Source organism: Coffea arabica, chromosome 9c (assembly GCF_036785885.1).
Source record: "Coffea arabica cultivar ET-39 chromosome 9c, Coffea Arabica ET-39 HiFi, whole genome shotgun sequence".
NCBI classification, from domain to species: Eukaryota; Viridiplantae; Streptophyta; class Magnoliopsida; order Gentianales; family Rubiaceae; genus Coffea; species Coffea arabica.
In genome coordinates, this window is record NC_092326.1 from 43,799,736 (window position 1) to 43,943,194 (window position 143,459).

At 37.8% G+C, this 143,459-nt stretch overlaps 9 protein-coding genes and 1 long non-coding RNA gene across 18 annotated transcripts; 6 read left to right on the forward strand and 4 right to left on the reverse strand.

Moving 5' to 3' along the window:
* The first annotated feature begins 3,820 nt into the window (after positions 1–3,820).
* On the forward strand, positions 3,821–9,336 carry LOC140014066 (uncharacterized). Of its 2 annotated transcripts, none has more exons than XM_072064400.1 (3): positions 3,821–4,721; positions 5,208–5,400; positions 8,818–9,336. In XM_072064400.1, exons 1-3 carry the CDS (start codon positions 4,197–4,199, stop codon positions 8,934–8,936), a joined length of 837 nt encoding a protein of 278 aa, XP_071920501.1. In that variant the 5' UTR covers positions 3,821–4,196; the 3' UTR covers positions 8,937–9,336. The 2 variants fall into 2 exon arrangements, with proteins under 2 accessions (XP_071920501.1, XP_071920500.1); XM_072064399.1 differs by having other exon boundaries at positions 3,827–4,721; positions 5,208–5,393.
* A 2,283-nt stretch (positions 9,337–11,619) lies between these two features.
* Positions 11,620–16,637, reverse strand: LOC113708486 (lysine histidine transporter-like 8). Its single transcript, XM_027230939.2, has 5 exons — positions 16,145–16,637; positions 13,968–14,113; positions 13,182–13,627; positions 12,447–12,578; positions 11,620–12,277 (listed from the first exon to the last, which is right to left on the reverse strand). Exons 1-5 carry the CDS (start codon positions 16,537–16,539, stop codon positions 11,789–11,791), a joined length of 1,608 nt encoding a protein of 535 aa, XP_027086740.2. The 5' UTR covers positions 16,540–16,637; the 3' UTR covers positions 11,620–11,788.
* Positions 16,638–24,577: 7,940 nt separating this feature from the next.
* Positions 24,578–29,353, reverse strand: LOC113707820 (lysine histidine transporter-like 8). Its single transcript, XM_027230144.2, has 5 exons — positions 28,513–29,353; positions 28,258–28,394; positions 27,641–28,062; positions 26,340–26,471; positions 24,578–25,344 (listed from the first exon to the last, which is right to left on the reverse strand). Exons 1-5 carry the CDS (start codon positions 29,079–29,081, stop codon positions 24,856–24,858), a joined length of 1,749 nt encoding a protein of 582 aa, XP_027085945.1. The 5' UTR covers positions 29,082–29,353; the 3' UTR covers positions 24,578–24,855.
* A 21,117-nt stretch (positions 29,354–50,470) lies between these two features.
* Positions 50,471–58,213, forward strand: LOC113708570 (alanine--tRNA ligase, chloroplastic/mitochondrial). Of its 3 annotated transcripts, none has more exons than XR_003452429.2 (13): positions 50,471–50,999; positions 51,547–51,648; positions 51,761–51,969; positions 52,233–52,411; positions 53,476–53,554; positions 53,858–53,992; positions 54,158–54,307; positions 54,512–54,622; positions 54,708–55,625; positions 55,806–56,078; positions 56,726–56,935; positions 57,104–57,375; positions 57,756–58,213. XR_003452429.2 is itself a non-coding variant. In XM_027231042.2 (13 exons), the coding sequence occupies exons 1-13, from the start codon at positions 50,885–50,887 to the stop codon at positions 58,090–58,092; spliced, it is 2,976 nt and encodes a 991-aa protein (XP_027086843.1). In that variant the 5' UTR covers positions 50,473–50,884; the 3' UTR covers positions 58,093–58,213. The 3 variants fall into 3 exon arrangements, 2 of the variants coding, with proteins under 2 accessions (XP_027086843.1, XP_027086844.1); XM_027231042.2 differs by having other exon boundaries at positions 50,473–50,999; positions 57,218–57,375; XM_027231043.2 differs by lacking the exon at positions 50,471–50,999 and having other exon boundaries at positions 51,761–51,868; positions 57,218–57,375.
* Positions 58,214–61,018: 2,805 nt separating this feature from the next.
* On the forward strand, positions 61,019–64,522 carry LOC113708571 (expansin-like A2). 5 transcript variants are annotated; one of them, XM_027231047.2, is made up of 7 exons: positions 61,019–61,310; positions 61,871–61,933; positions 62,077–62,186; positions 62,392–62,573; positions 63,526–63,658; positions 63,756–64,047; positions 64,156–64,522. In XM_027231047.2, exons 3-6 carry the CDS (start codon positions 62,100–62,102, stop codon positions 64,017–64,019), a joined length of 666 nt encoding a protein of 221 aa, XP_027086848.1. In that variant the 5' UTR covers positions 61,019–61,310; positions 61,871–61,933; positions 62,077–62,099; the 3' UTR covers positions 64,020–64,047; positions 64,156–64,522. The 5 variants fall into 5 exon arrangements, with proteins under 5 accessions (XP_027086848.1, XP_071921338.1, XP_027086847.1 ...); XM_027231046.2 differs by having other exon boundaries at positions 61,020–61,310; positions 63,756–64,522; XM_027231045.2 differs by lacking the exon at positions 61,019–61,310 and having other exon boundaries at positions 61,317–61,933.
* Positions 64,523–88,015: 23,493 nt separating this feature from the next.
* LOC113708034 (cytokinin riboside 5'-monophosphate phosphoribohydrolase LOG5-like) lies at positions 88,016–90,379 on the forward strand. The gene is made up of 7 exons (XM_027230474.2): positions 88,016–88,321; positions 88,597–88,694; positions 88,784–88,814; positions 88,959–89,058; positions 89,292–89,362; positions 89,444–89,587; positions 89,873–90,379. The coding sequence occupies exons 1-7, from the start codon at positions 88,193–88,195 to the stop codon at positions 89,996–89,998; spliced, it is 699 nt and encodes a 232-aa protein (XP_027086275.1). The 5' UTR covers positions 88,016–88,192; the 3' UTR covers positions 89,999–90,379.
* A 6,611-nt stretch (positions 90,380–96,990) lies between these two features.
* Positions 96,991–98,882, forward strand: LOC113708087 (NAC domain-containing protein 6-like). 2 transcript variants are annotated; one of them, XM_027230552.2, is made up of 3 exons: positions 96,991–97,311; positions 97,504–97,811; positions 97,911–98,882. In XM_027230552.2, the coding sequence occupies exons 1-3, from the start codon at positions 96,999–97,001 to the stop codon at positions 98,517–98,519; spliced, it is 1,230 nt and encodes a 409-aa protein (XP_027086353.2). In that variant the 5' UTR covers positions 96,991–96,998; the 3' UTR covers positions 98,520–98,882. The 2 variants fall into 2 exon arrangements, with proteins under 2 accessions (XP_027086353.2, XP_027086354.2); XM_027230553.2 differs by having other exon boundaries at positions 96,992–97,311; positions 97,914–98,882.
* Positions 98,883–104,421: 5,539 nt separating this feature from the next.
* Positions 104,422–110,886, reverse strand: LOC113708644 (serine/threonine-protein kinase BSK1). The gene is made up of 9 exons (XM_027231189.2): positions 109,544–110,886; positions 109,207–109,342; positions 108,254–108,387; positions 107,993–108,098; positions 107,437–107,522; positions 106,587–106,775; positions 105,410–105,574; positions 105,217–105,330; positions 104,422–104,871 (listed from the first exon to the last, which is right to left on the reverse strand). Exons 1-9 carry the CDS (start codon positions 109,913–109,915, stop codon positions 104,611–104,613), a joined length of 1,563 nt encoding a protein of 520 aa, XP_027086990.1. The 5' UTR covers positions 109,916–110,886; the 3' UTR covers positions 104,422–104,610.
* Positions 110,887–114,368: 3,482 nt separating this feature from the next.
* Positions 114,369–117,753, forward strand: LOC140014262 (uncharacterized). Its single transcript, XR_011820979.1, has 2 exons — positions 114,369–115,355; positions 115,661–117,753. It is a non-coding gene; the product is annotated as an uncharacterized lncRNA (long non-coding RNA).
* Positions 117,739–123,648, reverse strand: LOC113707942 (uncharacterized). Its single transcript, XM_027230351.2, has 4 exons — positions 121,215–123,648; positions 120,790–120,980; positions 119,916–120,139; positions 117,739–119,269 (listed from the first exon to the last, which is right to left on the reverse strand). The coding sequence occupies exons 1-4, from the start codon at positions 122,680–122,682 to the stop codon at positions 118,534–118,536; spliced, it is 2,619 nt and encodes an 872-aa protein (XP_027086152.2). The 5' UTR covers positions 122,683–123,648; the 3' UTR covers positions 117,739–118,533.
* Positions 123,649–143,459: the final 19,811 nt, after the last annotated feature.

Genomic DNA, 143,459 nt, shown 5'->3' on the forward strand with positions numbered 1-143,459 from the left:
AAAGTTTATTTTGTTATTTTTCCCTTTACAACATGACTTTTTTCAAGTAGTAGGATGTCATTGCATTTTATACTAGTTGATTACTTATATAATAATCTAGCAGTTTTTAGTTTGCAATTGAAAATTTGAAAATTTCATACATCTTGTAAAAGATCTTTTCAAGGAGTAGGAAGGATAATATAAACAAATATGATAACCTTGAAGTTTTTGTAACTTTTTCTTACTATTGCTTACAATTTTTGTTGCAATTTTTGAAATTTTGAAATTTAATTTTTGAAAAAAATATACGCAATATGTTTGATACATTTCAAGAAAAATGTAGAGACCAATCATAGTAAGGTCAATAATGGTAGAATTTATTTTAAATAATTATAAGAAAATTATTAAAGTTATGCAATCTTCTTGTGCCTTTATGATTAAAAAAATTAAAAATTTAGTTCATGTTGGAAACTATAAACTAGATCAAAACCTTCCTTTCTTGTTATCTTACGTGGCAACCACGATAATTAGATGGCAATAATAAAGTTTGAAAGTGAATTATATTAGGAATATTTTTTAGAAAAAGTGTTATTTTAGCAAAAAAACTCAATAAATGTGGGGGTAGGACTGAATATATGGATAAACATACTTTGGGCCTTGGCATATTTAAGGCCCGTTACTGCTCTAGTGAAAAGCCCATGGGCTACTTTCTCTTTTTTTTTTTTTTTTTTTTCTTTTGTCAATCGACACTTGTCTATCTTAAATCTACTCCTACATTTACTCTAACATATACTAAGAAGGAGGGTATGTGGATTTCAGCCACTTAAAGTGACAGCCATATATAGTGACAAGTGGTAGGAGACAAGATTTGACCGCTTAATCTCTCATTCTACAAGTCTTCAACGCTATAGTGGTGGGTTGTTTGGACAACTTTGTTATTGGATTATAATTTCCACGAACAACCACTAAAGTGAAAAAGAAAATCATTCAAAACGTCTCTCAAATTTTACAAGATGACTTTTTTCGTCACTTTAAAAAAGTGTAATTTTACGTATTTTACAAATTTATAGTGATCAAATTTGGTCTCTATCTGGGGCCTTGTTTGACAGACAAGTTTTTTTTGCCAGATTTGTCTGTTACAAGTTTTTTTAAAAACTTTAACTATAGTAACCTCAAAAAACTTCTCAAAGTTTTTAAACTGTACACTTCAAAATATTAAAAAAACACACGCACACTTCAAAAAATTTTTAAAAAACTTATACAGTAAGTTACAATAAAATTTTAGACAAACACCGAAAAAACTTACTTGCCAAATGGTGCCTAGGTTTCCCACTAATTTTTGGTCGGAATCCACCACATGCGTTACACGTGATCATTTTTTAGGGGCAAAATTATCAAATCATATTTCACTGAATCTGATTTATAGTTCTTTACATTTCACAAAATGAATTTTTTATGTTCCCCATATTTCATAAAATAAAATTTTTCATCCATCGCATTTCATAAAATGAATTTTTTCATCCCTCATATTTTATAAAATAAATTTTTTATTCCTCATTAATCATGTGTATGAATAGATTTTTTTTTTAAAAAAAAATTCATGTATATGTCTATTTAATTTCACATGAATAGTACGGATAGCGTGTAATATATCTCTATTTGATTTGACCTACAACTACAATTAGATTGTTCATATGAAATCAGATAGAGATATATTACATACTATTCATACTATTTAGGCAAAATTAAATAGACATACACATTAATTTTCAAAAGCAAGAAAAAACTATTCATACATATGATTAATGGGAGATGAAAAAATTCATTTTATAAAATGTGAAAGACAAAGAATTTATTTTGTGAATGTGAGGGATGAATAAATTCATTTTATAAAATGTGAGGGACTATAAATTAGATTATGTGAATTGTGATTTGACAATTTTATTTTTCAAAATTGATTACGTACTTGACATGTGGTGGATTCCGACTTAAAAAACTAGTCAGAAATCTAAATAAGGACCATTGAAGAAATCAAAATAATATAGTCAAAATAATATATTTTGCTGACAAAATATAGTTTTTTTATTCTGATGTGACAAAATAAAGTTTTCGCAATTTATAATCATTGACGTTTTTAAATGCCAAGAGTATATATTTAAAACCTTATTGAAGTTTTCGCAATTTACAAAGATAATATTTTTCTTTATAGTAAAGTGTTTTGAGTTAATTTATAAATCATTTACATATATTTAAAATTTTTTTGTCTAAATTGATGGCTTGGCAACTAAAAAGATACAACATGTTAAAATTTATATATAAACTTGCTTTTATCTTTTTTAAGTCAGTCCAAAAAGGTATACTCATGATTATAAATTATTGCAAGTTATTTTTAAGAGTACTGTAATCATTCATAATTTTAAGTAATTTAACTTTTTGGTCCGAACCAATGACACGAAATTTGTTAAAGAGTTTTTTTTTTAATCCTATTATCAAACATTAAATTTTCATTAAAGAACTGTATCGATCAATTTAGAAAATTTAAGCAATAAATTTGGTGTATTATGACAATTAAGAAATCACAAGAAAAGGGCAAATTTGAAATGAAATTGTATTCTCTCTCCCAAAATGAGATTTTTAATATTATATTTCGAAATAAATTTTAAATATTACAAAATGTATAAAACAGGGGAACCAAGCGAGATTTTTTTAAGTTTGAGGATGCTAAATGAAACAATGAAAAACCTCTTTCGAAAGAGGTTTTTGAAATTATCCCACAAAAATTTCTAGGTTTGACCATTTGACATTAGAAAGCAAGCTAATTGTACGTCTGGGGCAGTAGAATGTTAGAAAGGTTTCTAGTTGTGCCCGGCAGCCCAACAATTTAAAAAAAAAAAAATTTATTTTTCCCTTGTTTGCTGGCCTGATTAAGTCCGACAGCCATAGTTTTATATCGCTTCCCCTGTCAGGTCAATATTCTTGCAATATTTTTTTTTTCAGCAATAAGTAAAGAAATTAGCCGAGTCACAATTATGATTGTCAGTGTAATCGTTCTAAAACTATATATATATATATATAAACAGGGTAAATTTCTGTATAAATGAATTGTAGAATTTTATAACTGCTTATATTAAAAGTAAGTGGGCAGGAGTCCAGACATTCAACACCAAATCCGGAATGCCTTTCTTGGTTTTATTTTTTATTTTGTCCTATTGGCCGGGTCCTTTCCGTTTGTTTTTATCTGCCTAGATTTGGTAATACAGAATCAAGGGGTTGTCTCTCTTTGTGAATAGGTCAGATTTGGCTAACAAAACACAGTTGTGTTTGGACGGGAGATTATTTGTTCAAATATATTTACTTATATTATAATTATAATTTTTAATATATTTTTTTATCTTACATATATCACATCACAAAAAGTGCTACAATAAAAATATCTCAAATAATTTACAATCATTTTTAAAATTTTTCCAAAATTTTTTTTGAGAATAGGATTCCAAAAAATTATTGGAATGAACATTACAAAAGGAAAGGGCTTCTCCGCTTAAATTACCCATACCAAGCAGTGAAATGAAATGGATAACTTGGAAAGTACTTACTAACACAAGAGGTAAGGCAGTGGTTTAATTTTCGTTGATCCCAACAGGTTTTTAGAATAGGTCAGAGAGTAGAGATAAGAGTAGCAGTCCAGTCAAATATACAAGTGACGATTGTTTAAAAAAAAAAAAAAAAAAAAAAGGAAGAGAGGTAAGAATCAAGAACAGAGAGTAGAGTGTAGACTATATAGACAGCATGAACTTGACGCCCCCGGCGCAACTTAGCAGAGGTAAACCTCGAAAATCGCCCAAAAAAAAAAAAGAGAAAAACACACAAACCTCCAAAGCACCAAGTTGCAACAGCATCACGAATCCCGACAACAGCATTTCATTACCGCATCCTGTTTTTGAGACAACCCTTTTCCGGCCAAAGGAAAAAATGATAATGGAGGAAGGGGAAATTTCTCTCCCTACTCAATCATCTCATTACAGCCTTATAAGCCCTGACCATTGACCAGAGATGTCAGAAACCACCACCTCTGCTTCCGCATATGTATGCACGCTACTCCTCCTCCTCCTCCTCCTCGTCGTCATGGTTTACTAGTGAGCCGAATAAGGGCCTAAGCATCTGCATATATACTCCACCTAGTACTGAAGAAAAAACAGAGAGCGACAACTGATAAAATGTCAAAAACGGGGGCGGCAATGCATGTGAAATCGGACTCGGAGGTGACGAGTATAGATCAGGCCTCAACGCCTCCCCGGTCGCCGAGGAGGCCGCTTTACTACGTGCAGAGCCCATCTCATTCCCACCACCACAATGACGTCGACAAAATGTCTTACGGCTCCAGCCCCTTTGCTTCCCCGGCTCACCCCCACTGCCACTACAACTACCATTACCCCCATTATCACTGCTCTCCCATCCACCACTCCCGCGAGTCCTCTACTTCCAGATTCTCTGCCAAATTTCCTGCTTTGGGCTGGAGGAGGATTCAGACCAGCTGCCGCCTCGACGACGACCACCGCCAAGCCGAGAAGGAGGACGATGGCGACCAACACCACCCTGATGACGATGAGTGGGACGGTAGCAAGGCCCACCTCAAATTCTACGTTCTCTGCTTTCTCCTTTGCTTCCTGGTTTTGTTCACCATCTTCTCATTGATTCTTTCGGCTGCGAGTGCTTCTTACCACCCCAAAACCTTCGTCAAGGTGGTGGATCACATCACCCCTCCCCCCTTCATATTTATGCATTGCTCTTGTTACCTTCCCCCTTCCCCCTCTCAAGTCAACAAAGCTGTATGGCTCTCAACAAAGTTGCATGCTTCAGTGCTTTTCTTTTTCTTTTTTCCTGTCTTAATTTTGACCGTAATCTTGGGCCAAATTTGTCCGTCTTTATGTTTAGGGAAAAAAAAAAACCCAAAATGTGGGGTGGTGAAAGTATAATGAGTTCTTTATAAAAAAATAAAAAAAAAAAGGGTATGAGTGTCAAATTTTCGTTGTCTGGATTCACTATAGAAATAAATGCTAAAGAGTTCCGGACTGTGAATTTCATTTTTTTTTTGTTTTTCCTAATTTATGGCCTTGCTATTTCTTTATCAAAAAGAAAAAAAAAAGGGATATTGGGTTTGTGATTATCCCTAATTAGTATTGATGGTTAGAGAATTTTTACGGTGGTGGTTTGTAATTGCCGTGCAGAGCATTGTGTTTGAGAATTTCAACGTACAAGCAGGGATGGATAGGACCGGGGTACCAACGGATATGTTGACTTTGAATTCAACAGTGAAAATATTCTTCAGAAATCCAGCGACTTTCTTCGGCGTACACGTCACTGCCACACCTCTTCAACTTTACTATTACGACCTCAAGGTTGCTTCTGGTCTGGTAAGTGGTAAAGCCCCATCCCCCTTCTCCCCCTTCTCCCATTGATTTTCTCTCTTTCTACATCAACTGCCTGTGATTTTCTTTTCTTCAAGAGTAATTGGGCTAGCTTTCTCAGTTTTTTTTTTTTTATAATTTGTTGGGTGGAATTAATTAGTGCCAACTACTACTTCTTAGTTAGGCTTAGGGTTGGTGGGTCATCAATGTACACACACACACACATTACACTACTGTTTCTCCCACATCTATTTTTTGGTTGGAGGGGAAGGAAGGAGCCCAACTGAGCTTGAGCTTGTATGGGAATTGAGAGTGAAATGAAATATATTTTGTTTTGAACCAAGGATTAAGGAGGGGAGTAGTCCACAAGACTTCCTTTCTTGTAAGGGATAATTTCAGAAACCTCAGGAGACAATTTCACTCACCTCACTTCAGGTTTGAATGAATAATTACACTAACCTCCCTTCATGTAGTAAAATGATTATAATATCCTTCACTTATAAATAATTCTTACAAATAAAAAAAATTCTATAATTACAACTAGTCTTTTATTCTAAGATAACTGCTGCAACACAAACTAAACTTTTGTTCTATCCCTCCGACTCTTTCTCTTACCTTCTTTCTTCTACATCTTTTTTTTTTCGCAAATAGACACACTTTCCCTTTTTTGTTTTCTTTTTTTTCATAAGTATTATTGAATTGAAATTACAAAATGATAAGTTGCCGGATCATATTTGTTGTCAAACTAAATGAAAGTGAAAAAGACGGCGGTGATACAGAGCACATATAAGAAAATAAAAATGATAGCTAAAAAGGGTTTGTGAATTAAAGAATGTTACGATATTATATCAATTGTGTAAAAAAGAATTTTGAGATATAAAAACTATAATCAGATTTGCCTAGAGACATGGGATGTGGTCTCTAGTATTGCTTTTGGTTGCTCCGTGTTGATATTTTTGGTAGGTTACATTATTTTAGTAACAACAAGGTTGAATAGTGACATTGATCAATTTAAACATTGAATTTAGGCAAAAAAAAAAAAAAAGAGGCTAAATACTACGTTGAATGCAGACTTTAATTATCACAGTTGATTTGCATGGGAAGCTTTGGAGCGGCAATAGTAGGATGTCAAAATTGTAAGAATATGGGAATTAAGGTAAAATGGTTTATTAAGTTCGTTAAAGTGGTGGTTATGTCGTTTATAATAGTTGCAATGTGAAAGAAATTTATTAATTTGTTTTTTCCCCTTCTAAGTAACAAAGGGATATTTTAGGATTTTTGAGGAGAAAGTTAGCATATCGGGTCTATATTGTAATTGAAATGCTAATCATAAGGAAGGTAGGTGTAATTTTTTATACTAGAAAGGAGCTTCCTGCAATAGTTAGAAACCTCAATTATCCCTTCGTGTAACTGTAATGTAATGCATTAGGTGGGGTCCTGGCTGGTTTTTGTTTGAACTCTGATGGACTAGAAACGATGGCTGTCATCATATCGTCGTCTTGGTTACCGTGATTTTTGTTGTGGGCAGAGAAAAAGGCTGCACATGACAGAGCCAGCGAGCTCCGGACAAGATTTTGGGTCCTGGAGTTCATACTTCATAGGAACTAGCTGGACCCCAATTGGCTTCATCAAACTGTTACGATTCTCATTTGTTTTGGTTGTGGATTAAAATCTGGTTCAAGCTCGGTTTCAATTCAAAGATACGCATTTTTTATTTCGAGCTCGAGCTTGAAGTTTGGCTTGTTGCATTAGCCGGACTCTAATTCCTACTCGAATATCTTTACTTTACAAATTAAAAGTTTGCAAATTCTGATAACTTTTTAAAATTCATTTAATGAACCAATGAATTTTGAACCCTGTATTATACAATATGAGGAGAGCATCAACATCAAATATTCCAGCTTTAGGAAATAAGTACTACTCGAATTGTATTGTGGCATATTTGTTGTTCCTTTGTTTTGGATGGGGGATGCTTCCATTGGCTGTCGAGTTGCTTGTTATTTGCTCCATTTGATTTGAATCTGTTGGATACAGGTTGTTACACATCCTACCACCATACAATTTTCTCCAAAAGAATTTTTTTTTTTAAATTATACCATATTAAAAGATAAAGTTGGATTTAGTGATTTTTTTTCTCTTTCTAACATTACCCTCGTTAAAAAAATCGGAGTCGAATCTGACTTAAATAAATTTCCCTTTAAAAATGAAACTGCCTTAGGTTCCATCCACCTTATTTGCTTGATTGCATGAGACCACCATGTTTACCGAAGACGCAACCCCAATTTTTTAACGAAGTTTTTTCCCCATCTTTAGGTACTTTGACTCATTTGTTGGTGGTTTTTGAAGTTTTTTTTTTTTGGGTGTGTTTGTGTTGGGGATAGAGAAAAAGGAGGAAGCCTAAACTCTGAGATACAAGAAGGTGACCAGTGTAGTAATAGCATTACATGCTGAAAAGTAGATAATTAGATAACTATTTGTGTGATCAGGAAGAGTATGATGTTCAAATGCAAATAGAACAAACTATATCTACTTGCTTCTTTGGATGATCTGTTATATGGCCTTAGGCAGAGAATGGAGGTAAACTTTGAACACCAATGTATCTTCTTTTTTCAGAAGTTAAGATAATCATAGTTACGCTCGAAGAGAAGTTGATTCTAGTTCAACGAAACTTGGAACCTTCATTTCAACTTTCGACTATAGGTAAATATGTTCATGTTCACTGCATACGCTCCTCTTGCCTTGAATAAGTTTCATTACTTGCTCTTCAGGGTGCTAAGGGAAGAAAACAAGCTTCTGTATTTCCCATTGTAAGGGAATAGTCCATGTTATGCCAGTAAATGTATAGGAAATTCTCCCGGTCTGTTTTGATCGTTGCCTACACAGTAATACTCCATACCCACTAATTTCTGATGCCCTACATTCCATGGTTCTCGTGTATCAGATGTACAAGTTTTATAATCTTCTATTGAGAAAGATAAATTTTAGTCATGGCGTTTGCTTTTCTGCCAAAATGAAGTTTCTTCCTCTAAATTTCTATTGTCAAATGCGCCTGTTCCGATCAAATGCTTTTGGTTTGCTCCTTGCTGACTATACTGCTTGAAAAAGCACCCAAAACAGGTGCAACCAACTAATACAACATCAAACCTCCAAGGAGCAGGTTCTTAAAGAATTTCATCATGGTAATTCTTGTAAACTGTAAAAGAGAAAGAGGATGCAAATGCAAGAGTTCTATCTGATGATTTCTTTTGTTATTCTCTGTTAATTTGTCTTGTTGCTTCTACTTCCTCTTGCTCTTTGCTTCACCTCTGCTACTGCCATTCCCGTTGACTTCATCTTTCCATTTACTACCAGTTTTTCCATACCAAAAGAAAGCTTTTACTACTTTTAACATTGGGCTTTTTTTTTTGGTTGGCTATTAATGATTGAGCAGATGAAGAAGTTTTATCAGTCAAGAAAGAGCCAACAAATAGTAATGGTTGTCGTTCAAGGTTACCAAGTTCCTCTTTATGGTGGAGTGCCAGTTTTGAGCGGAGCCAAGGGTCACCTTGAGAGTGCATCAGTGCCCCTTAACCTGACTTTCAAAATGAGGTCAAGGGCTTATGTTTTGGGAAGGCTGGTGAAGCCAAAGTTTTACAGAAGCATCGTATGTGCTGTAACTCTGAGAGGCAATCATCTTGGAAAGCCTGTTAATCTTACAAATTCCGATAAGTGTGTTTACAAATAGGTGATTGGGCTTATGTTTTTCAATTATTTCTTTTGGGGATTGATTGACAAATTAGTAGAGCATAGATCTGCTTTTCTCAGTTTTCGCTGGAATGTATATGCATCGACTCTACTGACGAAGGATACCTTTATATCAGAGGAATTGGTGACCTTACTTCAGTCTTGTAGTACATGTTTTGACATTAAGTTTAAATCAATTCTTTTGGTGCTGCCATTGTTACTGCAAGTTGCTACTATACTTAGCGACGTCTCCTGCTTGAGGTCAGCTATTTTAGGATTTACTAAAGCATTCTTGTGATTAAATATTTTCGTTCTCAAATAATACTTCTTTATGAGATTTACCAAGATGTGGTGGAAACTTGAATCGACTGATGCTGGTCTGAACTGTGTCTTATTGCTAATCTGTCATATTTCAGATATTGTCATTTTCCTGGCACAGAATGGGAATCATAGATTATGGCAGAGTTCGTTGCCGGACCCTCCTTAGTTCTCTTTCTCTTTCGGCTCAACATCCGTCTTGTGGTGTCCAGGCAGCCTTGCCTTTATTTTTTCCAAAATACCTTTCTTTTCTTTCATCTCACCGCCTGGAGTATGTTCTTGGTTAGCAGGAGTTGCAGTTACCTCTTCAGTCTTCTTGTGCTGGGGGGAAAGCTTTTCTTTGATCTTCTCCAGAAATCCTTTTGTTCTCTTCTGAGTTGGTTGTTTCTCCATTTTCTTCCTCTGTATAGCCTTCCTCCATGGCAATAAATGTATCCTTCGGATTGGTGCAATCCTCTTCCGTCGTGCGTGATATTTTTTCTTTGATCTTGTCTTTTAGGCCCTTCTTCTTCCTCTTTTTCGTTTCACCATCTTCTTCCACTTCCTCATCAGAAGACTGAGAATGAACACCAGATTTTTAGTGATATACAAGCAAACAGAAGACTAGGATTGACACAACGGACTGTTAAAAACTTGATTAATGACTCTATTCACATTGGTGTAATACCAGACACAGTCAAATATTCATCAGTAGTTGAATTGCTTATCTCAACCACTGGTAACATGTTACTTGAGATTTCAGGAAAGAAAATGAACGCATATTTAGCTTCATTGAGGTCTGTTTCCTTGCGCTTGTCTACCATCTCAAGATGGACCACAGGTACCTCCTCATGGGCTTTCTCTCCCTTCTTTCCCATGAAATCAGTTAATTTGCAGTCGTCTGTTTCTGAGAGAGGCATTGTGGTATTGCTGTAGCCACGGTGTTGGGGGCCCTGTTGTTCCTCCATAATCAAGACGAAGAATTTGGAACTGTTTTAGGAATTTGGTTATGCCATGGTAAAGATTGGCACTATATAGTAGAGGTAAAGGCAACACAACACAGCAATTTTAAGTTGTTAAAGCTGTTCTCGGAGGCAGCAGAATAGAAAAAACAAGGTTTAAAACATAATTAATGTGTTACTCCATGACATCTATTTGTGTGTTTTGCATTAAAACATAGGTAAATTTGTTTTCAGTGGGCTTCTGTTCCGGAAAGAAGGCTACTAGTTTTGTATGAAACGAGTTTCCTTGGATAATGTTAATGGTGAGTACTGATAACCTTGGACGACTGTGCAAGAATAGGGACAGAGTATTGAAGAAAGGCCCATTGTCCGTGGGGAGTTTAGCAAACCAAGAATGGTCAGTTGGGACAGACAGCCGATGGCTTGCACAAATTGAGGAGCTTTGTGTTTGAGAGCTTTGGCTGGGGTTCTGAGGCCATGCTTGGACGATGTGAAGTAGCATTTCAAGTGGTTACTTTATAGAAATGACATTTACTAATGCCCTCCTGGGACTAGGAGCAGCTCAATAATCAAGGGAAAGTGGTAAAGTATTATTTTGCGCAGATTTTGGTGTGACATCAAGCTGAGAATCAGGTGGTGACACTGAGTTCCAAATCATGCAACATTCGCGTTCTTATCCTGTTTTTGTCACTGGACTCTTGAAATGGTAGAGGTTGGATGGATGCCCTTTCACTTGGGATACTATTGTTTATACTTGTAAAAATATCCTGGCTGAACCTACACCAACGGGCATAATGCATGATGTGAAGTAGAACTATGCCTATGCCAAATGGAAATGATGTCAAGTAGAACTGTGCCAGTCATGCAAGATGGAGACGATGCAACGTGTACGAGGTGTTATATGCCAAATTTTGAATTACGAATGGTAATTGGGAAAATCCCACCCGCAGCGAAAAGAATTCAAGGGTGGTGCTATAGTACCCCTTTGGTTTAGTCAGGTTCGTATACCTGCTAGCTCCTAACTCAAGCCTCTTTAAGCTTCCCCTCCTCTATAGACTAGGATAGATTAGGTTGTGCAATTGTTATCGTTGCTGGAAAAAAAATGGTAATTGGGAAAATGGGGCTTAGATGTGGCAGTCGTCTTTCTTTAAGCTGTGATTTCTGATGAGCCTTTCCGTAAATTAGTAGAGCCAATTCCTTGGCAAAGTTTTCGAGGTTAAAGATATTATCGACACCCCGTAGTTGATAGCCGGCAACCTTTTGAAGCAATGACAAAAGTATACTTGTATCTCGATACCAGTACATATAAGCATCATTCACATACAAAGTCATGCACTGACACCAGCACTCGATCTTAGGATGTTTTCAGCGGTTGTTTAGTTGCTAAATAACTCCATTGAGAAGAGGTAATTGATGGTGTCAATGGGGCTTAAAGAAATTGGCATCCAAACCGTCGGCCACTAAACTCCACAATGCAGCAGCTGCTAACAAAAAACTCATTACAAGGCCTAAAGAACCAAGGCCAAAATTTAGACACCACATTGAACTCAAGACTTTGGGTTTCTTAATGGCAAGCCACATGAAACAGGGATAAGCCAGAGTCAAGGGGAGCGTGATTGCACCAATGAAAGGCCCCAGACTTCCGAGGAAGGGAAAGGCCATGGCTATGAAATATGTCAATCCTCCGAAGAAGACTCTTATGGCTGAGCGAACCCATCTGGGGCATGCCTGGTTTTTCTTGCTAACGTATATGCGCTCCAAGTTGTCGAAAACTGGCATTCCATAGATTTGGAATGCGCTGAATAAGTGCACTAGCATAATCACGTATACCGTGGCCATCACAGATTTTGACGTCCTCTGGTGTTTCAGTGATGAAGAGAGTGCATTTAGGATCCCCTTTGCCGGCATCTGCCATTGTGTTTAGACCAGGTCACCCAAGTTTAGTACTCGTGAATATAATAAAGTTTTCTTCTTTTTTTTTCCTCGTATCGTCGAATAATAATTGGGTCTAAGAATCTAAAATGGGAGATCAATGGAGTGAAGAATTTAAATAATACAACTGAGTAGTAGAAGTTACCATATTCCCATAAGCCCAATATCCTCCTATTGCCAGGGGAAAAAGTAACACTGCAATTAGTAAATACGATGCAGTCACTCCTCTCCACATCCCATGACGAGATGGATGTTGTGGATCCGTGGGTATGGTTCCCTGTCGTTGTGTCATAAGCATCAGAAACTGCCTCTTTGTGAATTAAAGTCCATCAGACTTTTGGTTGAATTACATACAGCAGGAGCAGTATGAACTTAAAATGTAATCAAATAGGAGAGCAGATCATCTGTCCAATATTTTGTGCCCAATTTCCTGTCCAATGTGAAACTATGTAGTTTCATTTATAATATCTGCTGATATGACAACTAAAAATAGGTAGCGGTTCGACTGCCTTATACTTCTTTTTCTTTCTTCTTTTTTGGATTTCCTTTGTTTATACAACTTTATTACAATTCTCATCTTTTTTAAAACAAAGTATCAAGAATTTCAAATACAAAAGAATATTTAAAAAAGATGGGAATTGTAACAAAGTTGTGTAAACAAAGGAAATCCAAAAAATAAAAAAATAAAAAAAATATAAGTCAGCCAAACAGCCACCTATTTTTAATTGCCACATCAGCAGATATAATAAGTGAAACTACGTAATTTCACATTGGACGGGAAATTGGACACAAAAAAGGATTTGCTCTCATCAAATAGGATGCAACATTCTTGCACTCGCATAACATGTAAAAGTGGGGAGCCTAATGCATCAGTCTTTACCTGTATTTCAAGGATTAGATTGTGACCTTTGAAAGTGAGAGCAATAATCCCAAGAGCATTGATGATACCGCGAATTCGAGACCTTTCTGATGCAGCTGCTTTAGATGGTTCATATGAAACACCTCCGGGCCTACCTTCTCTGATGGAAAGAGTCCATAGCATGGTAAAATATGTCGCAAGTGCCATTGATCCGATCAGCGAGACCGGAGCTAAGGAGTGCAAGCTGGGAAAGAATTGGGACACCAAAATGGCCAAGCATACGAATACAAAAAAGAACCATGCTGCCCCAGTTAATACTGTATCTGAGCTGCATTTCGGGTCATCTCCGCATATGAGTTTATACAAAAGCTCCATGATCCCTCCCCCTGTGATTATGATCACCACGCAAGTACCACCCGAGAGATACATGGTTGGAAATATCGCAAGCAGCTTCCCCAGTTTTGGACCTGATCAAGAGATGAGGAACTCTTGTTTATGTCAGTGTTTTCGTTCTGATTTGGTGCCATGCTCCCCTAGGGACTACTATCCTCTGCTTGTTTTACAATTGTTCGAGGCATAGAAATATCAATCAATTGGGTAAATTTTGTGATGTTTATATGGCGTGTGGTCATTTCTAACATCTTTCTTCAATTCAAGATCTTATCGTACTATATCTAATTTACGGGATGTCCTTTACACAGGTCCCTGCACTCGAGGACATATTTAAGGAGCAGGCATGCATGGCTCGCTTGGCTGGAATGGGAAATTAATTGGATTAATCAATGTTTTGGGTCTTTGAAGACTAACCAAATGCTATAATTGAGAGGACGACGTATCTGCTGCAGCGAGTTCCGGCGGCTCCTGCCGGACCTGGTTCGTGAAGATGGACCAGAAGCCATGTGGTGTAGAGCTGCCATGCGAAGACTAGTGTCAAACACAGCGTTCCCCACACCCTGCACCCAATCCAGACACAAACAAAATTCGTAATCATAAATGCAACACTAGTTTTCTGTACTAAAATTGTAATTACTGATATGAGGTGTCAAAATGGATCGGGTTATAATTAAATCAACTTATTTATATCTAATAATTAAATATATGGGTATCCATAGGCCTGTCAATCGGGCCAAGTGAGCCGGGCTTTGATGAGCCCAAGCTCAACTCATTTAATTTGAAACAATTTCGGGCTTCGGGCTATGAGTTTCGGATTCGTAAATGTGAAGCTCATACTCAGCTCACATAACATTCGGGTTGTGAGCCTTAATCGGGCTTAGCCCAAGCTCACTTATTACTTCTTAATTTTCTTAATATAATTACTATAACTATTAAGTTGTAAAACTAATTTAACATTTACAAGACTATAATATTAAAATTAAACATGAACAAATAATATTTCTTAAAAAGTACGTAAACCAAAAATTTTTTCAACAATATTTATATTTAATCCATTCAAAATGCATGAAAAATAGTAATAAAACATGTAATCATAAGCCAATACATCTTTAAAAGTTGAAACTTTTTTTATAATCTTGTGATTTAAATCCAAATATGCTTGATGATTTTTGTGTTTGTAGACAAAAAAAAAATCAACCAATATTATGCCAATACAAAAATTTACTCAATCAATAAGAAAAATTAGAGATTTAGTTGTGCATTACTAATATTCGCTCTAAAGAAATCTCATGAAAGAATCTTTAGATATATTTTTGTGTTTTGTAATTTATATGTATATTTAGTATTTAGTAATAATATATTTGGATATATAATTATACATAATATCAAAATATAAATATTATATATATAGCTAATTAAAGGGCCGGGCCTATATCGGGTTTGAGCCTAATAAGGCCCAAGCTCGGCTCATATTTAATTCGGGCCTAACTTTTAGGCTCAAGCTCAGACCGGCTCACTAAATGATCGGGCTCATCGGGCTTTCTGTCGGGCCGAACGAGCCGAGCTCGGGCTGGCCCAGCCCCATTGACAGTCCTAGGTATCCATTCATTTATACCCATTTAATAAATAAGTATAAGTATATTCAATTGCCCATTTATAAGTCACTTAAAGTTCTATTTAAATTTTTATTTTTTGTATGTTGTTTAACAAGAAATAACATTATTTTATTGTTATTAGATTGGTAAAAAAAATTCAAATTTATTTGCTTAACACTCACCAAAAGTTGAGTTCTAATATATAATTATTTTTAAACGATGATAATGAGTGAGTCGAATCAACCCATTAATCACTAATGGATTTAATTGGATACTCATTCAGATCCATTCAAAATTAATGAACCGGTTTGAGCGGATTATTGATGCGTGGATTTGAGCGAATCAATATAATTGGATTGTGATTGGCACCTCTATTAATTAATAATTAACGCTGCAACCAATCGAGGACAAAATGAACATCAGTTGATAATCTCATCAGTCCACCCTTTCAGTGAGCTTCACCATCTCACGCAAGGGATTTTATTCTTTTTCTGAATGAATCTAAAACGTGTAATCGTTATCTAGGAAGGGGCCATTAAGACTGTGTTAGTTTTGTCAAACATTACTCCTTCGTAGTCCGATGGAATGGCTTTGATTAGCCTTGAGAAAATTTTGAAGAGTACTAATAGTTAAATGTATCTAAGATATCATAACTAAAAAATATATTGAAAAAAGACCCCCACACCACCCCCCCCCCCCCCCCCAAAAAAAAAAACTCCAAACCCAACACAAAAAAAAAAAAAAGAGAGAGAGAGTTTGTTGATCCGTTTGGATTGCATTTTAAAGAAAAAAATTTTAATTGTAGCAGTACTTTTTTTAGATATGAAGTATGCAAAATAAAAAGGTGATTGTGAAACGTGTTTGTTTGAGATGGATTGTATAAAATTTTTGTAAATAATGTGTAAACAATAGGAATCCAATGGCTTCTGGTAGAGAGCAGTATTTACTATATTGGTTGGAGAGAGGTAGAAATGAAATCAAAAGCTGCGTACGTACCATCCGAGCGGCACAAATGCAACGGGAAGTAGTAGGGCTTGAATACCGATTCCAGAACACAGTAAATGAAAAGCAGCCGTGAAGGCGTTTCCGCGTCTGGATTGAGTAATGGGCAGCCAATCATCAGGGTCGTGCTGCTGCTGTTTGTGGCTACCGAACTTGTCTGGAATGTCAATTGTGAGAATAGCAGCAGTAGTATTGGTTGGAAGGCAGAAATCTTCGTCTGATGTTTCCCTGCTTGAATGTTGTTGCAGCAGCAGGAGCCCGAGCGGGGTGGACCTGGAGCTGAATGGAACTGGGAATTGTTGTTGAGGAGCTTCATCCTGGACTACTGGCACTATTCGGGCTGATGAGGATGCCCTCTGCGGACCACCTACTTCCATTACTTCTCCCATATGTATGCTGGCAATCTTCAGCAGCACCAGTTCCTTGCCCTCTCTCTACACACACACACACATATATATATATAGGCAGAATATGCATCTTGTCCAGGGTCTCATGACCAGAGTAAATCCGCAACTCCCACGCACGTACGTTCAAAAATGTGTTTGTTGTACTAGGTGATCCAAAGGTACTGGAAAAATGTACCTGACAGCAAAATAAGTCGTAGACAATTTTGTTTGGGTTGGTATAAATCATGATTAATATTATATGTATATTGTCACTGTCAGTGTTTATATTAATATAATTAAATGTATAATATATATGTAAAATTTAAATTTAAAATTTAAAATCTATTTATGTATCATCCATCATCCAATCGTAATAATGTATACATCGAAGTCCCGTTTGGACTTTGTTTGTTTTTCCCTTGTATTCCTTCCTCTGGCGACGGATATGACTTCAGCACGCTGACGTCGTTGTGCATACGTAAACAGGCGTGGAATCATATATAAGCAGGAATGTTGGAAGATCAACATTCTTTTTTATTGGAAGAAAAGGCCAAGTTCCACGAATTTTAAAACCCCGATAGAAATTGATCCCCACTACGAATAGAAAGCAAAAGAAAAAAAATCAGGATCACATTTCTTGAAAGTGCATGTTAAATCAGCACCGCAGAATCGAAGTCCTTTTTTTTTTTTTTTTGTGGTTTCTTCTTTTGGGGGCCTTTTTATCGGTCTGTGGTTCTGAAACGTGAAAAGAAATTCAATGACTTATTTGTGGACGCGGAAGCTCCCCGTTTTTTTTTTTTCTTTTCTTTTCTTTTTTTTCCTTCTCCTACTTAATGCGGAAAGCACTTTCTCTTCGATGTCAAAGGAAAAGAAAGTTCTATCATAAATGTGGAAACAAAATACTCCATATTATAACAAGAATAGTGTAGTGGGGCCAATCCACGTGTGACGCGTGTCAGCTCGGACACCTCAGCTTGGAATAGAGGGAGGTCAGCTTGGCCATGGCGCCGCCTCTCCATGAAGTGGGCCTAGTGGGCTGCCACCTCCGGACTTTTAGAGGTTGTCATACGAAACTCTAAAAAGACTCCGAATCCTAAGGGACTCCGACTCCTATATGGAAACTACTATCCGTTAAACCTATAAATATGGCACTACGCGACAACTTAAGGTACGACATCTAAAGTACTCTCTACTGTTACCCTACTCATAAACTCTACTGACTTGACCGTCGGAGTTACTCCGGGGAATAGCCCCGCCGTTTGTCCATTTGCAGGTTAGCGCGCTCACCTCGCCAGCTCGCTCCCTTTCAGCTCGTTCAGCCATTTTAGCTCAGTTCGGATCTTGTTTTTGGTAGCTGCATCAAATAACATTCCTCAAATTCTGAAATTAATATTTAATTAAAGGGTACCACATCAGAATCATGCATGATGGCTTGAATATAATTTTTTTTTTTATTCTCCATTATTGGGCAGGTAAAGACTTAAAAGAGTGGAATCAAATTTGACGGCCGCGAAGAAGGAAGGAAAGGGTCCTCACTCTTAAACTCGTAAATTAGAAAGCTATGTATTTCAACCAATAAAGTCGGTTTAGTGGTTAGAGAGAACTCTTAGAGTATGAAGTTATTCAAAAAATAAAAAGTTGTGCATTTCTACAGGTTGATATAATTTATAACGATATGAAAACATTTAATACTTATCTAGTATGGAGTGTTTAAAATTTTTAGCAAATTGAGGATATATAGAACTACCAAAGAGGATCAGAAGGAGGAGAAAAATAGAAGGAATTCATGGTATTGCATCATATCTAATTTAAAGAAAGAGAGACAAGGTTGAGAAATATAATGAATTTGGTAAAAACGGAGACAATCGGGTATGTAACAGTGGATTCTCTTCCTCCAAGCAGGAAAAGTATATCGCAATAAAGAGTAATCACGAAAGTCAGTCAGCTTGGTCAATGCCTTTGAATCAGGGAATATATAAGATAATGGGTTGCATAGGCCTACCTGTGCCTTGGCACAATTTATAAAAGGAAGGAATAACTTTAGAAACCTCGGGGTTTATGACGATTGCAGTCACCTCCTTTAAGATTTAAAAAATTACAGAAACCTTCTTTAGAAAGTATGTTTTGATAATAAATGATGATATAAGTATGCAAAATCCAATGAATATTCTACATTGCCCCTATTTGATTTACAAAACAAATTAAATGACAAAAAAAATCAAATATCAACATTACTTTAAGATAGTTCTTTGCAGAAAAATTTAGGTCATATTTCAAGGCATCATTTTGTAATGTTTGGACTTACTTTTTTCTTCTTTTCTTGCTAAGTAAGTTGTGAAGAAACTGTTTTTAAGGAATGTATCCCTACTAATCAGCTATTTATAAAACTAAGTAAGAAATTCATTTAAATGACCTAAGAATTGAATATAATGTATTAGACGAGATGAGGTTAGAGGTTTTGGATAAAGAAATATTTGCAAAATGCGGTTTTCTTTTCTTTTTTTTTTTTTTTTACACCCATTTTCACTTAGGATTTGTAGAGTTGTTAAAATTATTATAGTCTTTTTATAACACTAAGAGACGTAAGTGTAATTTTTCAATACTCAAGAGGGGTGGCTGCAATTGTCAGAATCCTCAAGAGAGGTTTATGAAATTATCTTTTTATATTATGATAACTTTTATATATACTGTCAGTGTACAATTTTCTTTATACTGATAGATATATATTATAGCACATGATATGAATTTAAATTTAAAATTCAAATCATACATGTGGCATGTCCATAACTGCTAGTGTAAAAATATCATTACACTGTCACTGCATAAAAAGTTAATCTTTTATATTATGTAAAAAATATTATAAAAAGAATTATAATAACTGGCAAGCAAAATAAAGCATGACTATTCCAATTACATAATCTAAGGCTCTGGTTGATAATCCAATTTTGTAATTAAATTTAATGGATTCAGATCTTAACATATTCAAACTGTTTAATAATAAAAAATAGAACATATGAATTAATTAAGTGACACTGAATTTTTTAGGTAAAACTTGCTTTCAAAATTAAGTGATAAACTATTCACTTATCACTGAATATGATATACACTGAATATGAGATACACTCCAATGTGTTAAATTTAATATTTAACAATTCAATGATTTAATGAATTCAAACATCAGTTTTCATATCTTAATTATATGAAACGCACCCTAACTTCTTCTGCATAAATTGATTTTTTAACCATAGTATCAATTAGAAAATATCCATAAGTAGAAACAAAACTTTCTTGAAATTATATTTTTCTAATCATGGAGTGATTGATGAAACAATTGCCACATTTGAAACATCACTTAAAAAAAAAAAAGGTCAATGTAAGCTAAAGCCTATGAAGTATGAACAACATCATAGGCACGTTCAATTTTGTCAACCATAAACTCTTGAAATGCTTGCTAGTGAAGCCCAAGTACCATTTAATCTTTAGCAACCAATTGGGAATCCTTACCACGCTGCGGAAATTTTTGACAACCAGCCAAAATTAGAAGAGAATTAAATTTCAGGGAGCAACTGAAAAAATGAATCTAAATAGTTCAGGAGTTCACCTGAAGGTGTTAAACTTCCATCTTCAACGAACTACACAACCACGTGATGGAAAGTTCTATCGTACATGTGGAAACTAAATATTACTCCTTCCGTCCCACTTTGATAGTCATGTTTCTTTTTTCACACAGTTTAAGAAAAAGTAGTTAACTTTGTTGGAAAAGTAAATTTAGATTGTTATTTTCCTAAAATACCCTCACATTAAATAGAGTACAACTTTATGGGAACTTGAATTGATGGTAAAAAAAGAATCAACTCTCATTAAATGGGGTAGGTTTATAGCAACAACAACTTGTATTGAATAAGGGTATTTTAGGAAAATGAAAATACAACTACATTCTTCAATTGGAAAGTGGACTGCAATTTGGGACAGACAAAAAAGGAAAACAGGACTATCAAAGTGGGACGGAGGGAGTACAAGAATAGCATTGTTCAAATTCTGAAATTGGCATTTAATTAAAAGGCACCGCATAGGAATCATGGACGATGGCTTTTTTTTTTTTTTTTTTTGGTTGGTAAGGACTCAAATGAATGGAGTCAAATTTAATAGGGGCCGAGGAGGGAAGGAGAGAGTCTTTTAAATCTTTAACTCGTAAATTAGACTTAGAATTAATTACAGGGAAGGGGGGCGGGGGGGGACTTCTTGTAGTATGTGAAAAGGAATCAAAGAAACGCGTCAAGGAGTGGACATTCAAAAATCACCTCAGCCTGCCAATAAAATTGTTGGCTGATTTTATTTGACTCCCTCAACTTCATCATGATGGCCAATGCGACCACATGACCACCTATCGCAGTCGCACATAGAAATAGCTGCTCCCCACAATTGTTCTTCTTATTTTTAAAATAAATAGTGTTTATACTACTTGTCAGAAATTGCAACTTGCAAAAGAGAATTTACGATGAGTTTAGGTGAGTATTTATTTGAGCGGGTTCAATCACGAGTTGCACAATAGTTCTATTGTATGATATAATAATATATTTTAAATTATAAAAATAGTAAAATTTTTAAGTTTGTGGTTCAATCGGCTGTTCAATAGGTTTTTTTTTTTTCTCGATTCATCGATCGAACCGCAGGATCATTGACTGGTCAATGAATTTGTTGCTTTGCTGGTTTAATTAGCAACTCAATCTTGTCCTATGGCCGGTTCATCGAATTGATCGGTTCGATCGCCGGGCCGAGTCGGATTTAATAACTATGGGAGTTGGATTGGATAGTAAAAAGTTGGAGGGATTATAAGTAAGAAATTTTGAATTCAAAATCCTCTCACTTACAAAAGTTAAAAATCAATAATAATAATAAAAAAAGACATACAAGTTTGAGGTTTTAGTTTTGCCTAGTGTTTTTAAGTTGCCATTTGAGGTTGTGGTGGCGTCTTAAAATGCACTTCAATTAGTAGAATTTTTTATCGGGGTGCTTATTAAACGCTTAATCATATTATTTGGATGCATATTTGTACAAGTACTTTTTTATTTGAAAATGTGCAATTTTTAAATCCTAAAGGATATTTATTCTAAAAGCACCAATTTTAAACTTATGTTAAAAGTGCTTTAATGATTAAAAACTCTATTCCGAAATTTAAAGAATGATGCTCATCAAATACGCTATAAGTGTTTGCTTTTATCCTTCAAAAATACTTTTGTAACAAAAGTACCATGACCCCAAGTGAGGCCTAGGTGGGTCTCCCAAGTCCATGAAAAACACACATGCCGCGCAACACCCTTTCGTTTCCTCCTCCCTTATTCCCGTTGGTGTGCCAATGCCATCATGATCAATGATCAATGTTCCTGAATAATTGTCAAACACATGAAACTTGAGAACATGCCTGTTTTTGCCTACTAGGTGCGTAACACGGCATTCTTTGCTTTGGAAAGAGTTATATATTGTCAATGAAGCACGAACCTCGAGCATTCTTGCTCTCTTTTTCAAGCCAGCACCTAGAATTTCGCTTGCACAGTGGATCCACCCAAGAAACTAAATCATTCTTTGACTCATTTCCAACCTAGCTAGCTTGGATTCTCACCCAAAACACACATCCAATCATGCCTAAGAATTGTTTGTTAATAAGGATAAACAAGCCCAGTTGGATTTAAATTTGATTTCTTTCGAGTATTGCATTCCAAATGTGGCATGGCACGACGTGGAACAGCGCTACGGAGAGTTGCAAGGGAAACGGTAAATGTTGGCGGCAGTCGACTGATAAATTCTATGCCTTCAGCACTAGTACAGCCTTCTGACGCTGGTGGTATAATTGAATCAGAACTTTCTAGGAGTCATTTTTAGTCTGGCTACCTATGATCGTATGGAGGATGCAATAACGATCGGAACCTGATGCGCAAAAGGCTTCGGCTAAGGGACATCCAACATGTTTCGGAAAGTGCGAGTGGGTGGGAAGTTGGATCCATGTCTGCTGTCCCTATAGATGCAGAAAGGATATTACTTTTGTGAGTGTGAGCATAGACCTGTCAATTGGACCTAATGATCCGGTTTTCATAAGCTCGAATTCAGTTCTTTTAATCTGTAACATTTTCGGTTTCGGGTTATGAATTTTAGATTAATAAATGTGAAACTTATACTTAACTCACATAATATTCCGATTGTGAGTCTTATTTGGGTTTAACTCAAAATCACTTATTTCTCCTTAATTTTCTTAATATAATTACTATAACTACAACATTAAGTTGTAAAATTAGTTTAACATTTGCAAACTACAACATTAAAACTAAACATGAACAAATAATAGTTTTTGAAAAGTGTATAAACCAAAAATTTTTCAACAATATTTATATCTAATTCGTTCAATATATATGAAAAATAGTAATAAAACATGTGGTCATAAACCAATACATTTTCAAAAGTTGGAACTTCTTTATAAGCTTGTGATTTTAATGCAAACATACTTGATAATTTGTGTTGCTAGACCAAAAAGAAATCAACTAATATTATGCCAACACAAAAAATTTACTCAACCAATAAGAAAAGTTAACTATTCAGTTATGTATTATTAATATTGACTCTTAAGAAAACTAGTAGAAGAGTTTTCAAATGTATTTTTGTGTTTTGTAATTTGTATATATTTAGTATTTAGCAATAATATATTTGGATATATACTTATACATAATATCAAAATATAAATATTATATATACATAAGTAATTAAAGGGTCGGGCCTATATCATGTTTGATCTTAATGAGACCCAAGCTTGGCTCATATTTAATTTGGATCTAATTTTTATACTCAAACTCAGACCGACTCACTAAAAGGTCGGATTCATCGGATTTTTTCTCGAGTCGAACGAGCCGAGTTCGGGCTAACCCATCCCCATTGACAGTCCTATATGAGCATTTATATATAAAAATGGCAGACGCTCTAATTTTAAGAGTTAAAAATCACTCTTAGCCATTTTTTTTTATCATTATCCTATATTCTTTTAGGTATTTTTAGCCCTGGCATATTACATTCCCGATTATTTTCAAATAATATAAATAACATTGGAATTAATCTTCTAATATACACTAATAGTGTATGCACTTTCACTATTAGATGCATGACACAGAATTTGAATTTGAATTTGAAATCCAAATTTTACATATGTGTTATGTATCCAATCGTCATAATATATAGACTGTCACTGCATATAAGCTTTACTCATAAAATGTCATGAATGTTAGAGACATATTATCGTGTCCGCCACCCAAGCTACTAGTCAATCAGGGACGTCATCTTGTAATCGTCACACAAGCAAACAATAAAGCAAAAATGTGGGAGACATTATGGCACGCAATGCTCTGCCACTAATGGCTTTGCTTTATATATATATATATATATATATATATATATATATATATATATATATATATATATATATATATATGTGTATGTATGTATATATATAATTGGGTGATGGGGGATGGGCAGGGCGTGGGGGGTTTTAGAAAAACGACATACTACACTCTATTAAATATCAGCAACCAAAGACTAATGGCTTTGGTGGATCAGAAGGAAAAAGCAAGCCAAGTGCCATCAGCCCATCCGGCTATGGCTTATACAATCCCCTCCCACTAATGACTTTGCTGCGCATTCATTTTAAGTGCTACCCATCAAATCTCAAAACTTTACGCCCACCATCGGGTAACATCCACAATAATTTTCCCCGTTTCTTCTTCTTCACATTTATTTGTACATTGTAGCAAAATTGTCAAAAGAATGATGAAAACAGTTCCCTGGCGATGAAAAAAGGCATTGCTAAGTTTGGTAATTTCTTGCCTCGGCTGCGATTTGATGTACGTAAGATCGAAACTCGGGTGCAAGCGACCTGAAAATTAAATTACGCAACATTCGGACTCTGACGGCCCAATCCAATCTTTTTATTGTACCCAAAACAGGTGCAGCAAATGAAGTTGCAAAGGAGATCTTCTACAATACTATTAATATGATCAGAAAATTACCCAGAAATTTAATTTCTTGATTGATAAGAATGAAAAAAAAGCAGGCACATGTTAAATACAATCCAAAAATTTATTCGCTTCACTAAAATAATACTTACTATTAGCCAATAAAATTGAATGTTGTCTATATCTTTAAGGCTATTAGGTGTTTGTTTGCACCTGGTTCCATTCTACTTCCCCCACCCCCACCCCAAAAAAAACACAAAACAAATACCAAAACCCAAAAAAGGGTTTTTCCCAGAAGTCCCCTTGAATTATTGGGTACTGTACATGGTTACTGGGGCTTAAAGAAGCTGAGTTTAATGCCGGTGTCAATGATAACATAAACACCAGCAGCGCTGAGAACTGCACTGAGAGCCATCCCTGCAAGGCCCAGAGTCCAATTCAGCCACCAGATGGGACCATACTTTTTTGGTTTCTTGAACTTGAGCCACATGAAACAGGGATGAGCCAAAGTGACGGGCAGGGAAATTGCTCCAATGAGGCCGGCCATGCTGCTCAGGAAGGGAATGGCCACCGCCACAAAGAAGACGCCATAACCAAACATAGCCCTGATAATAGCCCTCAGCCACCAAGGACATGGTTTCTTGAAGCGTTGGGTGTACTGGGATTCCATGTCATCGAACATTGGCATCCCATAGATTTGGAAGGAGCTCAAGGCGTTGACTATCACAAAGAAACTCATCAGCCCTAGGACGGATCTTGCAACGTCTCGACTGTGGAATGCATATATTGCTGCCAACATTCCTCCGTTTGCAGGAATCTGTCAAACACAACCAAAAATATTAAGTACCCCAACCAAAAAAAATAAAAATTTATAATCTATATATATATATAAATTACATAAGGCATTTTTAATTAGGATGGTCATATCATAATACTTCCAACTCCCTATTCTTCTTTTACCGTTCAACTTAGTAATCCAAACTAAAAAGACAAATTATATATATATAAATATGTAAGATTAAAAAATTAAGATTGGTACTATTCTTGAAACTTAAATTTAAAACAAAGTCCTACTAGCCTTCAAAGTGGGAATTTTTTTTATTTAAAATCTTTATTTTTAATAAAAACAATACCAATCCTACCAAATATAAAAAATAGATAACAACATAGTTTAAGAGAAAGATACAGAACATTTGACCGTAAACTATATCTATTCAATTTGTACGTGTCAGATCTAAATTCAACCCTAATTAGATTTGAATAAGAGTGTAAAATCCAACCACTAAGAATAACCTAGGTTATTATTGATTATTTTGTGTATTTTGATTGTTTTCTTCATATGTAAATATGTAACGCTACCATGTGATTTTTATATTCTAAATCTCTTTTTATTATTTTTTTCAATTTTTCATTTGCATTTCTAGATAACAATACTTGCAACCATTGCGGTCAATTCTTGGTTTTATACAGTTTTCATATTACGATGATGAATACGGAATCAATTGTAAACTTTTTCTTAGATTGACACCACTTAATCCAAATTTATATTATGAATAACTAAACCCGGCGCTTTTTTTTTTTTTGAAACGCAAAAGTAATAAGTTGTTTTTAAAGCGTAAAACTAAATTGCAAGCTATGAAATTTCTTATTTTGCTTCATATTTTAACTCTTCAATTTGGAGGTTGAAATATAAATTTATGCATATTACGGGTCAAGATGCTAGCAATATTAAATCCCTCCCTCTTAGTGATAACATGCATATAGAGTAATAACGCAGAAAATGGCTAATTAAAATTAAGTTTGCCTCCATACCGCGCGACCGTATGCCCAATAGCCAGCAATAGCGAGAGGGAACAAGCACATCGCCACAATTACATATGCAACTTTGACGCCTCTCCACATCGGCACCCGAGAAGGATGTTTCTCGCTCGAAGGCATCGTAGCCTGCATCAACCAACCAAACAATTCCTTTTTCTTAGCAGCAGTATTATACTATTCTTGCAATTATTAAAAGGGTACACCTGCAATTAATGTAAGATTTAAAAAGATTTTTTTATTACTAATTTTTAGCAGCTGATGACATGGCATCGTATAAAAAGTCAAATATCGACAGCCAAAAGTCAAATACGTCCTACTTAGGTAGCCAAAGACTTCTGCACCTATACATGCATTGGGATCATTGAGCCATCACCGACAATTTGCTAAGTCAAGAGTTAGCCGGCTTTTTGGAGTTCCATCAGGAATTAGATTTAATTAATCAACGAAAAGTCTAGTACTGAAATTAACAAAAGATAACTAGCTCCTCGAATTGGGTTCTTGGGTGGTAATATCCCACTTAGCAGCAGAGTTCCCCCCCTTAGGCTAGTTATCCCACATCGGTTTTTCTGAGAGGGATTTGGATTGGGTAGTTAAATCCCTGACTGGGTTCCAAGAATTGCTGGCTTTTAGAATTTCATCTGAAATTAGGTTTAATTAATCAACAAAAAGTCTAATATTAAAATTGACAAAAAATAAATAACTAAAAAATTAAATTTTTAACGAATGTCTATGCATCACTCGCTAACATAACCAATATTCACTAAATTTAAAATATATATGTATTAATAATTACTGTCTTACCTACTTTCTTATATTTATTTATTTATTTATTCTAACTAACTTTATATTTTAAAAACTATGACACCAAAAAAGTAATTTATGACCACCAATTAGACAGACCATAAAAAATCAGCATTGTACGCGTCTTCCATTTCGTCATTCTAGGTTTGGAGTCAACCCATGTAGTTGTTTAATGATCCCAAGAAGTACTAGATGATGATGCTTCATACTTGTCGCCAGAAGACTCAAATATCAAATCAGTTCTATCTCTTTATTATACTACTATTAACTAAAAAGTCCAATCAATCATCAAGTATTCTACGGAAAGACGAATGACTTCTTGCAACAGCAGCCCCCAAAAAAAAAAAATTCCACATTACTTTGGATGTTATTTGCAAAATAAAAAAAAAACAAATAAAGACACGGAAATGAAAGGGTGGCATGTTTGGAAAATTCATTTGTTTTTATTTAATGATTAGTGGATTAATATGAATTTGGTAGTGATCAACGCTCACCTGAATCTCTAGTACGAGATTATGGCCTCTGAAGGCAAAAGCAATGATACCCAGTGCGTTGAGGAGCTCAAAAACCCTAGCAACATCTGAGTTGGCCTTGACCGGAGCGTAGGATACATTAGGGAGCCTACCCTTACTGACCGACACCACCCACATGAGTGTACAGTATCCAACGGCGGTGATGGCCCCTATAAGGGATACTCCGGCGATAGAGTTCAAGTTGGGCAGCTGAGACAGGACGACTGCCCCGCATGTGAACACCAAGTACCATTCCACGGTCGTCAGCGGCTGGTCCGCGCATCCACACAGCGTCTGGTACAACATCTTACATGTCGAGCCACCAACGACGATCAGGGCCACGCAGGTTCCTCCCGATAAGTACAGGATCGGGAATGTCGCCAGCAACTTCGACAGTTTGTTCCCTGAATTTTATCAAATTTCATGGCGATTAAGATCGTTCAGCCCTCTAGGTCTAGGGCCCATACATCCCCCCTCCAACACCTTTCTGGATGCAGAAATTGATTTCTACGACTCTATCTAATGCGTTAATTTTGATTCAAAACATATATCTGATGTAGCTGTTGGTTCTAGATGTTTATATTAATTTAAGAACTCACCAAAAGTTGCGCTAGCAAGCTGCATGTATCTGCTGTAGCGGATACCAGTTTCATAATTTTCATGGAGCTGCACCAGCAGATATAAAGTGTAAAGCTGCCATATGAACGCCAACGTTAAGCAAATGACACCCCATGCCCTGCAAATTAATTAACAGGCAGAGTAATTAATTAACTAGCTAGCAAGTTATGAGTTAAAGTCAGTTGGACTCGATTAATTTGAAATGGTATGCATGCGTGAATCATCATCGTCCTCACCATCCAAGAACTGTGAAGGCAACGGGGAGAACAAGGGCTTGAATTCCAATCCCAGAACATAAAGTGTGAAAGGCAGCATAGTAGGCATTCCCGTTTCTGGACTCGGTGATGGGGAGCCAAGCATCATGGGGGTCGAGCTTTGTAAGTCTTAAAGCCTTCCTGAGGGGGCTTCCGAGAGGAGTAATAAATCGACTGGCGGGTCGAGATCTGTTAGGGGTTTTGGTTGCTCCCGCTGGATGGTCTGCAGAAGTGAGAAAAGGTGATCGAGACAGAGAAGGGGAGTGGAATTGGGAGGGAGGGGCCGATACTATAAGGGGTGACGGAGCTGTGGACGGCGGGGGTCGAGATGTGTTAGGGGTTTTGGTTGCTCCGGCTGGATGGTCTTCAGAAGTGAGAAGAGGTGATCGAGACAGAGAAGGGGAGTGGAATTGGGAGGGAGGAGCCGATACTACTAGGGGTGACGGAGCTATGGAAGGCGGGTGTCGAGGGGTTATTGGAGCGGAGGTCGCTTGGTCGACCTCAGCCTCAGCCACCACGTTGCCTCCTTGTCCCAGGTTTTCTCTGCTCATGGTTCCAAGCTAGCTTAATTAGCCACCTCTCTACAGTACAGAATTTCAGTTAATTTGTCTGTGGCTCTTGATCTTCCTCCTCCGACTGCCCACACTAGGCGACGCGCGTCTACTTATATAAGATAGATGTTGCATGATCATGACTACTATACCTTTCCTTGTGCATGGTAGGCTAGTAAATAAATTTAAAAAAAAAATTTTTTATTTTGGAAGAAAAAAGGGAGGTGTTCGATATCCAGCGTATGCATGTTGACCAGAACAGGAGGGGATGGATCATGGATGCTACTTGCGACGACATGCGCTGAATTGCTGACTGCAAGAGATATTGGTGTGGCAATTAAGTACTCCATGGAGAAATTAATGCAGCAGTTTGACAAACTTTTGGCAGCTCATCTTAGCTTCTTTGCTTGGGCTTTTCAAGTTCTCATAGTTCATACTTTGAATGTTACTTTCATTGGGCTAAGCCGTCAAAGCGTAGCATACCTTGTAAGACTAAAAAAAAAAGGCAAGTCTGCTGCATTGAATATGTGATAGTAGCAGTACTGCATTTTTCTCAGGGCATCTTTATTATCCAAGAGTATAAATTGGCTTGGCTTGACTTGACTTGGTCTTAAAACTTAAAAGTTCGCATTCGCATCAGATATTTGGTAGTTGGTACTACTGTGTCTATCGTCTCAGCCGTCACCCTGTGTTTTCGCCACCGGCTAATTGCTCAATAGTCCTTGAAATTTTTAGCAACTTTCTCTTAGTCCCTTGACTTTGTAGATTTCGTCTGTTGAATTGTTATAATTTTTGGGTGTTTGTCTAAAACTTTACTGTAGAAGTTGCAGAAAAAATTTTTAAAGTGCGCAAATTTTTTGGATATTTTGAAGTGTATAGTTTAAAATTTTTGAGAAGTTCTTTGATATTGCTGCCTGTAACTAAAGTTGTTAAAAAACTTGTAGCAGGATAAAAAAACTTGTTTGACAAACAAGGCCTAAATTTGGGTGGTGCAAAATCTGAGGTCTATAAAGTTAACTACACGTTTAGGATATTGATGACGGCCGGAAAAGAATGTAGCTTAATTTTTTGGGTGCTGATGTTCATCTACTGTTATCATGTGCTTATTATGAATCTTCGTTGTAATTGTAAGAGAAAGGGACTTTGGGCAATTGTCAAAGTAATCGGAATAATTCTACGTAATTAATTAATATCTTGTGTCTCTCTATATTTAAAAGTCAATCTAGTCCGCTTTCTCTATATGTCAGTACCCTGTCATGTTAAACAATTTGTTAAACAAAGTGATTCCACATTAATTGGTTAAAATCACCATAGTACTGTGAAAATCTTGTGTTACTCTGCTCAAACTCAATTGAATTTGAGAGAGAAACCCAAACTCTTTAGCATACATAAATAAAATAAAATAAAATAAAGATCAATGGACAAAATAGTTTCATGTTGGAAACCCAAGATGAAAACATCATTATAGTTGTGAAAAAATAGACAATTTCATCCCTATATTTTTATACTTGTGCCGATTTAGTCCTCGTATTTTATTCTTAGCCAATTAGATACCTTAACTCGAGATGCAAGTCCAATTAAGACCCTCTGTGGCAGCACCGCCAGCAAAAGTCCAGTGGACGTCAAATTGACCAAATAGAGAAGGGTGCTTTTGGAACATCACTTATGGGACTGTAATAAAGCCAAGTAAATCATGCGTTAGCACGACAAAATGAAAGTGAGGAGCTTAATTTGCAGACAAAAGCAACATGTTTTGGAGCTGAAGATACTGCACAGGATTTGGACGTTTTCTGGATCTTTTGGATACATGGCTGCTAATATGTCATGGATTTGTAAAATTTTGAGGAGAAAGGTGTTTGATTGTAAACTTGAATATTGAACGTGAAAGATAAGCAGCCAGCCAGCCAGCCAGCTTTGATAGCTGCAAGTTTATTCGACGCCTTGACGACAACACATTAGTTTAGAATACTGCAATAATCTAAGTGAAGTGCTTTACGTCTAATTTCTTCACGTGGGCCAAAATTTTCGCTTCGATTTTTATTTACAAAATGATTTTTATGTACTATTAAAAATGTGGGAATGAAGTGATGAGGATAAAAGGATTATTCTCTTTTTTTTTTCCTCTCTTCCGCGAATGAAGTCAAACTATAATAAGCGGGGAAGACTAATCCATATCCTTAGAGGAAAAAGAGGGGAAGAAAAACTTTGACCTATCTCTTGTACAAATAAATTTGGGTTTTTTTAATAACTTTAACTACTGTAATCTCAAAAAAATTTCTCAAAATTTTTTTAACTACACACCTCAAAATACCCAAAACATGCAACAAAAATATTTCCTCTCATCCGTTTTCAATCAACTCGAGGAAAAATGGCTAATTTTGTCCCCATACTTTTATACTTGTGCCGTTCTAATCCCCATATTTTATTCTTAGTCAATTAGATAATTTAACTTAAAATGCAAGTCCAATTGCAAAAGTCCAGCAGACCTCAAATTGACCAAACGGAAAGGAGTACTTTCGAAACATCACTTATGGGGCTGTAATAAAGCCAAGTAAAATCACCTTTTACATGAGATAAAACTCTGGAAAAATACCAAAAAACTGAAAACGACTTATGTAGAAGAGAGTTAGGGTTTTAATTTGAGAGATATTTGGCCAAAATTCTAGCGATTGATGATGGAGAAGGAAGAGGAGGCCGATGGGATTGTAGCCCCAAAGTCTGATTCAAGTATACACAAATGAATATTTTCTAATGATAAGTATGTTTCATTGGATTTTTACTAACTGTATGATTCATTGTTTAACAGTCCATATCCAAGCTGATGAGGTGACTGAAACAATTCATGTGCAATCCTCTGCTCCAGAATTACGTTCAAGAAAAATCCATAGAAATGTTGGCTATTTTTTTTTGTCACGTTTCGAGCCAAACCTAAAAACTTGCCCCTACACGCAAGCTCAACTTTGGAGGTCCAGGATGGCTGCTGTTGTGTCTCAGGGAAAAGGCAAAAGAAGAAAAGAAACTATTATATGTTTTTTGGCATTAAAAATTCTATTTAGTCTTCAACTATTAGCTATTACTCTTTGCTGGTTCTCACTTCAAATGTATTTGCAAGCGCATAGGTTGTTCGATGAACCGGATAACTTCATGGACAGTAATTAAGAAAGTTGAAGACAATCACTTAGCTACTGCTAAATGTGTAAAATTTTATTTTGGAGCTGAAACAGTTATGACGCCAATCATATTTTTGGCTGTTGTAGTTAGTTTTGGATGACTTGGAATTATGAAGCTGAATCTCCATGTCATTTTTTAAAATTAGTACATGTAACAGTTTACTAGCTGAATCTCCATGTAATTTTTTCGGCTGTTGTAATTAGTTTCGGATGGCTGCTATCCTTTATTACTTAGTTTTGGATCACCTAGTTTTGGATAATATGGCATGGATAGACACCTTACTGGTTGTCTTCTAAATAGATTCTATGTAACTATGACTATGTTATTCAAATGCAAATCTGCCATGTGTTCGGATTGAGATGTTTTGAAATAAAATAATTTATCTTACAAATTTCAATCACCTTTTTATTTTTTCAATCACCTCTTTATCTCGCATACATCACATCACAAAAAATGCTACAGTGATTATCTCAAATAAATTATCCAAATAAACTCCTATCCAAACAATAGGAGTTTGAGTTGTAAATGAATCGAATTAAATTGAATTTTTAAACTATCAACCTCAATTCAAATTTTTAAACTTAAGCTCAATTTTGAGTTCAAATCCAAAATGAGCTAAAAATTTAAGTTTGAGTTTGATTCAATTTATATTTAATAGGTTCAAATTCGACCCCAAGTTCAAAAATTTATTTAATTTTAATATTAAATAAGCACAATACATAAATACTATCTACATAATAAAATAATAAATGTAAATTCTACAAAAAAATATAAATAAGGGATAATTTTAGAAACTTGCCTCGAATTTTTTCAAATAAATACCCTGTAATATTAGAAATTACACTGACCTCCCCTTTCATGTAATGCACCATCAGGAGCCCTCGGATGACCAAATTGGCCTAAAAAACTTGTGCTAACAAATATTGAAAATCTGAGAAAAAGAAATTGCTTTAAAATATAAATTTTTTCTGTTACTTGGCACCAAATAGTTGGAGATATATATACTTAAAGGGCCAAGTAGCACTTGTAATATCATTATCTTAGAAAAACCAAAATAGCTTTAAAAAATCAGGGTATTAGAGGCTCAGCCATTCATGATACTTCATTTGGTGATGGATTTGTGCAAAAAGGTGACTAATATACCACAATTTAGGCTCCATCAAAATCACTAGAAGTAAAAAATCAAACCTTTTTTTGGTTTTTTAAACCTACTTACAAGTTTTCTATGTATTAATTGTTTTTTTATCATGTTAATCTTAATGGCACCAAATGCTTGTCATGGATATAATTTAAACTTCTTAGAAGATTATATGCTATACTTGTGAATGTGTCTTTGTGTTACTTGATGATGGTCGCATATGACTTTGTTCATAGAATATCTTCAATTAAAGTTGGCATGAAGTTTTTTTTTTTTGGCATTTTCACCACCCTTATATTTTGGCATGAAAGATCCGTTGCACAACCAACCGCTCTTTTTAGGCTTAACGGTCAAAAGTGTAGCTTATTGTATGTTTTTTCTTGCTATCCTGAGAGGATCAAACTAATGGCAATCTTTTTCTTTTTCTTTTTTTGTCATTTTCCTCATCAAAAGTGTTTATTGTTTTCTTCTAGAGACAAGGAGGGTAAATTTGGAAGACAATTATGTGCTAGTATTTTTGCTTCACTTTTGAGGTTTTTTTTTTTTATGATAGGGGTTGATTTTATTATTAAATATGTCAATCAATGTAAGGTCAATGTAATTTTTAATATTAAAGGATATTTATATGAAATTATCAGAAGTCTCGAGAGAGATTTCTAAAATTATCCCTATAAATAAATATTTTTAATAAAAAATATTAAAATTTATTCGAACCTTAATGAGCAAAATATGTTTAAGTTCAAACTTGATTCGATACTTTAATTGAATCTTAATTCATGCTCGATGTCGAACTCAAACTCGTTGAAAACCGAACCCACATCAAATGCTTAATAAATGGGATAATTTCAGGAACCTCTCTTAAGGTTTCTTATAATTACATTTAAATACCCTATAATATTGAAAATCACACAATCCTCCCTTTTCAAATAGATGTGACCAAATGTCGCCCTCAATAGCTTCCAAATGACCAAATTGCCCTAAAAAGGTTATGCATTTTCTGCTATTGAAAGAAAAATGAGAAAACGAAATTGAATCAAATATAAATGTTTTTATATTTCTTTATGTCAATTAGCTGGTGGTGTAACAACTTGAGGAGACAAGATGTCAAACGGTGCCATTATTTTGAGAATACCCAAACTAGCTCTACTAAGAGATAACTCAAGAAACCAAATATATCCTTAAATTGGTGATCCTTTATCCAATGTGAAAAATCAAACAAGCTATCGTCTTCTGCTACTTACTTCTTCTTCTTTATTACCCTTACACCACTTGAAATAGTCACAATTGGTGCAATAGAAATATAATCTATTTGAATTTCTTTCACTTTTTGAAATTCTAATTACTACATTGCATCTGCGGTCACAAATTTTGTTTTTGGTCCTCAATGATGCTCCTCCATGATTTGAGCTCTTGTGATAACTTGAGAAAACAAATTTGTTCTTCAACTGCTGTGCTAGTCAATGTGTGAATCTGTAATACTTGGTGAAGGTCATAACTAACTTCACCAAACAATGCCTTCTCTGGAAAATCGAATGCATATTTTTCACATATGCTCTCGTTAATATGTTGCCAGGACTACAATTGATGGTGCAACGGCACATTTTGGTTTTAATAGTCAAAAGCTGACTTCCTACATGTATTCTTTGCTATCTTGAGGGGCTCATTGGAAAGCCAATATTTTTCCTTTTTTTATTTTGTTAATTTCATAATAAAAAAAAAAAGATGGTACATGTTTTCTCCTACATACAATGAGGGCAAATTTGGTAGAAAATCATGTGTCAGTACTTGTTCTCAATTTTTAAGGAGCCTTTTCATGACAAGGGCTGAAATTGTTATAAAAAATTGTCATTCAAGGGGAGGGTAGCATAATTTTTAATAGGGATAATTTCAGATACCTCCCCTGAGCTTTCTAACAGTCTCACTCTCCTCTCCTGTGGTTTAAAAAATATCACAAACCTCCCCTGTCTGAATTTCAGGTCCCATTTCTTATATCATCATGGCCAAAAAGACTTAAATACCCTCACAAGTTAACTAATATTTCGTGATTATCAGGACAAATTTGGTGAAGTTAGTTATAAACACAATTAAACGATAAATTAGAAACCTTTAACCAATATAGAAACAGGCAAGTAACTAACATCTAACATAATGTACATGTTTGTAAACTGATTGTACCTCATAGATCACCCCGTGTAAGGTGTTTATAGGCAAATTAGTATTTAGTCATATTGATAAAATCACTAATGCAAGATAATCAGGGCATTTATGGTAGATAGTTGTTTCTCTCTCCAACTCCCCATTTTTTATCTGGAATTATCCCTTTTTAATATTAGAGGGAATTTAAGTGTAGTTATCAAAAATCTTGAGAGTGGTTTTGAAATTATCCATTAATAAATTCAGTCCGAATTATTCCTTCACACACGTACACATCAACAAGCACAAGACTTTCAGAAATGGGCAAACAAGTGAGAATGCACCAAATCGCAAACGGGACTTCCGTGCATGGTGCCACTACCCGTTGACCTGGAAATGGTCCCTCGTAGCTCTGGGCTCCTCCATTATAAGTGTACTTGCATATGTACTTAATACGACAGTAATACGGATATGTAATGTTTGACGTCTGGATTACACTATGTTTTTTCCCTCTCCAGTATAAACAATCTACATAGGTTTTTACAGCATTTGAAATCTTTTAGTCCTGCTCCTAGGTCTTAGCTACTCTTCTATACGTACTTCGCAGTCAAGACGGCATTTTTTTTTTTTTGAAAACTTTTAGCAAGCAAATAGCTATATATATATATGTATAGACAATGTTGAGAATTCTCAAAATCTTAAAGAAAGAAAACATGAATTTCTAAAACTGGGGGATGACGGTCCCTTCACGCCCTAGTTCCGTTGTTCGCATTTAGGTCAAACCCATCTGGCTTTTGGTTTTGGAACTCCGGGTTTGTGTATGCTAGCTGCAACGGAGCTTTCGTCAAAAGCAACTGGTAAGTGGCAGCTAGTGCAGGTCGTTTACTATCTACTCACTTCTGCTGTATATTTCAACAGCCAATTATTGCTCTTGTTTGGATTGTGATCGTTTTTCATAAACATATTTATCATTTATTTTTTTTATTTTATATATATTAAATCGTTATAATACATTTTTTATAAATATTTTTAAAAATAGCAATTCAAACAGAATAGGAAGTTTATTGGTATTGGTTTTCTTTTTTCAAGTTTCAGAAAGCACGGAATAAATTTCCAGCTTCACTAGCTAGAAACTACTACGGAGAAAGTTGTCTCTCCTTGATTTCACAAATTTTTCCAACTTTTGAATGTCCGAAGTGGGGGACTAGCTTCTCTAAGAATCCTGCTTTATGAAAGTTAAATTAACTTTTATCACAGCTTTGGACGACTTTCTATCCATGTAGTGACCATCCACCTCAGGCCAAAGTGGGAAAAGTCAACCATTATGAAATCCACTTGCCGGAGCTGCACAGGTTGAATAATCAAATAAATTGAATACAATTTCATAGAATGAACAAGGAAACAACAGGTGTCCTCCTTTTTCTCTTTTTTTTTTTTTGGTGTTGGGTCTTTGCCTTTTTCTGATCTTGGACTTAAAACTTTTCCTCCAGTTGAGGGAACCCCATCTTCTACAAATCTTTTTCACTTTCATACCATTTGATGTTTTCGCTGGTGTTGAATAAATACTCTTTTGAATCACTGAGATTAGCTCAGTGGCCACACCACCAAAGTTGGTGAGGTGGGAGGTCAAGGAATCAGATGTTGCCTCCCACTATTGACCACAAAAAATGAGGCAGGCCACTTTAAAGTGGCTTCCAGACGCACTCGTCTGGACCGATAGGTGGTTCAGTCTTCTCCGATTTCTTCTGGATCTCTTCAGTCCCCCCTCCTCGTAGCATAGAATAATTGTAGGTCTATCGTATTGACAAAAAAAAAAAAAGATTAAGTACTCTTTGAAAAATGCTGTCCTAGAAATGCGACGGCCAATTACTTGTACCCATTTCTTTTTTTACCACGATCTTGATTGAGTTTAGTTCTTGGTGCCAATCATGCTGTTTGTGCACGTACCTAGGAGGACTGGAGGATATAGTCATGCTTTCTACTATATATTTGTATATATAATGCAGCCAGATCGTTTCCCATTTTAATCTGCAAACTCCAAGGGAATTCCGTCGTCTCTCTGAAAAATAGGTTGGGGAAAATTACCTTTGATGGTCTATGCTTGCTCTCTCGTAAGGACAGTTCAATGTCAATTGTTGTGCACACCCACCTCGGATTCTTCGGTTAGGTGACTCAACCCAACATATTTTCGACCGGGATGACCACCTTGGTTATCTTGTTATTCATCCTCATCTTCGCCCTCCTGAGGTGAGTCTACCTTGGTCAGTTGGACCTATCTGGTTACTCGGCGTCTGATATTTACAGGCAAAAGCTGACTCATGCTAGATAGGCTGATATGACTGTCGCCGCTGTCATGCCCAGACCTACCTCTGACACCGCCGTTCTAGGTTGACTTCTTACAGGTAACGAGAAGTAGGTTCCATCATTTATCTTATCAGTATCTTTACTATAAATATTCCCCTTCCTTTGAGGGAAAAGAGAGGATTTTGACTTAATTTCTCTCTTGCTCATAACTAACCCAACTAGTGTTGCTTTTACTCTGATCCCTTACATAATTGAATTTAGCATCGGAGCTAGATCGGAGGACACATCTTCGATTGTGTCTCTATCTTGACAGGTCAGCTTGTGCTGTAGACTCGGTTCATTAGTCCGGAAATAATCTCATCAATTGTGGAGTACAAATCACATATATTACAAAAGGGGGACATTAGACTACTTGAAACTTGGGAGTGCAGCCCTTATATAATCGTTCTTAGACCATGCATGACGACATAAAAGAAGAATGCAACAATAAAACCGTTGTAGCGCGAGATTTTGATTTATGAAACTCTTAAAAGGTGCGCTTTGATCAATGTTTTTAAAATTGGACCGGAGAGTGAACCGAAAAGCCTTTCGGTTTACGGTTCGATCCGTTCAATCGGTTCAACTCCGGTTCAAAGGTTTAATAATTTTTTATTCATTTTGGTATGAAAAATTTTGAATAAAACTAAAATATTTATTTTAAAAAATAAATACTTAATAAAAACCAGTTGAACCTCTCAATTTTTACTGATTTTAACCGGTTCTTGATCTGTTTTGATCGGTTCAATTAATTCTTTGGGTTTTTAACTGAACCGTACCAAAGGCATGGCCGGTTCGCAGTTCAACAGGCCGGTCCGATTTTCAAAAATATTGGCTTTGATCTGAAGTAAGGACATGATTCAGGAATTTGCCCATAGTCTATTCCACATCCAATACAGATCTAGGCTAGCTGGTCCGCGGATACAAATGGCAGCCTGAATTTATGGTTTAATTGCCACCAGATGAATTGGTTTCTAATTACAACATGTTTTGAGGATGAAAGAGCCAAGTGTAGCTCCCAACAGGACAATTGTCACTCGAAAAGATCAAAGAATAAATATGAAATTCAGAGCTATATATGCCTGCCTAATCTGATGATTCCAAAGCCGATAGACAGTGGTGAATTTAGTAGACTAGCAATTGGTCATCTCTCCTTTCTTGGCACAAGGATGATGATGAGCAATGACCAGTAGTAGTAATTGACAGGAGCCAAGCTTTTTGAAGATCTCCAGCTATGCTGCCTCGGCCTATCAAGAAGAGAATGTATTCAACGAAGACAGCATGATAGGGTAATGTGATGGGACCATCACTTGGCAGGCCGAACTCCTCCTTCGACATCTCCAATAGTTTCCTGAAGATGTCGCTGTTTAGATAAGCTAAAGGGATCAAAAAGCGCATCTGATCAGCAGTGTAGACAATAAAATGGCCACCTTTGATATTGTGCTACAACTCTCTAAATTTTCACCTTCGTTGTCTCTAGTTGGAAATGAAATTCTCCTCCTGTGAATTGTTGCTTACTTCTGCCATTTCCTGGCCATCTTGATAAGTGTCTTGGAACTGATCATGCTGCTAACACGGACGTTCGAGGCTTTATAACACGAAATTTAGAACTTGAAAGGACCAGCTCTGTCAATTTCAACAGGAATTGAGGATGCTCACCTCGGCCATCCCGCATGTCCGAGGTGAACCCACCTCGTCCCTCATCAGAGCTCATCCGTGTTTTGAGCATAACCCCTGAACTCGGCCGGATCCCTAGTCTACCGTGTAGGTGACCTCGGCACCTCCACCTCAGCTGCACGCTGATGATGTCAAGCCACCTGACATCACCCGGGACCAGTACTTTATCTGAAAAGCACTGGAGGCACTTAATGGCACCTGCACAATACTCTCCGTCATCATACCCAGAAGGCTACAGTGTCAGGGTCAGACCTCCTGACAGGGGACAGAGCCGTAATGCCAGAGAGTGGGTCCCACTAGCATGAGCCTTCCGCCCTGTCCTCTACTCTCCTTCTATAAATACCCCACACACACTCCCAACAAGTAAGCATACTGTTCACTCACTCATACTCTTGTTATTCTTGTTCTCATACTAATTTGATCGTCGGAGTGATCCCAGGGGAAAAGCCCCGCCTTCCACTTCGACCGTGAAACCTCACTTCATTCCACCCTAGGTGAGATAATCGAGTTCACCTCACTACATTAACAAGAGAGCTGATTTCGGTTGGACTAATTACTCGTAAAAAATCACCTCTTCAATTGGCGCCGTCTGTGGAAACGAGACTATTGCTAAAATGAGATCCACGCCCTCCAGAAGCGGAAGAGTTCCCTCGACCGGGGTTGGACAGACCTCGAGAGTCCAGCAAGATCGCATTTCTGAAGAGCAAGGGTCCCAAAGGACCCAACCCAACAACGAAGACGCCATCGCCAAGATGGCCGAGTTCGTAACTGACAACCCCAACATTTTTGAGGAGCTAGGAAGGTACCTCAAGAGGCAAGCGAAAGAAAAATCGAGTCTTCCAAGAGGAGATCGACGAAGTCCACTGAAGTACCTTCAGGTGAGGACTCTGATGAGGGGCGTCTCTCTCGGAGTACCTCCAGGCACGCCTCCTCCAAGGCAATCTCCAAAATTGCCTCCATTTCCCGGGCGTTTTCCCGGGGACTGCTAGGGAAACGGTCCGAGGACCCACCTCGACGCCCCGGGGGCCTAGTTTCTGACTACATGAGGGCTCCGCCCTTCACTGATGACATCAATGGGGAGATGGTACCCCCGAACTTTAAGCTTCCAAACTTGCACACCTATGACGGCCGAGATGACCCCGAGGATCACCTCCGCGCCTTCATCTCCGCATTCCGACTCTACTGCGTCCCCGACGCTGTGCTCTGTCGGGCTTTCCCCATCTTCTTACATGGAACTGTCCGGAAGTGGTTCTGGAGTTTAGAACCTAGGAGTATTTCCTCCATGGATGAGCTGATAGACCGGTTCATCCACCGTTTTGTATCGTCCCGACCAATAACAAAGATTTCAGCTTACCTCTTGAACCTGCAGCAGGGTCAGGGCGAGTCACTTCGCTCGTATGTTCAAAGGTTCAACGAGGAGAATGTGCAGATACCTGATCAGAACGAGCAGGTAACCATCGCTATCTTCACCAACGGGTTAGTGGCAGGGATTTTCAACACCGAAATCCATCGGGACTACCCCCGTACACTTCGGAGACTCTGGGAAAGAGTGGACCAGAGAATCCGAAATGAGGATGTAAATCGCATGAAGCGAGAAGCCCAAGCATCTCGTACGGGGCAAGATCCCAGGAGGAGGAAAGACACCGGCCGAGCTGAACAAGGCCCCGGCAGCTCATCCAGCCAGTTTTGAGACCGCCGAAGCGTTTTCGATCGGATCGTGAAGGGAAGGTCGTCCACCTCGGACGCCGAGCTCACACCACTCAATTCCAGCCGATCCCATGTTTTGACTGTGATGAGGCAGAATCACATCAGTCGAACCCCTCCTGAGATCCCGGGGAGGAGGGATAGGAGGAATTCCAACCTCTATTGTGCCTACCACCGAGATGTTGGGTACGAGACCGAAGATTGCAATGATTTGAAACGAGAAATTGAGAACCTCATCCGCCAAGGATACTTGAAGCAGTTTGTCCGCAAGGATGGAACTTTCAACCGAAGCGCCTCCCACCGGGAGAGCCGAGGTCCCCGCCGAGAAGACAGGCGGGACACAAAACTTCAATGCCGAGGTCCCGAGGACTGTAAGGAAGAAAAGAGGCCTCCACGCGACGGATCGCCAGGCTACGACCCAAACATCGCCAGGGTGATCAACACGATCGCGGGTGGCCCAACGGGGGGAGACAGCCAGAACTCCCGGAAACGGACATACCACCAGGCCGGCATGGAAGCGGCCGAGCCGAGCTCCCGGTTATCCGACGTGATCACCTACGGTCCCAGCGACCCTGTCCCCGCCGCCTCCAGCAATCACGATATCCTCGTGATTGAGGTCCTCACTAATAACTATATAGTCAAAAAGGTTTATGTCGATCCCGGAAGCTCGGTAGACATCTTGTACTACCGCACTTTCGAGAGTTTAAAACTGACCAGAGAGCAACTCACTCCTGTCAGAACCCCTCTTGTCGGTTTCGGGGGATACGTCGTCCACTTGGAGGGCATGGTGACCCTGATGGTAACTATCGGGCGTCATCCACGCTGCCGAACTGTGCCTATCAGTTTTACGGTGGTCAAAGCAGACTCTCCCTACAACATGCTGATAGGCCGGCCCACGCTCAACGCCTTGAGAGCCGTATACTCCACCTACCACCTGAGTTTTAAATTCCCAACAGCTGCGGGGATGGCCGAGGTGAGCAGCGACGTGGGCGCCGCCGGGGAATGCTACCTGGCCACCATTCAAGCAGCAGTCATACCCCGACCCTCGCCAAGGTCAGAAGAAAAGAGACCAGCGGTCCTCTCCATAGACTGCATCGACCCTCAGAAAGAAGGAGAACCCAACAGGTTTGAGCCCGGGGATGAGGTGGAACAAGTGGTTTTGGATAAAGCGAAACATGACCAAATAGTCCAAATAGGGACCAGACTCCCCTCACCCCTGAAAGAAGAAATGATCTCCCTGATCAAGGACCACCGAGACGTTTTCGCGTGGTCCGCAGATGAAGTGGTCGGAGTGCCACCCGATCTCATGATTCACCAACTCAACGTTAACCCACAGGCTCGACCTGTGCGGCAGAAACGAAAGCATTTCGGCCCCGAACGTAGCAAGGCCATATCGGATGAGGTCGACAAGCTCTTGTCGGCCAAGATGATTCACGAAGTCCAATACCCCACCTGTCTGTCCAATCCAGTCATGGTCAAAAAGGACACCGGTGGATGGAGAATGTGCGTGGATTTCACCGAGCTCAACAAGGTATGCTCCAAAGACTGCTACCCTCTACCGAGGATAGACGCCCTCGTCGACTCGGCAATGGGACATGAGATCCTCTGCTTCCTAGATGCCTTCAAAGGATATCATCAAATAGGAATGAGTGAAGAGAACCAAGAGAAGACGGCGTTCTACACCAACCAAGGTGTTTATTGTTATACTACCATGCCGTTCGGCATAAAGAACGCCGGAGCGACCTACCAAACGCTGATCAACCGACTCTTCAAAAATCAGATCGGCCGCAATGCGGAGGCCTATGTGTACGACATTCTCGTCAAAAGCCTCACCACTTCAGCCTTTCTGTCGGACGTAAGGGAGGTCTTTGGTGTCCTACGGGACTCAAGGATGAAGCTCAATCCCAAGAAGTGCGTCTTCGGCGTCATCTCGAAAAAATTCTTGGGGTATCTGGTTTCCCACCGGGGAATCGAGGCCAACCCCGACAAGGTCAAGGCCATTCAGGACATGTCCCCACCTCGGAACATCCGAGAAGTCCAAAGGCTGAATGGACGCCTGGCCGCGCTGAATCGCTTCTTGTCCCAGTCTGCTGAGAAAACTCTGCCCTTCTTTAAGGTGCTAAAAAAGGCTGATCAGTTTACCTGGACTGAGGAGTGCCAGGCTACCTTCAACAAGCTAAAGCAGTACCTCCATCCCTACCAACTCTCGCTTCACCTCGGCCCGAGAAGAAACTCTACCTTTACCTCTCCACAGCCGACGAGGCTGTCAGCGCTGTTCTTATCCGGGATGAGGGCACTCAAGTACCAGTCTACTACGTCAGCCGAGCTCTCCGCGGGCCGGAGACTCGATACACTCAGGTGGAAAAACTGGTGCTGGGACTAGTCCACGCAACTCGGCGATTGAAGGCCTACTTCCTTGCTCATCCCATCTCCGTCAAGACCGACCAGCCCATTCGGCAGATATTGGTGCGACCCGAGACTTCCGGTCGCCTCACCAAGTGGGCTGTCGAATTGGGAGAGTATGACTTGTCATATGAGCCCCGCACCGCCATAAAAGTACAAGACTTAGCCGACTTCCTTGCCGAACTCACCTTCACGGAAGGTTCGGAATCCACCTTCGCCTTGGCCGAGGTGTCCACCCCATTCCTGTGGACATTGTATGTAGATGGATCCTCTAATGGAGAGGGCAGCGGAGCTGAATTGCTCCTGGAGGGCCCCTAGGGAAAAGTATGCTCGTACGCCCTCCGCTTTGGCTTCCCAACCACCAATAATGAAGTCGAGTACGAGACTTTAATTGCTGGACTCCAGCTGGCCCGCAGGCTCGGCGCCCAGCAAATCCACGTTCGCAGTGACTCCCAACTCGTTATACGCCAAGTTCTTGGTGAATACGAGGCCAATGATGAGACCATGCAACGGTACCTCTCCAAAGTTCACCAACTCACCGCGTACTTCGAGTCTTTCGAAATCCAAAGAATACCCCAGTCTCAGAATAAGCGGGCCGACGCCTTATCCCGGTTGGCTTCCACATCATTCTCTGACCTCAACAAGACAGTCTTAGTGGAAGTTCTGAATGAACCGGGATACATGGAAGATGTGGCCTACCCTGTGCACTCTGAAAATACTTGGATGACCCCGTTCATCCTCTTCTTGGGTCAGGGAACCCTTCCCGAAGATCGAGTCGAGGCGAGGAAGATACAACGCAAGGCTGCTGCTCGGTATGCTCTCCGCGATGGAGAGCTGTACAAGCGCTCCTACCTTGGTCCGTGGCTGAGGTGCGTTACACCCGAGAAAGGACGCCAGATCCTTCACGAGATTAACGAGGGCCTATGTGGAGCCCACGTCGGCCACAGGATGTTAGCCAAGAAAGCTTTGATTCTTGGATATTTCTGGCTCTCCGTTCGACAAAACGCCCAAGACCTCGTTCTCGACTGCCATTCCTGCCAAGTCCACGCCCCCGAGCACCACCAGCCCTCAAACTTCATGGTACCCGTCACCTCACCCTGGCCGTTTGAGCAATGGGGGACAGACATCATAGGTCCTTTCCCCAAGGCCGTCGGGGGTTATACCTTTCTGGTAACCGCTGTGTATTACTTCACCAAGTGGGTTGAGGCCGACCCTCTGAGGACCATCACCGGGTTGGCAATTCAAAAATTCTTTTGGAAATGCATCGTCTGCCGCTTCGGTATACCTCAGGTCATCATCTCGGATAATGGAAGGTAATTTGCCGAAAACCCCTTTAAAATTTGGTGCACAAACCTTGGCGTCAAACAACATTTCACTTCGGTGGGCCACCCCCAGGCCAACGGTCAAGCAGAAAACTTCAACCGAACTCTCCTGCATGGTCTCAAGACCCGGTTACACCGAGTTGGGTCATCTTGGGTGGAGGAACTCCCAGTGTCCTATGATCGTATCGAACCACGCCGAGGTCAGTAAAGCAAGAGACCCCCTTCTCCTTGACCTACGGCGCCGAAGCTGTCATCCCGGCCGAGATCCTTACCCCCAGCCTTCGCCTGGCAACCTATGCCGCCGAGGTGAACGACGAAGAGAGGCAGCTGGATCTCGACCTCGTCGAGGAACGAAGGGATCTCGCCTCAGCCCGGATAGCTTCCTACAAGAACACACTGGCACACTATTACAATGCCTGCGTCAGACACCGTAGATTCCAGCCTGGAGACTTGGTTCTCAGAAAAAACTCGATCAGCCGAGTTGAACCGCAAGGGAAATTGTGCCCGAAATGGGAAGGCCCTTACCGAGTTGTGGAATCTGACCTTAAGGGATATTGTAAACTGAACTACCGAGATGGCTCACTAGTGTCGAGGTCTTGACATGCCGAGAACCTCAAAATGTATTATGCTTGAATTTTAATCAAGTAATGATTTCGAATGTTATGTTATTTTTCAACATCGATATTACGCTATTCAAAAATAAGGGGAACAAACAAGGGACGAAGTCAAAGCAAGAAATTAAAGTGCCGAGATGAGAAAAATAGACGTTTCATTTAATGAAAGGACAATACAGAAGAGAATACAAGACCGAGATAGGAAGTGCTACTAAGCATCTCCCACCTCGGAACCCTACTAAAATATCTACGAGCCGACCCCTATCTCGGCTCCCTCCTGGGCAGCCTTCTCTCCGGTCTCCTCTCCGTCGGGGTGAACCCCTTCTCCCCCTCCAGGCTCTTCGACGACCTTCTCGCCGATGTCTCCCTCAGCCTCTCTCCTCCATCCTCATCAAACACCTCGTCGATTTCTGATAGCCATTTGTTGAATTCTTCCCGGATCTCGGCCAAGTTCTTTCCAGTTTGGACGCCCTCGGCCATCCGGTCGCACAAGTCCTTGGAGTCCTCATTGTAGTTGGCATTGTCTTTCAGCGACTCCAAGGCTTCGGAGGAGAGGTGAACTGCGGCCGCGTCCACGCCTGACGTGAAGCCGAACATGAAGCTCGGCGCGAGTAGTTGGTCGAGATCCAGGGTGAAGTCTTCGAACCTCCGAAATGCATCCACGGCCGAGGCCCCAGCACTCTTGAGGTCTTGTTCGTGGGACTTCTTCACCTCGTCCCCCCTCTTCTGCTATTCCTCGAGGGCCGATCTGAGGCTGTTGATTGTAGCCACGGCCTCCTCATCCTTCGTCTCGGCCTCTTTAAGCTGTCTTTGAAGCTCGGCCTTCTCAGACTCGGACACGGCCAGTTTTTTCTCCAACTTGGAGATCTGATTTTGTAACTTGCCGGAGTCCTGCTCCTCGACCAGAGCACAGTATCGGTGTGTCATCTCGGCCACAAAGGCTGAGTTGGAAGCTGTGGTCACCATGAAACTTTGAACCACTTCGGCCGGAGTCAGTTTCTTCATATACTCCAAGTCCCTTGGCAAGGTCGACTGCATCACCAGCTCTTGTGCAACCCGAGGATGGCTGCACCTGTCGTTGACCGTAAGTGTCCAGTTCGGACACCAGTGCTCGCCGGGGTGCGTTTTCTCCTTCCCAGAAAACATCGGGGGGCTATGGAAACGGTTCCATAGTGAGGTCCCCGAGACCGGATTGATTGGGGGTTTCAGCTGCTTACCTCGGCCATAAGGAGGCGGGAGTGCCCTGACAATTTCAAGAGGCACTCCCTCTGACACAGGAGAGGTAGACCCAGTAGCCGTGGCGGGCGAGCTGCTTTGAGCTGCCGTGGCGGGAGTGCTCCTGGCCGCCGAAGTCTTGGCGGCCTGCTCTTGTGACTTCCTCTTCGGCGGAGGGGCCGACGTCTCATCGGAGCTCTTCTTCTTCGACCTTTTGGCCACCTCGGCCGAGCCCGATGTGACGATATCGGACAATTTGACCACTGCACAAGAAACAAACATTATTATTTGCCACAGCCGAAATGAAAGAAAAGCCATGAAAGAAAAATTACAAGGTTTCTTAAGTTTAGTGGAAGTGAAGGGAGCCTTGTCAGGACTGAGCAAAGCTCGGCTAATCCCCCCGTCAACCAACACGGCTTTGGGGTAGTCCAAACTGTATATCCGAAGTCCTGACCCCATCAGCTTCTGGAAGGTCTCCTTCTCGGCATCCCCTGCGGAGGGGTCGGCATTCGCTTTAATTGGCCTCCACCAAAAACCCCTGGGAAAGTCCACTCCGGATTCAAAGAAGAAGTCGCGCTTCGAATTCTTGATCGAGTTGGGAGCACCAATCACGAACTTCGGGATGGCATTGTTCCGGTTGCAGATATAAAACTATCCCTTGTCCGTCCCATGCGCCTTGAGAGTGTAGCATCGGCGGAAGAAATCCACAGAGGGAGTCACCTCCTGATGTCGACACAACATCTCGAAGCTTACGATGATGCGGACGGCGTTCGGAGTGAGCTGAGTAATCCTCACGCGGAAGTGACGAAGTACGTCTCTCAAGAACCTCGACGTCGGCATCCTCAGCCCGACCTCCAACTGTTGGACGTAGATGGCCACCATACCCATAGGGAGCTTCTCGGCTGAGTCATCTGGCCCGGACGGTGTGATGATATACCCCGGCCGGAAAGGGTACTTGCTTAATACCTTTTCGGCCCTATCTCTTCCTATGCGACTTCTAAACTTCGGCATCTTGCCGAAATCGATGTTAGCCGCGTCCCTCGGAGCGACTGGCTCCGGTACGCCCTCGTCATGGGGTATCTCGGTCCCGAGCTCGGTATCGTAGACGACCTCGGAACCACCCTCGCTCATCTCGGATGACTCCAATTCCGAGCCTGCCTCGCCGGCTCTCACCTCGGCTGATCCTTCCTCAGAACTCGGCGTCGACCCCTCAGAGCTGGAAGTCGTCACTTCTTCAGGATCCGGCCTCACCTCGGTCTGGTAGCTCGGTGTCACGGTTTCTTTATGGGTCTTAGCTATTTTGGCCATGTGTGTAAGACGAGATGGAAAGAAAGATACTTACTGTTGACTACGGTATCGAACGAAGATGATGACTTCGACTGGGATCTCGGCTGGCAGGATTGATCTCGGCAACACTCGTAAATTTTGCAAGTCGCAGGCAAAGAAAAAAAGTGATGGCCATACGGTGAATAGGATCCCCTATTTATAAGGGTTTGGGGGGAATCCGAAGAGGCGGCAAGAATGCGAAAAGATGGCCACGTTCGAATTCAAAACGCCGTGCCTCCCTCTCTCCTCATTAATGCCCCGTCCTTTCGACTGACACCCTCTGCACGAAACGTCCCACTATTTCACGACGCGACGGTTACCAGTGACCACGTTCTGTCAACTGACTCGCCCACGTGTCATGTCCCTGCATCTTCCGGAGCAGTTTCGGGACTCCGACTCTTTACGACTTCGGCACAAGGAAGCCTCGGTACCCTCCTGGCCCGGAGCTCCCGAGGATTGGGGGGCTTATTGAGGATGCTCACCTCGGCCACCCCGCATGTCCGAGGTGAACCCACCTCGTCCCTCATCAGAGCTCATCCGTGTCTTGAGCATAACTCCTGAGCTCGGCTGGATCTCTAGTCTACCGTGTAGGTGACCTCGGCACCTCCACCTCAGCTGCACGCTGATGATGTCAAACCACCTGACATCACCCGGGACCAGTGCTTTATCTGAAAAACACTGGAGGCACTTAATGGCACCTGCACAATACTCTCCGTCATCATACCCAGAAGGCTACAGTGTCAGGGTCAGGGCTCCTGACAGGGGACAGAGCCGTAATGCCAGAGAGTGGGTCCCACTAGCATGAGCCTTCCGCCCTGTCCTCTACTCTCCTTCTATAAATACCCCACACACACTCCCAACAAGTAAGCATACTGTTCACTCACTCATACTCTTGTTATTCTTGTTCTCATACTAACTTGATCGTCGGAGTGATCGCAGGGGAAAAGCCCCGCCTTCCACTTCGACCGTGCAACCTCACTTCATTCCACCCTAGGTGAGATAATCGAGTTCACCTCACTACATTAACAAGAGAGCTGATTTCGGTTGGACTAATTACCCGCCAAAAATCACCTCTTCAGGAATCGCTGTGGAAATAAGATTTCAACTTCCAGATCATCAATTGCTCTTATCAATTCAAGTAGGAAGCATGAACACAACATGTGCATACGAAGCATTCCCCCCTATTGTTCATAAATGGTCGAAGCTCAATTCAAATTTTTTAGACTTGAGCTCAAATTTGAGTTCCAATCCTTAATGAGGTAAAAATTTAAGCTTGAGTTTGATTCGGTTTAATATTTAATAGGCTCGAGTTTGACCATATATATATTTTTTTAATGAAGTTTGATTAAAAACAACCCCCCCCCAAAAAAAACCCCAAATAGGAGTGGGTATATATGAGATGAGTGTTTGTCCAACACCTTGTAGATGAGCCATTCTTTAAGTCTCGCATATTAGTGGATATTCAGAAATAGAGTATTCGTTGGGAGAAGGTCGGACAATTGAAAGCTCCATTTCTTTTATTATTTAGTTTTTTGGTATAAAAAAAAAGGATTAATCTTTCCTACATTGACAGTGTAGACACTGTCAGCGTTGGATGGATGACAACTATACAAAATTTGAATTTGAAATTCAAATTTTGCATATGTGTCATGGATCCAACGATAATAGTGTATGCACTGTCAGTGTATATAAAATTTACTCTAAAAAAAACGATGTACTAATTTGATATTGTATTCCACATGTTCATCTGACAATCAACGCATAATCAACCAAAAAAAAAAGGTCTCAGGCCTACAAATACGCATTCATAAAAAAATAAAACAAAAAAAAAGAGAAACTACAATCATCCAGAAACCAATACAATTACATTAAAATCCATTAATTAATTTCCTTGTAATTCAATAAAAGGTTCGAATCATTCCTCAACTTCAATGTTCTTAATCAAATCTTTTGAGCCAAATATGAAATTTTAAAATTAGGATTTTTTTTCCATAAGTGGGAGATCTTGAAATTGAATCTAATATCTTCTACTTACAATCTCTCTGATGTTACTGCCCAACCCAATCCTCCTTTCTTGATGTATAATTAATTTAATAAGATAAAAATTTTACACGAGGAAAATAAAGTGCAATAAGCATTACCCTTTCTTTTATTAATTCTAGATCAATTAAATTATATTCTAAAAAAACAAAGTCATAACCTTTATAAATGAAACTTATAAACCACTTGCACTCTCTCAAATTGGAAAAAAGAAATTACTTAGTTATTTATTAAAAATCATATTTTGTGTCTATATATAAAAATAAAAAAAAATGCAGGGTAGGTCAATTATCCGTGGGTTCTCAAACCTTTGATTCTAATACTCCCCACGTATTAGCTACCCTCACCCTGACCCTCTCCGCCAACCAAAAGAAGAGAAAAAAGAAGAAGAAGAAGAAGAGACAAAATCTTAAAGCTTTATTGATGGAAGTTTTTTTTAAAAAAAAAAAAAAAAAAAAAGAAACTGCTGACTGAAGGAGTAGCGGAATATCCTAATGCTTCTTTCGGATAAGTAAAAATTGGAGGTAGCCAAAGGAATCAGGGACCTCCTGAGGGCTGGGAAAATGGAGAGGAGGTTGATCGTAACTATGTGGACATGATATCCCATCATTCCCAGGAAGTAAGAAGAGCCTCTGAGTTGTACCTCTGCCCAGTAGAGTAGAGCCCATATGCGACGGGCATAACTACCCACCAAATTTGAAGGTAAAAGTGGCAAGTAAGATGGGGAGTTTGAAGGTGCCCTGCAGCTTTGGCGGGAAAGCAGCTCTGCTAGTCCCTTTTCCCGCTTCAAGATTCCGTGTCCCCCAATCCCATTGCTATCGTCCCTCTTCCACTGGTAAGTCTAGTCCATCCTCTATCTAAGTTTATTACTTTTATGTTGTTTATCCATCTCTTAATCTTGATGGTGATCAATTTAGGTTTGTTTGGTATTTTGTTTCGAATAACCCCCAAATAGTAGTGTACTTAGACGGTAACTGGAACTTGTACAACAAAGGTAATCTATACCCAAAATGGAGTTCCAAGAAATAGGGCCTCGGTGACTGTCATCTTAGTATTTTACTGGGGATCGCTTCATGTTGTTATAGCTTTAAGTGGAATCATCCAACCTTGACTCGATAGAAAATTGTTCCTTATATTTGTTTTAGCTTGTCCTACTTATATTTAGAGATTAATATGAGTAGCTTCATTATTTAGTGGTCAAAGTTATCGAATTTCATTAGTTTTGCATCTGGAATTTCGTTAGTTTATACTTCAGATTATGGGGCTTGGATTCTTTTCTGTTATAAAACTTCATTTAAATGGCGTAGGAGTATACCATTTCATTTTCTTATTGGTTTAGCACCTTTAAAAGTATAATAATTTATCATTAACATCAAAAGCAGGTTGGAGGAGTTTTCCTGGCTTTGTTTTACAGTCACTGGAGCTTGTTTATCCTAATAGCTCCTGTTCTGTGCATTCCGGGCGAGTACACTTAACAGCAAGAGGTACGCAATATCTTTTCCTGTTTTCATCTTGATTCTTGTGTCATGAAACCATGGTTTCTTTTCAGATGCTCCATTTCTAGAGGTATAATACTTTTTAGGATCTTGATTTCAGCTTCAGTGCAACCCGCGACTAAGAAACTTGTTGGAGATCAAGTTAAGGATCTCCCCAATAGTGGTGACTCCATTCGCCAGCGATTTCTTGAATTTTATGCTGCCAGAGGTCATAAGATTCTTCCTAGTGCTTCTCTTGTGCCAGATGATCCAACTGTCTTACTAACAATTGCTGGAATGCTTCAGTTCAAGCCCATATTTCTTGGAAAGGTGTTTTCAAGTTTTTTTTTCCTTGGAAAAAATCAAAGATGTCGAATTACTGAAGCTGCAAACACTAAATCCCTTCACACTAAGGGAAACTTGTTCATTTTTTCCCCTGCGGGAGAACATTACACCTAGCATTAATGCATTTTAAACTATGATAATTAGTCTAGCTCTTTCATGTACCATTTTGTGGTGATTTTCTCTATATAGAGTTACATGTAATGCAACTCTTGATGCTACTCTAACTATGGTAGTGCATTATTGCTCAGGTGCCCAGAGAAGTTCCTCGAGCTACAACTTCCCAAAGATGCATACGTACAAATGACATTGAGAATGTAGGCCAAACATCTCGTCATCATACTTTTTTTGAGATGCTTGGGAATTTCAGTTTTGGGGATTACTTCAAGAAGGAAGCAATTAAATGGGCCTGGGAGCTCTCCACAATTGAGTAAGTATTGCAAATTTTCATTTCCATGTTTTAGTCAATAAATCATTAATGACAGGATCTTTAAAATTACTTTTGCAATTTATCTTATGTTAGTTGCATGATTATGGGTTACACAATCAATTAAGTGACATCCACAACTTATAATTTTTTTTTTCCTGTACATATGTATATATGCATCTTTTTTTTTTAATGGATGATGAACTTTCAGTTTTCTTGCCATCATGTGCTAATCAACCCTTATGTAGCAAGTCTTCACTGGATCTGTTTTGAATCATTTTGCTTTCTGCCTTTTGTTTGCACTCTTTTTTTTTTTCCTTGGGAAGGAGGGAGCAGGACCTTTTTGTCTTGTTGGATCATTCAAAGGATACTAAGTAGGCATGTTTTGTTAACTTAGTAATTTTCTACTTTAGTTGATCAACTAAATTTTGTTTTGTTATTCTTTTGGAGAGACCTCTATCTGCTTTTACATTATTAGATTTTCTTACCACAATCTATCAACTAAGTTTTGTTTTTTTTGATGAGTGCAAACAACTTTGTCAACTCTTTTTATTGCTTTTATCTGTAAGGGTCTGTAAATTAAGTATTGGACTTGCTGAAGTATTTGTAGGTTCCAAATTGCAGCTCATCCAGACAATTTTAATATTATGAAAATGTATTTTTTATGAATGCTTGTTATATTCTGCATCATTAGATTACATTATCAGCTTACAGATGCAGCTCTGTATCCAGATCAAAATTCCATGATCACAGTTTGTTTTTTATTAAAACAGTAATTCCCTCCATGAAATTTAATAGCTCACCTAGTGATGCTTGCTATTTCTCTGAGCTTGGCATACCAAATCATTCCCCTATGTTGTACTGTTTCATGTGGGTATCTTTCCTACTATTGAAATATCTTTTTCTGTATTCCACATTGTATTTCCTGCAACTCCCGTAATATTCGTCAGGAATTGCTGCTGCAAGTTGGACTTGAAAAGTAATTTAGATCTCTGATATGAAAAGCTGGATTAGTCTACAACAGTTCACAACCATTTCAAATCATTTTTCTTTTGGCTTATTTATAGGTTTGGATTGCCAGCTGACAGGTTATGGATTAGCATTTATGAAGATGATGATGAGGCTTTTGCAATCTGGCAAGATGAAGTATGCCAGGAACATTATATATTTTCGACGTTGATTTATGTTCATTCCAAGGATCTGTGTCTTGCATCTTATGTGCATGTTATTCTTTGTAGATATTTTGCTTCACTAGTTTTTTAATCATCAAAGAATATTTTCCTTATTTCCTGGAAGAACCTATTCTTGTCAAATTAGATAGATTTTGACTATTGCGGCTGCATGTCTAACTGTGCCACAAAATACTAAACACATACTGACTATGTTGATTTGAGCGGAGGCAGAGTTGGCGGTGCTATTGACGTAATTTTATATGCTTTCTTGGTTCAGGTCGGTGTTCCTGCAAAGCGTATAAAAAGACTTGGGGAAGATGACAATTTTTGGAGCAGTGGAGTAACTGGTCCATGTGGCCCGTGCTCGGAAATTTATTATGATTTTCATCCTGAGAGGGGAGAGTCAAATGTCGTAAGTTTTGATCAAGTTAAACTTTCAAATGCTGCCTTTTCTTTTTTCCTGTAGTTATCTTCTCTTGATTCTTGAACATTATTTATAAAGTACAAATCAGAATTTATATTTCTACTTACATTTTTCTCTTTGTTATTTTCACTGTTCTGCTCTGATGATAATCAGGATCTCGGGGATGATACCAGATTTATAGAGTTTTATAATCTTGTTTTCATGCAATACAACAAGAAGGATGATGGTTCACTGGAGTCCTTAAAGCAGAGGAATATAGATACGGGGCTAGGCTTAGAGCGCGTGGCTCGAATTCTTCAGAAGGTAGTTGCTTAGCCAAACATTGATGTCCTAAGGAATGACAACTTAGTTGATGTCAAAGAGACGATATTTATTACTGGTTGTGTCAGCATTGAGAGGTTGTTCAAGTTTGGCTGTTCCGATCAACTGAATTTCCATTTGTAACTTGTAAAATGGTTCAACTGTTTCAATAGCAAATTATTCATGTTGTAAACTTTGAATCTGCAGGTTCCGAACAATTATGAAACTGACTTAATCTTTCCAATTATAGAGAAGGCGTCTGAATTGGCAAATGTCTCATATGCTGTTGCAGATGATTGTACCCAAAGATATCTCAAAGTATGTGAAAAAGAATTTATTCATAAATTATACCATGCTTTTATCTTTGTTCTTGTTGTTATTCTGCCTTTTCTACTGTTTTCAGACTATTGGAGATCATATGCGCGCAATTGTTTATCTTATATCAGATGGGGTCATCCCATCCAATATTGGTAGAGGCTATGTAGTACGGAGGCTTATCAGAAGAGCTGTTCGAATGGGCAGGTTACTCGGAATTAAGGGAGATGGTCTTGGGGACATAGAAGGCGCATTTTTACCAGTTCTTGCAGAAAGAGTGATTCAATTAAGTACGCATATTGATTCAGATGTCAAGAATAGAGCTGCCCGCATTTTTGAGGAATTGAAGAGGGAGGAGCTACGTTTTGTACAGACACTTGAGAGAGGAGAAAAGCTTCTGGAGCAAATTTTAGCTGAGGCATTGCTAGATTCGGAGAAAAGTGGGACTGCTCCTTGTCTATCCGGCAAAGATGCATTTTTATTGTATGACACATTCGGGTTTCCTGTGGAAATAACAAAGGAAGTCGCTGATGGACGTGGTGTAGGTATTGATATGAATGGTTTTGATGCTGAGATGGAGAACCAAAAACGCCAATCTCAGGCAGCACACAATGTCATCAAACTAGGGGTTGAGAATGGTGCTGATTTGACAGAAAAGGTTCCAGACACGGAATTTGTTGGGTATGACACCCTTTGCGCAAATGCAGTGATTGAGGGTCTATTGGTAAATGGCAATCCTGTCATTCAAGTTTCCGAAGGAAATGAAGTAGAAGTTCTACTGAATAGGTCCCCATTTTATGCTGAATCTGGAGGTCAAATTGGAGATCATGGTATTTTATATGTCTCCAACGCTGGAAACCATCAGAAAGCTGCTGTTGAGATAAATGATGTTCAGAAATCTCTAGGGAACATATTCTTTCACAAAGGCACTGTCACGCAAGGTGTTATAGAGGTTGGTTTCGAAGTTGAAGCTGCAGTGGATGCAAAGCTGAGGCAAAGGGCTAAGGTACTGCTTATATTGCTGCAAGTTAGCATCCATTTTAAATTGGTGTGGGACTGTAGAAGCCAATGTTGCAGTTGGAAGATTTTGCAGTTTATTGTAGATTGTATTATGGATGTTAAGCTAGTTTTAGAATTTTCTTGTCTTTCCTGCCTCGCACAATTTTGACAATATTTGGTTCTCTAGGTTCATCATACCGCCACTCATTTGCTCCAAGCAGCACTAAAACAAGTACTAGGTGAGGAAACATCACAAGCTGGTTCCCTGGTGGCTTTTGACCGCCTTAGGTTCGATTTCAATTTCCACCGACCTGTTACGGATGATGAGCTCATGGAAATTGAAGGACTTATAAATAGATGGATTTCGGATTCAACACTTCTTGAAACAAAAGTTATGCCTTTGACCGATGCTAAAAGAGCAGGAGCTATTGCCATGTTTGGAGAAAAATATGCAGATCAGGTATAACTTCCTTAGCTACAACTTTCAATACGTATATTGAATGGTCTGCATTGCATATCCAGGTAGCATTACGAGAAAATACAAATCTGGTTTGGAGTCTGGAGAAAACCTATGGATCTTGATTTAGTTAACCATTTTCTAAATGCCATACTTACAGGTGAAACTTTTGCTGCTGGCTGCTCGCATGGAAGTTTAATACATGAAGAAAAATTATCTGCTATGCTTTTTCCTATTGAATCTTTAAGACAGGAGGATTCCTGGAAGATCAGCAAAACATGCTTACATTTAGACAATTTAAATCCACAATTAACCTACTATCTGTTATAATTTGTAATGCAATTTGAAATTACTTGTATTCTACAAATCCCAGATTCTTTTATCTTGGTAAAGCAGCCAAAAAAGAAATCAAACCTGTTTGGAGTTAAAAACTGGTTTCTACCAATATTCATACAGGAAAAATAGGTTGTAACGGATGTTCAATGACCTAGTGCTTTGATTGACAAAACTGCAATCTGTGAGTAAAAGAAATGGGTTTGATACATGCTACTTCTGAGGAGTAACATCCTTCTAATGCCAACGGGGAAAAGTAGATTTAGCCTCGATTGGTTTGCTGTTTTTGAACCTTTAAGTACCTTCATGACCCACAGGTTCGCGTTGTAGAGGTCCCAGGGGTCTCTATGGAACTCTGTGGGGGCACCCACGTCAACAACACCTCTGAGCTGCGTGGGTTTAGGATAATATCTGAACAGGGGATTGCAAGTGGAATCAGGCGAATAGAAGCTGTTGCTGGGGATGCATTTATTGAGCATATCCTCGCCAGAGATAATTATATGAAGCAGCTTTGCTCGACTCTCAAAGTATGCTTTACTTTCACTCAATTCACTGCTTAATAAGTTTTTGACGTTGTATCTTGTTGCCATGTGGATATTTGTGAGAAGTTCTTTTCATCTTTTGACTGAAATTTGACTTTTTATCCAGCGTGAGAGTAACAAAGTACTCTTGAGTTTTTGTCTTCTTCGTTTCAGATGAACAAATCCTCTCATTCTGTTTTTTGACTGGATCTTTCTAAACGAGGAAGAAGTTGAATATCATTACTGGCTGTTTTCATCTGTTGGAACTAAAACTCAGTATTGGTGAAGGTAAAAGCTGAAGACGTCACAACAAGAGTGGAGGCACTTTTGGAAGAATTACGAGCCGCAAGAAATGAAGTTTCTGCTGCAAATGCAAAAGCAGCAATCTTCAAAGCCTCAACAATTACGTGCAAAGCATTGTCTGTTGGAACTTCAAGAGAAATCAGGTAAAAGTATTACTCATTCTGCATATACATGCTGACAAATTAAGTGTAGCTGGGTTAATCAAGCGAAGTTACTGAAAACTTCATATGGAGAAATATTTTAGCTTTTGAACTTAACAATGAGAATTCAAAGAACGCCGGGGATCTTCAATTGTTATGAGCTTCGAATTCCAAAAGGGTTTCGGGTCACATCTGACTAATCACATGGAGCAATTTGATTAGCCACTGCGTTGCACAATTTTATGGGCACTTCAATGTGGAATTCCTGTTTTATTTGTCTTCACTATAGTGTGTGAAATGGAACTGATTGAAGAATCCAGATGATGCATGACATCAAAAGAGGTGGCTGATTCTGATGTTTGTTGTGATATTTGGTTACCCAGGGTGCTAGTTGAGTCGATGGATGATGTTGACGGAGATGCGCTGAGGAGTGCTGCCGACTATCTATTGGATGCATTACAGGATCCAGCAGCCGTGTTCTTGGGGTCCCGCCCGGGCGAAGGAAAAGTGAGTCTCATCGCTGCTTTTAGTCCAGGGGTTGTTGAACTGGGATTGCAAGCAGGAAAATTCATAGGGCCTGTAGCTAAGATGTGTGGAGGTGGAGGGGGAGGGCGGCCTAATTTTGCTCAGGCGGGTGGAAGGAAGCCTGAGAACCTGTTAGGTGCCTTGGAAAAAGCTCGACAAGATCTGATAGCGATTATATCCGAGAAGGCAGGTTGAGAACTTGAGAGAGTCACATCCGGGGAATAAGCTATACGGGCACTAGTTAGCGCAATGGATTTTTTGTTCCGTGTCACTCTATGTTCCACTTTTTATTATATTATTATTCTTTTTTCATAAATATCATATTTTTATTTCTTCAAAATCCAATTATTGCTAATTGAGTATAAAATATATACAACAATTTTTAAAAAGTAATATATAATAAAAAATTAAAAAATAAAGTAGAAGATTCATAAAAAATTCTCCTTTTTTTATGCATTTTAAATTTTGAGTTTATTAAATTTTGTGTTATTCAGTTAATAGTTATTGGATTTTAAAGATACAAAAAGAATTAAAATATGATATTTATGAAGAAAAAATAATAATATAATAAAAATAAGAGAGAATGTGACAAAAAGAAGTGAGACAGATGATCTGTTGTTGCTAGCTTGTAGGTGGATGGCAGTTGCTGTGTAGTGTGTATACCAAATTACACAATGTGGAAGCAATTATTGACCCAGTGTTACGCTTTGTAATAATGGATGAGAAAGAAATTTGAGGACTTTAAGTAGGGTGGCAAAGGGGGCGGGGATCCCTCCCTCGGCCCTGCCCCACTCCCTGCCTCAATTCCCCACACCACCTGCCCTGCCTCGCCCTGCCCCATTTTTCCTATGAGTGATAATTTGGGAGATGGGATGGGGCTAGGTATCATCCCCCACCCCTCGGCCCATTTAAAATAGTGGGAGAAAAATTTTCCCTGTCTCCGCTCCCGTCTTGCCCCATCCCCCACCTCTTACTTCCCCAGTGGGTGAGCGTAGGCAAGCACTCGCTCTCGTTGCCGTCCCTAAACTTAAGAAGTGTTTATTATTGAGTTTTAACTCTTTTTTTTTTTAAATACTACAACCACACATGCATTACTACTTAGTAATAAGTAGCAATTTTGTTTTTCAACTCCAATAAATGACTTTTTGTTGAAATAATTAAATCTAATCCCAGATTAACCTTCAAAAGCCGGCAACTCTTGAAGGCAATCCAGGGACTTAACTACCCAATCCAAACCCCTCCCCAGAACCAATGTGGGACTATTAAACTAAGACTGCAGAGCACCTGCTGCTAAGTATGTACTAGCACCCAATACCCCAGAATTTCCAATTGTTTGTCTTTCTTCAACTCCAGTAAATGACTTTTTGTTGAAATAATTAAACCTAATCCCATGTTAACCTCCAAAAGTCGACAACCCGGGATTTAATTGCCCGACCCAAACCCTTCGGAATCGATGTGGAACTACTAAACTAGGACTGTGGAGCACCTGTTGCTAGGTGCGTACTAACACCCAAAATCCCAGTAGTAATGCACCTGCTGCATTACTACTTAGTAGTAAGTAGCAATTGGTTTGGTCAAGATTGCTACAACAATTGTGAAATGTGAATTCACATCACAGTGACGTGAGAAAGACGGTGGACGCGTACTTCGTCCATTGCATTACTGCTCTGCTAGAAACAGGGGAAGACAAAAAGGTCCTCTCTCTAACTGAGTAGCTGTTATGTCGGTGGTCTTGGAATTAGATTGGGTCTTAGAATTGGATTGGGCCGGCGGATTTGGATTTTTTTTTTTTTGTCAAAAATATTTTCAAAAATAGTTTAGTTTGTTAGTAAATCTTTGGAGACGGGCGCTTGTGCATAGGATGAGCGAAGCAATCATAACAACACTCACCCAAAATGTCGTAATTGTATGATGTGTGTCCTATCTTCTCAACAACGAAACACGTCAGCTTTTCTTATTTAGCGGAAGAAAAGTCCTTTTTTTAGCGGAAAGATTTGTCCCTATTAGGGGTGCAAACGAGCCGAGGCGAGTCGAGTTTTGACCTTATCGAGTCGAGCCTTAATTTAATTTCATTGAACTCAAACTTGAGCTCGAGCTCGACGAGCTGGTAATTTTCAAGGTCGAGCTCGAAAAAAATAAAAAATAATTATTTTATATTTTTAAAAAATAAATAAAATAATATTTTTTCTTAATAAATAATAAAATATTAAGGATATTTATGTAATTTTACTATTAAAAATAAAAAAAATATATATATATATATACTCGAGCTCGCGAGCCTAACGAGTTTAATGTTTTGAGCTCGACTCTGGCTCGAGCACCTCGAGCTCGAGTCGAGCTCGAATCGAGCCGCTCGCGAGCGGCTCGATTCGTTTGCACCCCTAGTCCCTATCTATCCCATTGTGGGCAATTCCAATTTTTTTTTTTTAAAAAAAAAAGAAAAGAGAAGAACAAGTACTAATCATTAATTGCCAACCATTGGTCCATGCCAAACTCCAATTACTAATATGTGGATGACAGCTAAACTCAGAATTCTGCTTTTTAAACCCGCGTTAGCGTCCTGCTTAGCTTAGCTTCCAGTTCATTAACGAAAAACACCCGTACTTGACTCATCATCTCTCGTCTTTTCTTTTCCTTTTTTTTTTTTTTTTCATGTCGATACGGTAGCTTCCTACGTTACAGGGAGAATGGGGACACGAAGAGATCCTGAAATAATTCAAAGGGGACTGAACCATCATCGGATCGAACTGATCCACCTGAATTTTTTAAACAATGCCGCATTTAATTGTGACAAATTGGTGGGAGACAAAGTTTCAAACCTTATCAAACATTGCCTCACACCTCACTAAGTTTTAATGCATTGGTGATGGCCACCGTTCCTAGATTTACCCGCAGTTAGCAGGGTTGATCAGAGTACAACGTCTGGAAATTTGTTGATTGATTAAATTGTCCACAACATTTACGGTGTGTTTAGATTGTAATTTTTCAAATGTTTTTTGTCAACATATTTTTCAATCACTTTTTTTCGTTGCATATATCAAATTATTACGGTACTTTTTCTATAAAAATGCAATCCAAACAAACTTTCAAAGCAACTGTTTAAACACACCAGCTGTTACCAGCTGTTAAACGCACGGGATGATACGTGTTTCTAGAGAGAGAGAGAGAGAGAAGGGGACGGCGGCGAGGGAGGGAGAGAGTCGGTGGGCGCAGTGAATTGCACCCAAGGTGGTGAGGAGAAGCTCGGAGTCCACGCTGACCGACCGACCGACTCGAGCAACAAAAGCAAAGGCTGTTTGTCAAACGAGAGAGGGAAGGGTCCCCAGCCCTGTGCCCACCCCAATCCAACGGCAGAGCTGGTTCTCTATTCTCTGTCTCAGCCGCGTATGCCCCATTGATGTTTTGATGCAAAGGTGAGTGGTATCCCCCTCTCTCTCTCTCTCTTACTTTCAAGAACTACAGTATTCTTAGTGACATAGCCAATTGCTATACACTTTTATCACTGTAAATATACTACGGCTGGCATGGCATGCCACCCCAAGAAAAAGAAGAAGAAGAGGAGGAGGAAGAAGAATGATGAAATAAATAAATAAAACACCCCACCCAAATTCAAAGGTATGCTATAAATATCCCATCATCACTCATCAGTGTTGTGCTCTCCAAGACCAAGAGACGAGTACAGTTACAGTACACCCCTCTTGATTCCTCTCTTCTACTCTTCTGTTTCTCTCCTCTTTGATCCCCTTTCTTTCTGCATTACTGCATAATTACACGATCTCATCTGGTTGGTTGACAGAACTCGCTCGCTAGCTTCCATATATAATTATCAAATATACTAGTAGTACAACAAAAAAATTAGGCAGATAGTAGGTGAGGCATTAGACAATTACATCTCCCAGAATGCCTGCAGTCGTCGACCTTGCTTGTTTATCATGTCTGTTGCTTCTCATATCCTCCTCCTCTACGGCCACAGCTTGTGATCGCTGCGTCCACAGCACCAAAGCTGCTTTCTTCAACAAGGCATCTGCACTTCAATGTACGTCTCACTCGCTCACTCACTCATCAACACACTTTGTTTAATTTCTTAAATGATCAACATCTCCTATACATGTAAACTTTTTCTCCGTTTCTTTCCTCGTCTGTCACTGAGATAATGCTGCTATCATCAAATTAATGCAGCTGGTGCTTGTGGGTATGGCTCAATGGCCACAAGTTTCAACGCTGGCCACCTTGCGGCTGCTGTTCCTGCCATTTACAAAGATGGAGCAGGTTGCGGCGCATGTTTTCAGGTACACACTTATTTTATACACTCCGCTCAAATTCCTTTTCTTTCTTTCTTTCTTTCTTTTTTTTTGGGTTAATTTCCTTTTTCAGTAGCAGTATTGTTCAAATGTTTTCCATCAAGGTTGCCATGATCTTGAACAATGATCAAGCTATAATAACACTGCTAACTTATTTACCTGCATACTTATCAGTGAAAGATTGCAATTGCAGATAAGATGCAAGAACACACAGCTCTGTACCAAGCAAGGGGCCAAGGTGATCGTCACGGATCTTAATAAAAACAATAATGAGACGGATTTTGTGCTTAGCAGCAGAGCTTTCAGGGCCATGGCTGTGCAGGGCAAGGATCAAGACATTTTGAAGCTTGGCATCCTTGACGTCGAATACAAGAGGTCACCACCAATCCTATGTTACTAGTACTTATGATATATTATACTGTTAGTATAATACTGCTGCTGCTCCAACACAGCTCAATCCGTGCCCAGACACTTTTCTTTTCTTTTCTTTTCTTTTCTTTTTTAAAACATTTTCAGAGGGATCCGAAGATACCATTTTAGTAGTACCTAATAATACCAACTGCGACAACATTTTCCACTTTGTAGATAGCTCTTCTAGAACTCCAGGTCTTTTTTTATTGGTTTTTTTTTTGGTGTTTTTGGGGGGGGGGGGGGGGGTTGTGTGTGCTGTTGTGGGTGGTGGATTAGAAACTCCATCATTAGTTCCTAATACGATAAACTAATTAATCGTATTGTGGGGTCCGGGCTAATTCGATCATTTTGTCTTTGTGTTAGTAAAGCTCAAATTAAGATTATTGCTGGTAATTTGGATAGAATATTATTTAAAATAATTATTGTATCATTTTTTATGATGTGATGTATATAAAATAAAAAATAATAAAAAATATAAAAAAAATTAATTAAAAAAAATAGTTTTAGGATGCCGGCGAAATATTTCAGATTTCCAAACACACTTACTAGTAGTACTAACACTGCTTAGATGTAATGTGGGCCTAAAGTAGCCCATTAGCATTCGCGTCAGGTGGGGGCCCTTTTGTCCGGGAAATAAGCAGCTAGCTTAGCTGTAGAGGTCGTAACATGACCGTTACACTTTAAATACTACTACAAAGGCATATACAATAATGATCTGATTACATTTGTTGATGTTCAGACTTTGAGATCCACTTGGAAAGCCATACCTACCACATACATATTGTATATATATGCTTTTTGTCTCCTTAAATTTTGGTTGGTTGGTTGGTTGGTTGGAGTGTCCATAAACATAAACATAGTAGAGTGCTAACTAGCAAATGAAGTGCATATGAACGAATGGTTTTGGTTGGAGCAGGGTTCCTTGTGATTACAGAAGGAATCTGGGCATTCGCGTGGAAGAATCAAGCCAGAAGCGTAGTAATTATCTAGCCATTAAGTTCTTGTACCAAGGTGGCCAGACGGAGATCGTGGGTGTTGATGTGGCTCAGGTAAACACTCCAACCCTGCATTTGATCAGTTGTTGCCTCTCTTTGTCAGGAGGAAATTAGATTCTGATTGGTATTTTGGTTGATGAATTTGACACAGGTTGATTCACCAAATTGGACTTTCATGAGCCGAAACTACGGCGCTGTCTGGGATAGCAGCAGAGTTCCAAGCGGGGCGTTGCAGCTCCGGGTGGTGGTGACGGCTGGCTACGATGGCAAGTTTGTGTGGGCTAAAAATGCGTTACCTGCGGATTGGAAGAATGGGATGGTCTACGATTCCGGTGTCCAGATCACTGATGTTGCTCAAGAGGGTTGTTCTCCTTGTGATGATGGAAGCTGGCCAGCCACCGCCCGTTTAATATAATCTCTTCCCCACCGCTCGTTAAACTTCAGTAATTACCCACTGATGTTGCTTGCTTACTGAATAAACATTAAAGCTTGGTTTAGATTTCCTGCACTTACTTTTACTCACTACTACTGTTCTTGTTTTATATATGTAGTGGTTAAGGGTTTTGGGAGTTCGCAGTAGCTACTGCAATTATTATTTGTTAGTGTTTCCTTTCCACAACTCTGGGACAAGCTGAAAGTGGAGGGAGAAGTGTATTTGTTTTCGTTGCCAAATAAGAAGCAGAGCGTACATGAGGAGGGTCGGCATTCGCATTTCCCATCATAGCTAGGAAAAGTTTTGTGCCCCTGTATATTCTACACTTTGTATTGTGACTTTTAACACACTAGGAGGTGGGTACCGCGATTGCCCAGAAATGTGTAGGATTGGTTAGCGCAAGTCAAAAGGCATGAAGTGCTTAGGAGGAATTTTGTCTGAGAAAAACTTGATTGTTTATATACTTATTGATTTTTTGGTTTGCATTGACCGTATTTTGATTTGCTAGTTAAATTAAATTGCTTGCATAGTAAAAATTGATTCGGAAACTGGAAATTATTTATTTTTGGATGTTTGGCTCAATTATATTTCTTTTAATATTATGATAATCACAGATAATTAGTGTAGAAATGAGAATTTATTGTAAAACAAATAAGTATGTAATAAAGGTAAAGAGAATAAAATAGCAAATATAGTTATAATGCGTGGTAATTATGATTAAATATACATAGTGGAAAACACATTAAAGGCAACAGTAATGTATGCAAAATAAGTAGAAGGTCAACCATTGATGTTGAGATTGTTTATGTTAATATTTTCAGCATTAAAAACTTCATCCGTTGAGTAGGATGTGATTATTTCATAAGCTGCACGTTTCATGGGTTTGAACTTGGAAGGAGAGGGCTTAATGTAGCACAGGAGTAGCTTTCCTTGTAAAGTATGCGCAAGGTATTGAGCAAGATCAACGCCCTGTTGTTAAAAAAGAATGCAAGAAAATTGTAATGGATTAAAAAAAGAAGGAAGAGAATATTTGGTTTAAAAAAGTAATAGTATAGTTCTGCGGTTGAATACTGAATTAGCCTCTCTGCTTCAACATCCATAGCAGTAGCACATAAAGATCCAGTTTTATCAATGAGTGAAATTGCAATGAGAGCTCTTACCTGTGAATCAGCAAGCACAAAGGTGTAAAAGTTTTGCTGGAGGTGCGAATTATTTTTAATATGACTAACTTCTATAACTTGGAGAGCAACTGTCCAGTTTGATGAATGCCAGCGAACAGCAGATAGAGGGATTATTACAGGTTGCATTGTAAGATTTCCTATAATAGAAAAGGAAAGAATTAAATGGGTGAAGTACAATCTATACGAGTTAAAAGGGCTGCAGAAAAGATAGAATTGGAACATTAGGAACGGATATGTTAGGGAAAAAAATGCATTTTGAAGCTGGGATATGCTTAAATGAACGGAACTATACTGATAAAAGCAGCAAAAGAAAAGGTGGAAGAAATGAAGCCGGACCTTGGAGTCACCGGAGAGTACAAAGTAGAGAAATCTGAGATGATAATGAGGGAAAATGAAACACACGAGAAGGAAGATGTTGATGGTAAAAGTAGTATCAGAGGAAGGAAAGTATTGTATATTGCTGTTTTGTTCTTGTACGTTTTGGAGGAATGCATATAAAAGTAAAATGGTTATGTACTTAACTCAAAGTGATGAATGTATGTTTAAAACATAAAGCTATAGAATCTGAAAAGATTGATATGCATGGTGTCATTTTCATCCAATTCCAAAGGTGTAGAGCTGTAGGAAGGGACCATTATTGGTGATAAAATGATCAGAATCTGAAATGTTCGCGTGTATTCATTGTTAGGTAGTGAAAAGTACAAAATGCTGATAAAAGGAATGTCTTCAGGGATTCAGTAACTATTTTGGACGTTTGCTGTAATTTTTTTCAGCAATAAATGATCTACATAATTAACATTGCATTTATGTAATGAGGTGGAATAAAACTGAACAGTGTTATTGGAAGTAAAAAGGTTCTAATACATTTTATTGAAGCATTTAAAAAGCCGCAGACGCACGATCAGACAACATAACAGAGGTTAATCACAGCTATAAGCATCTGAATAAATACTAAAAGTGTTATACCATGGAAATAGCTTTTCAACTCCATTATAATCAAATATTAAAACAGCAAATGTGATGTGTGATTCTGGAATAAACATAAGAGTTTCGTTATGCTGTAATTGATGTTGAAGAGCGAAGCTTCTCTAATTCCTTTTTAGATGTTTCCCTCTGATACCAATCTCTGTAATGTTATGGCCAGTTTTGATAAGTACGGTGGGAGTTCTTTCACCATTGAAGAAGCGATCAGTGAATCTTGGAATTTTCTAGTAATCATTAAGAAAAGTTAGAATGAAAAACCGAACATAAAAAAATAGGCTAAAGAAAATAGATGAATATGCATATAATAATAACTCACCATTGAATTTGGTGTTGCTGAATGGAAAAATTTGATAAAAACAATGGGAATCAGTTATGTTTTGAGAAAAGTCTGGCTTTAATGATGAAGCCACATCATGGCGGTTAAGCGATAAGAATGTGGTATCTGAGGTCATTAAACAGATAATGTATTAGAAATAATGATAACAGAAATGAATATAGGAAATAGAGTAAAACATATACAGGCCTTGTGTATAGGCAGCGTTATTCTCCAAAATATTTGGGAGTGGAACTGTCCTGTCCAGGATAAGTAAAATTGTTGTTGGAGTTCAGAGAAATGAATAATGTCGAAAATAAGATTTCCAGCATGACAAAGCATCAACATATCATGTGTGTTAATGATATTGTCATGGCAATAGTCATCCTATCGTTCTTCAAAGCAGCCATTGACAATTGTGAGAGGCCATTTTTGCAGTCCATATCTGAGGATGATTGTGTTCTTTTGATGCTGATGAAGTAACAGCTGAAACTGGGCGGGTAAAATCTGGGATTGATTGATGGAGTAAGTAACAGCAAATATAGTAATATAAATATATTATATATGGATAGTCTGAAAGTTTTTGTTTTATAAGAAAAGAAAATGTGTACCTGGTCTTTATGGCAACATTTGAAGAGAAAACAGTAAGTTGCTGGTTGGCTGTTGAGAACTTGATGGAGGATCAAACATATTTTCTGCTATCAAAGTGGTAGAAGAAGAAGAAGATAACAGGAGAAAAAATTGGTATGGGGGTATTAATATATATACCAGAAAGATTGCAAAATTTGTGAATGAAGAAAAAATAGGAAACAGCAAAGATGGTTGGTTGCAGACAGTTGCAGCTTTTTGTTTGATCTGTGTGCTATTCAATTTTGGTACATCACGTGTTGAATAAAGGACTGACTATGTATATGTTTAACAATAAAAAGAACAAAGTTTTATTAGTATTGTTAACGCTTGCCATAATTCTCTTGATAAGCATAAGTACATGAACTGGAACATGGGAGCATGAAGCATTCAGGATTTTTTTGACAAGGAGAAGTTTATGAGGGACATTAAATAAAGTTGCATATAAATTAGTATGCATTCGGTACACATGTATTACAAGGAGATTAAAGCCAGGTACCCAATGATATTTGTTAAGAGCCAACGATGTTGTAGGAGTTTCAGAAAGTGCAGCAGCTTGCATCTGAGTGTGAATGTATGCACTGACCTTCTGGTCCTACATTTTTGATGGAATGGCACCAGCTGCAATGATCATTCCCATTTTCTCCCCTAAAAAGCATGACCAATCCTACCGTGAATCTGCAGCGTGCACAAAGGCATGGTTAGCAAAGTAAATATGTATGCTTGCTGTACCTATAGCAGCTCAAGCATTATAAGATATACTGAAGGATATATGTCTATTAAAGGCAATCACTATTGGCAGATACCGTCCAAGCAGAAACTGACAAGTATATGTTCCATTTCCTGTAAGTATCTGATACAAATGACCAATAAAAACTTTTTTAGGATGTTTCATTGGGGTAGTTTATTCACAGCTTTGTAGTTTTAACATCCAATGAAAGAAAATGAAAGCAGCTTTAGATTCATTTAACAGGAAATTACGTCAACCTCAGGTAAAAGAGAGCTTACCCAATGATTAGTAAAACTAGGGCAACCAGCACGAGAACATACTGGTAAACTGTATATTTGGACTTGAGACGAGCACCGGGTGGAAGTTAACCAAACTAGGGCCGAAACAGTAATATAAATCCAAGGAGAAACGCCGAAATGAAACCTCCAATATGAGCAAAATTGTCAACATGAGGAAGTATGTCAAGAGCCAAGTTGATGAGGATGATGACCATAAGGGTAAAGAGAGCTGCAACCTGACAAAAACAAAAGAAATACTTAACGCAGGAACGCTTGATAGAATTTCTCACAAACAATCAGTATAATCACTTGAATGAGACAAATGAAATCCAATTGGATAAGCTAGTTTGCCTATTTTATTAGACTATCATGTGATTTACTACAAGAATAGACATTCCCAACCAAAATTTGACAAAGGCATATGTTTGTAATAAGGCTAGTAAGTTTCATTGATTAAATCTTATTAATATGATTAGACTTTAGACCAGAGGTGGCTTTTGCACTTCATGTAGCGTTATACAAAGGGGTATCGTTAGTGGAGTGACCAGATCAAAAAGAAGAATGCTGCTCTACCTTGTTGCTATAAATGGTCCAGTTAGTAAGCAACTCTGATAGTATTGCACCAAGAAGACCAAAAAGAGCACCAGAAGCTCCTGCAGAGATACTGCAATGAATGAAAATGCATGAGAGTATGCTCGCACCAATTCCTGAGAGGAGGTAGATGGCCCCAACTCGCACTGTGCAATCTATTTTTTGAACAATGTTGTAAGAATAAATGTGAATAATTGACAAAGGTTAAAAATAATAGAAGAAGAATTTGTAAAATAATCTCAATTGTGGTACCAACCACAATGAAATCTTACAATGAGCATAAGACTGCCTTAGATCTAATTTTTCACAGTAAGAGGTCCTGAACAGTTTGATTGGCCATAATGTTTTGATTGACAATCAAAATAGAACTAATACTCCCTCCGTCCCGAAAAGTTTGTCACTTTTCGGGACTTCAACTTATTATCAACAGTACTCAATTTTTTAAAAATCCATCCGTGTTTTCCATGTTACCCTTTGTTTAAACACAAAAGCTGCAGAATGGATGGTCAAAATGTGATAGTGGAGTCCATATGTTTATTGATTGGCATGTGACTTATTCTAATTTGAAGTAGAGTGTGAAGCTACGGACAGCAATCATTTCACGTTGGTTGGTGCGTGCAAAACCATCAGCTAAACTGGAAAAGTTGCAAGTCTTGACGGAAGACTTTTTGGCCATAATAACACCTGCTTTTTAGTCAGGTGAGACAGGGGTAAGTATCGGAAATTATTGATAAAGTTTACAATCATTTTTGGTAAGTGACAAATATTTTGGGACAGACCAAAATAGAAAGTATGACACTTTCAATGGGACGGAGGGAGTAATACTTTTTGCTTGGTTTGAATAGAGTACGTTTCATTGAGACAATTGATTAAAATGCATAAAATATATTTAAGAGATCTATCATGAGTCTCTTTGGAATCAGAATGATACCCCAAAACATGGTTTTGTAATTCTACAAATCAACAAAGTCCACTATTTGAATAATTCAAGACCAGAGCAAGATAGTTATCAGCTATGGCTAGTATCTGGACTCAAGGGGTTAAATGAGCATCAAGTACCTCAAGTTTTTTTAGATCAAGCAAAAGGCTAATTCATTCCTGAACCTAACTGAACTTGCCACATTGAAGTTGTTAGATGAAAGAGCTTCTATCAGATGATACCTTGCTGATCTGATGGACTACCTAATGGCTTAGTATAATTTTTAAGACAAAAAACAACCTTTTTGAAAGAACTTGTATCCGGCCTCAATCACAGATGCGAAACAATAAGTTTTGTGCCATGGTTATTGCATCTCCTATGAGTACGAATGAGTTAAAGTTATTGTCCATGTATGTTTGTAGCTACAAAGTGATTTTTGACGAAAAAACACTAATAACCCCAAAAGCTACAAAGTGGAAAAGAACATGTTACCAGAACCTTAGCAAACGTAGAAACAAAAATTACAGTCAACTGATTCTAAGGCGTTAGGAACCTGAAAAGCCACAAGCATTGCATAGTTCCTTGTAAAGACATTTAAGATTCTGTGCAACCACATTTGTTCTGTTCATATGAAAAAATTCAGTTAACATAATTTTTGAAAAATCAACTTTCCCCAATAATTGCAACAGGTCTGAATTTTTGTCGAAAGAAACAAACTGTTGGTCCAGAAGATGGATCTGAAGAGTATAGACTGATGGAGTTATTTCACTTAATCAGAATTCAAAAATGCGCCAAAATGCCTTGGGGGTGAAATCCATCTACCTTGCTGAAATTCCTTTATTTCATCAGTGTCATCAGGAGCATGATGCGAAACGATCTTAAAACTAATTGAGTCATGTCCTTTGAAAGCATATTTATACATGTACTTCACCAATTTAACAGTCGAGCAAATTTCGATATTGATATGGCAGTCAAATGTAGCTAACAGATAGGGACTATAAGACACAACCTATCTATTATCGAGAGTATGCCTTCGGACTTTTATTTTTCTACCATCATCCCTCCTTTTATATTGTGAATAACTATCTTCAGCATAAGTCGTTTGGGTACAAAAACTTTTTGGATAGTGATTTTTACAATGACCATCTTTCATACGAAGACAAGTTCTATCCATAGCACCACAAGAACCATGAATCATATGCTTTACAACAAGGGAATATAGATGAGGATGCTTAGAACGATCAGGTATTTCAGCACAAACCACTCTATCAAATGAATCTGGATTTAGGAGTTTGTATTCAGGTTTCAAAATTAATAGCAGATGTGTATGTGGGAAGCCACGTTTTTGAAACTCAATCACGTAGACATACGCTGCAACTTCTTTAAAGATTTGCTTGTTCAAAACTTCTGTTTTAAGCAATTTAAATTTGGCTCTAAAGACTCTAGCCAGAAGATCCGGTCTATCCTGAGGTTTTTCGTGGTACTTTAAATTAGCCTGAATTTCCTTCCATGCCGGGTTACGAGTCACAGTAAGAAAGATGTCTGGTTTACTATACTTTTGCACAAGGAACATTGCATCAAGATATCGCCGTCTCATGTCCCTTGATCCACCTATAAAAGAAGCTGGTAATATCGTTCTATGACCAACTTTACAAGCACTGGTCTGGCCTATAGAAATACTGTCTAGGACTCCTTGAAGAACCTCAGAACGAATGTTCTTTTGTCGGTGTCTATGAAAATCAAGTCTAGACGTTTCAATCTTAACATAACTATCTACTGCATACTGTTGCAAGAATCTAAGTGAGTGCAGCTACATCGATTCATCATCGTCCCCGATTTGAAATCTGTAACAATAGTATTCTCTAGCTGACACCGTGTCTTCTTCATTTTTTGCATGATCAGTAGCTAGAGAAAAAGAATAAGTAATTATTTTGTTTGATGATATTTTATAATGTAAAAATAATGGTTAGACTCAATTGTTTACAGGCGGCAATAAATAACTTGCCTTTTTGTTCACGATCCATCAAACCTGATGCGGAATCAACCGAAGAATGATGAATATCGATATCTTCCTCACAGGAATCCTCTCTACTCTTTCTTTTTCGAGCTCTTTTAATCCCAGGGTGCCATTTGCATTCACCTCAGGGAAACAGAATAGGGTATTGCAATGCATCATAGTAACCATAGTAATGTCTAATTCTATAGCTACTATTTGATTGCGTATAAACTTGAATATGAGCTCCCATATGGCCTGATTCATCTTGATTTTCAGTCCATATTGCTACAACTTGGGATGCAGAAGAAAGGTTATAAAGTTGCTGATCAAGGGTGGAATAACAATTAAGTACAATGTCCAGGCTGTCAATGTTTGGAACATGCCTAAGATTTCTGAAGAACTTAGCATAAGGATTGTCACTAAGAATGCGCACAAGGAGTCTTAATGTGGTTTCTCTCAACTTATCAGAGGTAGCAATCCTCTTTGCTAATTCTTCATCAGTGTCAAAGAAGTACAGCTGAATCCCGGATGCTCTATCATCTGACTAAACAAGGCCATTAAGAAATGATAAACTTGACCCTGAACACGAAAGGTGTAAATACCTTTTGTGTTCTTTGTTAGTTCAGAATCATATTTAGCAGCAAATGATGTGAAGCCTAAATTATTGTTGTAAGTGCGAGCATTATTTCTAAAATGGAAGCTTTCATCATCGCTACCAATGAATAAGCGCTTCAAATCATAAGGCATAGGAGGAGCGACAACAGAAATTTGTCCTCTAGAGCAGCAAAAATTAGGAGGTTCCAAATAGAATCTTTTGGCTCCACAATAGTCACAATGAGGAGATCAGGCAAAGCCAAAGACATATTAAGAATGTTGTTCACGAGTGAAAGATTTGGCTGACCACACCGCCGTTTTCTCCCTATAAATGTTTACATGCGGTTGGTAGACAAGTTGAGTTAAGGCTGTGTATAAACAGGCAAGAGCGCATCCTAAACACAGACAGAATCAAGCGAGAAACAACATCGAACTTGCATTTTCTGTTCTCGTGGTGGAAGAACTACTACGTTTCTTACTATGTGCAGAAAGTCTAGATAACAGATCAAGGGAAGCATTGCTATTTTTTTTTCCTTCCTTGGGGAACAGAGTTTGCTATAGACTGATTAAACTCTCTTCTTGGAAAAGAAGAGGTTTCTGTGGATAATAAAATTGAATGAATAAGACGACTGACAAAGTTGCGCAGGCCTTTATATATGCACATTTAGTTAATAGTACAATATGTTGAGGAGAGGTAATGCACGATGTGCTTTTTTACTAAGAGGCCAATATTTGAAAAATAGCATTTTCGATTGTGGAAAATATAAGTTGAAGAAGACGCAACTGCTATAATCTAAAATGGTCATAACTCATCAAAATCTGATTTTGAATAGAAAAGTCGTGCAAGGTTCTAAATACTAAATAGGAGTACTTCAGCACGCAAACAAAAGGGAAATCATTTGCAGGACCACAAAGTGTAAAGTAATCAATAGGAAGGCAAAGGAGTAGCAATAATGTGAAAGAGGAGAAAAATCCAAATCCAGCGGCAAAATAAGATAATAAAAAAATACATTTATTAAGAGATGGTGAAGACCTGGAAGATGTTTTTTTTTAGAAGATGATGAAGCATGATCATCGAGAAAATTAGATACATCAGAAGGAATGCAACGCAACTCTCCACCTCCTGTAACAACACTATCAACTGGAACCAAGCACTCTCGATTTTCCAGTGCACTAGAAACCACATGAGTTTGATCATCACTACCAGAAGGTCTATCATGACCATATGAGAAACAAATAGCAGATTCCACACGAGCAGCCGGAACCTTCTAAACGCGAGAGAGGAAAAGTTTTTGTTTTTTCTTCTCAACTCTAGCCTCTCGCAAAGAATGCAAAAATTCAGCTTTCTTGGCAGGTGCCATTTCTGTGTATTTTTTTCGGCACAAGACGTTTCTATCCATCTAATTCCAAATACTAAGTAAGGAATCAGCAACCAAGAATAAGATAATAAAGGCTACTAAGTAAGCTGCTGCTAAGTAAGGAAGCAGCAACTAAGTAAAGAAACATGGCAAGACGAAATTTAGCAATAATAAGGAATAAGATAATAAAAGCTGGCCAACGCAATATCATACAACTTGTGAGCATAAAAACGTAGAGAAAGAATGTGCCAGTGAAAGCGCAGAAGCAAACGAAAAAGATAGACGAAGGGAACCACAAGCACAGAAGCATACAACAAAGGAAGAAGGGAAAATAACTGCATGGTTGATTAGAAAAACATGCAAGCACACACTTAAAAGCAAACAAGGTAACAGCACATGGACATAGTAAGAAAAAGTCAAGGAAAAAGAAGCAGAAGGGAAGTAACACCACCTCAGGCAAACAAGCAAGCAGCCACACCTCAGCTAATAAAATAGCAACAACAAGGCGCACAGAATCTCTTCATGTCAAAACAAGAGACAAAGAAGTGAGAAGCAAACGTAACATAAGACAAAGTACAACGGAGAGGAGCAAACAATTTCGAAACATGTAGACAATGCATAAAACAAGAAAGATACTAACCTGAACCAAAAAATGAGGGACTGATAGGAGAATCCGAAGAGAACAAAAGCTACAAAAGAACAGAAGGATTGAGAAGTCGTGTACAGCAAAGGATCTTCTAAGCAAGAGAAAGAAAAAGATTCCAAAAAGCAATACAGACGTAATAAAAAATGGTGAGAAAGGCAAAAAAAGAGATAAAGCGTGAACAGAAAAAAAAAAGGGAAAAAACCAATGGGAAATTCATAACATGCAGCAGAGCATGCCTACCAGCAGCTAACTGAAAGTTGCAGAGATGCAAGCAAGCTTCAAAACAACAAGGCAGCAACAAAGCAATACAGAGGAAGGCTAGGAAAATAAGTAGGAAGAAGATTAGTTCATCGTTCATGAAAGAAAAGAGAACAACAAGTAAGACTAATACAAACAACACTGACCATAATGCATGACTTCCAAAATCTAACGGGAAACCGGCGATGACCTCACGAAGACTATACGAAAAAATTTTCATCAATCTCGTCATCAGCCGAAAGCAAAGAAGAAAGAGCGGCAAGTCATTCTTTGTCAGGATTGCACAGCGTTTACAAAGAAAAATTTACACTAACAGACCATTGAATACAACATGGGCTTTAGTGAAGAATCCGTAATAGCAGCATAATAGTCAAGGAAAAATTGTCATTTCAGTTTCCCTTTATTTAGCTGACCACCTAACCTTTGTCATTCAAGAAGACATATCACACCTGCTACAATGTGTCATAACAACTACTCTTACCACTCTTTTCCTCCTCACATTATCAATACTATCCTAATATTGCAGCCTTAGTTCTACTGTTCTAGTCCTATATGTATATATTATTATAATTATAACAAATATATAGCAGAAAGCAAAAAAGCAACACTGATGAAAACGAGTCTTAGTCTGCTAAGAACTAAGAAACAATGACAGAATGAAACAACAACAACTGAAAGGAAACCAACCCTTGAAGAATGGCATTCCCTCTTTTATACATGTTTGTAATAAAGACGATTGTACAGTAAAACGTCATTTCTTTAGTTCTTCCAGTACTCCTTTAATGCTTATGGACTCTTCTGATTTGTAATTTACTTCCAATGCAATTATCATGTTTAGTATGTTGAGATTTAACAGGAGGACTGTAATGTACTGCTATAACAAGCCTTGAGAGGATAAAAAAAAATTGTACACTTTCCCAAACAATGGGGAATGGTGCATTTGGAAATGTACGAGGTGCAAATAAGCTTGCGTCTTAAACGAGACCATAAAATAGTCATTTTGCATTCGGGTTTCAACAACCAACAATTGGCATTCCCTTTCTTTAATATGAAATAAACTAGGGGATTAGCCTCTATTTAAAATTTTTTATATAGCCTATATTTAAAATTTTTTATATAATTTTTAAAAAAATATACAATAAAATTGAAAAAGTAGAAAGTATTGCAAATATAAGTTATTAAAAAATATGTATATAAAGTAAGTATCATATCAGTTAAAGTAGAATTACGCATAAACAAATGCTTTCATACCTTACATGAAAATAAAGTTAATTTTTAAATGCGCATAGTATTTCTTCTACATATGTTAATTAAGAGCATAGAAGGAAATGTCAAAAAAGGCTAACTGAATAACATAAAAAGAAAACATCCAAAGTTGATGTGTTTAATAATTAGCTTTGTTCTTAGTTAGTTTTATCCCATCCACATCAATTTTGACAAACCTGACACTCGAAAAGAAAGAGTCAACCTTGTAAACATATTGGATAAAAAATAAAAAAAAGCCCTATGTGGTAAACCTATTATATAAATAAACCTCCTATGATTTCAAAATATACAACACGGTACCTCATTCTTTGAACTAAATTGTAAACCTGACGAAAATCGGTAAAATTAATGGGCACTGATGAAATGACCAAAATGTCTGGCTACTGCAGCTGTTGACTGTTGTTTCGCCATTTTATTAGCTTAAAAGAAAGCTACCACATAGCTCCAACTCTTTCTTTCTCTCCTACACTCATATATCATCTTCATATAACATTACGAGCTCTTCCTTTCAAGGTTCAACTTACTTCCCCATTCAACCATTTGATTATTACCCATCGCTCTCAACTTACAAGTTGCTCGTACTTGTACCACTCCTCTCTTTATTACTTGACCTGTATTATTATTAATCTTCCCAATTTTCAACCTTTTTTTCACCTCATTCTCACAAAACCCATAGTTAGTAGTAATTCTTTCATTCTTTTGTCTTAGCCCTATAAATTCAAAGACCAGTGGGGAGATTATTCATCCATCCAGAGATTGAAACAGCAACAAGAAAAGAAAGAAGAAAGAAAACAAACGATGATGCACAGCAATAGGTGCAATGTTGGTTCTCATGGAAACATGGCTGGGCCATGTTCATGTGGCGTATTCCACACTCATCAAGCCAATTCCTTCTCCATGCCTAACCATCACAATAAACCCTTTGATGAAACTGCTGAAATGTATTCCTTTGCATCATCTCCGTGCTCTTTCTCTGTTGATTGCACTCTTTCCTTGTGCACCCCTTCTACTTGTCTAACCAATAATGCCACCAAAAAAGACGCTCTTCTTACATTTCTAACTTCTGCTAGGATATTTTACAGTCCAAACATTCATCCAATTCTCGCTATCATTCGTCCCACAAAAGTAGCCAGACAAACAATCACACCAACTCCAGTTATGGCGAGTGCTATTTCAACGGAAAATGTTCATATATCGTCCTTGAAGGAGGGTTGGACAAGTTCTTCGGCATTGGTATCTGAGGTTCAATCAGTCTTGAAGGATGGGCTGGGGGTTTCTCTGCAACACCAGGTACAGTCTACTGCGCTTGTTGAGGGCAGCTTCACGGAGTTTTATTGGGAAGTTCAAACATCATTGGGAGTTTTATTGGGGGCTAAGGGGTAGAATAGTAATATTTGCTAAAAATTAAGTATAAAGAATTTGTTTTTAACTTCAGTATATCAATCCGTTAATTTTACCGATTTCCATCAATTTTACAATTTAGTTCAAAACATGAGATATTGTGTTGTATATTTTGAAACCATAGAAAACTTGGCTAATTTCTTAGATTATACGTAAAAAAATAAACAATCCGTCAAATGCACGTCTGACGTTGGGGTTGTCTTGTTCTATAGCGGCCGTGCTGATTCAGCACGGCCGCAAAATAAAAAATTCAGTTGTGCAGTGTCAGCCGTCTGCAAAGTTCAACAAATTCGGTGCGCATCTGTCAGGTGCGGACGTGCTGACTGACTGGGCACGTCCGCACCTGAGCAAACAGACCGCTGGTCTGCGCAAATGTCAGGCGCGGACGTGCTGACTGGGCACGTCCGCGCCAGAGAAACAGACTGCAGAAGGACCCACCCGTTTGCGGGCACGAGGCTGCAATAGCCTTAGGTTAGTCAATCTTGCGGCTTTGACCCCAATTCCAATGGTCCTTCGTCCCCATTTCTGCGTTCATAAAGCGAATCTGTACCACAAAGGGAGGAAACTTCACGACCATATTTAATAATTATTTCTTCCTTCTGGAATCTGGACAAGGATCATAGGGGAAGCTATAGACTCCATAGTTGACTTGGCGGAGCATTGGAAGAACAGCATTATTCACATCCAAAATTTGACTAAACTCTAACAGATGTCATTCCGGAATCCTTGAATGCTTGTGAAATAAAGAAATTGGCATCCACTGGGAACAGTGGTAGGGTCCTGGCGTGTGCCCATGAACAAAATTTAAATGGTATTCTAACTCTATTTTATTCATTTATGTATAATCTCCGCCAAAATAGTCGCTTATATAGTTTTTATAATAATTTTAGTAAACTAGAATTTCACAGCCATCCTAAATAAATTTCATTAATTTAATTTTCAAAATAATCTGATTAAACTAAATTTTAACCATAATCCTAAATATACTTCAATTTATTAATTTTTAAAATAAATACATTCACCTAACCTCATTATTCATGTCCCTAGATGCCTTTGTATTGTAAATAGAACATGATTTTTTACTTAAATTTTGTATTATTATTAAATCATTATCAAATGCATAATAGTTGTTAATTAAAGAAAGATTCATGTATTCTAATAAGCAGGAATTAATATAATGAAATATATTTATAAGTTATAAATTATATAAATATTTATATAATGAAATATACAATAAATATTATTAATTGAAATATTATAAAAACACCATATTTATAATATTATAATATTTATAATTAATATTAATGTATATTATATATTTATAATTATTATTAATGTATATTATGTATATTAAATATTTATATATTATATATTTATATATTTATTTATACATATTATAAATATTTTATTTTATTTACAAAATACTTTTATATATTTGTAATATATTTATATAAATATTATATACTATATAAATTATATAAATTATATTATTATATATTATATATTATATATTGTACATTTATACAAAATATATATATTAATGTATATTTATAATATACATTTATATTATGTATTATATCTAATATAATTATTTATACATATTATAAAAAATTTTTATTTAAATTTTTTTTTATACATTTATAATATATTTATATAAATATTATATACTATATAAATTATATATAATATAATATAAATTATATATTTGTCAAATGTCAGGCACGTGACGCCTTTTGACTGTCAGGTGCCTGACGCTTTCTTTTTTTCAAAAACTGTCAGCAGCCGTGATGACTGGGCACGGCTGCTGACAGCTTACTGAAAAAAAAAAGCGTCAGGTGCCTGACAGTCAAAAGGCGTCAGGTGCCTGACATTTGACTGTCAGGCGCCTGACCAAAGCCTTTTTGATCCAGCTGACTGCTTTTTTTAAGAAAAAAAAAACATGCGGCCGTGCTGAGTCAGCACGGCCGCTATAGTTTCAGAAAACCAACCTGTCAGAGGTACATTTGACGGATTGTTTTTTTTTATACCTATAATCTAAGAAATTAGCCAGGAAACTTATTTGTATAATAGGTTATAACAGGGGATTTTTTTGTTTTTTACCCAAATATATTATAGAGAGCTTAAAAGCATCACACAAATAATTTGGAAGTATCAAACAACCATCTTAACTATGATTACGGAAGTCCCTAAGTTTTTGTGCACATAAAATCCAAAATCCAAGCAAGTTGATGCCTAATATATTTTTGGTCTCATCAAGCAATCCGTCAAGCACGATGTGGATTGGATCATAGAATTTATAATTGCTCTGATCAATAGGAAAATAAAATAGAACATGATCCAAAAATAGGATTTTTAGAAGAAACTAAATTTATAGGTTCATATTGATGGAAATTCATTGAGAACTAATAAATTAAAGTTAAGATCTGGCTTGTAGAACTTATTGAGGATAAATTTTGCACTTTGGCCTCTCCTAAAGCAATCATTAATGTGGGCACCAAATTTGTTGCATCGGAGAAACAAACATGAGTAAAACTTCTTTGGAAGCTCAAGGTGTTTATTGCATAAAGCATTCTCGAAAGGAATAAGTGACCCGTTGTCACAATTTAACCACAAAGATAATACCCTTCACACTCTCTTGAAAGATTCACACCATAGTACAATGTGAAAATTTGTTTATTCTTTGATAGGATATCTCAATCATAATGGTGAAATACAATAGAAAAACACCCTCATGTGAAAAGAGTTTGTTTGTGAGAACAAACCCATCATGAAGCCAAAATGAGAAGAAATTGCACACATGAATCAGAGTTGGAAGCCATAAGTAGAAAGTGGTTAATGATATTTCCCAATATTTGCTTGCAGATGTGATATTTTCACTACTAACCCTGCAATGATAATCAAACATTCACTATATGTTTTAAAATTTTCATATGAATAATGAAATTATGTTAGTGGAAAACAATTATACATAGAGTTTTGCGAAAGCAAGCAAATGAAAATTTGGTGGAATAGAAAATACCTCTTTGTAAGATTGCACTAAACTAAAGGGAATAGTTAAATTAGCAAAATTCTAATTTATAAACTTCACAACTTTGATATAATTAAATCGGAAATAAAGAAGAAGAATTGGAACAAGTAGGCTGTGATTGTGATAATGATCATCCAACATACGTTTTCATAATAATTTGCATTAATTTTACCTTTACATCTTTCTTCCCAATTGGCTTTTTCACTTATGTAAGAAACACAAAGAAATATATGACTTTAGAACAAAATTGGAAAAGATAGGAAACTGATCTTAGTTTTATAGAGTGTTGGGAATAAAATTTTTTTTTTATAGAGTGTCAATATATAATTGACGCAATTTAAGATTAAGAAGAAGAAAGATCCTACATTCGTAAATGTTGGGAAGAAATGGAAGAACAAGAAGCAAATGGATGGATGTGTGAATAATTAGAAATAGCTGTTACTTAGATAATAATTAATTCAATTGATTGTAGGTTATGGGAGACCGAATGAAAGAATTTTGATTAGTTGAAGTTTATTGATTAGATCCGAAGTAGTAGGGGTAATATTATAAGGAATTAATTGCATAACAAAAATCACAATTCAATTAAATGTGTTTATAATACCATTTCAGTAAATATACTGACACATAAATTTATATGAGTTGTATCCGATGTAAAAAGATTGTAAAATAATTTCACATTTCAGAAATACCCAAATATTTTCATAAATAAAAGCTTTAAATGTACAAACATGAGGACATTTTCGTAAATATACCCAAAAACATGCTGCCATCAGTTGTACCAAAAGTTAACAAAACTTAGATTCTTATACAGCCGTGTCTCTCTGGTACTTTTTCTTCAACTCTACCTATGGAGATGGCATAATATAACCCTTATCATCTCAAGAAGTGTCAATCAAAAATTGGTGCCAATTCATGACGCCGTCTTCTCCCTCAATTGGCACTATTCCTTAGTTTTGTTTATGATGGTTAATGATGGTAAAACTCACAAGTAATCTTGTTTAATTAGTTGACAAAAAATATTTTTTCTTTTCTTAAATTCATTCATTATTTCTGCAATTAGTTAGGATCTAAAAATAAATTAATATAATTTATTGTTAGCAATAAGTCCAATTTTCTCCTAAGGAAGTTCAGTGCTATTTTACAAATCATAAGGGAGGTGACTGTTAGTGTCAAGAAGGTGGGTTTCTTTAATACCTCTGGGCAGTAGTGGGCTAGCAGAGTAGTCGTACTATTAGTTCAAGTTCTGTGACGTCTGTCTGGTTGCCCTAAACCCACCCAACCAAACAAGAGGAGGAATGTTTGAACAACTACCTCATCATTATTACCATAGTCAATAGTCTCCCAGGCTGGCTGGGAGCGGGAATATATATGTGACCCATGACGACACCAATACCCCATCTTCCCCGCGATACGGATGATTGCCGGCGCTGCTAAATGATTGTGCCGCTCCCTCTATTTATAGGTGTACACATACTACTAGCATAAACTAGAGTAGTACACTTGTATAGGACATCTAATCTCAGCTCATCTGCAAGTTTATGCATTTGGGCTCCCGTCGCCTCCGTCCCTGAACGGCTCAACTTGCCTGTCCCTCCTCCCTCGTATTCACCGTCGTCTACCACCACATTATTTCAGTAGCATACTGAAACCTGACCATGCCCTTCACATTGTAATTAAAGGAGTTCACCATTAGCATTACCATGACGTTGTGCTTTTTCTCCAGAAATGATGGGTGAAGTTGAATCTCAAGTGACCGCCCAAATTGATTTGAAACTCACAAATAGGCATTATTGACATACATAAACTAGGAGGTTAGTTTATGTGACGGGGATGAATTTCAAGTACAACTATAACCGAACATGTCTGTTTGGATTGATTTATATTAGCTATGAAAGGCACATTTTAATGGTTTCATGATCTACCACACTTTTTGTAGAATATGAATTTGAAAATGGGAAAATGACCTGATTTGATAATAGTTCGTTCGAGTTTGATTTGTCAGCTAATCAAAATTGAACAGTATTCTATGTATGTGCAAATTGAAAGCAAATTTGACGAGAAAAACATAAAAAAAAATTGTGAAAGTTAAAATGAGGGATTTCCGTTCTGGAAAGTTGGTGAGAAAAAGTGGGGGGGGGGGGGGAAAGATGACATGAGAGAAAAGAGAAATTAGAAAAGAACAAATAAAAAAATGGGTTAAATACCAAAAACCCCCATGTGATTTGTCTAATATTCACTTTATCTCCCTATGATTTAAAAACCTACAATTTGACTCCCTATCGTAAAAGTCTAACGGAAAACATCTAAACTAACGTCTGAAAGGAAAATATCAAAATTGCCCCTCTATAAGGGTTTTGGGTTAAGTACCAAAAACCCCCCTGTAATTTGTCAAATGTACACTTTACCTCCCTATGGTTTGAAAATATACAATTTAACTCCCTGTCGTTTCACCTAAAGTGAAAATCTAACAGAAATTCCGTTAAATACACTTTAGTTGAATCGACAGGGAGTCAAATTGTAGGTTTTCAAATCATAGGGAGATAAAGTGAACATTAGGCAAACTACAGGGGGGTTTTTGGTATTTAACCCTAAAAAAATTGAAAAAATATCTTTCTTTTTTTTTTTTCTTTTTTGCTGAATTGTAGACCTCAATCATATTACTTAAAACTTACCCATTTCTGAAATTTATAGCTAGCTATAAGATTAAGCTAACTATGAACTTTTTGGCGTGGAAATATCAGGTTTTGCATGAAATTTTTGCGATACAGTTATTAAAAAAAATATACACAGAAGGATTTATCAACAACAATGAGAACATGCAGTAAATTAAAACTGAAAAAGAACAAAAGAAAGCATGAAATATATGTTCCGATAGGATAAATAAAAAAAGACTAATTAACCAAAGATCCAAATCAATCATTTGGCGTGTTTTTGAGCTTACCAGCTCCCACATCCCGCTGGACTGGTGTCCTGTCCTAAAGTACAAATGTTTTATCCTCGATCCATTTGTGGTCAAAACTCGTAACTAGAATAGAATATTGGGGCCTGAAAAAATAAATAAAAAAGAAGAAGAAGGAGGAGATAAGAGTACAGTTGGCACTCGGCAATTGGCATGCGGGGTTAGAAATGGACCAGGAGGGACATTAATGCGACTTCTTGTCCTTCATTATTGTTAAAACCATCTGCCAACAAAAGCAGGGTGTTTGGTGGGAAAAGAAAGTAGTAACTGTGAAGGAAGGAATTAAGGAGCAGAGTCAGGTAATTAAGCTGGCCTATACATCTAGCTATCCAATTCAGTAACACTCCAGTAATATATTAATCGATTTGGTAGAGGATCCATTCCCAAGTTCCAAAACTCATCCACAGTGATGTGATGAGTTGAAATCATAATTATTAAGGGCATAAAAGTTGGGATTTGGCTCCTCTCAATTAGATTTTCTCCACATTTTTTTCTTAATGCACAAACATCTGAATGCATAAACATCTGAATGAATGCATGAAATGTATTTTCATTTATGCATTCAAATATGCACCGCAAAAAATGAGGAGATAATTCATTAGAAAGGAACCAACGGGAATAATTTTGAATTAGAAGTGGATGATAAAACTGCTTTAGATTTGCCTAAATTTACTGATACTTCAACTCATGAGTGTGCTTCGGCCTTGTTTGGATTGCTACTTTCCGTCAGAAAATTACGTTATTTTTCGTGATCACATTTCTCTATTATCTTTTTCCCTCACATATATCACATCGCTACAGTAATTTTTCCATAAAAAATGAAATCCAAACACAACCTGAATTCAATTGTCTCTAATTACAGTGTGCTGATAAATTGGTGAAACTGGGTACTTATCAAAATACGACTTTTGTATGCTATGAAAGTGTCTCTCCTACTTTAAGAAATTTAATAGATGCAGACATTATGGGAATTTCTTTCGCTCGTTTTGCATATGTAACTTAGTTTTTTCAATATATGATCCCTTTCATTAAAAAAAAACACTATATATATATATATATATCAAGGCAGAGTATTAGGACGCAAGCTATTCGATGGGAACTATTAATCATGTTTCCTCAATTTTTTCCTTTTTTAAAATAGATTTAACTGCATGCATATTGAAAAATATTTTGAGAGGAGAATTTGCAATTCGAGCACAACTCTAAGAAATGAAAACGTTAACCTGCTACTTTCAAGTCCACTCAAACCCAGTGATCAATAGAGGGTTCTTAGAGTTTTCTCTACTTTCTTTGTGTACACGAATTCAATCAAGGCTTTTCTCAGTAGTGTTGCTTGAGGGTACGAGTTAGAATTGAGCACTCATCATCCAGAGGAAGTTGAGAAAATAGCCATATATATATATATATATATATATATATATATATATATATATATCGTAAGTCATATGTATCAACGAATTATATATCGTAAGTCATAGTCATACCCCCTCAAAGCTGGAGATGTAGCAGTTCTGATGAAGGCTGGCATCATGCAGGGAATTAAAGCGGGGGGCTTTGTAAATGAGAGCAGTGGAATATATAATCCGCAGGGATGCGAAGGCACACTACCTGAGTGTGAGTGGATCAGGTGGGGTTTTGGCATTTTTAGCCATTCGCTTGCAAGACTGCATTTGCTTGAGCGTGTGGATAATGTAAAGCTATATATAGACCTCTAGTCTAACTTCTGCTGTAAATTGAATAACAAAAGAGGGGGATGGGGAGATGGTGGCGGGGGCTTTGATTTTATTGGGACAGTAAGCGGCTGAAAGGCATGCAGAACCTAGACTAGCAGCCAGCACTGGCCAGCAGGAGCCCTGCCCTATGCTTCCTCCTCTGATTTCAATATCACCGTCCCAGACAGCAGCACAGGAAGCAAGCATACCACCAATCATCACCACCTTGCTTCAGGGACTCTAGCCCCGACCGCATACCTACGCGCGACCCTCTGCCCTCTCCCCTTTTTGTTCTTTTTTTTACTCCTACGTGCCATGCTTCTTCTTATAAGGCCAAACTCAATATATCCACTTTTTCCAAGCGCCAGCCCTTTCTTTTTTCAATTTGTGTGGTCTCTAATATGTTCCGATCACCGCATAGATTAGATAAATAATTACGTTATTTTCTTCTTTTTCTCCAAAAAAAAACTTGTTGTATGTGTCAAAGGCGTATGCTCTTTACTTTATTTGAGTTGTCTCAAAAATCAATGAAAAATATACGGTTAATGGAAAAAGATCCATAATTTTGTAAAACTAATTGTACTCGATGATGGAGTCGGAAATGTTATTCAAGGGATGCGATAATATATTATTATTTTGAAATTGCAATAATGTGTTGGTTCGAAGATTTTCGATGCAAATAAATCTCTGTTATTAGTATATCAATCTATTCGATGTTCCAAAAATTAAATAAAAATGGCTTCAATTTTTGATTTACTATTTATAGCTGTTACCACGCCATCTAATAGATTTTATTTTAAAATTTCATTGTAGAAATAGCAAGGACAACCATAAAAAAAATTTTGAAAATGTTGAGGGCCAATTATAGGGAGAAAGAAAAGAGGGACTAAAATTTCAAATTTGGTTGTCTTTGCATAATTAACTTTAACAAAAAAAAAAAAAAAAAAAAATTTGCACGCAGGTTGCAGTCGCGTAGCGTGAGGGATATAGATACAGTGAGTTTGTTTGGACAACAAGAATTTGAGGTAAAAATTTCAGATTTTGTTTTGCTTGCATCATACACACAATTCCCAATCATCTTTTTATCTCACATACATCACATCACACAATGTGCTACAGTAACTGGATCAAATAAATCATCCAAATAAATTCTTATCCAAACAAACTCATTGTATTGGTGTAGTAAATGGAGGAAGAGGCTCTGCACGGTGCCTGTGCAGCCATTGCCAGTCGCCATGATTGCTTGCTTGCAATCAGAATATAGGATTGTACGCAGGCAGGGCAATAAATAAAAGCCTACGTACATATAGCCACTCGAACAGTGGAAAACAACCAAACAAGACTTGCTTATTCCACTCTTTATTTATTTATTTATTTTTGTTTTGTGATTGGCTTGTCTCTGTCTCTGTGTCTGTCTCTTGAGCGAGCTAACAAATCAGATTTTTTTGAGACGCGGTGGCTCTAAACAATCAATTATTTCTGTCTATTTTTCCTGTTCAATATAAAACTATATGGTTTGTTTGGATTGCTTCATATTTCCCCAATTTTATTTGCTTACATCATCTTTACAATTTTTAATACACCTTTTTATCTTCCCAATATCTTTTTATCTCACATACATCACATCACAAAAAGTGCTACAGTAAAAATATCTCAAATAATTCCAAATAACTTACAATCCAAACAGTATGTAATTCCACTTACTAATATTACTGACGTGGCACGTAACATTAAATGTATGTTTAGGAGGTGTTTGATAAATGGGTTTTAAATTTCAATTTTAGTATAGACGGCATATTTTTTGAATCAATACAATTGCACGTAACTACAACTCTGATAAATTCAAGGATCTCGTCCTCAAATTCTTGCCTAATTTCATCTTAATCATGCGGCATGAAATTCTAAAGTAGAAGACTATGGGTACCATTAGGATATTATTGAATTTGAAACTCATTTACCAAACACACCCTAAATATGCGCTCAATATTATGTGTCACGTCACAGTATTAATAAATAGAACTATGTAATTTTGTATTTAACAGATATAATGAACAGAGGATCCCGTCTGTCTGCTGCAGTTTATATGGTTACAAGTTAAGCAGTCTAAAACAAATTGCTTTTGTGAAAGCATTTTCACCACTCAAGCTCCAATTAGACATGCAACAAAGAAAAATGTATATGGAGAGGATGGATTTATTAATTTACTGTGTAGTACTAATATTGTATGGTGGCATATGACAAGGTACAGAAGAATGCTTTATGATATATTGAATTAACTGTGGAGTGGTAAAGAACACGTGGAATGACGGGGTTTGAAGAAGGAAATGCTCCGGCTATCCATTCCAGTGTATGTCCACTCACCCAATCGCATTTATCATTATCAATAATCAATGTACCAGAAAAAAACAAAGAAAGAAAGAAAGTCACACACTCCTCTTTTTCCTATTATGCAGTGCTCCTTTTTGTCCTCATTTTGATCCTTCTATTATAGTGCCTCTTCTTCAATCATGCTTGTTTATCCCAAGAGAAAAAATCGTTGAAAACCCTCCTCACATTTTACTAAATAAAAATTTTTTTTTTTCATTCATCTCTACAATGTTAATTTTATACCTCTCGCAAATTTACATTGGTAAAATTTGATCGTAACCTAATTTGTTTGCTGCTTCTTTGTCTGAAATCATCACATGACTTACATACACATTTTTTATGTACAAAAATGGCACATCCAACTATTCCGGTGGTAAAAATGAATATGAATTGGGTGAATAAGGTTGGGTTAAATTCTACTTTTTTTAAAGACAAAAATGATAATCGATACCATCACTTATTTAATTACAGATGGTATTTAATTTCTTTGCTCCTTTAAAAAAATCACTATGTATGAGTTACGTGATAGATTCGAAGAAAAATGTGGTTAAAAGCCTGGCTAAATCCAAATTTTATGGATTTAATTTTGTGATGAACATGAAGTTATCATTTAAAAAGGCGGAAAAATTCATTTGGCACGAGGGGCTATGGGTGTTTTGAAAGATTTTTACTAAATTAAACAATAATAAAATTCTTCCTCAAGCCTCAGGACTCCATCTTTCTATATAATTCGCGTCCGAACCTTTTCATGTCAAGTGGTAGGCAACAGAGGAGAGTGCCCAGTTGACAAAAAATATACGCTACAAAGTACAGAGCAAATTTTTAGTTCTTCATATCTTTGCCGCTTTATCATCGCCCAATCACAAAACAACAGAAGCAGATTTTTGCCCAGGAAACTATAAAAGCAAGCGCGCGCTCTCTCTCTCTCTCTCTCTGACAGGAAAATGAAGGAGACGATGGAACAAAAAGTTGTTACCAGATCAAGGTTCAAGAGTGTATGTGTGTTTTGTGGGAGCAGTTCTGGGAAGAGAGAATGCTATAGAGATGCCGCACTTGAGTTGGGCCAGGAGCTGGTATGTACCATGTAGCACTACTACTTATACTCTGTCTTTTTTACCTTTTTTTTTTTGTTAAAAAAAAAAAAAAACTTTCCTATCCCAACAATCTTGGAGCGCAGAGGGGGCAGACGACGATAGTCAGTTGTTATCCTTATTAGCACTGTACTAGTTTTGTTTAGATAATTTTTCATTGTTGTTATAATATATGTGTGCGATTGATTATAATGGGGCTCGGGGCCCTTTTTCTTCTCTTTTGTGTGCGCGTTTGGGTGGGGCGTTTTTGCATGAAGGTGGCAAGAAAAATGGACCTCGTATATGGCGGGGGAAGCATTGGGTTAATGGGTTTGGTTTCACAAGCTGTTCACAACGGAGGCGGCCACGTTCTCGGGTATGTACTATGGTACAGTGACAGCATTCTTCTTTCGTTTCTAGCTAGAAGACTAATAAAACTTTTGCAAATGAATACTTGCCCCGCAGGATCATACCCAAACCCCTGATGGGCAAAGAGGTATTTAGATCCCTTCATTCTTGGATTCTTTTATTTTTTGTCTTTTGTTGGAAAGCCTTGATCTTTGATAAAATGCAACAATTGCATTCCGCAGATTTTTCATTTTCTTTTGGTTATGATCCTGATCTTGGGTTAACAACGCAGAAAACTGGGGAAACAATTGGAGAAGTGAGACCGGTGGCTGGTATGCATCAGAGAAAGGCTGAGATGGCCCGCCATTCTGAATGCTTCATAGCCTTACCAGGTTCCGCATTTATGTTGTCGCCATTTATGTTCTCGGGGCTGTCTCTGATTTCATCCATCCTCTGTTTAGTTTATGGAACTTTAATTTTACTTTGGAATATAACTCCCAAATTTCATACACCGTTGTATATATGCTCAACGCTTGTTGCTGTTAATCTGATCAGCTGAATTTCATCATCCACAGGCTGGGTATTTGATTGACTGAGTTTTGTGGTGGTTTTTTTTGGCTTTCAGGTGGGTACGGCACTCTGGAAGAGCTATTGGAAGTCATCACATGGGCACAGTTGGGTATTCATGACAAGCCGGTAATCTACAATTGATGATTCAATTCTTTCAGAGCTTACAATGCTAAACCGAAGAAATAGAAATATGTCGATGTTTTTCAGGTGGGATTACTAAATGTTGATGGTTATTACGACTTCCTCCTCACCTTCATTGATAAAGCCGTGGATGATGGCTTCATTAAGCCTTCTCAGCGTCATATCTTCGTCTCCGCCCCTAACGCCAAAGACCTGGTTCAGAAACTGGAGGTGCGTGCCGGCCTGTGTTCCCCTCCCCTTTTTCCTTTCTATTTTTTCTCACTTTTCTTTTTGCTGAGCGAAATATTTCACCAATGCACGGAAGTCAATGAAGCAATAAGAATCTTCGAACAGTTTCTCTTCTCTTCTATGGATAAACTACTATATTTGCGATCTTTTTTTTTTGGTTCGTTTTTCCTTTTGTGGGGGTAGGGGAAGGGGGTTGCAGGGGATTTGCAGGGCATGTTCTGGTGATTTGATAAAGCTGGTAATTGCTTTCTTTTTGGGGTGCTATAGGAATACGTGCCAGTGCACGATGAAAGCATTGCTAAGGTGAAGTGGGAGGGAGAACAGCAACAGCAGCAGCAGCAGCAGCCATCAAACCCGCAAGTGCCAAGTGGGGTTCAATGTTTTGCAGGATAAGAAATTTGATTGTTCTCAGGAAGGGAGACAGGTTTGTAGATAAGGGTAACAAAAAAAAAAAAGCAAAGAAACAGAAAACAACAACAAAACAAAAGAGGGAGTGGTGTCTTGGGATCACTTCTTTTTGTCTGATTTTGGTATATAATTGACTGATTAGTGGGCCTGCTCCCCAAAGAGAGCTGAAGGGTAGCTGTGGTTGGTTTTGTGGAGTGGAGATGCGTCTAACCTGATCTTCTCGCCGGACAGGACAAAGATGGTATTGAAAGAGAATTTGCTAGTTTCTTTCTTGTCCTCCTTTGGTGTGGAAAATACGCTTCTGTATGTATTGCCATCTAATTTTGAATGCGTCCGTAGCTATATATCTAACCTATCTTGTTATTATTGTGGTCTCTGGATGGAAGGAGCAAGTTATATTCTACTCCTTAGCACTTATTTACTAGTACTAAATGAATGGACACACATTTTCCTAACTGCGATGTCTCGAGCCCTCAGGCGGGGTAGCTCCGTGACAGCCCTCATTAGGTCTTTATCGAGAGGTCATCGTTTCGAGTTCCGCCTGTTATCGTGTAGTGCATCCTTGGGACGAGCTCTGCACTTCTTGTGAGAGTGGGGGACGATAACTCATTTCAGTCTATGCCCGATTTCATCTCTGTCATTGGGCTTCAATGTACTGTAGCAGTCAGGCGTGGGACGGTAACTCATTTTGGTCTATACCCGATTTCATCTCTGCCATTGGGCTTCAATTGAGTGTAGCAGTCAGGCGTGGTGGTTTTTTTTTTTTCGTTATTTGGTTGTTCCTTGTCTAAGAAAACAAAAACGAAAGGAGAAAAGCAAAAGTTGTTTGACCTATTTGATCGCAGAACCTTTTAGCATGTGTTTTCAAGAAAGAGTCCTTCGCAAAATAGTACGTTGAAATGAAATCATGCACTATGATTGTCCTAAGATCCAAAATGAAATCGCGTACTATGATTTCCCTAAGATCTGTTTGGATCGATGGATTTGACATGGATGCATTTGAAATTTATATCTATATAAATCTGAGAAGCGGCTTTTTGTATGGTTAAATCAGAATGCTTTCAACTCTTTACTTATAGAATTTTGATTTTTTTTTAAATTCTTATATATCCTTTCATGCCCCTTTGAATTCAAATAGTTAGCAATGGATTTACTTACATAGAAATTTGGTTTGAAATCTATTAAACCAAATTGCAGGTTATGATTTTCTTTTGCTTCAAAATTTATCTGTTCAATTTTATTTTGAAAGTACAAATATAAGTATATTTTAAGTGTAAAACCAAATTGCAAGTTATGGAATTTTTTTTCTTTCACTTTAAGTTTTAACTGTTCAATTTCAGGGTTGAATGTGGATTCAACATCTCCTTTGAAAATTTAAAGTTATTCGGTTCAAAAATAATATTAAAAAAATAACTGAATTCTCCTTTGAAAAATTAAGTTTTTTATACTTTTGTATTGAATCCTCATTTTTATATTTTACTCGCCAAACTCACTTTATAATAGTGTAACATTGACAATATGTTAAGTTATATTTTGAATAAAAGTTGAAAAAATTGGGAGTCTTCGACTAATAGATGTGAGAAGTGCTGATCGCAATTACTACAAAAAAGAAAATCCCAACATACATAGAGCATATTATATACACATGTATATATGTAATTCTTAAAAGTATATAAGAGATTACTATAGATTTTTTATAGTATAATATATATCGAATGAAACATTGTGATATTACTTTATTCTAATTGGACGGGAAAAAGAAAAAGGGAGAAGTAGGGGAAAGGGAAATAGAGGAGGTTGGCAGGCTATCCAAGTGTTTGGAAGAATGATGAGGGGAAAGAGATAGGAAATTGAGTGGCAAGAATAGGGAGCTAGAGGTATGGGGAAAAGAATGGTGAGGAGTTAAGGTGTGGCAAGAAAAGTCGAAAAAGGATAGTGAACAACAAGATTGTGTGAAAAAGAGAAGGGAAGAAAGCAGGGAATTGTGGGAATATAACGGAGGTGACCAAAAATGACAAGAAGGATGCCATCGTGGTAGGAGTGGTAAGAGGCGTCGAGATTATAGGAGGTAGTGGATGGCCAGTTGACAATTAAGAAAAGATAGAAAGGGTAATAGTTTTTAATAATTTTGAAAACTCTAACAACATATCTTACAAAGAATTTTTTTTTTTTGTGATCTATATTAAAGTCTATGAAAAACACTATTTTATAAGCACTCAACAATTTTAGGGGTACAAGATAGGAGAAAAGATTTTCTAAACTCAAGAAAATTGAATTAGTTATAATTTATGCTTTTTATATTATAAATTATGATATATGAATATAACATGATATCTTTCGTTAGCTATTGATAAATAGGTTTACGATTGCTCTATCATGTAAATTATTATAAATTAAATTATTTTATTCAAATTCTTATCATATATTGACAGACAATAGCAAACAAATTTTGATTTCAACTTATTTAAGATATTAAAATTAAGAAAGCCCATTTTATGCTCACAGAGTAAATTTTTTTGAACATATTAAGTATACACTTATTTGAAATTTTTAATTCTTTTCAAGTACTCTGTAACATACCACAATATATAAGTATATATTATTATTTTGAATTGAAATATATGCAGGAGTCAAAATGCTAGTTCACTTTACTTTAGAATACCTTTTTGTAGAAATTATCCTAAAATAAAAGAAAATTAACAAACCGGTTGGAGAAGAAATATAAAACTTAAAAAGTTTAGTGGTTAAAATAAAAAAAATTCCAAATTTTTTTCTACTTCAAACGTCCAGTTCTGGAGTACCTTTTAAGGATGGCAAATAGGATTGCTGCCATGGCTATGGCAGTTGCATCATTAGAAATGAGCCTCTTAGGCCTTTCCTGTGCTATTGTTTCATCTTTGGAAAAATCATTTAAAATGTCTCTCACAATTCGTGCAATGAATTTTTTTCATTTTTTACTATTAAAATATTAACTTTACGTCCTTTACAAATTCAACTTAGCAAAATTTAGTTCCAATATAAGTTTTCGACTACTTTTTAGTCTAAAATCACCATGTGACTCACATGTAGTCATTTTTTATTGCATTTTCTTGGATTTTTTGTAGAAAAATTACTGTAGCGATTTGATGTATGCGGGGAAAAAAAGTAATACGGAAATGTGATCACGGAAAATAACGCAATTTTTCAGTGAAAAATGGCTGTCCAAACGGGCCAGATTCCACCTATTTTTTTAGCAACAAAAGTAAATATGGACTAAGCCAGGTGGTGCTTTTTTAAGAAAAAATGAATATAATTCAGGTAAGATTAGAGATGTAATCGAGCCGAGTCGAGCTCGAGTAGTGCTATACTCGAGCTCGACTCGACTCATATGTCCCTAGGATCGAGCTCGATCGAGTCAAAAAAATTGATACTCGAAACTCGACTCGATGTACTCGCTCTAAGCTCGAAACTCGACTCGATAAGGCTCGATAACGAAGGGTATTTTGTAAATTCCATATAACTTATACCCATAATGATCATTTTATAATTATAATACATATATATTATTTAAATTATAAATATATTATTTAAATAACCCTGGCTCGACGAGTGGCTCGACGAGTAGCTCAACGAGCCTCGAGCCGGGGATTTTTGACTCGAAACTCGACTCGATTTTCGTTCGAGCTACTCGAACTCGATCAACCCGAGTTTGAGCCAAGTCGTTGACCAAGCTACTCGCGAGTAGCTTGGCTCGCATACACCCCTAGGTAAGATTCTACTTTTTTGGAGTAAAAATGAATATGGATCGAATAATTTGTTTAACTACAATTAGGATCCAATCTTTTTGTGTCTTGGATGGATTTGAAATCCACCAATTTTGACACGTGAAATTCCTCTCATGGTTTGTGGAATTTCAAATTCAATCCCTCCTTGATTATCAGACAACTTGAGGGATTTGGATTGAGAAATTGAAATCGAATTGCACCCGAATTACTCAATCCAAACATAGCCATTAAGGATAATCTATTTTAATGATTTCTAAGGTATATAGATAAGTAATTTCACCAAGTACAAGAATTACTTAGATTTAAATGTCTCAATTACAATTAGTTCGTCCAAAAACATTTTTTTCATCAAATTTATTGTCTTTCACCACCAAAAAATAAAATGAAAAAAAGGAAGCGCTTTAGTTGGGTAAATAAAACAGAGAGCAAGAGGGAGAATTTGATAAGAAAAAAGTGTTTGTAAATTTTAAAACAGCTGATAAAAAAAGAGTAAAAAGTATTGAAAGTTATCTTGCGTTAGTAATAATCTTAATTTTAATATTAAAAAATAATATATATATATATATATAATCGAATTAGCTCACGAACTAACAAACTGAGTATTTTTGAATTCAAGTTTGATTTGATCAGGTTAAATCGAGTTTTGACTCGAACCACTCGCAAACCACTTGATTTGTGTACAACCCTATATGGAGATTAGGGCAGCCCCCGAGTAGAGGATAGTAGGAGCTGGACTTGGTCAAAGTTTTGGCCTAATTCCCAGTCCTTTTGCGCCCGCATGTTTGGATTGTGATTTTTTGAAAAAATTGTTACGTGAACGCATTTTTTTAATTATATCTTTATCTCACGTACATCAAATTAGTATAATATATTTTTCTACAAAAATTTGTAAAAACAGCAATCCATACAGGCGTGGCCTACAAACCATACAAATTGTGTCTCGCAAAATGGTTCCCCAGCTCGAGTTGTTAATAAAAATATAAAACCCGGCTGACTCATTTCCACTGCTACTTATTGTAATTTCAAGTTAGAAAGGGAAGTAAAAAGTGACAAAGAAAAAGGAAAAGAAAGAAGGGGTCCTTACCAATGGGACGCAAGTGTTTACTTTGAACTAATACGACTCTCGCAAGTAGATTACTCGAGCAGAAGCTCCTGCGATGTATGTGCAGTTTTCAGGAAAAAGTCCTTGACGAACAAAAATATGAAATAAACCAGAACATGCCATGAAAAAATTTTAGTAAATGGGCTTTCGCCTTTGCAGGTTAGCTGTTGTACTAGTAGTGTAGTGCATGGCTGCATGCCCAATTCCTCAATGAATATAGTTGGCTTCTATAGTCCTATTTTTTTTTTTTTTTTGCCTACCGATAACAATTCTATAGTCCTACTTAGAGGAGTAATTTTGTGCAACTACCGAATGAAAATTTCAAAGCAACATCACGAGAACTCACTCAACAATGCCACAGGACTGGACTTAAAAGGGTGATATATGCAATCATTTTCAAGTTATGGAAAAGGAAGGTGAGCAGAGATGGTAGTAACCAGCTAAAATTGGAGGGCATAACTTGGAAAGGACCGGCCGTGACAACGGTCGAGTGAGTCGACAGTGGCATCCTTAGACTGACATCTTTAATTTCCTTTTCCTGTTAGTCACGGAACTTTTAGTTTAGCCAATTATCAAAATGCTTATGAACGAGGGAAAAAGATAATAGGAAAATGTGATTATAGAAAACGACGTAATTTTTTGACAGAAAATAGCAATCCAAATAAGGCAGCTAGCGAGTCTTTCTCGTATCTAGTACTCCAACACATTGTTCATTTGTAATAGACACACAATAAATAGTACTTTTTTTTTTTTTATATCGTACCAGTAACATTCCTGTAACTTAATCTATCCTAATCTAGTGGAAGAGAGAACCGATGGGAGTAGAAATACTATCGAAAAAAGCCACTGAAAGCGGTGAACTTTGTACAAAATCTAATCGATTGTAGATTCTATCATTGATGCAGATTTTATGAAATAAAACTATTACATGTATATCTTTTTTTATTTTTGAACCACAATGTGCAAATTTAAAGGATTGCGACGTCATTCCCCTCTTTTGGTGGGGAAAATGATGGCAATTACATATTGAAAATTCAAGGAAATTTCCCCTCTTTCTTTTCCTTTGTATAGTAGTAAAACAAATTGAGTTCCTATTGTTAGTAATCAGTAAGTAGGGAGACCTCTTCAGGCACAAGATCACTCAATTTGGTTTGGATGCCTAATGTTCACTGACTGCGACCAGGCATTGTGATTGATTTCCAAGTTGGTCATCATCGGGGAAGACTTCCAAGTCAATTTGTCTGTTTCTCTCTGTCTCCCTCTCTCTCTCTCTCTCTCTCTCTCTTCTTGTCCTACACATTTCTTCTTTCCATCAAGAAATTACGCGGAATTTTTTTTGCTTGGGGCTCTGATAGACAGACAGGTGTACCTCTTTGGAAAGCAACCCGTTTGGACAGCCATTTTCCTTCGAAAAATTTCGTGATCACATTTCTCTATTATTTTTTTTCTCACATACATCAGATCGTTACAGTATTTTTGCTACAAAAAATCCAAAAAAATGCAATCCGAACGAGGTGGCAAAAGAAACACCATTACTCTCTACTCTATCGATCCGATCAAGGTGTTCCAGTTCGTTTATAATTAACAAGAATCGAAATTCCAGTACCGATGATCTTTTCAGCTCGTATAAAAACTAGAAAAAGCTTGAAAGACTTGGAAGTCAAATTTTAATTGCCAGGAAGAGTTCCGTAGCGTGGAAAATAGTTACTACGACCAATTCAAGATGTTAATACATGTTTGATCAAAATAATTGACTGAAATTAATGGTTCAAGGATTCCAAATTTCAAAGATGATGTGGTGCAAGTTAGGAGTGAAATTCAGAGTAAAAGTCCAAGAAAACTGAAGAAAGAATTAGAACACGAACGAAGAAGAGACGTCCCATGTTCACAATGAGCAGGCCATTGGCTGGTTCTGTTGAGAAGAGGGGAGGGGAATGTGGTCAATTGGACAGCACTCCCAAAACCGCGTTTAATCAATCCTGTTAACGGACTTTACTTGTGGACTGTCTTGTCTCTCTAAACTGCTGTCTGAGAAAATTCCAGTAATTAATTAGGATTCCACAAACCAACCAACCATTCTTCGGAAAATATATATATGTATATATATATATATATATAAATGAAGCCTGCCTCATCACTCCCATCGCAGTTCCAACTGCAGTTCCATAGCGTTTTCTTACAGTACGTAGCTGAGCCAAGGTGTATTTTCGAGTTTAGTTACAGAAGCTTTCAGCTAGTCATAAAAATATTAGCAGAAAGAATGGATGATTCGACGACATCAAGTGATCTTGAGCTGCCGGGGTTCAGGTTCCACCCAACGGAGGAGGAGCTTCTTGATTTCTACCTCAAAAGCACGGTACTCGGCAAGAAGTTGCACTGCGACATAATTGGTTGTCTCAACATCTATGATCACGATCCCTGGGACTTGCCAGGTAAAAATTCTCAAAAGCGTCATCGTTTACATTTGTCATTCCTTCATTCTTTGTTTCTTAGCTAGTGTTTTAGCTTGTGGGGTGATTCTTTCATCCATTCTTTAGTTTCCTGGAGTTTTGTTCTGATGGGATACTGCGTTTACTAGTTAGAATGCTGAGGCATATGCTGAACATTCTGCTTTGAAAGAACAGGGCTGGCGAGAATTGGCGAGAGAGAATGGTACTTTTTCGTGCCTCGCGACAGAAAGCGTGGGAGCGGAGGCGGCGGAAGACCCAATCGGACCACCAAAAGGGGATTTTGGAAGGCAACGGGATCAGACCGTAAAATCCTGAGCTTATCCAACCCTAAGAAGATGATCGGGCTGAAGAAAACGCTGGTTTTCTACACAGGCAGAGCACCTCGAGGATGCAAGACTGATTGGGTCATGAACGAGTATCGCCTGCCTGATCATCATGATCGTGATCATCGCACTTGCCATTCTCTTTCCGGCACCCCCAACGTACGCAAATCCCAGAATTCTAGTTTGTGCATGTTTTTTAATATGCTGCACATGAAATTTAATTGCATGGCATGGCCTTGTAATAAAATACTTTTGCAGCAGGCTGTGGTTCTGTGCAAAATATACAGGAAAGCAACTTCACTGAGGGTGTTGGAGCAGAGAGCTGGTGTCGATCAACAACAACCAGAAGAAGCCAAGGCGTTGTCGATCCCCGTCCTCCTCCACCACCACCACCATACTAGTAGTACTGATTATTATTACTATGCTTCCGGCCGGGATCCCTCCTCATCCCCACCATTAATAGACGACGCTGCCTCAATTTGCAATAATATCCAGCAACACGACCTCCCAATGCCCTACCATCATCATCCTCTGGCCTTCAAAAAGGAAGACGAAGAGCTATCATCCGGATTAGACAAGAAACACGTTGCTATTACTCCTGCTATTACTGCTGATGACGACGAGGAAGACGACGAGGACGACCACGATTCCCTTGAATGCAAGGGCAAGTCCAGGACTTGCACAAACAATCTACGGTTGCCATCAACAACAACAACGGGGAATTCTGGAAACACATTGGCAGAACTTCAGGTACCATCCAGATTGAGCATGGACTGGACGCAGGATCCTTTCTGGGCTCAATTACGTAGCCCCTGGCTTGACAACTTGGCCACCCCTAATTACCATGCTAATGTGCTCAACTTCTGAAGATGAAGATCAATACCTGCCGGTTGATGTTGAGGCGATTGGATTGGATTTTTATATAGTTTGGGGGCTACAAATTTACTAGTGGTGCTCATGATCAACAACAGACTCGTCTCGATAGCCTGCTGCTCCCAAACTCAGCCAAAATGTCACAAATTAAGGATTTAAGGGTAAGGGTAGGCCAGCAAATAAAATGAAAAGAAGCCTCCAATTGGGGCGGGGTTCCATTTCACTAATGCAACTTTGCTTTGTTAGTGAACAGTAGTGTGCGGTATTGTCTCAACGTTGACTAATATTTTATTTATTACTCCCAATCAAAATTTACCAACATAATAATAATAATAATAGTATCATGCGTTTACTTGACTCGTTGACCGGAGAAAATCCCATGGGGAATGGATGCGGGGTCCATTCATCTCACGCTTCTACTACTGGTTAGATATATCTTTCCGGGCACTTGGACTTTGGACCCCCATGCATTATGCAATTTAAATGTTGAACCGTTCGTACGTATCAATTGATTTGAGCGCGTGTCCTAAAAGTAGGGTTGTTTTATCTGAAACTTGAATTAAAAGAAATAATAATAATAATAAATTGAGAGGTGTATGTTTCGTATTTGGAAATCGTAATCAAACACTTGAGTATGGAATGGATGTCACGAGTTAATCGATCGATAGTAGGGAATTATAAGAAGGGATAATTTCAGAAACCTCCTCCGAGAATTTTAACAATTTCATTGACCTGCCGTAAGGTTTTGAAAACGACATAAACCTCCCCTGAACTTAGAGTTGTAGTAACATGGTCAGCCCAGGTCAGAAAAATGAGCATTGAAAAAGTATTTTGTGAAGTGAGATGATATTTTTGTTCCACATATGCCCTTTTTGCTTATCCACAACTTGTATTGGTAAAAAAATAAAAAATATTAAAAGACATAAATAATTAGTAAATTCTAGTAGGTGTAAGAGCAATTAGGAAAAGTGCAGTAGCAACAACTTGAAGTTTCAGTTTGCACCGATGGCTAGTGCAATGGCCATATTTTTAGTTTCCTTCAAAAGCACATAAGCGGCTCAAGCAACTCAAGAAATAATTTATTTTTAGTGTGATTAACTAATTTTGAGGTAATAAAAAATGGCAAGACTGGAACAACCAAAGGCCGTAGTTAACATGACACTCATCATAAATATCACACTAGGTACTGTATTTATATTCATCCAAATTGTAAAATCAATTGGATAAACTCTCATAACAAATGTAAAAGTGCCACGACACTGTACCAACCATTTTAAGTATTTTCTGATTATATAAGAAGAAAACTAGTAGTACTTGTTAGTTGGATTGTATTTGGAAGAAATGTATGACGTTTATTTGATGACTACCACTGTAACTTTACTAAGAGATAATAAGCAACAACTTATTAGTTGAACTAGTTAGTAAGACAACACAAGTCACTTGACATTAGTTCAAAATTGCTATAATTATAGCAGTTGTAGTACTAGTTAACTATTGCTGCAATGCAAGATAGTTTCAAAATACCATTTGCCCCAAATGAATGAAGCAGACGGTGAGGATTGTAAAGCCAAATTTCATGACCATTGATTATTTGTCACTAATGCCAACCATTTACAAAAAGCAAGAGTGGGTAGCATGTGAATACTCTCAATGCAAATCAACAAATTTTAACCTGAGGGAAGCCATGCTTTTCTCCTTCTTTTCCCTCTATTTTGCTATCTTCTCCAAGCCTTCGTATAAGACTGTCCTTGCGTTGCACTTTGAAGTCATGTCCAATCACAAAAAATGGCGCCATGTTGGTGCATCAATTAGTGCCATTTCTTAAGTGCAATAACATCGGCTTATTAGAGATAGAACCACAGTTAATATCATTTAATTAGTTCATTTATTTAATGACCTAATTATATTTTTCTAGAAATTCATTTCTCATCAGCCTTTTATGCATTAGGGCAAAACAGTAAATTCATTCCAAGTTACATTAGCAATGGGCTCCAAAATCAGTTGAGGGAAGGTCAGTGTTATTTTCGAAATCTTATGGGAGGTCAGTGAAATTGTTAGAAACCTCAAGGGAGGTTTCTGAAATTATCACTTATAAAAAACATTCTCATTAGGGTGGACACAAGTCGGGTACCCGCCCCTAACATGATTTGGCTAGCCCGACCCTAAGATATTGAATCAACTATTTTGTGACCCTAATCCACTCCTAAAATCTTCGGGTACCCGAAAAAAGGGGCGGGTCATAGGGTACCCATCCCTAAAAAAAAAAACCATTTTTCAATGAAAAAATTGCTTTCCACTTAATATCAACATATTTCTCAAAAAAAATCTACTTTCCAATTAATATTGGTAGAGATATTGTAATCAAAATCCATATATCACCATTCTCACACATTTCATCCAATAATCAAACCAATCTCATAAATTTAGTACATATTAAAATTATAATATCTAATAAATAAAACGAAATTTCATGACAATTTTGAGTACATCACCATTCTCATGCATTTTATCTTCCTACAATATAACAAACACAAGGATAATAAGTAATTGGCAACTTTTCCAACTTCCTTAAGGATGTTATGGTACAAGACTGCATCCCAAATGAGTTGACTGTGGAATCGAGTTCGGAAAAGAATTGAGCAGAGCTAATAATTTTTGGAGAAAGTATAACCAAAATAATCTTAAAAAAATTTTTCCAACTTTCTTACATCTTTGGAATAGACCTTATGGCATTAAAGGTGACAAAAAAGAAAATTAAATTTCTCGCACTAAAATAAAGGAGACAAATTTAAGAGACATAATTGCAATAAAATAAATAAATAAATGAAAGACACAAATGTTTTAATTATCTAGCTAACAGAAAATTAGAGCTCCAAACACAAATCTTTGATTGAATTGATGAAAAATTTGCGGGAAAGATCAATGGAGGTAGAATAAAAATGAAAAAGGATGAAAGGGATAAACAATTTTTATAATAGAGTTTCACAAATTTTTCTTCGTTTTGTTCATTTGGTTCATGCTTCACCAAGAATATTTGCTTTTTTCAGACTAAATGAGGAGGGGCGGATCATATGGGATTAGAATATGAGGCTGTGAGCCACTTCACTTACACTTAGGATTAAAAATTATAAAATTATAAAATGGCCCCTAATTTTTTAATATTTATATAATATATCCTGCAAGTTGGATACCCGTGATTTTTTATTTTTCTGATCCGTATCCGTATCCATTTTTTGTGGATACCCAACCTGCATCTGATCCGCTAAGAAAAATCGGATCGAATATCCTATTTTTCGGATCGGGTTTATCCTTGAGTAATTCTCATAATGGTGAGGTACCAAAACGTAGGTATAGATATAATTACTTTTGTTACCAATTTTCTATCCCGTCGTTCCTATTTACGAAATAGTACCCCTATGTATATATATATACACGCACACACATGCAGACACACACATATATACAGGCATACATATAAGCTGCAGTAGCAGTAACAGTAGGACTCGATAATTGATGGAACAATTGACCTAATGAAGGACACTTTGCAGTACCCATCGATGCAAGAGCTTTTAATAAAAGTATTCAAATTATACTACTACTACTACTAATTATATCTGAGAGATTAGTAGTGGACGAGCCCTCCTCGCTCTTGGCCCATCCATACGACGTATTATACTAGTAGTGCTATATATGAGTATTATAATGTAGTACTAATATTGAATGATATATGGAGTGAGTGTATAGTTTTCTTAACAAGTAGTAGTAGTGGGGGGGGGGGGGGGGTGTATTTATTATGTATGCTATTGCCGAATTTATTATGCATGCAAGGAAGCTTCTCCCTAGTTCCTAGTTCTTCTTGTGATCTTTGATTCCTGCAATTTGTCTGATAGTAATGCACGTAAGAGCACTAGTCTAGTACAGTATATATGTAGCAGTTGTAATACTAGTGGAGGTCCGTGCACTCTCAAGGCAGGATCCCGTGGCCACCTCCAAAACCACCACCAGCTCCTCCGCCGAATCCTGAACCACCATTGATACCTCCTCCGCCACCAAGCCCTCCACCGAACCCTCCTACTCCTCCTATTCCAATCCCACCACCCCCACCAAAACCCCAACCAGCTCCGCCACCTAGGCCACCACCGCCACCACCAAACCCACCCCCGCCTCCGCCTCCAATTCCGCCAGAGTCACCTCCGCCACCATATCCAAAACCACCACCAAAGCCACTGCCCCCGTTAACGCCTCCTCCGAAGCCGCCACCGCCATTGAACAGGAACTTGCTGTCTTCTACAGGGTCAGGGGAGTTGGACAGAAGCTTCGACCTTGCGCTGCAGGTAGCGGGAAAAAGAGCACCAATGAGGACAAGAGGCAGAAGAAAAAGCGCCTGATGAGAAGCAGCACGAATCATGTTTTGCACAAATTGGTTACTCCGCCTCGATCGTATAAGGTGCTACGTAAATTAGTAGGAGCACTGAAGGACTTTCTTTGCTTCCTTTCCTGCGTGTTACAAAGATGGTAGCTTTGGTTTTGTGTATTGCATTATATATAATAAGCTAAGATAAGAGAGCGGACAGCAAAGGCAAAATTTGCCTGAGATAGTTAATTACTCTTAATTAATATTGGGTGTGTTGTACTTTGTAGGGTAATTAATTGAATACGCTTTAAAGTAAGTTTGGACAATTAATCTCTCTCTCTCTCTCTCTCTCTCTCTCTCTCTCTCTCTCTCTCTCTCTCTCTCTCTCTCTCTCTTTAATGAGGATTCCCCCAATAACTCTAATTGAATAACACTAGTTGCTACTAGTAGTTTATGTTTCAACTCATTTTTAAAAAAAAATATGGGGAGAAGAGACTTAATTAATTGGATGAAAACAGCTTAGTTAAATCTTGGAATGAATTAATGGCCCATTCAATTGTAGGTAATGCTGCTCTCCTTGGAATGGCTTCAAAAAATAAAAAATGCTAATCTTTCTATTTTTTGTTTTAGGATTTTTCTAGCGGGTGTTCACTCGTTAACACGCCTACATTTCACGCAACCTACTATGTATATGCACATATTAACAATTACTACTTTCTCTTGCATTTATACACTTTTTCTAATTAATCCCCATGCATTTATATATTTTTTAAATTAATTTTATATTTTTAAAAATCTAACACCTAAAATACATCATGGCACCCGTTAGATAGATCTTTTTTTCATATAGTGTAAGTGGAGGAGTTCGAATTACTCTTCCTTCTCCCGATCCACCCAACCCATCCTCCCCAACTTAAAAAAAAAAAAGCTAACTTTTAAGTAACTTGTAGACAATTTTACTTGCACCTTGTATGTAATGGATTATTTTTCTCATTTGCATGTCCACTAACTCACCAATGCAAGTGATTCAGTAGCTAAGCATTTATTGTGATTAATTTGGAGGAATGTCATTCTATTGGAAGAGGATTAAACAAAAATGATCAACATAGCGCATAATTGTTAAACTCGATCCGATCCAACGGTTGAACTGGTCATGGAATTGAGCCAATTTAGCAATTGGATCGGAATTGCAAATGACTCGATTTAAACCACCATTTGACCTGAACCGCCAAACTTGTGACCCGCTACACTTAGTGATTTTTTATTAATTTGGTGAGTTTTGAAAATTTTTTTGAAATTACTTTTTTACCCAATTTCATAATTTGACTAGCCATACCAACATAAGTATTGTCCTCAGATGAGAAAATTTGAAAAGAGATTCGAGACTTAGGGTTTCTTTCTTTCTTTGACACTTAAATTTATCATTTATGTTTGTATATAATATCAATATGAATTCATGAACTAAAAGACACGTATGGGTATGACTTGTGTGTGAACTATGAAATATGATCAGCTTATGACCTGTACTGTGCACATAAAATATTAACCCGGGAGAGCCCAGACTAAACAAGCTTTCCACTGATGCAGCCCTGAACGCATTCTCTATGATACAATTGAAATGACAAAGAAATAACTACAGCTTTCTATTCCGATTTTACAGATTGAATAAAAAAAAAAAAAAAGACGAGATCAAATCAATGAGGCCATGCCTTTGCAGATATGGTTTTATTTTCATGATGATCCTGATCTCCCACCTTTCTGCCTTTTCTCTTCCAGCCCAGCAGCCTCATTCAGCATGTCAGCAGCATCCTGGTGCATGTCCAGTTTGGCCAGCGCCACCGACTGCATGTAGAAAGCTGTTGGCCAATCTGGGTACACACACTGAGCTTGCATTGCGTCCCTAAGGGCGGCATCCGGTTGATCGCACATCAGATAACACAGGCTCCGCCTAGCATAAACGGTTGGAGACACCATGGTACCAACATCTATAAACTGCAATCAAACCCAAAAAAGCAAGCATGGTCATCACAACCATACAGCATCTGCAACTACATAGCAACTGCATTTTCATTCTTTAAAAGAGAAGCATGATGGCACAGCATCCCCAAAGTATGATATCAAATACTATTATTATTGCGTTCCACTGAATAAAATAAAACTATTTCCAGATGCAAGCAGATAATAATAGTCCCCCAAGCATACTCATCACAGCAGTCAACAGGCTTGCGCAAAAACCACCTCCAGAGTCTGGAGCTAGGATAGGTCTCCTCATCAATCAATAAGCAGAGTCTCAATTGAGTGGCAATACTTGTATCAAAGTTTCTCATACGTCCATACCTGTGAATAACAATCTATGGCAGTTTTAAAATCCCTATCACGGAAAGCAAAGTCTCCACGTTTCCTTGCGTCCAACATATCCTTCATTTGCTGGGTCCATTCTTGAAAAGACAACTGAAACATTTAAAAGACATCTTCTAAGAACAGTATCAAGAGACAAGGAACAGAAGGAAGTACTGTACAGGTCAGATACCTCATTTGTTCCTTCATCATCCCGGTAGTGTGTCATGACCAGTGTCTGATGGATTGCCGTGAGGTCCATCCTGGAACAGGCCTCTCCCATTGGAGAGAGAGGACGTTGTGGCGTCAACGGGGTTTCCTCATGCTTCGAAATTCCAAGCATGACATGAGACGGAACCTGAAACTCAGCCATTCGTGTCATATTTTTGAAGCTTTCAACCTTTTACATTAACTAGAAAAAACATACTAATTTGGGAGGAGTGACATGAAGCCTCATTGAAACCAGTCATCATGACAGCAGATAATAGTGCCACAGAGCAGGAGGCATTTTTGAGTTGGCTTAGATGCAAGTCATTCTATATCAAAAGAATTTGGAATGGTACAAAGGAGGAGATGGGTCATATTCCCACAGGTACAAGTGAAATGTTAGATTACTTGATAAACCAGCCTCATTCATATACAGATTGGTAGTAGGATAATTCAATTTTTACAGAATATAAAAGGATAGATGAAGATGCCTGACTCGCTTGATCATTTTATGAAGGGGGCCTAAAGCAATAACAGATGCTTATTGGAGCTTCAAGAGACTAATACAGCAGAGTTTGATATAATGTAGCCACTTAGATGTGACTGATTCTGCATCTTAATTAAGCAGAATACACGCAATCCGCATCTTACACCTAATATATTAGATATCACTCGTCCAAGCTGAAGTAGGTCAAAGATAATGGGTTACAGATTCCGGAAAAGCATCATGTATTATAGGCATAGAATCTTTTAAAAGCTGGCAAATTTTATAACTACAAATTTTGGATTAGTTGTCAAGAAGACCTATTGGGACAGGTTAAAAAAAGAATATCCATTTCCATGTAGGTGCTCACTCGAAATACATATAAAGATGAAGATCGCTATACAACCAGGTCGTGCAAAGCACATCTATTATTTTTCTAAACTGCTACCATTCCGGTTGGCCAGTTTGCGGGGGTCTTTGGGGGGAGAGGAGTAAAGAATATGCCCTCCTTCAACCACCTTAAATATAGTTAACGTGGCAAGGCAAAACAGAGCAAGATGTGGACAAGAGAGCTGGTAGAAGCGAAGCTAACAAGACCCACGGAAAACAAAAATGAATACTGAAACATGAAGCTTGTATTGCAGCAGAAACTTAAGAGCTTGCAATTTTAAATTCTTACATCGGATTTGGGCTGTAATGGACCTAGTGTAGAAACTAGGTCCTTTGTACTGGGCCGTTCCCTCGGTTCAGATTGCAAGCATTGAGAGGCTAGACCGACAACTAAAATTGCTTCTTCTGTGGAGAACTTTCCCTCCAGATGTGAATCCATTAAACAAAAGATATTTTTACCCCGTATCATATCAAGAGCCTGTAAAGAGCAGAATCTAGCAAATCAATAACAAAATATTAACAAATACTACTTTGCACTGCACAATGACAAAATATCCCAATTAACAATAAATTATACTTTGCACTGCGCAATATCCCAATTGCAAGAGGCAGAGGCAAAGAGCAGGCAACTGAGTTTCAGGATGCGTGTAATTTGGCATAAGTAAAATATTCTGAAAAACAACTAATCTGCTACTTGAGATATGCATGGAAGGAGTAGAATCTAACTAATTTACAATGTCCAACTGCAAAGTATTTCCAGATTAGTACAAGTATCTGTTCTTTTCTTTTCAAATTATTCTAGCTAGTAAAGATGACTCATCATTCATATTAGCTTGAAGACAAGGTGTAACCATCTAGCTCAGTTCTTCCTTTTCAAATCTTTCTGGTATATAACTGCCCCGCATTACTTTACCAAAGCTACATGAATGGAAACTTTTTAGACCTCCTTCACAATGGGTTTGACCCATTGCAAAGCCTTCTTCAACGCCATTGAGGGGAAAGAGCATTTTAATCACGATACCTAAAGGGGGCGCTTTCCAACTCTAAGGAAATTAGCGTGATTTACTGGGAAAAAATTGTTAAAGGAACCTTATACTGCTAATGAGCCTCAATAAAAAAGGGATAGAAACAGCAATTACGTGGCTTGGAGGGATGTGCTTTCCACTTAGCAAATCCAAAAGAACAGTACCAAAACTGTACATAACACTCTCTGCTGTAACCCTTCCTGCAAAAAGATAATAGAAACTGCAATAAGTAGAATTCCAAGTCAGATAGTTAAGTCGTATACTGGACCTTTGGAGCATACAAATCAACAATATGAATGGAGTTTATGCTCAAGCTCGAGGCATGATTTCTGACAACAAAGAGCAAGCTGCTACAGCATCCTCATAACTGTTCAGAATTGAAGTATAGCATCCTATGCTCATAAGAACAAAACTCTCCACCACCTTTTAGCATATCGCACAACACTATACACGCAGAACATATGTTTACAAATGAGCATAGCTCAACCGCTAAATTCAGCAAAAGAATGAACAGCTCCAAAGACCAGTGGAACAGTTGAACAGAAAGAAGGTATAGAAGCCATCTTAAAAAACAGGAAAAAAATCAAACTTGAGAAAAATATAATGTTATAGTTGGTAAATAATAAATAACTAAACATGTATAACTTTCTTAAGCTGGAGAAATATTCACCATTTCTTAAATACTCTGGAGGAGTATAAGCAAGATTTGTGCTATAACTTTTACCATCCCTACTATTCTTCATCAATCCGAAACATGACAGCCGTGGATCACCATCCTGCAAAGTAAATTCCAATTCCAACTCTCACCCTAAGTAACAATTAGAAGTCAAGCAAGAAAAATTCGACGTGTGCAAGCAAACATAGTAAAAGGGTCAAACTAGTGCTCATTCGTTCAAAACCAAAAGACCAAAAAAATAGGGCTCAACGGTACCTCATCAAATAGAACTCTGTAAGCATTTAGATCATGATATAATGGACGTCCTTCATTGCTACAATACTCCAAGGCTTCAGCTATATGAAGTGCTACTCTCAAACGCATGGCCCATTCAATGGTCTGACTCTCCCCTGTCAAGTCAAGTACAGAAAAATCCCATGAATAAATGCCAATGAGTCAGGAAGCCATCCACCCAAAGCACATGAAAGATAAAGGTTGAAAAATTGCTCTGAGAAGTACAAAGTGTCCTATTCTCGTCCTGTTCAGTGCAATAAGAAACATTTCCATCCTTAAGTTTTTTACATGACGAGAATTTAGCTTCTAAGCTACCCGCTTAGAAAATGCTTCTAGTTCCAGGATAAAAGGATAAGCTAAGCAGTGTCGCAAGACTGTGGCTGGGCCTAACATATAGTATGAAAAAACTGATGTTTGCAATCCAACATGTTTTTCCTTAAGCCAAGTAATAGAGCAACTTGGATTCTAGGTTTTTTTTTTGTTCAGAAAAGACTGTTGTATTTTATAAGATCAAACGGATTTACACTTATGGGGCAATTACCTCTACATCATCCCTGGATTTTTGGTTAAGCCATGAGGGAAGCAATGTCCCCATGTAACATCATATTTAAGTTTGGAGGCAAATTTTGCCACACTATGACTAACAAGATTACCTTGTCTCCTAACAAAAATAAACCTACAAGAGTCAAAATCCTCCCTCAGTCTAGCAATGTCCCGTAGTAACACATTGAGGTAACTGCAATCTCTATGGTAACACATTGAGGTAACAAGACCTCGGGTATATGTTAAAGAAGACATTTTTATCACTTCCTAACTTCTGATTCATCATTACAAGTCTGAAAGAGAAAATTTTCCCAAAACATTAAAAAAAAAAAAAGAAGAAGAAGAAGAAGGGAAAGCAAAGGTAGTAGTAGTAGTAGGAGTATCGGTCTTACAGTGAAACAAGTGCTTAGCAAGAGAATCATTGGGCATGTACTCAGCAACCAACAACCTCTCATCCCCATCACAGCAATACCCAATCAAATTAGCCAGCCTCCGATGCCTCAACTTCCCTACACCCCACGCCTCCTCCTAAGGAAGTTCAACAAAGATTCAAACCACCAATAGTCCAATACCAAGCCCCCATCCCACCAGCAGAAAAAAGGGAAAAGAAAAAGAAACAGAAAGCTTCCATCATTATAGTTAACATTAAAAAAAATGCATATATACGCCTTAGAAGAAGTATAGCCGCGCCCAAAACAAAAAGGGGTATATGTATAAATATTGACATACCGCGAACTGTTTGGGGTCGGGCCAGGCCAATTTGGTGAACTTCTTGACGGCGATCCAGCGGCGGTTCTGGAGGCGGCCTTTGTACACAAGATTGTGGGCTTTTTCGCCGCTTTCCGAGACTATGAAGTCGGGGCTGAAGCTGTTGGTGGCAGCTTTGAGGTCTGCTAAAGAGAACTCAGAGAAAGAGGGGACTCCGGCGATGGTTCCCGGGACAGGTTCGGCAGTAGGAGTAGCAGGAGGTGGGTGGAGGAAGGGCGGGGTGGTCAAGGTTTTATGGCTGTTGTTGTGGGGCTCGATGTTGTTTTCCTTCTCCTTTTCCTTCTCCTTCTCCGGGTAAGTCTCCGACTGAAATTTGGATTCACAACAGCCCATGACGATATTACTCTGTATGTTATGTTATTAAGAAGAAGAAGCAGAAGAAGTAGGCGGTCAGGTCAGTCTGGTCTGGTTGGTTTCTCGCAGCAGTGTATCCGTCTGGACCCAAAAAAAAAGACTCTGTCTTTCCTTCTTTTACTGTTTATTTCTTTCTTTTTTGTTCTCTAGATTGAATGAGCAGGCAATACTTGGAGGAAGCCAGCAGGAGGAGGAGGAAGAAGAAAAGCGAAATGAGCAGTGAAAACGAAACCCAACACACGGACAGGGACACGGGCGCCTGTTTGGAGCTCACTTGCGATTTTCACCATAATTGATGATGGGATGGATGATAACAGTAGTAACTGCGCTACAACACTTTACCATGAAATCCAAGGGAGCAAAAGCTTTTTATACCGCACCACTGCACACACCACACAGCACCACCGTGACTGTGACAGAAGACAAAATAATAAAAGAAAGCTTTATTACAGAGCCAGCCAGCTTCTTTCCCTTTTGATCCTGTATTTTCCGGGCTTATTTTTTATAAAGAAGCAGATAAAAAGAGAATAGTGCACCACTACTAGTGTTGATTCTTAATCACGGTTGAGAATTTAAGAGCAAGCAGCAGATTTGGGGATGTGGATGTGAATCTGGGCGATAATTGAAGAATGAATGATTTAATTATTACTAGTCTGAATATGATAGCAATATGGCTTTAAATAAAGAGCAGCGGCATGCATCCGCCTGAATTTTTTGTGAACATTAGGGGAAAGGAGAGGACCTCAAGAGATTTCAGGATAATTTTAGAGGAGACTTAAACCACACTGTCGTATCAGACGAATGCACTGCGTACTTGTCTGAATTTTTTGAGCAAAACCACTTTAACGTGATAAATCACCTCACTAAACTTTAATTCATTGGTGGTAGCCACCAATCCAAAGCGGGTGATTGGGAAGCGGTACTCGTTAGTAGTGGCTCATTTTAACGTCCGCCGAGCTCCAAGAAAAGGCATCTATCTAATCTAAATTCTAATCTAATCTGGTGTTATCCCTTTGGATGACACAGCAGTCTCTTATCAGGGAGGAGAAGGTTCTTTTTTTTTTTTTTGGCTTTCTTGCTAATTTATCAAACTGCCACATGGCAGAATTACAGGGAGGGTTACTGAAACAAAGAATCTAAGCAAAACAAAAGTAGTGTTTTGATGGCCTGATGAGGAGGGAATGGACCCTTATTTTCCTTTTTTGGCTGCGAAAATATGTGGATCTGTGCAAGAAAATAAAATCAGGCAGTTGACTAATGGCTGGAATTATTTGGTACCCCATGCAATTTATTATTATTTATATACAGAGAGAGAGAGAGAGGTAGGTATCATCCATCAGGAGGGTATTCCTTTGGTATTATTCCATGTTTGGGTTGTTAGCGTAGAGATTAAAGAGTCCCAAATCAGAGGGAATACAACACTTTGTTGTAGTAGTAAGTACATATTTTAATTCAAGCATGGAAAGGGTTGCAGCACAAGAATTTTGCTTGATAGAAGAATAGCTTTTGACTCTCTGACGACTGTATGTTGTCAGATCTGTAGGACTGGTGCTTAAAATATATACTACTCGTGGGAATTGATTGGAGGCAGAGAGCATGTGGCCATATGCACAGATTCTGTAAATAAAGTACTTAGTAGCTGTTGTATTGGCTTTACTCCGTTAATACCCCCCTCTCATCACTCGTATATTATTAATCCTTCGTCGTCGTCATACATATGATTGCAAACGAATCGAATCGAGCTCGAGCCGATTCGAGCACTTGTTTTTTTTTTTTTACTGCTGCTGGTACTATGTGCTGCTAGTTACTACGACTTACTTAGAAAACCAATATAATGATGCAAAGAATAGTGTAGAAATTAATACTGTGTGGTTGAAGAGTAAATAAAGTACTAGCTGGGCCTCCTTAGACCCGCCCCTTCTCCTTAGTGTAGGATAGATTAAGTTTATCGTTTCGATAAAAAAAAAATAGTTTACTGTTAGCTTAGAGTAAATTTATCGTCCCCTTAGTGTAGAGTTTTTTCTTTTTTTTTTGTGCAGGTTTTAGAATAAAATACTACAAAGAAAAGAAAAAGGAAATGGTGAGCAACTGCAAGGCTGAGCACGTACTAACTTGGATTTTTTTGGGGGGTGGCTAAGCTGCTTGGGTCTCAGAGTCTAGAGACTAGATTCATTGTATTATTGTACTGTTGTTGTTTTGAGAGTTGGCAAGCAATAATGATAAGAGCTGTAAGGATTTTTTTGTGTCCCTCCGATGGATCTCAAAATACTGAGGCCTTGTTACGATTGTATTTGTCTGTATTTTTATAGAAAAATTACTGTAACGATTTGATATATGTGAGATAAAAAATTAATTAAAAAATATGTTCATAAAAAATGTAACAATTTTTCACGAAAATGTATTTATCTATATTTTCCATATGTGAGATAAAAAATTAATTAAAAAATATGTTCATAAAAAATGTAATAATTTTTTACGAAAATGTATTTACCTACATTTTCCAGTCTTGAAAAACGTAGGTAAAAAGACGAAAAATTACTGTCCAAACAAGGAGATTCTTTTTTACCAAAAAAAAAACAAAAAACAAGGAGATTCGACTCATTTTTCTGTCCAAATGCCAGCCTGCGAACTCACTACTTACGATGGACGTCTCCACATTATTAAATAAATAAATAGAAGAAGAAGTTAATAATAAGGGATTAAAATTCCAAATATGCGTTTTTATTCAATGGCAGCAGACAACTATCTATAATATAATTACTGAACTTTTCCCTGATGACCACCAAAAAGAGATTAAATCCCTTTTTAGATTTTAGATTAGGGATTTGAATCCCACCAACAATGAAAAAAAATATTCAAAGAAGGTGTCAGAATATACCTTTGAAAAAATATTTTGTCATTTTTTTCCTTCTCATTTTAATTATATCATATTAACCCTTTGCATTTTGGCTTCAGTCTCTTCTTAATTTTGTTTATTTTATTATTTTTTTATGTAAGTGAAAAATCTCGAATCCAAACATCCTTTTTATGCTCCTTCTCCCCGTGCCATCCAATTCCTCCGTACCCCCATCCCCCCATCCCCCAATCTTTTCTTAGTTATGTTGTTCATTTGCATTGAAATACTTTCTACTTTTTCTCTTTAAGAGATTCTACTTTATATTTATGAATTATTAATGTTCAAAAGATAAAAATCCTTAAATGGAACAATTACCTCGTTTCTTAGTTCTTATGCAGATAAAAATCCATAAATGGAACTATGACCTCGTTTCTTAATTCTTATGCAATGTGTTAAAATAATTTTCTTCTTTTTTCAACCTAGACCATTCAGCCTCATTTCTTTTCACCTTCATCTTTTTCTATTTTTTGGAAAGTTCAAAGCCTTTAGCTAAAAATGATTTACAACTCTCTTTTCTTTTTTTTTCTAGCTATTTAATGGCCCCCTACTAATCAAATTAAGGAAATTCTACCGTTCCTTTTGGGTGTTGTATCGATGAAATCGAATTCACTATTAAAATGAGAGTTATCAAACCTTAGGGTCCATTTGGTTCACGAATCGAATGGGATGAGATGACTCGCTCTCATATTATTAATCCTGAATTGAGTCATTCTCGAATTAATAATCTAAGTTATCTAGTATTGGGTTGATTTTGAGTTGGATAGAATATGTTGGGAAATGACTTGACCCTCTTTCATAGACTCTAAGTATCCTCATGAGTTCTGTTGCATCCTGCAGTCCTGCCTTACAAAATATTAAGGAATCATCTGCAAGGAACAAATGAGTAATGCTAGGTCCCTACATACTGATTCTCATGCCCAAGATTTTCTTTTCCTCTACTACTTTTCTGAGTAGATTATAGAAATCTTCTGAGCATGAGAGGAATAGATAAGACGATAATGGGTCCTTTTGTCTAATCCCCTTTTTTGGTATCACATATTCCCTAACCTCTCCATTGATAGTGAATGATTAGGACACTATTGACATACACTCTAGGATCCACTTCCTACACTTCTCATTGAACCCCATTTTCTGCATCACTGCTTCCAAGAATCTCCATTCAACCTTGTCATAGGCTTTAGATATATCTAATTTTACTGCCATAAACTCATCTTTGCCTTGCCTTTTATTCTTAAGGTAATGCATGAATTTATGAGCAATTGTCATATTATCCAAAATTTGCCTACCAGGAATGAATGCAGATTAGTTTTTGCAAATGCATAAATGAAGGACTTCTTTGAGTTTGTTAGCTAACACTTTAGCAATCAATACCTGTATACAATGTAGTGTAAAGACTGATAGGCCTATAGTGCTTGAGAGTGGTGGGGTTTATGCTTTTAGGAATGAGTGAAATGACTGTGTGGTTGACTGACTTAAAAAGGTGTCCAGTGTGAAAGAAATTTTGAATTGCATTTACGAAGTCCTTTTATATTATGTTCCAGAACTTTTGGAGAAGATGGGAAGCATCTCATCTAGGCCTAGAGCTTTCTCAGCACTCATAGAGAAGAGAGCAGATTTAATCTCATCCTCTCCAACAGGTTTTATAAGATTATTCTTCATGCTCTCTGTGATGATGTGTGGTATGCCATCCAGTACCTCTTCTAAGTCCCCTCCCTTTGTGTTTGCGAAGAGTTCTTTATAGTACTTAGCAATCTCTGAACTTAACTCCTCTTCATTTATTGTCCAAGTTCTATCATTTCTCTAGATATTTGCAATTCTGTTTCTTCTTCATCTACCCTGAACACTGGCATGGAAAAATTTCATGTTTTTGTCTCCTTCCTTGAGCCAATTCAGTCTGGATTTCTACCCGCCAGTAAATCTCCTCCTCTTTGTAAGCCTCTTTCAGTTTGCCTTTCAAATAATTCATCCTGCTTTTCCTGTTCTCCATGTTACTAGCTTCTCTCAGCTCATCCAATTATTTTTTAATCTTGCCAATTTTTTCTTTAGAGTTGATTTGGATCATGTTCTTCCACTTGAGCAGATTTAGTCTACATCTTTTGATCTTTTTTGTTATTTTGAACATTCTTGATCCTTCATCCTCTTGATCCCATGCTTTTTTGACAACCTTAGTGATTTCTTCTCTTTGGAGCCACCTTTTATCAAAATAGAACTTTTTTTTCCTTTTAACCTGGCCTGGTTGTGTGTCAATTAAGAGCATGCTATGGTTGTGTGTCGAGATGTTTACAGCTTACCTTATTAAAGAGCTAATACCAAGGATAACTACATAGCCCTCTGTCCAACCTTTGCCTGACTTAACCTTCACTCTCCCAATTATTGCACCAGGTCCAAGGGTGTCCTAAAAACCTATGTCCATCAACTGGTTTTCATTTGTGAAGTCTTTGAAAGCCTTAAAGATCCTCTGTCCTCCCCAGTTTCCTCCGTAGTTTTCCTCATTTGACACTATGTCATTGAAGACTCCAGCAGGTAACCATCTTTCTCTCCCTATTCCTTTTCTTGCCTGGATCACTTTCCACTAATGTTTCCTAATTTAGTAATCACAACTGGCATATACTCACACAAACCACCATTCACTCTTATTCTCCTGATCTTCCACTTGAGTTTCAATTGTGAATGCTGCCATCAACACCCTTTTGACTTTAATTTCTTTCTTCCAAAAAAAGAGCCATTCCACCTGCTTTAGTCATGATCTCAACGATAATTGCTTCATCAAATTTCAGGATATTTTTTACTTTCTCCATTTACTTACTTCTATTTTTAATTTCACACAGAAACATCATATTTGGAGAGGAGAGGTTATTCACCTCTCTCAATTGGGGAATTGTTAAGAGGCTTCCTACTCATTGACAACTCCACACCAGGACACTCATTTATTTCTAGGGGTTCACATTAGGTTGGATCCCTCCCCCTCTGTCTCAGCTTCTATTGAATCCTCTTCCATAGCATTCTTGTTTCCTCTTCCCAGTTTGTACCTTGTCCTCAACATTCTTCATGTCCACATCCAACTAGTTTACTTTCCTTTTCCCTTGTGTCTTTTTCTTGCTGTTATTGGTACATAGTTCTTTTACTGGTTGCTTTGTTTTATTTGGGGACTTCAAAAATTTCAGGATCCTCCTGCTCTGTTTTACTACAGCCCCTTGCATTTTTAACTCCATGAGTCCATTCATGTTCATTGTTTTCAATTTTGTCACCACTTCATTAGTTTTATCAGTCTGAGGGTATTGTGCAGTTACATTGTCACTTTCTTCTTCCATCATCTGCACCTCTATGTCTGCTCCTTCCATTCCGTTGTCTTTGGTCTGCTTATATTCCCCTTCTTCACAGGCATCTCCCCTCGTTTTCCTTGTATTTTGAGCAGTCACACTGTTTGTGTCTACCTTGCCCTCATTGTTGGCCTTCCTAACTGTATGAATGCTGGGTTCTTCCCTGCCATCCCTTCTTTGATCTCTTTGGATTTCCTTTCCCCTTATCACTGTTCTTTTTTTCACCCTTTGTGCTTTTGCCTTTGTCAGGAATGTTGATTGTAGGTCCTTCTTGTGTCAATTCCTGAATGTCTGACCTTTCCTTTTCCTTCCACTCATCATTTTGAATCCTCCAGCAGTGTCTCTGTGGATTGTGAATTGAGGTGGATTGCTTTGTTTGTGGAGAGCCTTTCCCATGTCCAGCCCTTATCCAGATTCCATACTGATTGTCTTTCATTCCTGCCCCTACAATGGGATGTAGGCTTGATTTGTTCCTACCAAAATTCACTCAAAAAAGTGAAAAGGGATTGAAGGTGATTATTTTTTATTTGTTAGGAACTAAAATTGATCATCTTTGTTTTGGAGGACTAAATTTGCACATCAGCGATATATGAAGGATGATTGGTGTAATTCTTCCATCTTAAAAAAAAAAAAAAAAAAACTCTTTATTATTAGTTACTCCTATTATTAGTATTTTTGAGAAAAAATTGCAACAATCACGTCTCACGCATCATTTCACTGATATGAAAATTTAGTCTTTTAAATTGAAAAGTAGCATTTTGATCCCGATCACTTTTTCGAACAATTTTGATTGGAATAAGTTACGAGCGCATCACATGACCAATTTTTAAAGGGTAAATATGGCGGATCGTTCCTTCGTTCCTCTTCCTCTCTTCTCCCCCCAATCCCCTTTCATTGAATAAGGCAGCAACCACACCATTTGCCACCGCCCACCACCTAGGACTTCCCTCTTCCTACCGCCCACACCATTTTGGTCTTCAAGTGAGCCTTTCTATAACGTGAGATTGCAATGTCCAAGGATGCAACAACGTTAGCAGTTCATGAGAACATATTCGGTAGACTGATACATTTTCTATAACTTTTAACACTTTGGTGAAATTCTAGATATGCTCAACGTACGAAAGTTTGATGAGCGCCAAATCGGCAAATCCATGTTTATGCCATTATGTGGCATCAATATACAATATGATTAGCTCAGACATGTTTGATATTATATGTTTCATCAAACACTTTGGATCTAACACAAGGTTTTACCTTCAGCAAACCTCAGGCGAGGTTTTACACTTCAAAAACCAGTCACTTGAATCCCGCAGCCAGAGCTCGAGAACCTGAAATTTTTTGAGACCCTTTGGTACAATTTGGAGCTCCTTTTCATTTTTTATTTTGAGGGATAAAATTTTCACATTATCAATGATATATGAGAGACGATTAGTACAATTCTTCCCTACTTACAATGACACATATATTCTCATTCTTCTCAAAACAAAACAAAACAAGAAGCTACGCCCCCCGACCGCAAAAAATCAACAAGGACTACAAAACTTGATTGCCTTACTAATCACCTACCAGAAAACAAAACCAAGAACAAAAAAAAAAAAGAAGCTTTTGTACAACAATTAATTATAGTGGTGTCATCGACAAAGTCAAGAAAACAAGAACATATCTAACTATACATGACCTGATCCTGATCTATCATGTCAAAAAAAATTTTAATAGTACAAAGACCTGCCCGTCGTATCCTGGCTATTATTTCATGACTTGCGTCGCCAAAACAGCCAGCCACTGCACGCATCAACCTCAAATCCTGATTTCAAGTTCAAAGTATTATTACAGGTTTTCCGAACTCCCAACAAATGAAACAATTCCGGTTGCAGCTCCGGCCACCAAACCTCCACCTTTGGCTGGCATTGTATCAAGAGAAAGGGACCTCCCGACAAGAACAGCAGTCACCGGACAGATACACACGTCTGCCTGCCAGACTCCTCTTGGAAAGCCCCCCCATTTCTTATCCTCATTATTTATCCAATTCCTCAATGCGTATCTACTATTCATTGCCGCACCAGCTTTGGCAGATTCATAACCACCCAAGTTGGCCTCCTGCATCCACTTTCATCTTTCCTTGTTGAAAAGAAAAATTAACCAAGAAAAAAAAAAAAAAGAGCACAGGGAATGCTATTCCATGGAATATAGCCAAAAACTTGCCCCTCTCCTGGAAATTCATATACCATTACCCATGCCCGCCCTTGAATGGATGAGAGCCTCGACAGTTAAGCTCCAACAAAACCCCCAGAAACTTCAATTCTCTCTCACCAGAGGGCAACCCGTATGACCAATTGCCCAACGAGTTCTTTGTTTGGGAAGGAAGTTATGCATGCATCCCCCTACAAAACTTTCTCAGGCTCTCGAGCAAGAACCTCTTCAATGCGTTGCAGAAGCTCCTCATGGACTTTCAAGGTGTTAGCCGTGAATCTCTCCATGGCCTCGAAAATACGTTGAAGACCCACCTGAAGACTACTACTTTTACTCGTGTCACTCTGATACACAACTTGCCCAGTTGGTGAGAGACCATTACCATCTCCAACAACCATAGCTTTATCTAAGGTCTGCATCTCCTTCTGTAACCTCTGGTCTTCCCTCTCAAGGTTCTTCATTTTCCTCTCTGTTTCCTTGTTTGCGGTCATCCTCTGCCGCACTTCAACTTTATCCCATTCCCAGGGATGGACACTCGCGGCAAAATCTCTCATAGTGCCAACAACTTCCTTCTCAGAAACTCTATCAAATGCTTGATTCCATTGGTTAAATATGACAAAAACAGGGGGAGCACCTATCCTACCAGGAGAAAATGGAGCCATACCATCAGGCGTTTCTTCAGGCACATATAGAAGACATTTCATGAGCCAGTTATTTAATGCCCTAACAAAATGCTTCAGGGCACCAATCCACTTTGTGAATCCTACTGCCCAACTAATAAATTCATGTTCAAGCTGCAAAGCAACTTCAATATGAGCCTCGCTAGAGTGTTTGTGAGATGCAATGCCATCCAAATGTTTGGCTTCTAAAATTGCTTGGCATTGGTTATGATGGCACTCAAGCATGGATTTCCACATTCTTGCCAACCTGAAACAAGTGACAATAACAAAATTCAACGAAAAAGGTAGGAAGGCAAAAGCGATGTCCATTGTATAAAGAAATTAAAACATCACTTTCCCAAAAGATGCAGTGCAGAATAGGTTTCCAAGGAAGAAGAAACAATGTAGCCTAGGATTTAGTCGAGTCTTAACAAGTCGACTATTCTATATAAAGACGCAGATTATGACAAAGAAAGAACGTAAAGCATAATCAGGATTTTACCGAATGGATTCTTCAAAAAGTTCAAGAAGAACATCAAAGTTTATTGGAGAAGACATCTAACTGCGCCATGTTGATCCATGATTTATCAATACCTCAAAAATTAATCTTATGAGAAACGTGGACACCATCATAATATTCACAAAATCTGAAGCTTTATTGCAGTCTAACAAACAAATCCATGGCAAACTAAATGAAAAAATACAGGTTTACCTTCATTCTTATTGCACAACCAAGAAAACAGACGTGGCATTGTCACTCGAAAAATAAACAGAGGGATTTTCTTGAGACTAGGTTTACAAACTTCTGTTATCACATTAGTTTTTGTACAAGAGATGTTTGCAGGGAAAGGGTCAGAAATCAATAAAGTTTAACATAAGTTACAAGGAATGTGGACTCTATACTTGCTACATACCCTTGAATTAACTCATGTAGTTGTGGCCACAACTCTTCATCCCTCAATCTACTTATCTTCACAGAGATCTTATCAACAACTTGGATTGCAATTCTGATTTTTGTGGATAAAGACTCTACCATTGCTCTTGTTGCATCAACCTTGTGGGCCTCAGCACCCCTTTCATCTAATCGTTTCAGTTTCCGACACTTCCTTTCATGGAGAATCCTCATTTTTTCTTCAACCTGCAAGCCATTCTCAATCATATAAAAGTATTGTTAACTATTCAACCAAAATGGCGTCATCAATTGAAAGGAGTAAAGTCGTCTTAAGGGTTTGCCACACCCAAAGAACTGAAAAAACTACGTTCCTGAAATGTGCTTGCAAAAAGCAGCAACTAGGGATACCAATAGAACAACTCCTAGCAAGAGCGGTTGAGTTTATTAATCACAAAACAGATATATCGGTAAAGGCCTAGAGGTCATCTCATACGTAGGGACAAATCTTAAATCTACAGAAATAGCAAATACAAATTGAAGAGTTAGAACAGCAAAGAAACAAACACGTAAACAACATGATTGACCCAACATCTCATCACACCTTGAAACTATGAACAACTAATGACTCCCGCCAAAGAACACCAACCAACAGAGGCATGAGAAAGCAGGTGCAAGTAGATCACCTTGGCCCAAACAACATCCATACATGGTATAACCAAACTCAACCACTCGGTTTCAATAGGGGACCATTTCCACATACATTCGTAGTAAAAAAGAAAAAAAAATCATGATCATGGTAGACCACTACAGCCGTCTGAGAGATAGATTGATAACATCGCAAATCAAATATACGAGGAATGAGCATTAAGTGGATAACCAAAAAAATAGGATCACACCTTAACTTCTTCACAGAGTTTCTTCTCCCAAAGATACAGCTTCTGCAGGGTAGAAGAAAGATTTTTTGGCTTCAAATTCAGTTCCCCTTCAGCATCCAGAGAAGTCGAATCAGCATTCTCATTTGAAGTAGAAGGTTGCGAGGATACTACCGAGAGAGAAGGGGCAATTGCGTGCAACATTTTGGAAGGAACTGCCGAAGAAGTACCACATAAAAATTGAAACTTGAAAAAGAAATCTAAATCAAAGAATCTAAAAGTTGAGATAACTAAAGCATTTTAAACGATTTTTAGTTTACTTGAAGGGAAGAAAGGATTCAACAAACTGACTGCAGGGAAAATTCAGTCATCGCGGATTGAACACTCTCTCTGACAAGAGAAATCAGTGCGCGTAAAAAACGAATTAGCAAGAAAGATGGTTACTTTACCTTGATAAGCAGCATGTTTACGATTATGTGGAAGCTTCCCAACCTCGAGTATCTTAGCAAGCTCATTTCCCAACTCAGAAGCCCTCTCAAATTGGATTTGAATTTCTCTCACGACCTCAGAACCTCCTTTGAACCGACCGCCAACTCGATTCTTGAAGCCAGCGACATTTGCCCTCTCCTCATCATCATCAACCACTTTCTTATCCACCACATGCACCTCATACTCCGCCGCATCACTCTCCATACCAGTGCTGGGCCTTGGCCGATACAGAGCCTCCGAGTGTTCCCCTTCCCCGTCGCCCTCATCCTCCAGGGTCGCCTTACCGCCACCACTAATTCTGCCGCCGCTGCGTCTGCCAGCGACAAACTTCTGATTGCCATGAACTTCCTTCACAACCTCTTGCTGATAATCTTCTTCTTCCAAATCAGGGATGCCCTCCTCTTCCCTGACCTCCCTCCAATCGCGGCTGGGCGTGTACTGGGAATAGTACTTGTCGGAACCCTCAAATAGGTTAAAGAACTCCCAAGCTGAAGCCCTCGGAGGAGAAGGCGGAGGAGGTGGTTCTTTGGAGGTAGAAGCCGAGGAGGAGTAGGCCCCAATCGGAAGCGCTGCCGAAGACGAAGAAGCATAATAGGGAGGCGCCGAGCCCAGAAAGCCGGCGGATCCGCCGGGGATATCGGAGTAGTTGATATAAGTAGGGTAAAAGTTGGGATTTGCTTGATCAACATGTTGGGGGCCATAAGGGGGAGGAGGATAATGGGAGGAAGAAGAGGCAGAAGCCACACCACCGCCCATGCGTACAATTTCGGGACTTAGGGGTCGCTGCTGGTAAGTAACCGACGGCGTGGACTGCTTTCTCATGAAATTCATGTGCTGAAAGTTGCCACCGAGATCGCCGCCATGATAGTAGGGGGAGGCGGAGGAGGGCAGGTAGAGTCTCTGGTAGTCAAAGTCGACGCTGTGCTGGGTGTCAGGTGGTGGTGGGTATGCTTCGGGTTGGGGACGGTAGGGATCATGAAGGGGAGGGGAGGGGCCGGAAGAAGAAGAGGAGTCATCGTGGAAGCGGTGGAGGTGTTGGTGGTCGGCGTCGTCGCCGTCCTCGTCATCGTCGTCGTCGGAGTGGAAGTTTATGTGAGAGCCGGAATTAGAGTGAGAGTGGCGGTGGGCTTTTGGGGGGAGGGGAGAAGAAGGGGCGGGGAGTTTGGAAGAAGGCTGAGGGGGATGGGCTTTGCGGTGAGCAGGGGGAAGATTAAGGAGGGGAGAAGGAGGTTGGTCAGCGGAGGCGACTTCAACGTGGTCGAAGAATCTGTTAAGAGAAGCGCCGACGGTTTTAAGGGAGTGGAAGTAGTGGAGGTGAGCCTGGGAGATGATGTAGCGCTGCCGGATGGCCTCGTCCAGAAACGCACACCGATCCCGGCACAGAGCCACCACCGGCAAGTCGTCAAGCTTGGAGTTGGCGCACCCCATTAAATTATTTTTTTCCCTTTTTTTTCAAATTAGTAGTATATGAATTCAATAGAAACGCCGGCCCTGGTGGTATTTGTTTAAGTTCTAGATGCCACTATTAGAGATTGAGAGAGTAGAAGGCAAAGTAATAGTACAAGCGGGAGAGGAGAAAAGAAGGCATGGGTTATGGTGGTGAATTTTAGCAGGGTTTTCTTCCTTTTTTTCTTCTTTTAAATTTCTTTTCTTTTTTTGGGAGGGGGGACTAGTAATGAAAAAGGAAAAGAGAAGGCCTTAGAACAGAAGGGTGTGTGAGAGAGAGAGAGAGAGAATCTTTTTGCCAGCGGAGGCAGTGTCGTCGGTTTGTATGGGAGAAAGAGAGAGAGAGAGAATTTTGTGAAGGTATCTGGTAGATTGGTAGTAGCAGTAGCGTAGCAGTAAATAGTAGCAGATTGATTGATTAGTACTTAGTAGTACGAGTTTAGAGAGGGTAAAAATCCAAAGAAAATTGAAGAGTCAGTGATTGAGAATATGGTCAACAGTAATCAACAGTAGCAGTGCACTGTTTGTTCTGTGAAGTGTGTATTTGACAGTAGAAGTGCAGAGAAAAGTGCTACTTCTCTTACTGTACCAGTGAGTGTGTGTGTGTGTGTGTGTTTTTAAGCACGAGATATATAGTGACTGAGTGGTGGTGGTGGTGGTGGTGGTGGTGGTGGTGGTGGTGGGATGGATTACGCAGTAGTCCCCTAGTAGGAAGCAAGTACATGTTCAGACTTTGGAGGAAGATGAGAAGAAGTGAATAAACGGTGGTGTATTTCTGCGCTGTGAGCATCGCTGTTGGTGGGGTTGGAAATACAGGATGAGAGTTGAGAGACTGTGAAGGGAAAAGGAGCACACAGGGCAAGCTCAACAAAAGACAAAGAGGGAGCGGTGTGGGTTGGGTTTTGCTTTCCTTTTTGCATCTTTTGGGCTGTCAGTTGTACCTGTGTGTGTGTGTGTTACACTACTGTTACTAGTATAGTAGTAGTACTCTAATTCTTGTTTCAACTTTCAAGAGTAGATAGAAGTGTAAAAGTTTGATATTTGGGTTGGTGGCCACCGTCAAGCCATTAAAACTTGGTAGGATGGGAGTCAAGATTTGAATTACTATAGCAGTGGCTCTTCAAATTCAGACGACTGTGTAGTGCATCTGTTTGATTCAACGATAGTTCAGTTCTCGTCGACTCCTCGTAGATTTAATTGATCCTTTCTAAAATATGTTAGAATAGAAGTAATTGTAAAATAGACCGTTACCGATTATCTCGCAAAAAAAAAAAAAAAAAAAAAAAGATAGAAGTCTAAAAGTAAGAGACAGAGAACCTTGTGCCATTGGTGGTGGTGCTGTACCCATACATCCCCATTGGTACCAATTGGATGGATTTCTAGATAGGCTGGCTGCCACCATCTCATCACCGCCTTTTTGCTTTCCACAATTTTACCCAGTTTACCACCTGCCAATCAATCCTCATTACACTTCCTACGCCATACGCATTCCTAGTTTACTACTTACTTACAGTTACAGCCCTGCCCATAAATATATATAAAGAAAAGACTTTGAAAGCTTTCCATTAAAAAAAGAAAGTTGCTTATTTAAGTGTACTGCCAGCCTTTGAAGAAGAAGAAGAAGAAGAAGGAGATGAGGAGGAAGAGCAGCAGGAGCAGCAGCAACAACTACTGCTTGTGGAGTGGAATGCTGACAAAATTCAACAACAACTGGGGATTTGTCTCACTTTGCAGCCCATCATCATCCGGAACCATTATTGTTACTGCTTACGGAACTTACAACAACTACTCATTTGCTATCAATTCCTCTCCCAAAATGCATGTGGCACCGTGAGCAAGTATACTACGTAGTACTATCGACAATTTAGCAATAACATCCATCGAAAAGTTCAAAATGTGTTAAAACTCATAATCAACCATAACATAACCGTGTTTATATTAGTATTCCAAAGCAATTAGTACTCGTTTTTTGTTTTTTTAATTCAGGACTCCAAAGGATGTGCTTAGTAGAACATCTATGATTGTTTGCAGGGTGAGGTCCGTGGGTTCTTGCAGGACTGAACTGAAGAGAAGGCCCCAAAGGGCAGAGGTCAAAAGGGCTCCCCCGCCCTCCCTCCCCTTTTCCAAAATAATTAGTAGTAATAATTGGTTTGTTTGGATAGTGTATTATCTGAAATATTATTTGGAATAATTACTGTAACACTTTTTGTGATGTGATGTATGTGAGATAAAAAGGTGGTTGGGAATATAAAAATGTGAGTTAGAAAATGTGTCTATGATGCAAGCGAAATATTATTTGGGATAATTGGAGTATCCAAACAAACCAAATATTAATATTATGCATTCTAAGAGGGGTTTTTACGAGAATTCAGGTGCTACAAAAGAACAAATTAATAATGTTTGTGCATGTCTCATAAAGCAGTACGACCCAAATTTAATGTTTTATTTTCCAAAGCCATGCATGATCCCACCACCACTTCTTGCCTATTCTTTTCTTTTTTTTTTCCACCTTTTTGTTGTTGGGGTTTTTTTTTTTTTTTTTTTTTGAGGTGGTGGGGGTGTGTAGATGGCAATTGGGACAGGTGTCCAAGGGTATTTTTCTCCCGTTAAAAAAGGGGTGAGCATCCCTACCTCATTTGCCGACCCACCAACCGTTAAAAAAATTAAATATATATATTTAATTTGTTATAAATTTATAATAATGATGATATTATTAGTTATAAATATTATATAATATAATTAATAATATCAATTATACTAATAATTAAATATGTATAATAATAAAAATTATTAATTAATCATGCTACAGTTACTGATCCATTTATACTAAAATTTCAATTACACTTAATACAATAATACTTTTTCAAAAAAAAAAAACAATGAGCAAGGTGGGAGCAAGTCAAGGGGGGAGAGAGAGAGAGAGATGGGGAGAAGGATGGACCAGGGGTGGGAAGGCTAGGGGGATAGGGAAGGAGTCCCCTGCCCCATTGCCATTCCTATGGGTGGGATGGGGAAGGAAGGGTCATAGGTAGGGGTGTCAATGGGTTGGTTCGGGTCGGAATTGAATATTTTGAATTCAAACCCATTTTTAAGTGATAGGCCCGGACCCAACCTGTGTACTCGACGGATAGTGGCCTTAGAGTCCCGGAACCGGGTTCGAGTGGAATCCCGGTCTAAAATATCCAAATTTAAATATTTCAAAATTAAATATAAAACCAATCACAAATTCAATCTCTAAAATTAAACAAATCAAATTATAAAACTAAATCATAAATAACTCGTAATAGTCAATTCAAAACTAATCACAAATCAATTTATAAAGTCATTACGAAATTGTTAATTTGATAAAAGAATATATTTAGAAATATTTATATTTTATAATTATTAATATATTGTTCGGATCCAGATTGAATACGAGTCAGAATCCTATATTCCGCATCCAATCCCCTTTTTTGTTAGAGTAAACGAGTCTTAATCCAAGTTCGAGTATCGAAATTATTTTTCAATCCAAATTTAAAAAAAAAAATTATCGGATCCGAATCCAAACCCGACTCGTCGACACTCCTAGCCAGAGGAAAGGAAAGGGGATCTTGACTGTTCTTCTTGTTTCGATTTCCTGTTGACTTGAATTAAATTAGATGAGTAACTTTAGAATGAGAATATTAATTAAAAATGGAAAACGTGATTGACAATTACGAGGAAGGTGGGAAGTTTCGTGGAAAACTTGAAATGGTTGAAGTCTTGGTTGACGACTTTGTCAAAAAGGTCTCCTCCACTTTCCACTTTTCCAATTGCGCATTGGATCGTCGCTCATCAATGACGTGTCTGTATCGATCTGTACGTATGCAATGTAAGGTGTGCTTAGATCTTTACATGGAATTGACTACTTCCCCTTTTCCTCGAGAGTTTTATTGCGTTTGGTTTGGTGTAAACTTGTATATCACTTGAGATTCTCGGTGACATGTTTTTTATGTCAACCCAATGCCATCAATAGTATTGCGCCAAGTGTCATGTTATTATTTACATTTGTGTTAAATCAAGCCAAATTGAATTATTAGAAAATTAAAGTCTAAATAATAACATGACACTTGACGCAACACTATTGATGGCATTGGATTGGCATAAAAAACATGTCACCGAGAATCCCAAGTGCTTATATAGTTCTAATAATATCACGATGAATTTTATATTAATTTAAGGATTAATTATATATATATATATATATATTATCGGCGTATATATAATCATTATTAGAGGAGGAGGGTTGGGTTGGACGGTAAGTGAGACGGTCGAGTTCGAGTCCTCCTGCTTACACTAAAAAAAATTAAAATAAAAAAAAATCGTTAGATATATAATGCATGTATAAAATTTATTTATATATTATTCATTCAACCGTGATAATATATATGGTGATAGTGTATATAAATTTTATTTTTAATTTAATTGTATGAATTGATGAATTTAAATTTACATTCAAATTGCATGAATTAACACACCAAAAGTTGTATGTATGAATTATAATTAATAATGAGTTCGAACTACTGAATAGAGTTCAACGCGCGAGAGTCTTAAACGAAAATGAGCCAAACCAAACTATAACTATAACGTGCGTGTAATTTTCATCTATTCTATTTTAATAATGTGATGAAGTTAGCCTTTCCGCAAGCTGCCAATAACGGCAGAAATCAGGAAAACGTAAGCCGAACCACCACGCACCTCTGCCTGCCGGACTTTTCCGCGAGACTCGAGAGTATATTTATTTATTTTCGAAGTTTCTACGAAAGAAGAGAAGAGAAGAAAGGGTTTTACTGTCCAATCCAAATTACTCCCTCCGTTTCATTTATTTAGTGCACGTTTAAGGAATTCAATTTTTTCATAATTTTGATTTCAAATTGAAGTTGTACTTTGACATTGTACAAGTACAAAGAGATGCTACTACTATATGGCAAGTTTCTTAGTTTAATACCAAAAGCAAAAATTATCCACAAAATAATATATAGAATCGAGTTGTTGGTTTTTTTTTTTTTGTGTACCACTTAGTTTGAGTTTAATGGATGTTCTTGAATTTATGAAGTAAATGGAGGGAAGGAATTTTTCTACGAAATGGGTTAATTTTTTTCACTCTGAAACAAAAAGCAAGGCAAAAAAGAAATTATTAAAAGACATAAACCAATGAAAGGCAAAATTAAAAAATACGTATATTTCACCAATCTCTTAAAAATTTGCAAGCACAAATCTGAAAAATTGATACCTCTCGATTCCAGTGGATGATTTGGGGACTGAAAGGTGAAGGCCTTCCGGCTCCAATTACAAGTACAAGAGACGAATGCTGCTGCAGCTGACAAAGAAAGTTTAGTATATCACATGGGACCAGAGGCAGGAACGGTTGCAGGAGCAACAGTTTCTGAAGGTTACTTGTGCATTCTGCACACGATGTACGTAACTTTATTTGAACATGATATAACTTACTTTGAATAATGTATAATTTTAGAATAAAATTTTATAAATTTCACACATGTTATTAAAAATGAGATACAAGATAAGATTTGAATCGTATAATTTTTTTCAACCAAATCTTGATCGTGAACTGCCTGCAACCGTTCCTTCCCGTCTTCCATATGGATATATATGGAAATGGGGCATGAACGGTTGTTAGCAGTTGACGACCATGGTTTGGTCAAAAAATTTTGTGCGACTCTTGTAACTCGATTTTCACGCCATGTATAGGGCCCACAAAAAAGTGTTGTAAAATTACGTCGTGTGCAAAGAACGTTACACCGTGTGTAATGAAAGTTTTGCGTAGTGAAAAAATGAATACAATCGACCTGCAACCGTTTGTGCCCTTTATCCGGATATATATCCCTGGCGGTCAGCAGTGACTGAGGAGCCATCAAGTTTTCGAATTGATCTGCTCGGTGCTGAAAAGACATATATTCCATTCTGGGATGGAAACAAGCAAATTAATTTGTGTTTGGGAAGCCCACAAAGCACAGCACACGTCAGACATTTGTGTTTGGCCCACATGATAAACATCTAAAAAAGGAGGATCAAGAGCACCAAGCTGGCAATTGTCATCACACATGATGATGATATCTTCTTCATCTCATCCATTTAACTTCAGATCAATCCCTTTTTTTTTTTTTTTAATTTTCTTCTGAAGCAGCAGATCAATCCTCTTTGAATCATTAAACTGTGTGGTACAGTTCCCATTGCAACTTGAGGGGTCTTGTCTTTGTTGAGAAATTTTATCACGGCATCGAGCAATCACTTGACAAGCCTAGGAGTTGATTTCCGACTAATGAATGTGCTCTAAATAAGATTTTCAACTTTCTTGTAATACCCTTCAAATAATTAAGCAAAAAAAAAAAAGAATTCTATTTTACTGTTATATGCCTTTTTTAAAACTCCAACCTCACATGGTGATGATGTGTTTTTTGTTAAATTCTTGCTTTATTAAACCGTATAAAGATCATCGTAATTCATAACATAATTATGAAAATGAAAAAGTGTCTATAAAAGAAGTTTTTTTTTTTTTTTTTTTTGTTTGGAGGATAAACTGCAACTTGGGGAATGGTTCCAAGCTCCCAATCTCATCCCCATATGGTCAGAGCTGGGGATGGCAACGGGGGCGGGTGCCCGCCCCGCGGGGGGCTCATGGGGCGGGGGGTGGGGCGGAGGCGGGGGCGGGGGGGAAATTTTCCCCCCCGCTTAGAAACGGGGCGGGGGGCGGGGGTATACTCCCCCGCCCCGTCACTCGCAAAAAAAATATATATATATATATATAAATGACTATATATTATTATATGTAAGTTAATTAGTTATAAACTTATGATAATGATATTATTAGTTAGATATATTATATAATGTATATTAGTTTATGTAATATAATTGATATTATCAATTATATGAATAATGATACATGTCTACTAATAGAATTTATTAATTAGTTATACTAAATTTACTAATACATTTATACTAAATTTCTAATTACACTTAATAGAATAACACTTTTTTCTCAAAAAAAAAGCACAAACACAATGATGAATTAGTAATTGCATTTGTACTAAAAGTGAAAATTTGACTATTTTAGTTATATTTATTTCATCATATTGGATTGTATTCAAATAACTTCTGTTTGATTGTTTTTATGAGTTTCAATTGTAAAATTACAATGAATAATAATTTGGTGATGTGTTGATATTTTAGTACTTGATTATTTATTAAAATTTACTTATAATAAAATTATATAATAAAATTTTATTAACCCCGCGGGTGCCCCCGCGGGGGAAGCGGGGCAAGGCGGGGCGAGGGTGGGGCGGGGCGGGGGACGGGGCAGGGGACGGGGGAGGGGTCCCCTGCCCCAACCCCGCCCCGTTGCCATCCCTAGTCAGAGCTATTTGTAGTTGATACAACTCGCAATTCAATGCCAACCATTTCTAAACCTTGTCCCCCAACTTTGCCAAAGTCATCTTACGTTTTCCAACGCTTGTGCGATCCATTGAAACGTTCCAATTTCTTTACTTTTTTCCTTTTTCTTGAATTAGAAAGAAAAAGGAAAAGTATCACATGAACTTGTTTGTCAAACTTAAAAAGCAAAAGAAAATGTTTCAAAACTTTTAAAATGCTAAAAAATTATGTGCAAAACACTGACAATGATCCTTCTTTGTTCCCCTTTTACCGATAATAATAAGGTCAATGCACCAAAAAGAATAGCAAAGCAAAACTACAGGAATGCGATGGCGGAGGCAGGAAATGCCAAATTGTTACACAAACAATTTAAAAAAAAATAAATAAATCAAGGGTGTTTCACGAACAACCTAAAACAAGATTGAAAGAACCTTGAGAAATCGTGAAAAAAACTCACAGAGAACTTGATAAAGAATCAAAGACATTTTTATTGATGATTGAAATGCGTTTCAATACCCACTGCAAGGGCGTGTGTATAGGGTTGATACTTGATTGCTAGAGAACCAAAAGGAATGACTTACCAGTCAAGCCAATCAATTATTCTAATTATATCAACAATTTATTCTAACAAAATCATATGAAAAAAATAAAATCCTATCAAATCTCATATATATTTTGGCATTATGATATGATGTTGTCAAATCTTCAAGTGGTATAATTACCATAATAGTTTTCTTCCTTTCATCCTTCATGCTATCTATTTTGGTCAAAAAATCTCCTGAAGTATGTTCTACGTTAAATTGTTAGTCTCTTTTTTTTTTTTTTTGTCAATCCTCATCTCTACTCCTACTCTATTATAATCTAACTAGGGAGAGGCTTAACTGAACTTATGAGGGACCGATGGGGACAGAACCATCACCGAACCAAACGGATGCACCACGCACCCATTTAGATTTTTTGAAAAATCACAATGTGATAATTTGGTGGAAGGCAAAGTTAAAGGCTTTGTAGCGGCCACCAGCCCTTGTTAGTCGATGATTCTAGATACTAGTAAAACACAGCCTCTTGTATGGTTGGTACTAACTTCAAAATTGTAGTTGATGGAAATTGGTATATCTATGGTCCACGTTGAAGATTTTAACCTTTACCGGTGGGGTGCAATGTTTAATTGGCAAATCCATGGATTTCACTCTGCTCACTCTCAAACGACCAGGTGGTTTGTAATGTGAAATTGAATGCCATTTTAGAAACATGATTGTCACTAATACATTTATTGACGGAGTAAAAGTATCCTTGTTCCACATAGGGCCTGTTTGCCAAATAGGTTTTTGTCCAAGTTTGCTTCCTACCAGTTTTTTTTTTTTTTTTTTTTTTTTATCAATTTTAGCAACAGTAATCTCATTGGAAGTTTTTTACACACTTCAAATTACCCAAAACGCAAAAGAAAAAAAAAAAAATCCTTCCTCCTTGTTTCTTCCACCTCAACTGACCCCCACCTTCCCCAGTGGCCAAGACTGGCCTGTGTCGACGACCTTTGTCGATGCCCGAAGAGGTTGCACGACGCTGGCATATGCAATTTTTTTTTTTTTTTTTTTTGCTTTTTCTCTCCCCCTCTCCTCCCTCTCCCTCTGCTCGATTTGGTCGCGACACTAGATCCCAACTGCGAGGATAGGGAGGGTGGCAGGGAAGGAGAGGGAAAGAAAAAAAAATTCCCGTTTCTATTGTTGCAATTTCCTATGGAAGGAGAGAGAGATGGCAGGGAAGAAAAAGCAAAAAAAAAAACCCTGTTTTTGGTGCTGCAACTTCTGGTGGAGAGAGAGAGAGAGAGAGAGAGAGAGAGAGAGGTGGTGGGGGAGGGAGAGGAAGAGGGAGAGAGAAAAAGCAAAAAAAAAAAAAAAAAGAAAAAGAAAGAAAGAAAGAGAAAAAGAAAAGGAAAAAAAAAAGTCTCCCATCTTAAAAAATTTTCTATTATTTTTACAGTAATTTATAGTAAAGTTTTAAATACATATTCAAAAAACTCATTTATCAAACGGGACCATAATTTACAAACATATAAAGTAGAAAACTTAAAAGGCGATTTAAAAAAAAAAATATTGGGTAGGGCAATTCTTAGTCCATTGGTTTTGTTAAGTTCTGCTGTTTCAGAACATGCATCCATCCATAAAGTGATTGGCCAAAGCCCATTGCCCCACACCAACATACATCTTTAAAATGGTTATGACATATAAAAAGTTAATGGTGAGATCCGATCACGATGAGTATGAATAATTATTAATTATATGGTACTGCCAACCAAATATTATGCACTTTCTCAAGTTGAAATACTGATCCTCTTTCTCAAGTAGTCACCAGTACCAACCAATATATTAGCAACGACGTCATGAAAATGATGGTTTTGTTTCTCATTCTTTCCAAGCATAAATAATTAAGAACAAGAAAATGAGATGATTACTTCTTCCGGATCGTCTCAGATATACTGCAGGGCGATCCCACAATGACATATCACCCTCCATTGTTCTTGATTGATTACGACTTTGAGAAAAATGCAGTTTTTGTAACAACATTTTTGCACAAGAACGGTTTTAGTCCCTAAATTTTGGACAAAAATAAATCTGGTACCCAATCTCTCAACTATTGGGTACATTTAATACCCTTGACAAATTTTTTCAAATTGCTACCAAAAAAAGTTACGTGATAGTCACATGTTCGACAACTATTATATCAAAAAAAATGCCAAAAAAAAAAGTAAAATATCCTTTTGATAAAATTATTAGTCCTTAAATGATTTAATTAGTGTCAGAAGGATAGGATATTTTACCTGACGCTTAGGATTTAATTAGTGTCAAAAATATATTTGACCTGACACGTAGTATCAAAAGGATATTTTACGTTTTTTGGCATTTTTTATATAATAATTGTCGAACATGTGACTATTACGTGACTCTTTCTGACAATAATTTAGGAAAAAACCATCAAAGGCTACTAACTGTGCTCAAAAAATTGAGAGCTTGGGTAACAAATTTGTTTTTGCTCGAAATTTAGAGATTAAAACTGCTCATATGTCAAAATTTAAATACCAAAACTGCATTTTTCTGGCTAATTGATCCGAATATTGATGAAAAAAAAACCCTTCAGACACTTGCGGGTCTGACAGTAGTCCGGTATAAATATATGGGTGCCGGGCTGACATAGCCCGGCACCTGACACCATAAAAATTTTTTTTTTTTTTTAAAGACACATGGGTGCCGGGCTGTGTCAGCCCGGCACCTGACAAAGTCAGAAAAAGTTGGCTGCCGGGCACTCTCTGCCCGGCAGCCAGTCAAATAGTAAAAAAAAAATTTCGAAGGGCCTCAATGCAATTCAGACAAAGTGGCTCAACTGAATTGCATAATTAATATTAAAAAAATATTCGGCAGGCTTCAATGCAATTCAGACCTTTGGCAAGCTGTTAGAGCACTAGAACATTTGGCAAGCTATGAAACGACCTTCAAAGCTATAGCGCTTTATGAAGAAGAAGTGGTTAGATTAGCCATGCGTTTGGCTTCTACCTGTGTGAAAAGCTGGCTGCCGGCTTGTTTTACAAAAAAAAAATGCGGCAGAAGAATGCATTTCTGACAATATTCTTCAATCCACGGAATTAAAGTAGAGGTAAAAATTAAACATCGATTACATTTCTATGGTGAAAAGTTCACTTTCCTGCGCGCAATAAGCAGAAGCAAAGCAGATGCGGAGATGCATAAAGAAGTATATTGGCAACTCAAAAAATTAAATTATGCATGGATGAAAAATATTATGTATATTAAAATTATAATAAAAGGCCGTTTAAAAATTTATTCATTATTTAATGTTCAATACTTATATTTGGTAAATTAAAATAATTAATTAAATATTCTATTATATTATAAGTAACTATATATCGTTAAGTCGATTGAATAATATGTAAGCATTTATTTTTTTTGGCATTTGAAGTAGTTGTCTATTAAGTTTTAATTGAAATAAAGATTTTATAATTATTTGAAATTATGCAATAAAAAATCACTGTAAGATAAACATAAATGTAAGATGAAAAAATAAATGTAAGATAAACAAATTGTATGATTCAAATATTTGATTTAATATGCAAGAAAGACAAGAAGAAATGGCAAGAAGTTTTTTAAAAATTAATGTGAGTTCTTTATATTGGTAATCACCTTTATTTGTTATTTTAATCATAATACCTGATTATAACCGATTATAATACCTAATACTATTTAATACTATTTACAACTAAAGTTACTATATACGCAAACTACAATTTTCTATTTCACTACATTTTCTTTTATATATGATGCACGTTTCATCATTTGTTAAAACAAATTAAATTACAAAACAAATGACAAACAAATGATAAATTTTAACAAATAAATATTTTCTGAAACCTAAACCCCAAACCCCAAACCCTAAAAAAGAATGCATTTCTGAAACCTAAACCCTAAAAGCCTGAACCCTAAACCCTGAACCCTGAACCCTAAACCCTAGACTATACACAGCGTAGAATTTCCTTGATAATGTAACCTTAAAGAAGGAACCCTAAACCCTAAACCCTAAAGAAGAATGCATTTCTAAAACCTAAACCCTAAAACCCTAAAAACATCCACGGAATTAATATCTAATGTTCAATACTTATATTTGGTAAATTTAAATAGTTAATTAAATATTCTATTATAATATAAGTAACTATATAGCGTTAAGTCGATTGAATAATATGTAAGCAGTTATTTTTTTGGGCATTTCAAGTAGTTGTCTATTAAGTTTCACTTGAAATAAAGATTTTATAATTATTTGAGATTATGCAATAAAAAATCACTGTAAGATAAACATAAATGTAAGATGAAAAAATAAATGTAAGATAAACAAATTGTATGATTCAAATATTTGATTTAATATGCAAGAAAGACAAGAAGAAATGGCAAGAAGTTTTTTAAAAATTAATGTGAGTTCTTTATATTGGTAATCACCTTTATTTGTTATTTTAATCATAATACCTGATTATAACCGATTATAATACCTAATACTATTTACAACTAAAGTTACTATATACGCAAACTAAAATTTTCTATTTCACTACATTTTCTTTTATATATGATGCACGTTTCATCATTTGTTAAAACAAATTAAATTACAAAACAAATGACAAACAAATGATAAATTTTAACAAATAAATATTTTCTGAAACCTAAACCCCAAACCCCAAACCCTAAAAAAGAATGCATTTCTGAAACCTAAACCCTAAAAGCCTGAACCCTAAACCCTGAACCCTGAACCCTAAACCCTAGACTATACACAGCGTAGAATTTCCTTGATAATGTAACCTTAAAGAAGGAACCCTAAACCCTAAACCCTAAAGAAGAATGCATTTCTAAAACCTAAACCCTAAAACCCTAAAAACATCCACGGAATTAATATCTAATGTTCAATACTTATATTTGGTAAATTTAAATAGTTAATTAAATATTCTATTATAATATAAGTAACTATATAGCGTTAAGTCGATTGAATAATATGTAAGCAGTTATTTTTTTGGGCATTTCAAGTAGTTGTCTATTAAGTTTCACTTGAAATAAAGATTTTATAATTATTTGAGATTATGCAATAAAAAATCACTGTAAGAAGAAAAAATGCATAACATGACATTGTACAATCGTGAATTTAAAAATAGCGATAAGTATTATAATAATAAAAGATTAAATTAACGCTAAATCCTCATATTCAAATATTTGAAATTGTAAAACATGCAATTGAAATGATCATATCAACGGTTGGTACGCCTTTTGCCCTTGCCTTTATCACCTGGTGTTGTAGACGGACAACAAAATCTTTTAGGCTTTCGTCTGCAACGATCACGAAGAGCATAGGGTCCTACGTCATCCTCCTCATCCGACTCAACTGTCGTACTACTATCACCATCGTGTTGAGAACGATACGTGGCAAAATCCCCCGTCTGACCGTATATAGTAGTAGATATCGGCTGGATCGACGCAGATACGGTCGTAGTCTGTCCAAGACTGTAATAATCGGGAAGGTCTGAAATGGAAGGGACACCACCCGTTTCGTTCAGAAAATTGAATATTGGATGTAGGTTAGCAGTAGAAGATGAGTCCGCTGCAGTGGCAACGTATCCAAATGGAGGCTCGTTTGACGAGGATGGAAAATGTCCCCCAAATACAGGCAAATATGGAGAGGGCCTGGAATATACACCAAAGGGTGGAAACTGTGGCAAAGGCGTGGCATCTAGAGCAATATACTGTGAGTGCGGGAACGATGTCACCTGAGGGGTAAAGGGCGATATATTCTGTCCATGTGACACACCGTGGATGTCTGTCATCGGCAAAGACACAGATGTGGTGAATTGATTACTAGTCGGGTTGTAATGCGACTGAGTGCCCCCCTCGGTCATTTGAATGCCCGTCTCCTCAATGACTTCGTCCTGCAACCCATGCCTATGGCGTCGACTTCTACTAGATGATGGTCCACCTTGTGTAGGGACACGTCGCACGCGAGGTTGGATAGGAATTTCTGGTGTCACATGAGGATTATGATCGAAAGAATCATAATCACCAACAACCATGCGATCAAAGCGCTGGAGATATTGCATTGATCCATATGCTCCATCAACAATTGTTGCAAGACGTGGATGAAATCGACTCCCAGGGTCATCAAGTTCAAGTGCACCATGTGATTGCCGACCAATGCGCTGCATAGTATTCATCTGACATATACAAAATAGGAGAAAACATGATCATCCATTGTCCAAAAGTAAATAAATTAAATTTGGGAGATAGTAGTAATTTACCAAATACTCCAACTGGCCCGAAACTCCATGCAACATTTGTCCAACTTGTGCCTGCTGCTGGATAGGCGGCGTAATGTACAGAACGGTGTGATTGTGATACCACTCCAGATAATTATTGGAAGGCCTGAACGTGGTTGTAGGCACGCCAGGTACTTGTGCTTCTCCACGCGCATTCCAGTATCCTATCCAATCCCGATGAAAATGAGCCCAATTTCTTCCAGGATAACCGGAAATCTCCAATTGGTGTAAAGCTCGATTAGTGTCAACTTCTTCCGGAATTTCCTGCCTCATCCCAAATTGGCGCATGACACGATCTGGACAATGTATTTCGACGATGTGCCAGAAAATTAGAGGGACTCTTGCCCGCCATATGCGCTCCCCTCTTCTGCAATAATCAGGTAGACTAGCCAGTACGCCATCGCTATACGGCATCCAAATAAACTGCTACCATAACCATAATTTAGATACGATCCAAAATTAAAAACGAGGGACTATAAAATATAATTTATTGATATAGACGTTATACCTGATCCAACCGCAATAAGGCTAGCTGCTCCCGATAAGATGTAGTGGATCGGCTATAAGGGTCAACCCCTGTTCGTTGAGCGGCCCATCTACCACCTCTAAGAAAATCCCCAATCCCAGAATATGGGAGTATATCAGGACGAATCACGGGAATCCGCTCCCACGCCCAAAGCTGTACTAACAAGTACGGACCTCCAGATGTGATTGCAGACACACGTGATGCGTGGCACAATCGTCGGTATAAACACGCCAACGTCGCAGATCCCCAGCTGTACTGGCTCATGGCATCCAAATCCCGAACATAGTCTAGCCAACTTAAACTGACGACGTTCTGACACGAATCTGCAAATAGCAATCCACCCAATAGAATTAGAATGTTCATCCGGGCATACTGGCGAACCATCTCATCAGAAGCATCTGCAGGCAGTGGCGTAGCCTGAAAAGAACCACTGAATGTAGCCTGATAAGCGGGAAACGTATGCTCATGAGCGACAAGCGTCATTGGACTAATACCACACCTATAACACGCTGCCATAGCATGCGAACATGGGAAGCGTAGTTCTCTCCATTTTCCACATGTACATGTGTGACTTCCAATGTCGACAGTCTGGGCATTACCTCCTTGTCGGCTTTGTCGATAAGCAGTTGTGATACAGTAAATGCCTCTCTGGTGATCGAACACTTGAACTGCATGTGCCCTCCCTTTTTTTTCATTTTTTACATATAGCTTCCAAAATTTTTTTGGGAGCGCGTATACTAGATTCCATGCCACCTTATGATTTTTGACAAACAGGTCAACTGTTTGATTGAATGTGAACCGTATGCATGCAGTAATTGGAAGCAACCGAGCGTCCCTCAACAAATTATTGAAACATTCAGCCATATTTGTGGATATGTGCCCCCAACGATAACCCCCATCTTTGCACAGAGCCCATTGCTCGGGTCGAACTGATCCACCCGTTAGCCATGTGTACGCCTCCAAATTCAAGGAGTAAATCAAATTCATGTTGTCCTCATACTTGCGCGGCTGATTTGCCACACCAGCAGCGTACATCAGACTTTTAAGTCTACCAGGCAACATAAAATATCGTCAGAATAAGTTTAATATATGTTTAATATGTTAGGGTGCGGATGCATTATTTTTAAAGGTTCGGAGACAATTTACCTCTCATTCTTGAATTTTTGTGTGAAATTACTCCGAATATGAATCAAACAGAATCGGTGCACCCCTAATGGCTCCTGCCACTCTTCAAGTGTACGCATTGCGTTTATAATGCCGTGGTGACGATCAGAAATAATGCATATATTTTGCACATCACCACACACGTGAATGCGTAACAGTCTCATGAACCAAGACCAACTCCGATTATTCTCCTCATCAACTAGGGCATATGCCAAAGGAAACATTGAATTGTCAGCATCAAACCCTATGGCGACCAAAAGTTTTCCCCGATAAGGCCCTTTTAAAAAGGTACCATCCACGCATATCACCGGTTTTAGATAGCGGAAAGCTTGGATGGCTGGAGCAAATACCCAAAATATATAATCAAAAATTATTGCAGATGGGGTACTTAATGGATGATGATCCCACACAACTACCGTCCCTGGATTCGATCGTTGTAACTCCTCAATATATGTCGGCAGTTGCAATATGGATGTCGGCCAGTCCCCATATAATATATCAATGGCACGGCGTCTAGCGTACCAAGCCTTCTTATATGACACATCACAATGAAACTCTTGTTTCACCGATGCCTGAATTTCCTTGATTTTGTACACCGGACCATTCATAATATGGGGAATAATGTGCTCAGCAATTATGTCACTACTCAATCCACGGTGATCGTTACTATAGCAAATACGGACGCAAGTATGTGCGTCAGCAAGTGTGACAATCATCCACATGTTGTGCGAGCTCCGTAAGGTTGCACGAAGCTGCCAATTACAAGGGGGGACGGAGTTACGAGCCCGACAACGAACATACCAAGTCGTTGGCGTGCTCTCACGAACTCTGAACTCCCTGTTCTCCTTGATGGACCACAACTTCACAGCTCGTTGGACATGCTCCTTTGATTCAAAAAGATGGCCCAATTCTAAATCTCTGGTGTGTTCATTCCACATTCTTAACTTTTCCACTCGCCCAGCATCAAGGGGGTCAAAATTCAATGCAGCGTCAACACCAGCTTCATAACGCAGTTGTGGACCCTCACTATTTATCCAGGGGGCACCGTGATCCATGTCATCATGGGCCATAGATGTGCCCTCTAGATGCCCTGCTTGACTATCAGTACCATGTTCGTGGTTCTCATCATCCGAACCACTAAGATTGGGCTCCGGTTCGGAGTCCATGTCAACATCTACAAACTGATCGTCAGTAGATGGCTGTGCATCAAACATTGGTGCCGATTCAATATCCGCACCTCGAGAATGAATGCTTGAGGTGTGAATTATCGGTCGAGCACCTGTACATGGAGGCTCATTATTCGTCTGCCGACCAGTACCCCTTCTTCGCCCTCTATGCCTTTGTTCGACATCTGCTCTAGCTAGTTGGGTCATTTGACTCTCAAAATGGGCGACTGGCTGCAATAAAGATATATGTTCGGAACTGCTACCGCCTCGCTCAAGATTACCACTTATAATTTGTAAACCATCGGTACCATGTTCTTCTAAACCCAATAGCTTCTCGACCTCCACATATATTTCGGTTGCAAGCCTACTACCAGATTGTAAGTAGTACAGACCAGCAACTCCATTGTCATTTACCAAAGGCATTGCACCAAACTTGCCATTTTGGAGACAACTCCGATATATCAAACTAATGTTATAGCTGTTCCGATCTAAACCCATAATAGTGTATATTCTATCTACCAATTCATCATAACCCACCACCTCTGTCAGGAACAACGCATTTTTCGGTATAGGAGGATCATATGAAATTGACCCCTTTTTGTATATAATTTTTCCTCCCCAATATAATTGTATCACCAGGCAATTATCACTTGACATGTTATACCTATTACGGACGAGTGTTGATAACATTGTAAAATCGCATTGATAAGCTTATTTGAATAATCAATTAATTGATCGAATCAAATATGTATAATTTATAACAAATAAATAAATAATTATGAGTCCATAATTGTAACAAATAATAACCAATAATATAACAAATAACAACAAAAAAAGCATTATAATTAAATAATTCAACCATTTATAACAAATAAACGTATCATTTAATAAATAACAAAGTAAACCTAATTAACCACCTTAATTACTACATTTAGTTATAAAAATTTTACCTTATGCTAAGTCTATCATGCACCTACATTTCATATTTGGTCAATTAAATATGAAATTCTAATCAAATATCTTACTAATATTAAAAACCCTATTTTAAAATGATTTTATGCTAATTACGTTATGTTTATGCATTTAATGTATTAAATGTAGCAGTTTTTCCAAATACTTGAATTATCCCCACTAAATAGCTATCATAACCAAAACTCAATACATGCCTCGACAAATAAATCTAAATTCATTTAATCGACCTCTTAAAATTAATTAATTACAAAAGAGTGAGAGGTCCTAATTTAACTAATTAAACCACAAAACTACTTAATCTAATCAGATACTAAATAGCACAAGCTAGTTATCAACTAACTTGCGCAACAAAGTCAATTGCATTAAACTAATACCCCTAATTTTGAAATAAAGCTAACCTAATTACATTATGTTTATGCATTTTATGTATTAAATGTAGCAATTATTTCAAATACTTAAATTATCCCTACTAAATAGCTATCATAATCAAAACTCAATACATGACTCGACAAATACATCTAAATTCATCTAATCGAACCTATTAAATTTAATTCATTCAACTAATTAAAAAGCAACTAATTAATCTAATTAAATCACAAAACTAATTAAACTAATCATATACTAAATACCGTGGACTAATTATCAACTAACTTGCATAATAAGGTGAATTGCATTGAACCAATAATACTAATTTCGATATTAAGCTATGCTAATGACATCAATTTTATGTACTGCATTTATTATAGATTTATATTCATTTAATCAATCACTTTAAATACATTTATTAAACAAATTTAAACAACTAATTAATCTACTTAAACTAATTCAATCACTAAACTAATTCAACTAAGCGTGTACCGTGCTTCACTAACTAATATTAACAAACATACGTAAACTACATTATATGTTTACAATTGCTTCAACAATAAATTAAATATTTAATTAATAACAAATTATAATAATATCATAAAATATTTATCAACAATTCACTAACATAAAATGACAAATTATAGCAACTTTTATATAATACAAATCACTAACCTTTTTTGAATCAAAAAAATCGATTGCCTTGGGAGCACCGTGAGTAATGAGCCCGGCGACCTTAACAGAAGCACCGCAATTAATCAGCACGGCGATTAACAAAAACACGACACCAAGCGTCTGATGCCAATTCTGCATAAGAATAAGGTAATTATTAGAAACACCAACAGGACCACAAGCCAATTCTACTGCCAAACAAAGTAATAATCATTTGTTAAATAAGGAGGACTAAGCCAACAAATACTCACGATTTGGACCACAGGACAGTTCTTTGCCCAACTCTTCAAAATATCGATTAGGGCCACAAGATAGTAATACGCCCAACTCTGCAAAATGTAAAGTGAGGTGCTCGTGTGAAAGTGTGAGACACTGAGAAATGTAAACTCCGACTGAGGGCTGAGAGAAAAATGAGAAATGTAAATTTCGTAGGGGAGAAAGTGAGAGGTGCGGACGATGAGGAAGTTCCTCAGTGCTTATATAGAGCATAAGGTAAAATCTAGCCGTCCGTTTGGACGGCTAGATTACAAAGTTTTTTTTTTAAAAAAAAAATTTTATTACCGGTAGCACACAATTATTGTTTCACGACCTGCTAAAGTCTAATGGAGCATAGTTCTTTTGTCCAATCGTACGTAAATTTGTTTTGATTCAGCTCTTTTTTGCTTCACGGGAGCTGCAGACAATTTTTTTTTTGTCCACAAGCCTGCAAAAGGGGCAAATCTGAAGCAAAAAAGTGTGAAAAATTCACGGGAGCTACATTGTCTGAATTGCATTGAAGCCTGCCGAATATTTTTTTAAACACTTTGACTGGCTGCCGGGCAGAGAGTGCCCGGCAGCCAGCTTTTGCAGTTGAGCCCTTTGTCTGAATTGCATTGAGGCCCTTCGAAATTTTTTTTTTACTATTTGACTGGCTGCCGGGCAGAGACTGCCCGGCAGCCAACTTTTTCTGACTTTTTCAGGTGCCGGGCTGACACAGCCCGGCACCCATGTGTCTTTTAAAAAAAAAAAAAAATTTTTTGGTGTCAGGTGCCGGGCTGTGTCAGCCCGGCACCCATATATTTATACCGTACTACTGTCAAACCCGCAAGTGTCTGAAGGGTTTTTTTTTCATCAATATTCGGATCAATTAGCCCATTTTTCTCTACTCTTTTCTTTTTTTTTTTTTTAGGTACGAAATCTCAAATTCGAGATTTCCCGTCGTGTCACCTAATCCGTCCCCCTCTCTACTAGTTAACTTACTGCTGCCGGTCTACTAGTTTATTGTGTGCACCTTAATTAATTATTTTTTTATTGAGATTTTAGCAATATTGTGGCTATGGTGATATGGTCGGTGTGCGGTACAAAGGGCACTCCTAAAGAACGATGGTCGGCATGGTCGGTGCTTGGCCTCATTCCCACAATAATCTGCTAATTATTACTAACAAGGCTAATTATTAATCTGCTCATCATCTTATGATCCAGCCATTCATATTAATCTCTTAGAACTATTTTAGGCCACGGGACGCCCAATTAGGCCAATGATTTTTAGGCCAATGCTGTGTATTATGCATCCAATCGTCGTTTCAGCGTAAGATCATGTGTTGGATTGTGATTTTTCACAGAAAAATTGTTATGTTCTTTTTGGACACAATTTTCA

Bases quoted from the DNA above. Each gene is read 5' to 3' on its own strand.
- LOC113707820 (XM_027230144.2), bottom strand. From the start codon at position 29,081: ATGAGCAGAGAAAACCTGGGACAAGGAGGCAACGTGGTGGCTGAGGCT. The intron at 28,395-28,512 runs GTGAGGACGATG...ATTAATTTGCAG, and splicing joins GCCTTCACAGTTCTTGGATG to GGCATGGGGTGTCATTTGCT. The intron at 26,472-27,640 runs GTGAGCGTTGAT...TGGTTGATGCAG, and splicing joins ATCTCGTACTAGAGATTCAG to GCTACGATGCCTTCGAGCGA.
- LOC113708034 (XM_027230474.2), top strand. From the start codon at position 88,193: ATGAAGGAGACGATGGAACAAAAAGTTGTTACCAGATCAAGGTTCAAG. The intron at 88,815-88,958 runs GTATTTAGATCC...TTAACAACGCAG, and splicing joins AACCCCTGATGGGCAAAGAG to AAAACTGGGGAAACAATTGG. The intron at 89,059-89,291 runs GTTCCGCATTTA...TTTGGCTTTCAG, and splicing joins ATGCTTCATAGCCTTACCAG to GTGGGTACGGCACTCTGGAA.
- LOC113708571 (XM_027231044.2), top strand. From the start codon at position 61,798: ATGCCTGCAGTCGTCGACCTTGCTTGTTTATCATGTCTGTTGCTTCTC. The intron at 61,934-62,076 runs GTACGTCTCACT...AAATTAATGCAG, and splicing joins CAAGGCATCTGCACTTCAAT to CTGGTGCTTGTGGGTATGGC. The intron at 62,574-63,525 runs GTCACCACCAAT...TGGTTGGAGCAG, and splicing joins CTTGACGTCGAATACAAGAG to GGTTCCTTGTGATTACAGAA.
- LOC140014066 (XM_072064399.1), top strand. From the start codon at position 4,197: ATGTCAAAAACGGGGGCGGCAATGCATGTGAAATCGGACTCGGAGGTG. The intron at 4,722-5,207 runs GTGGTGGATCAC...ATTGCCGTGCAG, and splicing joins ACCCCAAAACCTTCGTCAAG to AGCATTGTGTTTGAGAATTT. The intron at 5,394-8,817 runs GTAAGTGGTAAA...ATGATTGAGCAG, and splicing joins TCAAGGTTGCTTCTGGTCTG to ATGAAGAAGTTTTATCAGTC.
- LOC113708087 (XM_027230552.2), top strand. From the start codon at position 96,999: ATGAAGCCTGCCTCATCACTCCCATCGCAGTTCCAACTGCAGTTCCAT. The intron at 97,312-97,503 runs GTAAAAATTCTC...TTGAAAGAACAG, and splicing joins CGATCCCTGGGACTTGCCAG to GGCTGGCGAGAATTGGCGAG. The intron at 97,812-97,910 runs GTACGCAAATCC...ATACTTTTGCAG, and splicing joins CTCTTTCCGGCACCCCCAAC to CAGGCTGTGGTTCTGTGCAA.
- LOC113708644 (XM_027231189.2), bottom strand. From the start codon at position 109,915: ATGGGCTGTTGTGAATCCAAATTTCAGTCGGAGACTTACCCGGAGAAG. The intron at 108,099-108,253 runs GTACCGTTGAGC...TTTACTTTGCAG, and splicing joins ACAGAGTTCTATTTGATGAG to GATGGTGATCCACGGCTGTC. The intron at 105,331-105,409 runs GTATCTGACCTG...TAAATGTTTCAG, and splicing joins ATGATGAAGGAACAAATGAG to TTGTCTTTTCAAGAATGGAC.
- LOC113708486 (XM_027230939.2), bottom strand. From the start codon at position 16,539: ATGGGAGAAGTAATGGAAGTAGGTGGTCCGCAGAGGGCATCCTCATCA. The intron at 14,114-16,144 runs GTACGTACGCAG...GATTGGGTGCAG, and splicing joins GCATTTGTGCCGCTCGGATG to GGTGTGGGGAACGCTGTGTT. The intron at 12,278-12,446 runs GTAACTTCTACT...ACACAATGGCAG, and splicing joins ATTGGGCTTATGGGAATATG to ATGCCGGCAAAGGGGATCCT.
- LOC113708570 (XM_027231042.2), top strand. From the start codon at position 50,885: ATGGGGAGTTTGAAGGTGCCCTGCAGCTTTGGCGGGAAAGCAGCTCTG. The intron at 56,079-56,725 runs GTATAACTTCCT...CATGACCCACAG, and splicing joins GAGAAAAATATGCAGATCAG to GTTCGCGTTGTAGAGGTCCC. The intron at 57,376-57,755 runs GTAAAAGTATTA...TTGGTTACCCAG, and splicing joins GGAACTTCAAGAGAAATCAG to GGTGCTAGTTGAGTCGATGG.
- LOC113707942 (XM_027230351.2), bottom strand. From the start codon at position 122,682: ATGGGGTGCGCCAACTCCAAGCTTGACGACTTGCCGGTGGTGGCTCTG. The intron at 120,981-121,214 runs GTAAAGTAACCA...CTTCTTCGGCAG, and splicing joins TAAACATGCTGCTTATCAAG to TTCCTTCCAAAATGTTGCAC. The intron at 119,270-119,915 runs GTATGTAGCAAG...CACTTGTTTCAG, and splicing joins CTACATGAGTTAATTCAAGG to GTTGGCAAGAATGTGGAAAT.